General features: G+C 49.1%; 1 protein-coding gene across 2 annotated transcripts; it reads right to left on the bottom strand.

Moving 5' to 3' along the window:
* Positions 1–13,375: 13,375 nt before the first annotated feature.
* On the bottom strand, positions 13,376–77,627 carry USP7 (ubiquitin specific peptidase 7). 2 transcript variants are annotated; one of them, XM_041748363.1, is made up of 31 exons: positions 77,295–77,627; positions 45,379–45,483; positions 39,757–39,955; positions 37,840–37,978; positions 37,182–37,270; positions 34,997–35,105; positions 33,951–34,081; positions 33,433–33,487; positions 32,336–32,416; positions 32,146–32,236; positions 29,371–29,453; positions 26,427–26,536; positions 24,759–24,915; positions 23,581–23,725; positions 23,181–23,311; positions 22,411–22,545; positions 22,052–22,153; positions 21,774–21,879; positions 20,912–21,004; positions 20,756–20,823; positions 20,330–20,430; positions 19,390–19,543; positions 18,565–18,632; positions 17,980–18,088; positions 17,812–17,889; positions 17,050–17,150; positions 16,192–16,291; positions 15,400–15,519; positions 15,147–15,218; positions 14,914–15,004; positions 13,376–14,705 (listed from the first exon to the last, which is right to left on the bottom strand). In XM_041748363.1, the coding sequence occupies exons 1-31, from the start codon at positions 77,377–77,379 to the stop codon at positions 14,599–14,601; spliced, it is 3,315 nt and encodes a 1,104-aa protein (XP_041604297.1). In that variant the 5' UTR covers positions 77,380–77,627; the 3' UTR covers positions 13,376–14,598. The 2 variants fall into 2 exon arrangements, with proteins under 2 accessions (XP_041604297.1, XP_041604298.1); XM_041748364.1 differs by lacking the exon at positions 77,295–77,627 and adding an exon at positions 44,481–44,656.
* Between the last annotated feature and the right edge of the window lie 42,943 nt (positions 77,628–120,570).

Genomic DNA, 120,570 nt, shown 5'->3' with positions numbered 1-120,570 from the left:
GGCAAAAGGGCCCGGCCATGCGGGCAGTATCATGGAACTGGAAGTTTCAAGACTGTGGGTTGGGGGAGCCACAGGCATTGATTGCTAAGAGAGCGAGAGCAAGAGTGGGAGAGAGAGAGAGAGAGAGACTGGGATCAGAGGGACAGCTGGGGGGGGGGGGGCTGGAGCCGGGCCCCCACCTGAGAGCTGGTGTCCATGAAGACAACACCTTCGTGGGAATTAAACAAGGGCTTCCTCCAGACGCCCCTTTTTCCCCATCAGCTGAGAAGCAGTTGTAACAATGCACAGATCTGCCCCACCCGCGATGTGCGAGGCACCTGCTAGGCCAGCCCCCCAAACGCCCTGTGCGCAGACGCCCCCCCCCCCCGCCCTTGGCCGGGCGGCACCTCCACTTACCACACCTCGCAGCTGGCGTCCTGGGCCGAGCTGATGCCTCCGAGGAAGCTGGTCTCCCCAGGGAGGGAGCTGGGCGCCCAGGGCACGGGGAACCTCCCCCCATTCCCAGCTGGAGCTCCTCCACCAGGGGGATGACTGCGACCAGCAGGTGGCACTGCGGGAGCCTGGGGAAAGCCCTAGGACAGCCCGGGGACCTTATAGATGCGTATATATTAATAAAGCAGGTGCTACCCGGGCGTCTCTATCCCTCTCTAGGTTCCATAAGCTGGACTGTAGAGACGGTCCCAATTCTCCCTCCCTCCCCATGATGTCACGTAGCTTTTGGCATCCCCATCCTGGGAGGGTGACCTGGGCCCTGCTACCTTTCTAGAAATGGGGGTGATGCAAGCTCACCCACAGCCACTGGCTTTAAATGCCCACAGTTCCAGCAAGCAGCAGAAACCCAGTGGTCTGTATCTGCCCCAGTTCCAAAGTCCCGCACAAGGAGATCGGGTTGGCCTAAGCCAGGTCGGGCTTCCACCCGCTTCAACCAGCCGGGCCCTGGGGTGGCAGGAAGGGCTGTCGCTGCCCGTTCCTGGGGGCGGGCAGGGGGCTCAGAGATGTGAGCGCATGGCTCAAGCATAATCCTGCCCATAGGGATCCCTGGGTGGCGCAGCGGTTTGGCGCCTGCCTTTGGCCCAGGGCGCGATCCTGGAGACCCGCGCCTGGAGAATCGCACATCGGGCTCCGGGTGCATGGAGCCTGCTTCTCCCTCTGCCTGTGTCTCTGCCTCTCTCTCTCTCTCTCTCTCTCTGTGACTATCATAAATAAATAAAAATTTTTAAAAAAATAATTAAATAAAAATAAATCCTGCCCATAAATACCACAGCGTGGTGCTACGTCATGTAAATAAGTCTGCTCTGGGGGAGCCAGGGTGGCTCGGTAGGTGAGGTGTCTGCCTTCGGCTCAGGTCATAATCCAGGGTCCTGGGACCGAGTCCCTCATGCATCGGGCTCCCTGCTCAGCGGGGGCTCTGCTTCTCCCTCTCCCTCCACCTCTGACCCTGCTCATGCTCTCTCTCTCAAATAAATAATAAATAAAATCATAAAAAATAAATAAGTCTACTCTGTATTGTTTTGCCACCGAATTTGTTGGCATGCATTCACTTGTTTTTATTGGTTTTCCACCTTTAGAAATGTCTTTTTTTTCCTTTTAATCTAATTACTTTTTGCTCTCCCCCCTTCCCAATTTTTTGTAACAAAAAATGCACAAGCGTACAGAAAAGTTGAAATAATTGTGAAGACCCCCATGCCCACCCATCACCTTGATCCTGGTCGACATTTTGCAAGCTTTTCTATTTTTTTCACAGATGTATCCATCTAATAATCCGTCAACCCTTCTTACCTTTCAATGAATTTTTTTTTTTTTAAGATTTTAGTTATTTAGGGCAGCCCGGGTGGCTCAGCAGTTTAGTGCTGCCTTCAGGCCAGGGCACGATCCTGGAGACCTGGGATCGAGTCCCACATCAGGCTCCCTGCATGGAGCCTGCTTCTCCCTCTGCCTGTGTCTCTGCCTCTCTCTCTGTGTGTCTCTCATGAATAAATAAAATCTTTAAAAAAAAAGATTTTAGTTATTTATTCATGGGACACATACAGAGAGAGGCGCGAATATACACCACAGTGTGTGTATCTGTTCCCTTGTTTGTGGGCACCAGATCGGTCTCCAGTTTGGGGCTTGTGGGAGGGGCAAAGCAAGAGAATCTTTTTTTTTTTTTTAAGGATTTTATTTATTTATTCATGAGAGACACAGAGAGAGGCAGAGACACAGGCAGAGGGAGAAGCAGGCTCCATGTGGGGAGCCCAGTGGGGGACTGGGTCCCCGGAATGAGATCACAACCTGAGCTGAAGGCAGATGCTCAACCACTGAGCCACTCAGGTGTCCCAAGAGAGAGAATCTTAAGCCCCGACACTGGGCTCGATCTCACGACCCTGAGATCATGACCTGAGCCAAGGTGCAGGCTTAACTGACTAAGCCATCGAGTCGCCCAGTTTGGGGCTATTTTAAATAAAGCTGCTCTGAGCATTGGTGTATATCTTTTTTGTGTGTGGATTTGTCTCCCTTCTCCTGAGCTCACACCTACGCATGATATATCTGGGTCATCGGATAGGTTTAGGTTGTTTTTGCAAGAAACTTCCAGATTTCGTATGCTCCCACTGATGACAGACGATGAGAGTTTGGGGTGCTTGACATCCCTGTCACCACCTTCATGTCAGTCTTTGAACATTTTTAACAATCCAGGTGTGCAAGCTCCAAGAGTTTGGAAAAATGAATACACTTACGCAGTCATGATAGAATCCTTCCATCATTTTATTTTATTTAAGATTTTATTTATTTATTCATAAGAGACCCACAGAGAGAGGCAGAGACACAGGCAGGATCGAGTGGGACTCGATCCTGGGTCTACAGGGTCAGCCCTGGGCTGAAGGCGGCGCTAAACCACTGAGTCACATGGACTGCCCAGAGTTGGCTTGTGATCTCTCTCTCTCTCTTTCTCTCAAATAAATGAACATCTTTAGAAATAAAATAAAAAAAAATAAGAATGTAACCAGTAGGGCAGCCCTGGTGGCGCAGCGATTTGACGCCGTCTGCAGCCTGGGGTGTAATCCTGGCGAACTGGGATCGAGTCCCACGTCGGGCTCCCTGCATGGAGCCTACTTCTCCCTCTGCCTGTGTCTGTGCCTCTCAATCTTTCTCTGTGTCTCTCATGAATAAATAAAATCTTAAAAAAAAAAAAAGAATGTAACCAGTAGCACCTATGGTTTTTACATTTCCTAGGTGGCTAGTGATGCTGAACACCCTCATATGTGTGTGTGTGTGTGTGTGTGTGTGTGTGTGTGTGTGTGTGTATCAGCCACAGCCACGTTCTCTTTTGTGAAGTGTCTGTTTGGGTCTTTTGTCCACTTGTAATATTGCATTTTTTAAATTGTTCAGTTGGGAGTTCTTTTATATTCTGGACGCCTGCGCCGCAAGTATCGTCTTCCTGCGTGTGGCTAAGCTCTTTGTCTTCCCCCACCTCGTCTTTGGGAGAGCAGGTGCTTTGATGATGCCATCTTTCAAGTTTTTCTTTTTATGGCCTGTGCTTTGTGTCCCGTGGAAAAAAATCTTGATATTCAGCCACGTTTGTTTGTTTTCCGTTACTTTCCATTGTTCGGCGTTGCTTTTTTCTTCTGTGCGTCCTTCCTTTTAAATTAGTAAAAGCCGTGATATGGTTCCAAAGTCAAACCTATAAAGCAAGGCATAGAGAGAACCTGCTTTCTGCCTCATCTCCCCCAACGTCAGCCTTTAGCTCTTAAAAAAAATCATTCTTTGATTTCGTCTTGATTATATATATCCTTCCCCATCTCCTTACACGCACATGCGCACACTTACACACTAACTCTATACATATATATGTGTGTGTGGTTATACAGGTATAGTTATACACAACTTCTTGGGGTTTTAGCAATATATTCTAGAGAAACTGCACCATAGTAATTCATGAAATTTGTCCTCTTTTCAATCTTTTTCTCTCCTTTCCCTCCCTCCCTTCCTTTTTTTTTTCTTTTTTTCTTTCTTTCTTTTTTTTTTTTTTTTTTTTTAGATTTTATTTATTCACAAGAGACACAAAGAGGCAGAGACACAGACAGGGGGAGAAGCAGGCTCCCTGCGGAGAGGAGCCCGATGTGAGACTCGGATCCAAGACCCCAGGATCATGCCCTGAGCCAAAGGGAGACATTCAACCGCTGAGCCCCCCAGGGGCCCCCTTCCTTTATTTTGGATAGCTGCAGAGGAGCCATGCACGGACACTCGGGTTCCTTCGAGACTTTTCTGTTGCATCAAACAGCCTCGTGTCAACGTCCTTTGGTACTTTTGCTGGTCTGTCGTTGGGATGGGTCCCTGGAGCAGTATCGCTAGATCCAAGGTTCCCACATCTCTAAGTGAGCTGCACATTCCCGGATCCCCCTTCTGGGTCCTATGAGGAGGCCCATCTCCCCCCCAGACTCACCAGTAAGTTTCGGTCTGGGCCAATCTGAGAGTCGAGCAGGGTTGTTTGGGACGCTCCCCCCAATATATATATATCTTCCCTATAGAATTCCAAGTAATTTAAGTATATATATATATTTTTCCTATAGAATTCCAAGTAATTAAAGTATATATATTAAGATTTTATTTATGCATGACAGACAGAGAAAGAGAGAGGCAGAGACACAGGCAGAGGGAGAAGCAGGCTCCATGCAGGGAGCCCGACGTGGGATTCGATCCCGGGTCTCCAGAATCAGGCCCTGGGCCGAAGGCAGGCGCCAAACTGCTGAGCCACCCAGGGATCCCCTGCCCCCAATATTTTATGGCAACACGAGAAGTCGCAGAGTTTACTGTCCGAGCATACAGCCCTCACTTTGTGCCCTTGTTGGCACCAATCCTGGCCTTGTCCTTACTGGCCGTGACCCTCGCCAAAGCCCCGGGCACAGAGGCCGCCCCCTACCAGGGACAGTATCTCTCAGGGTTACTCCAGCCAATCACCGCCTCGCAGGCACCACGGTGGCATCGACCATTCGCTGTACCTGGCTCGCATCTCACAATCTCCCAACAATCCTAGCGCAGCAGCCGGGACCCCCACTTGACAGCTGAGGAGGCTGGGGGTGCAGGGCTGGAGAGTTAGCACCTTGCCCAAACTCACTCAGCTCAGCGGGCAAGAGGGGCCATCAGACATGCAGGGAGACGTGCGTGAACCGGTGCACCTGCGTGTGCCGCACGGGCACGTGCATACGGAGCGCGGGTCCCTTTCTCAGCCACAGGACGCGACCGGCCACACGGCTGGGTGTCCGCCTACGTCCCTGGAAGCAGAAGCCCCGGCTGTGGTCAGATTCCCCCATCCTGCAGGCCCCGGGTGGCACCCCGGCCCACCCCCGCCGTCGGGAACCGAGGGCTGGTTTCAGGGGGTCCGGGGAGGGCGGTGGGGCGGGGAGCAGAGCCACCTCCACAGGGTCTTCCAGCTCGGCCTGTAGGGAGAGGAGACACAGAGCCCACCCCTCGCCCAGTGACGCCCCACATCACAATGGCTGTTCTACCCCAGCCAGGCCTGGGAAGAGGCGCCAGGGGAGCCCCCACTCTGGTGCGAGGGCAACCAGACAGCGCCATGGGGACCCCTCGGGACAAGCGCTCGGCCGCTCTGGGCTCGGAACCCGACGCCGCCCGGATACCGCTGCTGGAACAAAGGTCGCCCGGAGCACCCCGGTGGAACTATCCCCAGGGTGAGATGTCTCCCCATCCTGGGCACAAGGTGACCTGGGGGCCCACGGGAAGCAGGAGAGGATGGGTCCCCTTGCCCGGTGGGGGCTGAATCCAGTCCTCCTGCTGTCACATCGCATGGTCCTCTGCCAGCCTGGGGACCCTGTGACTTGAAGGAGACAAAATAGGGTTTCCAGCAGCCCGTGCCCTCTCTTAGGGTGTTAACAAGGAGTCAAAGAAGAAGACTAATGACTCCCTTGTTTCAGGTACGGGCTGCCCCTCGGGTCGCCTGCCCACCCCGGGGCCAGACACAACCTAGACTGGCTGGGGTGGGGGGCGCGGGGGGCCTGGCCCTCCCGAGGAGATCTTGGCCAAGTTGCCCATTGGATCCAGCCATCTCTTTGGATCCAATTTCTTTTTTTAAAAGATTCTATTTATTTATTCATGAGAGACACAGAGAGAGGCAGACACAGAGGCAGAGGGACAAGCAGGCTCCCTGCGGGGACCCCGATGTGGGACTTGATCCCGGGACCCCAGGATCACACCCTGGGCTGAAGGCAGATGCTCAACCGCTGAGCCCCCCAGGCGCCCCTGGATCCATTTTCTGTCTGGAGAATGGTTTGAGAGGATTAGGAGCTGGTTGGTGCAGGGCTGGCCACTAACTCAGCCACGAGGTCAGGTGACAGGTTACTTCCTCCCTGGCTTTCACTTTGCTCACCTGTGAAATGGGTACAAAAGTCAGCCTCAGACGGGACTGCTGGGGACACAGGCCGGCCATGACATCTCCTGTCCCCAGGAGTCTAGGCCGTGTGGGAGAAAGTGGGGAGGGGCTTCCTGTCCCCCCGCTGCTCCCAGTGTGGGAAGAGGCACTGGGTGGTGGGGGTCTGCAGCAGCCCCTTCAAGCCATGAGGCCCCTCCCCTGGGAGAGGCAGGTCCCCATGCAGAGGGTCCGCGTGGTTCCCCGTAGAGACCCTGTGAGCCCCACCCATGGACCAGAGGGTCATGTCGACGACGGGGTTCCCACCCTGCCTGCCCCAGACCGCACCCTGGGTGTCCGGATCCTGGAATCCCCTGTCCAGACAGCTTCGCACCTGAGGGCTCAGCCCGGGAGCTGCAGCCGGCGGGCTGTTGACACGGTTGTGAGAGGCCCCTGGGGGGGCAGGAGGGACCCACGGCTGGGAGGGATGTGGGCAGGCCAGGGCCCGGACGGCCCCTCCTGGGAGGCACGTGGACCCCGCCGTCTTGGAGCCGTCCTGACCAGGGGCAGGGGCCTCACACGCAGGGCCACCCCGCACGTCCTCAACTTCCATACCTGCTGGCTGACCTCGGCTGACCTCGAGCGGGGGCTTAACCTCGCTGAGCCGGGTCTGCACCTGTGCACCACTGGAACCCTGCCGCCGCCTTCCTCACGGGGCTTTTGGCGAGAGTCCTTGCGGTGAGGTCGTGTCAAATGTGCAGCAGAGTTTGGAACGGAACAAGTGCTCCGTATTCTATTTTTTAAATTTTATTTATTCATGAGAGACACACACACACACACACACACACACACAGAGGCAGAGACACAGGCAGAGGGAGAAGCAGGCTCCCTGCAGGGAGCCCAACGTGGGACTCGATCCCAGGACCCGGGGATCACGCCCTGGGCCAAAGGCAGGGGCTAAACCACTGAGCTACCCGGGGATCCCCATATATTTTTTTTAATTTTTATTTACTTATGATAGTCACAGAGAGAGAGAGAGAGAGAGGCAGAGACACAGGCAGAGGGAGAAGCAGGCTCCATGCACCAGGAGCCCGACGTGGGATTCGATCCTCAGTCTCCAGGATCGCACCCTGGGCCAAAGGCAGGCGCTGAACTGCTGCGCCACCCAGGGATCCCCCGTATTTTTTTTTAAGAGAGATGATGGGCCCCATGCGCTGCTTACATCCTCAACTTCCTGGCAGCACCTCCAGGATCTTATATCCGAGTCCGTGAGGACACATCTGGAGCCAGAAACACGGGGTTCACACCTCAGCTCAGCGGCCTCCGGCCCTCATTCCTCCAGGCCTCGCCTTGCTGTAAAGTCGGGGTCACCGCGAGGCCGCCACCTTCTCAGCGCCCCGGGGTCTGAGCGAGTCTCCTTCCTCTCTCCCCAAGGGCCTCCTCCTCCTCCTGGTCCTCGGCCTCCAGGTGCTCCGAGTCCTCCCCCGTTGTACATCCAAAGCCCCCAGGCCTTTCACCCCGGTGAGTGTCTGCCCCCCGGCTGACTCTGCCCCGGCAGCGCCTCCCCTGAGAGCCCTTCTCTGCTGACCCCCCCCAAGCTGCGTGACCCCCACCGCCGGCCGTGCCTCCTCCTCCCCGACGTGAAATTGGCAGCACAGGGGCCTGCTCCTGGGTGGGCACTCAGGCAAGGCTTCTGGGGCGAAGTCCTGGTGAAACCCCCTTCCCTACCCTGTCAGGCACTCCTGCAGCCCCCGCCCAGGGTGGGCGAGCCAGGGAGCCCTGAGCGGGCACAGGTCCCCGGGCGGGGCCACCCATGCTAGGTGCACAGGTGCCCAGAGGCCCGTCGAGGTTCCAAACCCCGGCCCCCCTCACCGCTGACCCCTGGGAAGGCTGGCTAGCTTCCTTCCTTGCTTTTCTTTTTTTTTTTTTTTTTAAGATTTTATTTATTTATTCGTGAGAGACCTAGAGAGAGAGGCAGAGACCCAGGCAGAGGGAGAAGCAGGCTCCATGCAGGGAGCCCGATGCGGGACTCGATCCTGGGACTCGAGATCACACCCTGAGCCAAAGGCAGACACTCAACCTACTGAGCCACCTGCTTTTTTTTTTTAAGGTTTTATTTATGTACTTACTTACTTACCTACCTGAGCGGGACAGCTTTCTTAACCAGCTCAGCCCCCACCAGAGCCCCCCTTCTCTGCACACCCCACAACTGCAGAAACAGCCGCAATGTTTAAATAGCTAAACGTCCATTTTTTTGGCCTCTCTGTATGAATGGGAGAGGGAGACACAAGGATGCCGACAGGTAGGAGCTAGGTTTTGTCGCTTCCCCCACCACGCTTCACCGAGGTTGTCGGAGCTTTCCACCAGGGGCGGGGACTCGAGGACAAACTGGCTGACGTCATGGACACCCCGGCAAGGGGGTGGATTGAGCACACTACCCCGGGGGGGGGGCTCACTGAATTGTAGGAGCCCCCGGGGGAACCCAGAGAGGCCCCCACATCCCCCAGGTGACCCCTGGCCGGGGAGACGAGGTGGAGGGAGGTCCAAGGGCCGGTGGCTACGGGGCCGGGCGACAGGGCAGCGTGAAGGGAGGTGGAGCCAGAGTGGGCAGGAGGGCCCACCGAGCAGCGCGGGCAGGCGGCTGGGGTCTGAGCTGCCTCCCCCGCCCCCAGGGCTCAGCAGCTTGCCTAGGATGGGGTCTGCTACCCCCATACAGTCCGTATGTCCCTACTGTGGGAACTACATCATCACAGTGACCAACCCGGTCCCGGGGACCCTCACCTGGCTGCTGTGTACAGGCTTCTTTGTGTTTGGGTGAGTGCACCCCCCCCCGCCCACCTTTTCCCCCCCGCAGGGGCCCTGAGCATCCCCAGGGACAGGGACAGATGGCCTGCTGGGTTGGGGGAGGGCTGCCTGTGGGGCGGACAGGCCGGGCAGGCGCAAGGGCAGGCGGGGGCCCAGGTGAGGACGTCGAGGCTGCACCCCCACCCCGCTGCTCCTGAGGCTGCAGGTGCTTCCTGGGCTGCTGCCTCCTCCCCTTCTGTGTGGACAGCCTGATGGATGTGAAGCACACGTGCCCCGTGTGCCAGCACGAGCTCTTCCGCTACCGTCGCCTGTGAATGTCCGCGAAATAAATGTCCATTAAATGCCGCTTGTCTGCCCACGTCTATCCTGCTGGGTGCCTGCTGGTGCAGGGAGGGCCAGGCGAGGGCTGGCCAGGTGCCTGGCACACAGCGGGTGCTCAGGTAGCCACAGTGAACGAATCTCAGGGAGCCTGGTCCCTGGTGCCCCTTCTCGGGCTCCGCGGTGTCCCGACCCCGGGGAATCCACAGCGCGGTCAAGCCGTCCCTTCCCGGCCCTTCCCAGCAGCCATGGCCTCACGTGTCCAGGGGCTTTGGCAAGTGCTTGGGACAGTGAAGGCCCTGAGCTGGCAAACAGAATCCCCCGGGGTCACGTGGGGTCTGCAGGGGACCAGGTGGGGGCGGGCACAGCCCATACGGAAACCTGGTGCACAAGCAACGGAGGGCTGTGGGTCTTTTTTTTTTTTTTTTATAATTTTATTTTTAACTAATCTCTACACCCAACGCAGGGGCTCGAGCTCACAAACCTTGAGATCATGCTCTTCCCATGGAGCCAGCCAGGGTCCCCCCCACAAAGGAATTTTATTTTGCAAAATAAGATGGTTATCCACCCACGTTTTCAATGGAAATGCATTTCCTAGAGAAGGGGGAAAGGAAGTGGGTTTATCAGGGGGCAGGAAAGACAGGGAACAGAGGGAGTGCCCTTCTTGGGATTTAAATTTTTTTTAAATTAAAAAAAAAAAGGAACTTCACCTGCTGTGATGCTCATCACCCCCCGGGGAGGGCAGGGTGCCCCGGTCCTACAGACACGAAGACCCAGGCAGAAGGTCCCTCGGCTCCAGTGACCTGTGGCTGCAGGTCCAGGGCCTGTCCCCCTGCAGCAGAGATGGGAGGGTGTGTGTGTGTGTGTGTGTGTGTGTGTGTGTGTGAGTGTGGAAGAAGTTCCCGGAAGCCTCACGAGGTCACACAGCCTGTGGGGACAGCCCTGGCCTGGTGTCACACTACCGAGGGGGCTGCACGAGCTCTGGGGCCGGATCTCTGCCTCTGGATGTCAGCCGGGCCTCTGGCTGAACCCCAGGGGCCCTGGAGGACAGGGGGAGCACTGGTTCCCGAGCCAGCTCCTCCTTCCCAACAAGATGTCCAGGACGAGGTGAAGCATCTGACCCACGGGGGGTCACTCCGTAGGGAGGGACCAGCCCCCGTCTGTGATACAGCGGGCCGGCCGGGTGCACCTGGGGAGACGGAAGGGCCCCAGGCGGACAACACAGGTGGCCGTCCACCTAGGCTCGGCGCCTGCGCGTCCCACACATGGCAGGACACCGTTACTGGAGGAGGCGGGCGGCGGGGAGCAAGGCCAGGGCAGGCCCGCCGGCCCCCAGCACCCAGGGGAGTCTTCCTGGGACTGGGCCCGTCTCCGGTTTGGAGGAGCTGCATGCCTGTGCAGAGGCGGCCAGGCCACGTGGGGACAGTCACAGGCGTGCCTGGCTCCGCTGACGAGGCCAAGACCGTCTGGAGCTGGAGCCAGAGCTGGATGCATCTGCAGAACTCGCCTCGAGGCTCTTGGACGGACTCCGGGCTCACTAAGCAACTCGCTGGTTTTGACTGGGATTCCCGGAGAGGTCCACGGGCGGTGGCGGCCAGTCCTAGGACAGGTGCCTCTCGACGTACACACGGCACTGCTTGCGGGGCCTCAGGGTGCTGAGTTTGGGGGGCCTCCTTCACTGGCCTGGCTCGGCCATAGCCATGCTCCTCTTCGGGGGCGAGTGGGTCCCCGGGATGCCCTCGACGTCCGGGGGGTGGGGGCTGAGGTGGCCAGGTCTGCACGGAGCAAGCGGGGAGCCCGGCCAGGTGGCACATGCTGGTCACTCTGGGCTGCCCGGAGGCTGCACGGTGTGCTCCACGGTGACGACTGTTACAGGGTGGCTGACGGAGCTTTCTCAGCTACTCTCTCCCCCACACTTAGCCAAAGCCCAGGGACGGGACCGGGTCCCACCCTGCGCAGCCTGCAGGTGCAGGCGAGCCCCCAGCCTGGAGCGCTCAGGAAGCTGAGCAGCGGTGGCGCGCGGGGGGCACTCAGGCCAGGCTTGGAGGCAACCAGCCCCCCCGCAGCAGCCAGACGCGGCCCTGGACCGGCTCCCCACGGCGAGGACAGGGCCCCCGAGGTACCCTCCCTGCCGGCACCTACCACATCTCTGAGCCTAAGGCAACTCCGGTGTGTGCAGCCCCGATCCAGCCCAGGGCCCTTCGGGGCGCCCCTGGTAGGGGCCCTCCCCGCCAGCCTTGCTCTGATGGCTCTCCACGCCCCCGGGGCCTGGCCTCACAGCCTCCCTCAAGGACGGCGGGGAGGGTGAGTCCGCACAGCTCCTTCCCGGAGGGCGGCAAGGCAAAGGGCCGCCTAAAGGGCGCTGGGAAGCTGGTCTCGATTGCACTTTGCTCCCACCCATAAAGGAGCGCCGCAGGCTTCGTGGGGACGGCAGGTCAGGCTGAGCAACGCCGACGCGGGCAAGAGTGGTCAGCGCGGCTTTCCCGACGCGGCACACGCTCGCCGCTTGTGGCACCTGGAGTTACACGGAGGGCAGATGCTCAGCTGCTGGGGCGGGTGCACAGCAGGCCCCCGAGGCTGCAGGGACAGTGCCCCCACGCCACTCTGCGGGCCACAAGGTGCAGGAGATGTTCCCCATGTCATCCGTGAGGGGGCTGTCCCGGGCACTGGCTCCCCACCGGCCCAGCCGCCACACAGGCCTCCTTCCCCGCCACGTAGGGGCCGCATCTTGGACGGCCTCTGCCTGTCGTTACCAGGTGCCACGGGACCCCGGGCTCGGCCGTGTGCTGCCTGCGGTGCATGGCTGCTTCCAGGCGCCCGCGGCGTGGAGCCCCCCGCCCTGGGGCACCCACAGCCAGCGCCCCCCAGGTCTCCGTCCCCAGAGCCATGCAGCCCTCAACCACGTGCCTCAGAGTGGAGACGGCGGCAGGAAAGGCCTGAGGCCTGCTCGGGAAGACACGGTCCCGAGCCCACTGTCCGTAGGTCCCATCCCAGACATGGGCTCCGTCTGGCGCCAGAGCCGCACCTCCCAGGGGCAGCGCCCGCTGTTGGGCGCTGGAGCAACACGCGCCCCCTCTTGCTGGAAGGGGTGGTCCCTGGGACCGTGGCCTGGGTGCTCCTAGCGAAAGGCCAACGCCCCCGCCACCTCCGTCGCCTCGGGAAGGCGCTTCCTGCCTACAGGGACTGTTCTGGAAGGAGATGGCAAGGCTGGTATGGTTTGCGGCTCACGGGTGGACTGAGGCCGCCTTTATCCGCCCACTGCGCCCAGGTTGCAGGTCACAGGTCACATCACGCTTCCCAAGGGGCTCCTCCTCGTCAACTGATGGGAACGTCCTCGGGGTGTAGAGTGAGCGGAAGCTGCTCCCCCCTGTGCCCCCCACAAACACTGTGAGCTCAGACACCCAACCCGAGCTGGGAGGGAACGGAGCAGTAAACACACATGGCCACACCGTCAAGTCTTTTGTAAAAAGTCCCTTGATAACCCGAGCGCGTGCTGTGCCAGCTACCCGGCCAGGACCAGAACTGAAGTCCAGCTGAACGGAACGTCAACCTTCACGCTCAACGTCAAACACGCAGAGAAAGATCCTCGCCGGCCTGCGCACACCTACCCTCCCTACGGCCCGAGGCCTACACCTGGACCTGGAAACAGACCAGCCCAGAGTCCAGGAACCCGTGCCGGGTGGGCCACGCGGCCGGCTCCCCAGGGCTACGCCTCCCACGGTGCCGGCAGTATTTCCGAGTCGCCTCACTTGTGCCCAGGGTCCCCCTGGAAAACCTCCTCTTGCTTGAGCTCAGACCTAACTAGGAAGAGGCAGGATCAAACACCCGCAGGGGACCAGGGCTGTCGGGTGAGCAACATGACCGGCGGTGGGGGGACATGGGCCTCCCTCAACCTCCACGTCACTCACCGAATTGTCGTTTTTATAGAAAATTTTATTCAACATACAACATTTTCCAGCAAAAAGGCAATATACAGGAAGAGTTGGTGTACATTGCTGCTACAGAAACAAACAAAAATCCTGGAAAAGGATGAAAAATAAGTGTGATCTGCTGATTCTATTTTACTGCACTCAAAACTAGACACGCAGCCGGCATTAGCTCCAAAATAAAAGGAAACAAGGCTGGGACTGAAATAAAACTACACACAATGAATATCGACATCGGTGAGAGTCACTTAGATGCACCCAACAAAGTCACCTCCTCCCAGTGGCGAATTGTACATGTTCATTCATTAAATATACAATTTCATTTCTTTTTTTTTCCTTTTAACTTTTTTACAAAGTCAACAGCTTACTGACTAGTGAGCATGCCCTCTTTGCTAAAAGGCTCTCCTTCCTTTTCTCGTTCCGTCTGTTCCGTCTCGAGGAACCTCTACGGGCAACTGCTTCCCCCGTGCGAGTCAACTGAGGAGAAGGGGCAGCAGAGGACACCGTGATCGTACTTGGCGGGGCTCTCAATGTCAGAAAAGCCCCCGGACTGCCTGTCGGGACTGTACTGGTGTGTACTGGTGCTCGGGGCCTCCACGTGGCGAACGGGCTGCAGCACGGCGGCGGCTGGCGGAGTGAGGACACGGGGACGGAGACCAGGCAGCGGGCGGGAGACCGAGGAAGGGGGACAGTACACGCAGTGAAGGAAAGAGCACTATTTATTAGGTTGTGAGTTTCTCTGTTTTGCCTTTACAGATGCACAAAAGGTCATGGCAAGTAGAACTGAGGGAAATACGTCAGACGAGCCTACACGTACGAGCGGCCGCAGGGGCCGGTTATCACGGCCCCAGGAAGGCAGCCAGGCAGCCTCGCCGGCTGCGAACACACCAGAAGCCTCACGCCACAGCCGCGCGGCCCTCGCCTCTGCTCCCCTGCTACGCTGGCAGTCGCCTTGCACTGTGGTTACCAGAAAATAACTCTCATTGGCATCCAAGCTTTATAAAAACACCTTCATTTTGCTCAAAAAGGGCAGTCAATAGATACAGAGAAGCCAAACTGAACAGCCTCAACAAAATAAAATTAACATCAGCAGCAAATCCTCTTGCTGAAGACTTCGGATAGAGTGCACGTGTACCAAAGTTCTAGGCTGGTAAAAGGGGGCACACACCCACGCACGGCCCCTCGCCCTGCACACACTGAGTAAGGAAGTCAGTTATGGATTTTAATGGCCTTTTCCAGGTAAGTGTAGCGACTCCTCTTTGGGGCTTTGTTGAAGTGGTCGAGCCCTAGCCAAGGCCGAGGATGAGACATGTTACCTGGTGGAGAGAGAGACACGGCTGAGACCGGATGGACGGCCACCCCGGAGCCCAGGGCCAGCGGCCAAGCACACCCCACACTCCTGGGGCATCCTGTCGGAGCCACGGGCACCTCCACCCCGCCTGTGTCCTAGAGGAACCCTGGTCACACGCTGTTCCTCCCTGCCTCAGACGGAACTGGAACCCGGGGCCGTGGGAGGGCTCTTACCAGGTTGGGGCTCAAAGTCTTTCAAGTTCACTTCATACTCATCCTCGTTTATGTACTGGTGTCGGCCCATCATCACAATGGCAAATTTAAACTGAAAGACAGAAGGGGCCCTCCTCCGTGAACTCTGGGCACGAGCAAACACACACCTCTGGCCAGAGTCCAGGCTGCCTCATGAGCCAAGATTTCGGGGTGCTGCCCCTACTTCCCTCGCAAGTGCCCAGGACGTGCGTTACCTTCTCAAACTCCTTTTCCTGGATGTCTAGCAGACTCTGAATCCGTTTCATGACTTCTCTGAAATGTTCGCCCTATGAACAGTAAAGGACACGTGTGCGCACATTCGCCTGTGCCCCTTTGTGGATGCCACCAAAGCCCATCATCAGCCCACGGGGCAGGAGGCCACATTCAGCAGCATGAATCTCAAGGCACCACGAGACGTCACGTTTTGGCGAGCAGATAGATACTCGACCGATTACCAAACACCCTCACCTGGTGTATCCTGAGCAAAAATGGAATCCCAAACGTCCCGAACACCTCTTTGTGGAAGTGTGCCACTGTGACCAGCATCTCATTCTCCTTGTCTATATCCACCTGGTCCAAAGGGATTTCCTGGGGACATGGAAGGAGACACACGGAGCTGAACAACTCTGTCTATGCAGGATAAACGCCGCGGCTGCTTCTGACTCGCTGCTCCCACAAAGCAGTCAGGTCCTATCTCTGCCCCAAGAATGACGAGAACTCAAGAGCTGGACGCTCTCTGCATTTTTAAAGGAAGCTCTGGATTTTCAGGGACCAAATAATGGACTATTCCAGTAACTATGGAAATTTCAGCTGCTCTAAAATCAATAGGGAGGCCCAGCTTCTGACCACCTTTACTTGGGGCCCATATTTAAAATTTACACCCGAGCACAAATCCTCTGCGATCCTTCCTTATATGTGGACCCCGAGGAGTCAGACCCAGAGATGGGACAATGCTGGTGCCAGCGCAGGCGGGCAGCTGTGAGATGGACAGCAGGGGGCCGCTCAACACGGTCAGCGGGCTTCACGCCGCCAAACTGTACACCCTTAAAGTGCTTACAATGGAAAATTTTGCGTCTATTGTTATCACAATAAAACATTAATTTCTCAAAATCTGGAAGAATAAAATTAACTGCAGGGATCACCTCTACTGGTACCATAAACACTTGGGCCACATCTGCAAGTCGGTGATACGTGAGGAGGTGGGTGGGTGGCCGTCCCACCCGGCCAGGGCGCCGACGAGGGCGAGGACAGGCCGGTTACCTCTATTCGAAACGTTCTACTCGTCGCCGGAGATAAGCATTCCAGCAGCTCATCTTCCTGGTGCACACCAATGATCTTGTAGCTTACGATTTCTAGCAGCCTGCACACAAGAGGGGGGAACCATATCAATTCGTGCGAGAGGAAGGAAGGTTAAGTAGCTTCCTGAAACAATTCTTTAGTAAAAAGCTACTTGACATTTGCTTATTTTCTCCCTTTTAGAGCTGAAATGTCCAAAACACAGGCGTCCCTGGGGAGCACACAGAACCCTGCTTGGCGGCCCCATCTGGGCACAGGGATGGAGCTGAAAGCAAGTCTCCAGGAATCGTGCACATCGTTCCCACAACGGTTCCCAACAGGGCGGGACTGGGGGTGTTTTTCTCCTGCACCCGTTAGAGAATAAGGATCTCATCCTTTTATTAATATCATGGGGCAAACATTCCCGGAACCAAATAGCCTCACGGCCTGTTGTGTCCTGTGAGCAGACGGCAGGGCACCGGGAGGAGAATGCCTGCCTCTGAAACAAGCCCAGCCCACCAAGCCTGGGCCTCTGTCTTTAGCCGGAGCATTAGTGACATGGATCAGAAGCGCCCTGATTTCTCAAATGCAACCAAGAGCAGCACTGTCCACTTCCAGCTGATATTCCATCTGGATCCTCTTCATTGCGTGTAGCTTTTCTACCTGCATCTCATGTGTACGACAGCTTAATAATAATCAGGAGATGGGAAGGAGGATATGGCTCAACTGTGAAATATTCATAAACTGCCACGAAAGCCGGGCCAAGAGCTGGTCTGACGCTCTGCGCCATGGGCCAGGCCCCCCCCTCCACCCCCGGCCACATTCAGCTTCAGAAATACTTGCCTAAGCTTCCCTGACGCCTTCTCCCCGAGCTCAACAGCTTTTTTACATTCTTCCAACAGGTCCCGGACACACCCATGCTTATCGGGATATAGTGTTATTTCCTAGTAAACGACAAGATTTGAAAGAAAACCTGAGGGGTTTGCTTAAACCCATCCACTTTGCTGGAGAAGAAACTGTAGAGACGTTCAGTGGTCTCTGGCTACCCACCACTGTTGCCCTTGTCGCCCCCACCCCCAGGGCCTCACCCCAGGCCCGGAGGAGAGTTTAAGAAATGCCACTTGGATGCAAAAAGGTTGCCATTTATAGGACAGCTTCTCAGGACGCTGTCCACGGAGGGCCATCTCCTAGCCTGCTTGTCCCAGCAAAGTGACAACGGGACACAGTGTCAGCCTAGGTGGTGACCACAGGTGGACCTGAGGATTTCAGGCTGTCGGTTCAGCCCCAAAGAGCATGTTTATGGCACAGGGTTGGCAGAGCTACAACAACGAAACACTTGAGTGCAAACAGGGACAGACTTTCTAAAACCACCACCTCAAGTGGGCGGGCACGCCCTGGGTTAATAGTGGGTGCCAGCACCCACCCGCCCTCAGGCTGGCTGCTCACGGCCAGGGGGCCGGCAGAGGCAAAAATGGTTCGAGAAGCGGCGGTGGTGGCAGGAGGGGGACAGAGGGCCTCTAACACCTTCCTGTTTTAGTTTTCAAGGGCTAGACAGACAGAAACACACGCCAATGAAAAAAAATCCTATCATTGGAAAGCACATACCTCTTCCCTAAACTGGCTGTTTAACCAAATACACTTAAAACTTCGTCTGTTTTCAAAGTCTGTGATTTTCATCTTAAGCTAGTAAGAAAAGAGAGACTGTTAGATACATTTCCACAAAACCCAAGCCTTCTCCTTATGACCCATGGTTACATGAAATGGGACTCCTACCTGCTGATAGTAAAGCTTCTTAGGTTGTCTAGGCTTGAAGAACTGTAGGAGATCTCTTAAAGTCCCTTCGTAATTATGTCTAAGAGGGTTACCTGGGCCGTCCCTATAGCTGCACAAGAAAACAGCATATACAACAAACGACTTGTTTATTTGCCTACAACAAATATCCATGAGTGAGCATAAAAGCAAACTCTGGCCTTATGCCTACATTCAAAATTTGGGCCTGGCTTCCCTCAAGACTCCTATTTCCCAAGCCCCAAATCCCTCTGGCAGCCCACCTGCGCGCCCTCAGCAATGGTGACACAGTGTGGGGCCACCACGGCTGGGACGGGCCCCATCTCGATGCATGGGACACGTGTGGGTGCTGTCGCTACCAGAAGCCCGGCTTTAGAGGAGGCTGCCAATTACTAGGACATCTGCGAGTAGTGTGGTCAGGACGTGCGTGGTGACGAATATCGGAAACTAAGCAATGGTATGCCAGCTGCCGTGGCCAGCTACTTATTAGAAGTAGTTGCACCATGCGCGGGTCAACTGTGGACGGTTTGCAGTACAGACCAACAGCGAGTGACCGCGGGCGTGCCTTACCCTTGAGACTTGAAAAACTGGAGCAACATGGGGTCAGTGTTGAGTCTCTGTGCTACTGTCTTTGCAACCTGGGAGGGAAGGGACCCAAAGTCAGAAAAGAAGGCTCATCTTGGGGAATCAATGGAGATCTGCTTACAAACTTTATCATTAACCATTTACCCAATGTTCTTAAAAAAATGTGAAATGTACAGCCTGAATTTACATGGCCTCAACATCCACCACCTACCAGGGATAAACTCCCCAGTGTATCCCCATGGGGAGGGGAAATTAGCTGTTAAAGGATTTTTGTGCCACTCCCCCCTTTTAAGTAGCCCGAACCCAGAACTCTGAGATTAAGACCTGAGCTGAGATCAAGAGGCAGACCCCTAACCGACTGAGCCACCCAGGTGCCACCTTTTCTTTTGAAGGTTACTTAAGTAAACTCTATACACAACGTGGGGCTCCAGCTCATGACTCCGAGCTCCTCCAACTGAGCCAGCCGGGTGCCTCAAGGGTTTCTCACATTTAATGGTGAGGACTACAGGTTTAATTTCCAATGGCATGTTCTAATTGAGGCCAAGTGGCTGTAACAACAATCATCTCTGAAACCGAATTATGCCGAGGTGGATGGGGCGGGGGCCGGGAGGGTGACGAGCAGCTACTAGCCTCGTGGCAGCGCCAGCACTACCCCCCCCCCCCCGGCCCCCGAACCATCTCAGACTACGGGGCTGTTACCCTTCTTCCAGAACCAAACCCATCAGCCTCTTCAGCAACCCTTTCTTTTTAAAAATAACAAGCTCTCAGGTATGGAATCTGAAGGGGAAAGGGCTTTTATTTATCAAATACCTGAAAATAATTCATTCGGTTTGATAATGTAACCACAAATCCAGGATCATTAGGGATTGTTTTATCACAGAAAATGACATCAACACGGTGGTAGAGGTCTCGGAAATATTCTTTTGCAGTGGGTAATTCACTGTTATCATTCTCAGGGTCATCCCTGGGGGGAGAAAGAAACAGTTTCCGGACTGAACCAAAGTCCAGGCCAAGGGTATCGGTATAAAGCAAACTGGCATCACCTCTCAAACCACAGGACAGGTGTGCACAGAAGTTCCGACTAACATTCGAGGATGCTGGGAGTCTGTCCCAGGCGAGGGTGCTGTGTGTGTGCTCTGAGCCTCGCGCAGTGCCAGTGCAGACGGCCTGCTCCCCGACTCGATACGAACATGTTTCACGCACAGGGAAGGACTCCGGACCATGCGCTCCCTAACCAGGGGCTGGCAGGCGACCACTGTCACACTAGGGCAGCCAGGCTGAGTCGTCGCTAAGCCTAAAATATCCACTACCTGGCCAAGCCCCGCTCTCGGCCACTGCACTCGGGGGCCCCCCACAACCAGTGCTGCAGGATGCCGCAGCCAGATGGCTCCTTCAAGAGCACGGGAAAAGCTGCTTTCAGACAAGGCGTCTAAGACCGCAGGGCCGCTGCTTTGACACGCACATGGATTTAACGCGTGCACGTGCACACTGGGGAACCTCACGTGAAAGGCAAGGGAAACCATCCTCCTAAGAGCTGCCATGCTCATCGCTGATTCTTAGGACCTGAGACCATTCGTCAAATGAGGGAAAGGTTCACTGCCTGTGACCCCCACAAACCAAGAGAAGGCCGACTTCTGTCAACATTCTCAGCTACTTCAAACAAAATGTAACTCAGGGTTTCAACCCAGTTCTGTTTCTTGGTTCTGAGGCTCCTAGTACAAAGCGATAGAGTCCTTCAAACACTACTCACTTCTGGAAGACGATAATGTCACCGTCCATTAGTTCATCAAGGGCTTTATCGAGAGACACGTCGTAGTCCTGAATTCTCTCTGTTAAATTCGGTTTAACTTCCTACAGTAAACGAGATGAGTGGTTGCAGGTGAGTGTCTGTCTAATGTCCTACCCGAGCATCCTCTTTTCTCTGCCCTACGTTTCTAGTGAGTGAAGACGCTAATGGGAACGTTACAATCCACAAACACATAACGATCAGTGAGCCTTACTGAGGAAAAATCCGAGACTTTCAGATGTGACCCTCAGCTCGACCCCGCCCGAGGCCCCCACCACTTTGTGGCAGACTTCCCATGACAACCAAGTCAGGGCTAGCAGAACAAACAAGAGCCCTCCCCAAACCACCCAGGATAGATACACTGATTATGGAAAAATGAGCTATCCAAACCTCATAGAGGATAAGGCTAGTATCCTGGATAAATCCTGCTCTGTCACACATAACCGGAAGCAGGTCACCTGGGTTCAAGGAAAACAGAGTTCAAAGCTGTAATGGACCAAGACTTCAGCATGACCAGCTCCAGGGGTGAGCACAGTGAGGACTTACGTATTTTACAGGATATTGGTGTGTAGATGTGCCCACAGTAATTTAAGCTCCGTGTTTTGGGGTCATACATCTTCAAAAATAGCATGACATCATCTATAAGGTTAATAAACAGGTTTTGTTAGAATCTTAACACTTGGGATGACGTTTTAAAAATATTAATGGTAAGCTTAGTGGCAATCAAAATGACAGGCTATGGCACCCGAAACCTACAGTGTCAGGCGAGGTTAATCAAAAGGCTGAGCTGAGGACTATGGCACCACTCCGACCATTGAGGCCCTGGGAAACACTAATCCGAGGCAGTGAACTCATGAGGCGTCTTATTTTCCAGGCCAGGTACCAACTAGCTAGCTGAGCGTCGCCATGAGAAAATGGCAGCGTGTGTGTCTGTCAGCACAAACGACTGAGCACTTTACGGCGAGCGTCAGCAGACCCATCTGCCGTGGGTCAGACAGCGCTGTGCCAGAACAGAGCCAACCTGCTCGCCGACGCATTCTCTGCGGCCGCCTTTGGACAGTGGTCCACAGTGGCTCCCAGGCGTGAATATTCACTCCCTGGCCCTCGACAGGAAGAGGCTGCCAGCCCTGCTCTGTCGCAGCCCCCGTGAGGCACGCGGCAAGGGCGGACATGAGGACCCAGCCCTTGGATGGCACCTCCACCTTGGACGGCACCAGGTGAGGTGCCACCGCTTTCCCGCCACCAGTAGTCTGGGAGGCCCACCGGGCTTCGCCAGGAAGCCTGAACATGGGGAGGGGTTGGGGGACATTTCTGGAACCAGACTTCTTGGCAAAGGAGGAATGCCTAACCCCGTGTGTGTCTAGATGCTGGTATGGGAAGCCAGCTCTGCTGCGTGGAGAGCACTTACGATCTTTGTCAAATTTGGGTAACGTGGCTCCACTGGCAGCCAGCTCTGGATCAACAGTTTCCAGGAATATCGTCCACGGGTTTTCATTATCACTCAGCTCAATCATCTATTTCCAGAAGAGATGCCGGTTTTAGAATATTTCAGTAGTTAAGTGAGAGTGAAGACCACACCTGCCTGCACGTAGGTGGGCCAGAGGTGGACTGATAGGCCGCAGCAGCGCAGAGTCCCCAGCACCTCCCGGGACTCCAACCAAGACACACGGCACCCGTGACCCTCACCGTCTTGTTGCCGTCTGCCTCGTTATCCAACATCGCGGGCCGTTTGGTTCCGTTGCTCCTTGCCTGCATGGGCCATAATCGAATTTGATCTTGGGGAAATCCCTGAAAAAAAAAGTTAAAAATAAATTAATTAAAAACAAAATAAGCTCATATTTTAATTCTGTAGGAATGTAATGGTTCTAGGATTAGAAGGGAAAAGACCGTTAAAGCTCTCCCTGCTGACGTGGACAATGGAGACCCGGCCTTCAGGGTTCCCGGTGCCAGGGCTTTGATGCCCGGTGCCACGCCGTCCACTTAGGAAGGAGGGCAGGTGGCACCCGGAGGCCAAAACAACCTTCCCCAGCACGACCGGTACTCACCATGGTCTGCGAGAGGTTCTGCACAAATTCAGCCAGGGAGGAGTTTTTCAATACTTTGAACACAGTGTATTTCACTTTTTCTTCATCGTACATATCATTTCCCTGGTGGCCACAAAACTGATCCTCTGCGACTATCTGAAAATACACAAAAAAACACACAACAGAGTTCCCAACGGACGCACAAATGCCAGGAGACCACCCCAAGCAGAACAAAGTTTCCATAGTAAAATGCAAGGAAGAGCCAGTCTTTTGCTTCCATGAAACTTCCTCAGGAGGCCCGAGGAGAAAAGCATCAGGATGACGAAGGACAGAATCCGGTGTTCAGTTACAAAGTGCCAAGAGCTCCACGTCCACACAGCCACTCCTCCCTCCCCTGAGCACTAGCTGGAGGCCCGCTGCGTGCCAGCGTCTGGAGACCACGCGGTCAGAACGGGTGCGCGAGCACCTCTTCCCCGGCAACCAACCTGCTGAAAGCAACAGCTGCTTCCCAATACTGCAACCGAACCAGGAAGCCAAACCGTCTGGAAACTCACCTTCCCGTCTAGCTTTCCTTCCCTGCCCATCACCGGTCACGCCTCTCCTTGGCCCACAGGGAGCTCGTCCTCCCGTGCACCCCTCCTGGGGTGCTCCCCTCTCTGCCCCCCTGCGCTCCTCATCCACACCCTGACACAGCGCTGCTGGCCGGGGGCCCTGAGCGGTCCCTCAGGTGCAGATGCTCAGGCGGCAGCCCCGTCCCAATGAGGCAAGAGCGCCGCGGAAGCCTGGCTGACCTGAACCTGCATGTAGAGGTGGGCTTCCTGCCGCTCCTTCCGCTTCTGGGCCTCGATCCTCTTCTCTTCTTGGAGTCGCTCTACCAACTGCTGGGGGATGTCGTGGTCGGTGACAGCTTGTAAAACCTCACCTGCACGACAAATGTGGCCCTGCTCACCTGTGTACAGGCTCTCTTCTCTGTCTCCCACCTCCTCCTCCCACCACCCTTATGAGGCCCCAGTGTCCTGTCGTGGTCAATACACAATCTTATCCGAGGGAGGTTACTAGGGACCTTGAGGCCACATCAGAACCCGCACGCGCCATCCAGTTGGTCCAGAGACACCGTGACCGAGGCCACACGAGGACAAGCAGCAGAGCTCAGGGCCACGGGGACGCAGGGCACGCCCCAGCTCTACTCACTCAGCTTTGATTCCCTGATGTACACCAGCATGTATGCGTTCGTGCAGTGCCGCACAGACAGGTCGTCGTCGTGCCCCCCGTAGTTGTGCTCGATGGCCTCCTCCTTCGTACACCTGGACACCACGTCGTCGTCAAATTTACACCACTGGCGAGGGAAGCAACGAGACGCGGCAGAGATAAAGCGCTCTGAGAAGCACACGGAGCAAAAGGCAGTGTATTCCTCCAACCTGTGAGGTGACGGTGTGCAGGCCCGGGCATGGCTGCAGGCAACTGGCCCCCTCACGAAGCTCACCGGCACCTCGGCCGGAACCGTGAAGGTGCCTCTGATGGCGACACTGTCATACATACTCCAACGGCCCATTTCAATTTAGATTCAATCTACCGCGAGTACAACTCTTTACAGACTTGAGAAAATCATACAGGGCACACCCAACTCTGCTAGTAAAATGGAAATTTTACGGTATAGCTATAAAATTAAATGAGACATTTGATCCTATCTCATGACATACCACAGCCAAGTGAGGGCCTGACTTAAAAAAAAATCAGCAGAGTTCTATGTAATACTTATTTTCAATCTCTTCATTGTGGGTTGAGTCATTGTACATGCTGCTACATCCTGCAGTGAAAGGTTCATCGTGGTCTGGTGCTGTGTGGGTCCCTCTACCAAATCTCAGCCTGAGAGAGGCAGGCTCGGCCTCTGTTCTGTTCTTCACTGGCCCTATGGTCCTGGACACAGACCCCAACCCCAAGGAGAACCTCGTCCTCTCAGGAAGACTCTGAGAGCAGATCCATGCAAACCAGGGGAAGATGAAGCATCACAACTGCGGACAACCAGGCATGCAAATCATCACTGCCTCGCCTGCCCAGCCCCAGGCCGTGGATGATTATTCTGCTAGTATTCATAAGTGCAAAATTTGTGCCTCACTTTACATGAGGGGATAAAGGTCCAACATTGGATACTAATAAGGAGAGGCATACACAAAGCACACTCACTAATTCACTATCCACCTTTAAGTATCAGCAACTAATGCAGGAGAGCACATAGATAAATCAGAGCCCAGGGTGAAATCTTTTGCTACCCAGGCAATCGGGCAGGAAGAGGAAAAGGCGAAGCTGAGCGTCAGGGTGAATGCCCTACATGCCATCACATCCAACTCTGCCCCCTGCCCAGCACTTACTTTGCCATCCCCTTTGGGGTTTAGATAAACCACATAATGTCCACCATGATTATCTCCACTGTGAACCAGGACTGCATGAAGAATATAATTTGCAGGGTCCTTAGGATCTGTTTTTTGCAAAAATTCATCGAGTGGTAACTGTTCTGGGAATTCAAACCTATTGAAAAACATTTTAAAAGAAATCCAGGTTTATTAACATGTGAAATAGTTTACCCTTCAGGCTTTACTTATTGCTAGGCGTTCTAATTTACTGACTCATCTTTATTTGGACAAGGAAGTATCAATGTGACTCAGGAGGCCCCTGAAAGATTTCTAAGGTAGCTTCTATTCATTAGAACAAGTTAATTCTCCATAAAGCAGTACAAAATTTGAAGTTAGGTAGATGGAAATGCTTCTACATGCACTGAGATGCCTAACAGAATTTTAAGCTGAGGGTATTACACAACAACCAGCCTTGTGATGGATACACACCATGACTTTTCTAGGATGTGCGTAATTCCAAATGTTATTAACGAATAATTCCAGCTGTCCAGGAATCAGACCACAGAGGATATACTGTAGGTTTGGGAAACATGGGAAATTGAATCTGAACAGGGAAGATATGTAAGAAAGGATCCCCTATAACCTTCTGATTTCTAAACACATCCTGAACTCGATTCATTTTTAGATTACCGGGTCCATAAATATTTTAACACAGTCAAAATTAGTCACGAAGAGTGCCTTGAGAGGGGGCCGGCGAGGACTCAGAGGAGAGCGTGTGCACAGAGTCCGAAGGGGCAACTGCCCCGGCACTAGCCCAATGCTGCCCTCAGCAAGTCTGGCTGGGCTGCCAAATGTTCAAAATTCCTAAAGGATGCCAGAAATCTGGGCTTTTACGCGAAATCTCATGATTTTTTTTTAAATGCTGGCAACTAATGCCAATAAAAACAGAAACAAAAGCAAGGTAAGGACCCAATGAAACACCTGAGCAGGGTGGACTTACTCTACAAGACGCCAGTATGTGAGGTCTGGTGGAGACAGTTCCTTATAGATTCCACAGTGATGGGCAAGAATGAAAGAGCAAAGACCTGGCTGGTGGCAAATAATTTGGATCCCGTCCTCCTTCAAGTTTGATTGGTGAATAACCAACCTCTACCCTGTGCCCAAACTAACCAGGACAAAACTTCTATATTCTAAACCAGGGAAGGTAGTATGTACTATCACTTTTTTTAACCTGGCATTTTAGGAACCTAGAAAACACCTGGAATAAAGCACACACATACATCTACATCATCTTCCTGAAAATTCCAGCATATTCTAGAAGTCAATGCCAACTGAGAGGTTACAAAGTATTGGAGAATCCTATTTAAACAAATACAGCAACATCAAATTCCACTCCTGAGGTAACAGTGACATTCTGGTGAATGCACCCTCCCCTCAGGGACCTCCTCCTGCCACAGTGTGGAGGGGGCTGGTGTTCCCCAAGAGGGAGCTATGGGAGGAGCAGCTTCTGAAATCTCATAAGGGAAATTATCCTTTAAAACCATAGTTCTTGGGATACTGAGGCAGGAGAGAGACCGAAATACATCAGAGTTGAACTGAAAACAAACAGACGAAATAAAGCACTGGGACTGACCCCCAAGGGCAGGCGATGTTCAATCTTAACTTTCACATCCCACTATAGATTACCTATCATTGATCTTGATATTTTGGTCCGTCTGAGGGTCATACATAAATCTCATCAGCTGTAGATGTAACACTGGTGGCAAAGTTAGGAATTTCACACCTTTCTCTGCTTCCTGAACATTGAAAAAGAAATGCAAGTTTAGTTCAGCCCTACTTAGTCCTTGAAGCAAGGACAGCAATAGTGGTCGGTGAAATCTGGTGGGAGAGGAAGGGGTTTATTAGGTATCCAGCAGGGGTGCTTTTAAACTGTTTAAGAAAAGCCTGGATGGCTCAGTTGGTTAAGTGTCTAACTCTTGATTTGGGTTTCAAACAAGATCTTAGGGTCAGGAGATCCAACCCTGTGTTGGCCGCCATGCTCAGTGGGGAGTCTGCTTGAGATTCTATTTCCCCCTCCCTCTCCCCAGTTCACGCATGCGCACACTCTCTCCCCCAGATAAATAAGTAAGATGTTAAAGAAAACCAAAACCCCAAAGACAAAAAGAGAACCAGGCTTATCAACAGTGAACAAACTGGTGGTTGTCAGAGGGCAGGGGTGGGGGAGGGGTGAAACAAGTGAGGGAGGATCAAGAGATACAAAATTCCAGTTAAAAAATAGGTCACAGATACAAAGTACATTATAGGGACAGAGTCTGGCAACACTGTGCTGTGGTGAGCACTTCCTAATGTATGTAAAACATCAAATCACTATGTGGCACACCTGACACTAATATTAATACTGCACATTGATGAGACTGCAATTAAAAAATAAAGGGATGGCCTGGGTGGCTCAGTGGTTGAGTGTCTGCCTTTGGCTTAGGTCATGATCCTGGGTCCTGGGATCAGGTCTATAGTGGCCTCCCCGCAGGGAGCCTGCTTCTCCCTCTGCCTGTGTCTCTGCTCTCTCTCTCATGAATAAATAAATAAGATCTTTAAAATAAAAAATGTAAAATGTTCTGCTTAGATCATTCTCTCAGGTTTGCCACAGTAGCTTGCACGGGAGAGATTTACTTTGCATTATATTCTGATGCCCAACAACAGGGGAACGGCTAAGCAAACTGGGGCTTAATCACTTGGGGCTGTTTTACACAATCATTAAACACTATGGGAAAGAAATATGAAAAGAACACCAAAAATCATTAATGGGAAAAGCAGAAGCTCAGGACTACAACGACGTGAGATCAGCTGTGCTTACAGACACCTGGCTGGGGCAGCCCCGGTGGCCCAGCGGTTTAGCGCCACCTTTGGCCCCGGGGTGTGATCCTGGAGACCCAGGTTCGAGTCCCACATTGGGCTCCCTGCATGGAGCCTGCTTCTTTCTCTCTCCCTCCCTTTCTCTCTCTCTCTGTCATGGATAAATAAAATCTTTAAAACAAAATAAAAAACCAGACACCTGGCTGGAATAAGCACAGGTGCTCAGAGGTAGGGGTCAGGAGGACGCTACTAACCGGCTTCCTTCCCCTGGGCTCTCAGCACCTTCAATTCAGAGCACATGTTGCAGAGTGCACACTGGATGCTTACAGTCCAACCCACTTCCGAAGACTGTCCTCACTCAAGAGCAGCAAGACCCTCACACTAGCAATGTGGCCTCTGTGGAGTGGGATGTGCCCTGCTTCTGAACAAGGCCTCCCCTGGAGGGGACCAACCGACTCCATACCTCCCACAGCCCTGCCCTCACCTCAGCCGACTCTGGTTTACTCCTGTAAATAACCCTCTGATAACCCAACCACTACCAGACCACGGGGGCTCTCATCATAGCTCAGCTTCCAATTCAGGCCTTCCCTCTGGGGCTGGCTAGGTCCAGTTGAAAGAACCGTCACAGACAAGGTTCTTTGACATCGCATTAGTGTAATTAAGAGGACAAATTATCTTTGGAAAAATGAAAACCCAGGAGCTTCCTGCCACACAAAGGAGTGGCATGGTTTTGATAAACTTTAAAGGACAATAAAAGAATTGTTTCTCTACCATGGTCCCTTGAGGCTACGATTCCAAAATATGTATTGCTCACTCAGACCCCAAACTATCCAGTGTGGACCAAGGCAATTCTTGTGAGTTGACCAAAGTGTTCCCTAAGCTAATCTAGTTGCATGTTTGCAAAGTGACTTTCTGATCCACAACACAGCATCCTGAGCGGCCTAAGCAGAAGAGCAGATCTGTGGCCAACTGCAAAATAGGCACATCAGCGCCACAAACTGTAAATTAGCAAGCTTGGTATGGTAAACACAGGATGGTCTGGGAAATTATAAACTGGCTGAGCCCACGTGTCCAGGTTATGCACCTACAACACAGACTCTGGATGGCTGCATCCTGGAGGATGCTGCTGACCCACTCATTCGCCTGACTGGCAGGCAGGAACATATCATAGTCCATGTCTCTCCACCCAATTGTGGACTGACCAGTCACCTGTCCATAATGCTCACTGCACTGCCAGAAGCTTAGAGGCCCTGCAAGGCCTTGTGGAAGACAAGCAGGGACACCCTGTGTTCACAGAACAAGCAAGAGAAAACACGCTGCTCATTCTACAAATAAGGATCCTTTAGAAAACTCTCTCATGAATAAATAAATCTTTAAAAGTAAACAAGAAAACTAACTACATCACACATATACGTGCCAAAGTACACCATGAGGCAAAAGCCAGAGCCCGAGCAAATAAGAAAGTCTACAACAACAGGAAGCTGAGGGAAAGTTCCCAGGGACACCAGTGAGGTGAGGAGCAGGGTCTCGGATGCAACAGAGACAACACCACAGAGCACCAGGACAGGGCCTCTCGTGCACCAGGCCCGCCTGAGCAGCTGCACAATCGGAGGCCCCAAAATACAGTGTGTGCACTAAGAAATAAAATCCTTTGAGCTCTAAACTTGAGCAGCACATGAAAGGGTACAAGTAACTGTTTCATCCACAAGTGACACAGAGGATGTGGAAACACAGTGAGTGCCGTGGCGGGTAAGGTGGCACACAGTTCCCACATTACCTGCAAGCCGTGTTCCCCGGCGTCGTATTTATTGTCACCGTCTAGTTGCTCAACGGCCACGTAATCCACGAATGATTCAAATACTTGAAAGAGAGAAAGAGAAGAAAGTCAACTAATGATTTCACTAAAGTCTTGATGGTGACACCACCGTCCCGATTACTTGGGCCTGCTGGAGGAAAGCGGAGAACCGCAGCTCCTGGCCTCTGCCCGAGACCCACCAACACCCACTGTGACCCTGCCACTGCTCACAGGAGCCCCGAACCTCTAAGAACACAGACACGGTTTCTTCAGGGTGTTGCAAGTGATAATGTGGAGTCAAATGTTTTATTAACTTGAACATGACCAAGTAACATTAAAGTGCACAGTTTCACCCAAACACTTACCAAAGCTACAATCAAGACAGTACAGGTAGAGAAGGGGAAGGTGGGGACAAGAGGGACAGGCTGGGACAGTAAGTAATAAGATGAATTGGGGCTAAGGACCACATGGGGAGCATGGGGACTAGAGCCGCTAACCTCCTGTTGAGTAAATGAAATTCACTACGAGATCAGAACTCAAATGCTCTGACACACACACAAAGAGGATGATGTACAGGCATAGATGTGCTCACTAGGATGGAGTGCTCCTTTCATAGTATGTCCAGAAAAATCACAACACACGCTGTGAATATCTTACAATTTGGTCAACTAAACCACAGTAATGCCGGAGGGTGTGGGGGAGGGTGTAGAATTCGTGCAAGGATGACCCATGTCCCAGAACAAAGAGTCTAAAAACAAATCCACACAGATATGAACACCTGACTGCTGACAAAGTTGCAGAGCAAGGGGAGAAGGTGATGGGTTCACCAGAGACCCACATGCGGAGGATCAGTCTTGACATCCTACCACATGCATACAACCCATTCTGGGGGCAGCCTGGGTGGCTCAGCGGTTTAGTGCCACCTTCAGCCCAGGGCCTGATCCTGGAGAACCGGATCGAGTCCCACGTCGGGCTCCCTGCATGAAGCCTGCTTCTCCCTCTGCCTCTCTCTCTCATAAATAAATAAAATCTTAAAAAAAAAAAAAAACCATTCTGGGTGGATTATGTATAAATAGAAAAGATAAAACAACATCATCTAAGGGAATATCTTATGACTTCAGGGCAGGTGTTCTTAACATAAAAAGCAAAGAACGAAAGGCTTGATTTCACTAAAACTCTGAAATGCCCTTAAAGGAGCAGCACGCCTCAAAGAGTGAACAGAGGTGAGCCCCACATGGGGGAGCGGCTCTACCTGCAGTCAGGCCAGCATCCAGAGTGGGTGTGGAACCCCCCTCCTCCCTGCTCCTGCCCACCTGGCACCTGCTCAACTCTCTCTCCTGCGCTGAACAAGTTTACACCCTGGACCATGGGCGGTACAGGACTGTGAGCCTCAGAGAGCCCTTCAACTGTCCAGCTCACTGTGTGGAAAGAAACCCAAATGGGGCCCTATCTCCTGAGAGCCTGAGGGCCCGAGGCAGCTTGACTCTGTAGCGTACAGAGTGCACAGGAAGATGACAGCAGCAGTTTGTGGAAAGCTCTCCTAGTGCCTTGGGGGGTGGTCATCAGCAAGCAGAGGGATGACATGATCTGAGGCCAGGGGAGGAACCGCCCAGGACAGGATGTCAGTCCCCAGAGCTTACACCTGCCTGACAATGGGGGCTCTGCTCCCTCCAGCCACAGTGAAAAGTCTCCTTGTATGTGAAGCTCCAGGCAGAAGGCCCAGAACGGCGCTGCCCAGCCGTAGGCACCAGTAGCCCTAACTAAACACTGTGGAGCTCCCATCTGACGGCATGAAAACCAGCCTCCAAAGAACTACACCATGTCCAAGGCATCTCAACATGCTCCAGAACAAAGGTCAAGAACATCCAATACCCAATGAGAGAAGAATTACCATAGCAGGCATCCAAGAAGATGCCCAGACATGCAAGGAAGCCGGAAAACAGCCCCCGATGGAGAGAAAAGTAAATCCACAGAAACAGATCCATAAATCACAGGTGACAGAACTGGTCAACTAGGACATTAAGTTACTAGGAACTCTACTCCTGACATTCAAGAAGATATCCCAAAGACCAGCAACCACTTGGAGAGGTGACAAGGTGACTGCCCTTCAGGGGAAGGTATATTAAAGCGGAGACAGCCCCATACTCCCACTATGATGTTCAGCGTGATGAACATGTTCTGAATGGACACCCCCCCTTAGAGCCAACAATTACGCTAATGTGAACACACAAACACGTATGGGAGCCGGGCCCAAGAGCGGTGGGGGAGCCTCAAGCCCAACAGCCACACCCTGAAAACCCAAATGTCTATCAAGGAAGGTGTGGTCTGGAAACACCCGTGAATACTCCTCATGTGGAATACTGGAAAGCAGCAAAAACATCACACTATTGCTTCTCTCGTCCACAGGATGTGGAGCACAGGAAATGCAAAACAGAGGCTATATCCAACACGATCTGATCTTTATATTTTAAACATGCAAAAATAACCTGGGGGGGGGGGGTTGTTAAAAGCCCAAACAGTGGTTTCCTTTGAGAAGAGGTGGTCATGGCCAGGAAGGGCCAACATCTGTGCTGCAAATGCTGAGGTGCTTGACCTGTGTGCGGGCACGAGCCTGTGTGCACGTGGGTAGCTGCACGCCTATCACCTGGGCAATGTTCTCTAGCTGTGCCATATTTCAACAAAAACCACTTGGGGAAATGAAGTATTAAACCAAAACAGAAATTAGCAAAAGGTTGTGCTATGACGTTCAAAACTTACTATTTTTCTTTCCTTTTATACTTAGCTGGATATCGTAATAATCTTCTCTTCTATCAGATCGATAGTCTACTTCTTTGCACTGGATATAGGACTACAAATAAGGAAAATAAGATGGCTTAAGTACTGACTGTCAAAATAGTAGCATTCTTAAATCGTTTAAAATCATTGGTGAAAACTGGTAACCACATACCACCATTTTGCCTCTGAATAATTTAGGTATGGTGCCCTCCACACACGTGCCTTTCATCTTATTCTCCACATTATCAAGCAACTGGAAGAGAAAGTTTTGACTTTAAGAAAATGTTATGCTCAATTAACATACCATAATTTGAAACTTGACTAAGAAATTTCAATGGTCAAAGAAGATCTAGACTATAAATATTATGACCTTTAGCATGCAATTATGAAAACATACAAAGTCTTCTTTCTTGGTTGGATATTTACAAAAATATCTACATGCAACAGTTGAGATTAACCTCTATACAGCCTTTGGAATGAATTAGTAATCTGTAGTGCCTTTAGAAGCATTTTTTATATTCATTTTACCTCTGTGGAAAAGCATGTAAATTGAGCACTAAACTTAACTCGTATTGGTCCACACCAAGAGATTAATGAGGTTGAGCCTGTCAACAGGATTGACTGGTTTGTCCATGGATATTTAATGAACTGGATTCAATCCAGCTAGTGCTGCAAAAAAGAAAACACACCTTGCCCAGCCAATCACCTTGAATAACCATTTCATGTTGTGTCTGTGTGTCTGTGTGTGTGTCTGTGTGTGTGTCTCTGGTTACAACTGGAAGGACGGGATTTTGCTAGTGCCTAAAGATGGTTCTGGGGAGAATCACCTGTACAGATGGCTGCTCAGTTAGAACTTTTGTGCCCAGGAGTCTGGACGCTACAGAGTAACAATGGAAGTACTATTCTACAGCGAAGCAGAGAGCTTAAGAGCTTGGGACAGCTACCTAAGCTGATCTGTGGTTCCTCGGATTAGTAACTCAGGCAGATGTACCAACTCAACAAATTCAAACGATGCTACTACCTATTGCTACTGAAATCCAAGTTTCCCCTCATACTGCCCTCTCCAACAATTTTCTTTTCAAGCTTTCTGGCTTGAAAATGAGACAGATGCTGCCTCTCCTTCCTGGTCTGGTTGTGTCCCGAGAAAGGATGGGCGCATCTGAGTTGCACTGGCGTGAAGGAGGCCTGAGCTTTGACTCGGTTACCACTTCTGAGAGTGCTTCACAACAGCCAATGTTAAGGAGTGCAGGATTACAGCGCAGAACTTACCACTCGACACAGCTCTTGAACGTCGTGCTGCATGAAGCTATCTAAAGTTTCCCACCTTGGAAAGAGAAAAGGAATGTTTATATTTAAATTTCCAAATTTCAAGTAAGAACAAATTAGGCAACTCAGACTTAAAAAGGTAAACTGGGGGGGAAAAAAAGGTAAACTGCATACTCGGCCATTATTCTTCAATTCATTTTTTGAGATTATTTATTTTGGGGGGCCCAGATTAAAAGATATATTGGATTTTATCAGGCCACCAACATCTTCACAGCTTTGTCCTGTTCTGAACACCTTGCTATGTGTGAGAGGATGCTGTCAGGTGGAGAATCAGGTCTCAAGCAAAACTCTGAAAAGAGCCTTTATGTCCCAACAGGACAAAGCAAAAATATGGTGATAAAAACACTCAGATGGACTTAAAACTTAAATGCCTACACTACACTCTGGATTCTCCTACTATGCGCTCTTTATTCTTCCTTGCAGAAGGAAGCAGAACAGAAAGGCAGATATCCGATACATACCCGAAGGACTTCGTTAGCTTTTTTGTTCCTACAGGCTTATCGCTGTGCTGTAATTCGTAGAACACTCTTTGTAATGCTAAGGGGACGCTTTTGGATGAATCATCACCCTCTGTTGGCATCATGTACACAGCCTAAAATAATTGATTAAGAAATAAAAATGGAATTTTATGTGAAAGTAACATTTCTAGTATCACAATGGCTATGGTAGTTGGTTGGGCTTCTAACTATCCCCCAAAATAGGTCAGAAAGTTTTTTTTTTTTTTAAATCATGAAAGTCTTGAGAGGCAATATAAAAAAAATACAAGAAAGTAAAAAGGAATTTAAAAATTACCCACGGCTCACCATCCAAAGAGAACCACTTTGAGTTCATACCTCTTGGAGCAACACTTTTTAGCTTAACATTACTTGTGAACAGAAGATGTGATAAGACCTAAGTGCCACTGTAATGATCCACATCCAGCTGTCCCCACACCATCCTGTCGGGGCAGCTACGGTGCTGTGCCGATGGAACAGGAGAAGCCAGCAGACCAGCCAGCAGCCCCCCCATGACCAGGAGTACATGTTGTCTGTACTGCTCCATGCTGTTCACACGGCATTCCTAAAGGACAGACGACTAGCTAGGACAGACGACTAGCTACACTGGATGCAAGGGACATCTGTGGTTTCTATTAGAATTCTCATGAACGTTAAGTTTTACCTGTAAGTGAAAACTACACTTCATAGCCAGGGGCTTTTCAATTCAGATTGGATGTAAAACTTCCCAAATGTCCCTACTAATGGCTTTCATATTTAAAAAAAAAAAAAGAACAACTTTATCATGGGGCTACAGAGCCTGCCAAAGCTAGGTCTGTTAGCCGGCAAACGTCTGATCACCCAAGTTAGCTTTACGAGCTTCCACACGCTGGAAGTGGGGCCCCTCTCTGGAGACAGCACTGTGGTACTGGGAGAAACACGGCAAAGCTGGGGGCAGGACTCTCTGCCTGACCCTCAGTACTTGAGCAAAAGGGTGGGTGGAAGGTTGAGGGAGAGAAATACCATCCATTTACCTTTCGTAGTTGATTTGTGAAAAATAAAGTCTGCAGCAGGCTGTTCATGTAACAAGTCGCTCCCTGATTCTTTAAACCGACATAGCCCGTGTGCTTCTTTGAATCCCACCTACAAGATCAGTTCGAGGTTGAGGGAAAACCGCACAGGACACCTCCTCGCTTCTGCAGTGTGTGTGGAGTGTTCTGGTGAGACGCCGGCGTGTGGCCGACACCGCACTGCTGTGCACCATCACCTCTCTCCCACCATCCTGACACAGGAATGACGGCCACGCACCCCGCCATGGCAGAAACTCACCGCCAGGCCCCCAGGGCGCCAGGGGCACCAGGGCCAGGAGTTCTTAGCACGGTCATGGGCCCTGTCTGCCCAAGTGCACGAACCCGGTGCTGGAGGAAGCAGCTTAATGCTGCCTTTTCCCAAGATCACCGCTCACAGGCAGTCATTGAGTCCTATCAGACTGGCTCCCAGTGTGGTCCCACTGCATGTGTACTGGCTCCCAGTGTGGAGTCAGCATGAAATGCCAACAGACGAAACCTGTCTTTTCTGCAGTCATACACATAAAGCAGAGACAGGCACATACACTGGGCCAAGTTAGTTTGGGCTTCTCAACTCCTAGTGCCTTTTCCCTAGTCTACGGTGGGGGTTGCTGAGGAGAAGAGATACATAGTCTCAGAGTTAGCAGCCCTCACTGCTCGCTGCCCCCATCGTAACAATAAGCCAGAGAGAATGCCAGTTGAAACCACCCCCTTCCCCATCTCCCTCTATACATAATGCAAAGACACAAACACATTTGCCATCAAGTGTTAGCAACATTAGAGATGTTTATTGTTGGTTGCGGTCAGGGTCAATAGTACTTCCAGGGGTTACTCCATGACCTTGCTGACACGCTCACATGTGCCAAAGTGCCCTGGTTAAAGTGTGTGGGTGGGTGTGTGCACCTATCCATGGATAATTTTAAGAATTGGCAGGAAAATCTAAGAATCCTACGTTATAGAGGTTATTTTAAAAACCATAATCAAAGATTTAGATGATAATGGTTGAATAGGTTTTGGTAAGATTAAAGTAAAAATCTGTTTTGATTGGGAAGGCTGAAAAACCCAATCCACTTTTTTAGTCAAGAGAAGTATATCATAAACAGAGGAAAGGTTTTCAAAATGGGGGTGGGGAGCGCCCTCACAAAAAATTTAGTTTCTTGCTTTTGCCCCCACTCCTGACATCTGAATATAGTTTGAACTCTGAAAAGGCTAGTCAAGAAAAGCTCGATTCCTCCCGAACACACTCCGGGACCACACCAACCAGGACGCGGACCAAGTAACAGCTGCTTCTCAGCAGCCCCACGGCTCTCTGCCCCGGTCTGTCCAGGTCATCCCACACACGCACTCCTGCCAGAGCAGAGCCACATGAAGACAAAGTGACGTGGGCAAGAAACTGGCACCTGCTGCTCAACTTCTTCCCAGATTGCACTTGACGGCCTCACCCCCGGGTCTCGAAGTCAGTAGGGCCCCACAGTCTGATTCCAGCTTTCGGCTCAGCCTCCACACCTTCTGGATGTGCTGCCCAACCCCACACTTCCCTGCCGGTGTCTCTGCTCCTGTTGCTCTCTCTGGTCCCAATCCCTTACCCTCCCCGTGACAAGTAACCCAAGCCCATGCTTCCTGTAGGGCCGGACACTGCTCGGGCACACAGACCGGTCACCACAGAGGCATAATCGCTTCTCTTGCGGGTCCTCCGACCTCGGCTCCACCTCGCTCACCACCTCCAACCCATCATTCCTCCTCTGCTTCCTCATCATACCCACCACTCCCAGACCTTCATATCCCTGCCTTCTTCAAAATAAAACCAGGGTGTTTCCTCTGTAGTTATTTACGAACTGGCATGAACTTCCTCCGTCCCACCAGTCTGAACATTCTTTGAGGACAGAAACCTGTGGCTGTCTTGCAAACCACAATCACATTCCTAGTGCACAGCAATGTCTGGCAGACAGAACCCACTCCATAAACTATGCCAGGCGAAGGGGCGAAGGTGAAGTTGGCAGACACAGCTGGGTATCCCCCATATGTGTGCCAAGGGGCAAGCGCAGAGAGGGTGCGTATCTGTTAAGTATATGCATCTGTTAACATGCTAGTGCGTCTTTCACCACAGCAGAGAAGGCATTTCTTAATAGCACCCAATTAAAGAAAAACTTACGCAACTCCATGGGGAGCATCCGCCTGTACAAAGACTTCAAAAGTAACTTTGTCATCATCTATAAATCCTTTCTCAGGATCAGTCACTTCCTATAAAAAATAAGAATATCCAACTTGCATGAGAACACACGAATGCCCACTTCATTCCAGAGACAATAACCCTGGTGCCCTCTACTTAGAGGAAAACATTACTTTTTCTAACCCTCAAATTGTGCTAATTTTGCAGTGTTTTGATTTGCATTAACTAGCGTCCTCTGAACAAAATCAGTAAGAGCCTGGTTCCTGGTTCCTCCGTAGGAGGCATGCGGGAGGCAATGGGGGCTCGTCGCCAGGGCACGGCCTTGAGGCATGGGTCCCGAGGCATCAGTCCCGCTTTCCAGAGCACGGGCTTGCAGAGGTTCTGAAGAACCCACGCTGGAGAACCAAGAACTGAGGAGGTTCCCCGAAACTATGCCTCACTTGGGGGCCCCACCAATGCTGCCTTGTTGGCTGCTTAAAAATCTCAGCTAGCAAACTGGAGAAAACACGTTTTCGGACACCTGTCCCACTTAGGAAGCACACGTTTTGATTCTAGAATGAAGAGAAGGCTCTGAAGAGTGAAGGACTTGGGAAGACGGAGTAATGCTCAGATCATTCTGCGTAAATACTTGGTTACTTACGCTCCAGGCCATGAAATTGGAAAACCCCCAATCATTCTCCTTGTGGAAGAACAAGTGGCTAATGCGTCGGCTGAACGACTTCTCATCGTCTCTGTAATTTATTATCTTCAGCACAGCTTGCGCATGGCAAGACCACGACCTGTTCAAAGAAAATCTAAGCCTCAGTTGACCTATTTAACTAATGTTTGTACTTTTAAAATCACAGCACACAAAAATGCCCACATTTTTCTTTTTTCTCTTTTATTTTTTGGGAGGGGCACATTTACCTTTAATGGAGAAAGCATCTAAAAGGGTTTGGGGTGCCCCTATGCCATCTGTAGTGTCGTGACCTATGGTCTTATTTCCTTAAAAAGTTTTAAATCAGGTGTTTTTTTAAATTGGTCTCAATAAAAAAGAAATTTCTGCATTTTAGATACTGGTCTTTAGATTCTGTGAGTGACTAGTTTCCTGATCACATGGTAGTTTTAGGATCTGATCAGGGTGTTAGGTGAAAAGAAGAGAACGAAAAGATGAAGGCCATGCCGTCCAAGAGCCCCCTCTCACACAGGTTCTGGGGCAGGGCTGTGCTGGGCACCAAATCCCAGCCGCAGAAGTGTCCCACTACTGTCAAGTTGGGCACAGATCACAAAAGGGCCTCTAGAGCAGTATTTGAAAACCAAAAAGATCCGGCCCTCTAAAGGTCCGCTAAGGACCTGGTGCTAAAGGAGAACTGCCCAGAAGCAACATGGCAAGACAGCTCCGAATCCATGTCAGCGAAGACGCGCGCGGCTCAGCGGAAAGAGCCTATGTTGGCATTTCTGCTGCTGCGGGCGCAGGCCGCCTGTACTGCACACAGACAGCTCACTGTTCTCCCAAACTACTGTCAGGCTAAACTTATCTGTCAGACTACAGTGTAGCCCAAATACTCACCAGAAATCAGATCATAATGTGAACATGGGAAGAAAAATTTTAACCTACATACAGGCCCTGGCAGCAGCACATAATCACCTGTGCACTTCTTATATAGTCACGTAAAAAAAAAACAAGGAAATGCACTATGTTCCCTGGAGCCTGGACAGAGCAGCGAGGGCCAGAGCCCTTGGGCAATAGCCTTCATGAATGCTCCAAAGGGCCTCAGTCTGGGGGTGACTGGACAGACATGGGCCAAGAAAGCAGCCTTCTCATGGGCTCCTCGACATGGAATGAGAAGGACAATGGGGGACAAGTGATCCGGGACCCTCTCAAACCATATCAACTAAGCTTCTGATAGATGCTGAACAGTGACAGTTTTTAATTAAGGGAAGAATCAAACTTTTGAGAATGAATCAATAGGTAGAAAATGTGAAGCCTCTAATCTTTGGTTTCATCTGAATAAAGGGACCATGGAGACTTTTCTCAATTTGAAGACATTTTATTGCACACTTCTTTTTAAAAAATTATAGGAACAAAACAATTTTCTTAAAATAAGCTGGAGAGGCTCATGTTATAAAGCCCTCAAAGGTTTTGATTTCAACTTTCTGATTTAACACAGAGGAACTGGTTAACACACTGAAGGGGAAGCTGCAGGACCTGAGGGATCTTCCTTAACTACAGCTGTCCTCTCAGGCAGTTTCTGGGAGGACGGGAAAGCCCTCAATCCAGCGGTGAGCCAGGCCACATGGGCCCCAATTCCATGTTCCACGGGCTGGTAGATTCTAACACATGAACTTTGTGTTTTTAGTTGCAACACACACCTTTTCTAGTTTGGATAGAATACCTACCAGTGAATTTTAAAGAGGGAAATGTATTTCACCGAATGTAATATCAAAAGGGCTATGCAGAGGCAGCAAGGAAATTCAAAACTGTTAAGTTCAGAGAGGCCGATCAGATCGGGCCTCCAATCGATCGCGTAGCATAACTATTTGTGGGTTTGTAATCGCATCATTTAAACTGTCTTACGTGGAATCAGATTCAGCATTGCACTGGAGAAAGAATCCTACGCTTTTTTGGTGTGGTCTGTCTGGATAAAAGCGTGGCATCACCATAATCTTCCATGGCAGATTTCGCACAAAACACGGAGGGCTAAGGACCGACTCACTCAGTCTGCTGAAGCGCTCCACAGTGAACTGAAACGTGGCCTCGGAGCGCCAACTCGTGTCTGCAAGAAAAGGCCACATCAGTCACAGGGCTTGGACATTGGGAGACAGCACCGACAGCCGTGGGACACCGCGTGGGACCACCACCAACTGCGGGCGACCCAATTGCGAGAGCCTGACTCTGAGGGAAGTGCCGATGAGCTAGAACAGTGAGGTGACACACAGCTTCTGGGTGAGTGAAATCCCAAACCCAGAGGGCTAACACACACCTGCCGGCTCTCCTCAATCCCACAGCTGGGTAAGAACTCATCTACTCTACTCTGGCAATTCCCGAGTCCTCCTTGGTGAGCAGACTGGGCTTGGCAGAGGAGGCCTGGAGCAGCTCGGGTGACATCTGCTCCCCTGTGCCGGGCTGGGGTGGGCCGGAGTGGGCCTGGGTGTTAGGCCATCGGGTGGGCCCCGAGAGGAGCAGTGAAGGGGCCATGCACTTGCGGGTGCAGAGGGAGCAGTGCCCCGGCCACTCCTGCTGCAGGGGAGCACTGTTTGAGACACAAATCTGGCTAAGAAGTGAGCCCCCAAATAAATGTTAACTTCATCAGTCCACAATTTTTGTGAAATTACCAGCCTGGACTCCCTAAGGAGGATTAACTTAAAGAGAAAGAAATTGGTATTCTTATCCACATGAATCGTCAAAATTGTTAAATTTACTCAACAAGACGTGAAGGCCAATTTAAGGAATTAAGGTTTCCTCCAGTAGAAAGTGATGTATTGATATGATGCCTCTCTTAGCAGACTTTCAATTAAAAGTCACACTTTCGTATTTCACCTCTGACTGACGGTGACTATTCATTTACAAGTGACACTGGCTGCTGATTAGCCCTGACAACCCCAGCAGTGTCCAGATGGATGCTTCTCAAAGTCATGTGAAGGAGCAGCCCTCCCCAGGTCACCGCGCCAATCTTACCGGCTGGCACTTTTATAAAACATCAGGAAGCTGCTACAACGAGGTCAAACTTCTATACAAGTCTCTAAATGCTTGCTCTCCGTTTCAGTACCTATCTGACTGCAGAAGGGCTACAGTTCACAGGGTGGCAGGGGGCCAGGAGCCACATCTCAAAGAGACACAGTAGGTCTCCAGAATATATGGTACATGGAAGGCATTTTGTGGCTTGGCATCTCTCATCCCCAGGCTACTGAAGCACCTAGGGGGACTCTCAGGCTTGAGGTAAGAGCACGTTAAGCAGAACATACTGCCCTCCTTCATTCTTCGGTCTCCAAACTTCCCCAAGACTACCAGGTGCTCAGGATAAGGGCTTCTCGGGGGGTATGGAAATCCCTTATGTTTGTGACTATCTGAATTTGCTTTTAAGAAAAACATGTCCATCAATCCTCATGAGAGGGTAGTATTCTTTACCAAAGAAATAAGAACCAAAAGTAAGCTTGAGAGTTTGGCACTGACCCCTTCTTTCAACATTCTTTATCCCCAATTTTTCTGTTACATGTAGCCCTGCTCATGTAGAGCTACAGCCCCTCAGAAACAAGGGCTGCTCAGGAGGTGTGAGTCCTACCTAAGAGAAGCAGCATGTACTCAAGCTTCATTAAGTGGTAGGTATGACCTCAACCCCTTTGAGGGGCAAAAAGATAGAAAAGGCAAGAGATAGGTTCAAGGTCATGTCTTAGACTGGCTTAGCCACTATTTCACAGACTCAAATCACATGTGAGCAGCATTTCAATTCTGTAAGGTAGGCAAGTGCAGATGTACTCCCACTTTACAGATGAGGAAACTGAGGCTTGCTGAAGCTAAGTGGTTTATCTTATCTGAGGTGTTTCACAAAATGAGCACAGCAGGTTTCAGGACCTGAGATCTGTGGCACCTTAACAGTGACCTTGCCTCTGGTAGGTAAAATGTCATATCCCAGAGTTTAATATCCCCCAAAAGCAGATCTCAATAAAACTGGTCCTCTTTTTTGGGGACCAGAGAACTGCAATTAACCAAATAAAAATCACCTCAGGGCATGTACTCATGAGATCCTAAAGTGTTCAGTGTTCCCAAGTTCTGCCTCTCTTCTAACTCACCCATTTGTTTTCAGATACAATTCCACTCTCTGTACGATTACATTTTTACAGACAAAAGTCAAAGCCCATCAGAAATGCTTTTTTGTTCTACCCCACTTCAGTCAAATTCCAAAATTAATCTTAAATATCAAATAGGCTCAAACAAAACTCAGCATGGTACCGAATCCACAAGATGGCAGGCCCTTCCTTCAGAGGCAGAGAGATGTTCAGGGGCCCATGCCTGGCACCATCCTGCCTCACAGAGCTCAGCTCACACAAATGGATTTATATACTAGATGTGAGATTCCACCTCATATTCAAGGCACACCCTTAGGACAGACTTACTTCTGAAAAATGCCAACCAGGACATTTAACATGAGATTTCATGCGAATAAAAATGTCACCTTATGGCTCTCAACTCTTTTTAAACTAATTACATAAATGAAAAATAACATTATATACCAAAAGGTCAAGACAGGAGGGCCTACAAAAAAGCAGAGCAGACTTGAAACCTATCTTTGGCACAAAGACCTGGCCTGATCACACTCCCGTGAGGAATTACGGGAGCCATAAACATCTTTGCCCAAGAAAAGAGATAAAAGGTACTCCAAGATCCTATTTTTGCAACTTCCCTGTGTCTATATATAATTACTTCAAAATTAAAAAAAAAAATTAAAGCAGTACACTTGAGATTCTGAAGGATGCCCCACATCCTGCAGAATTAGTGTTTCATCCAAACAGAGACTCTATAACCTGCCTGAATGCTGAATTTAGTGCATTGCTCCATGCCTCTTTTTATTGTCAAGGACAGGATGAGGAGTTTCTGCTACCTGCGGTCACCATACATCCTCAACATGAAAACTTGGTTACCCTCCACCTCCACTCTTGCCCTTACAGAGCAGCGTCCACCATGCCCTTTGTACTCCAACCTTATCTTCCCAGGGCAAAGGCCAATGTACCAGACTAGGATCCAGTTGCATGAAAAAGGTAGAGGAAGATACAATCTTTTGTTTTAAATCAGAAGATTAGCCTAAAGAGTCCCCAAATGGCGCTCTTGCAGTTAATTTTATCAAACCTCAATTTTTTATTCTTTGCAAGTCCTAGTTGGCCCTCAGAAATTACTTTTGTTTCATGGGTACCGACAATCTACATTTGCAGAGGCTGCATTTACTCTAAAACTTCTCTCATCATTATCTAAGGAAAACCTGAGTAAGAAACCAAAATCAAAGTAGCATAGGTAAGTGCAACCAGAAAACGACTCTGACTCTTGCTCATAATTCCATTAATAGGACTTTTAAATACGGCTCTATCTCAACCAAATTCCTGCCTGTGCTGTCAGCTACTTAACTTTTGTAGAGAAAATGCCCTCCCAAAAAAGGCCCTTCTACCCAGTAGATATAAGCCTAATCCGATATTTCCCAGATTGCATGCCCTATTTTTACAATGTCAAAAGCAGATTCAGCAAAGGGGGTTCAGTGTTCGGGAATCACTAACAAAACGAGTCTTTTGGAAAAAGATTTTAAGGTATGGACAGTCCAGAGAAGCTCCATGATATGGACATTTGCTTGACCCAACACCGCTCCAACTTCCTAGACCACTGAATACTTCTCATCACATGCTAACATCCCACAGAAAAGAGTTTCAAAATACCTATTGGGATTGGGAAAATGCTGCCGTAAACTAAGGCTTCTACTCCTAGAAGCAGGACAATCTCCCTTCCATCCCCTTATCATCATAGAGAGACAATCATTTCACTCTCCTAGCCTGGGCCTTTCAAAAGACACCTAAAATCCCAAATCAGGAAGGAATACAGTGCCACTGAAGACCACTCTGCTTTGTCCTATAATGCCTTTTACCTGTCTGGTAACTCACTATGGGAGTATTTTCACTTTTAGGTTCTATGGTTTGGCAGTATTACTTATTATACTGATTTAGTAAAAATTGCCTCAAAAGGAAAGAGGTTTTATGTATATTATAATCTCCTAACAGTGGTTCTCAAGTGAGGCAATCTGGACCCCCAGAGACCCCTGGCTGTGTCCAGAGACATTTCTGGTTGTCGGGACTGCAGGGAGTGGGCATGACTGCAGGGATGACACTGGCATCTGATCACACTAGAACAGACCCCTAAAACCAAGAATGATGCGCCCAAAAAGGCAACAGTGCCAAGGTAGAGAAACCCTGCCCTTTATCTACATCTGTGCCTCATCCCAAGCCTTCCCCCCCAAAAAAAACACGTGCAGAAATATTCGTTTAGAATTGCTCTGTGGAACTAGACAGGGAGCTCTCTGCCTGGGGTAAGCCAGTTACTGCTCAAGTGACTGGAAGCCCTCTCTGATTCACACCGGGCCCACCGGGCCTGGCTGCACCTTCCCAACTGCACTCTCTGAATCACTTTTGGCATCTCCGGTGTCTGAAATGAAACCAAGAGCCCAGCAACCAAAGAGACCACACCCACACCTTTGCCCTTGATCTACGGTGGGAAGCGCACTCCACAGGTAACAAAGCAGCGGGGTTTAGACCACGCCTCTTTACCTTCCTCAGATATTGCCTCAGCCAGCTGCCAGGGGGTAAACCGCACTGTGAGAGAACTCTCAACTACGGCTGCAGTTTCTCATGGAGGCTGAACTTTTGGCAGGAGGTCTGAACAGCAGTCCTTCTGGTGGCGCAGCCCGGGACTGATGGTTCCTTTCAATTGCCCCGTTACTCCCCTGGGAAGGACACAACCCTCATGAGGATTGATGGACAGGCTTTTGACAGAACATGGTTTTATATTACACTGCAAGATTCCAGGGACTGCATAAAGCGATTACTGGCTGCTACCGACTCACGATTTTGACCTTGCAAATAAATGTACAGGTCACCTATCTGATAAATTATATAGAAGAAATGGCCTCAAAAGAAAGTGATTTCCTGGGCACAAAATGTCCATGCATATACCTCTGCATACACGTTTGGCACAGAAGATATAGACCAAAAGTTAGTGTGGGAGAATGAAACCCAAAGCTCGATTCTAATTTCACACCTAATGGGAGCGGGGAAGAATTACCAGCTACAAACAACTACAGTAAGAATGCAATGGAAACCCAAGTTCCAATGTCTAGAAGTATCTTGCTGCAAATAAAAAGGAAAGGAGAGTAAGATACACTTGTTCTGAACACTAACAGTGGCTGGGAAATTGCAAGCCTGAGTAAATCCCCATCTGCTACAAACTTCTGTATTTAAACCTTCTTGCCTAGGCTGGGGAGAACCACCTTACCCTGAAATAAGCAGGTAATCTTGAAATTCAAATCCAAAACGGGCTCCTAAATTTTCTTCAGATATAGACCTCCTGAAAACTAGCTATGCCTAAGAAACTCAGAAGTACTCAAGGAAGAAATGTGTTTCTGATTGTTTTCTGCCCAATGCAAGTAAACAAACCACATGTACTCACCATCCTCCATATCTTCCTCTGTGTTGTTGTGCCCATCACTCATGGCTACATTCCCGTTGATAACAGGGTTTTGAGTAATTCTTGGTGGGTCATCTGTGTCTCCAGCTTTAAAAAAAAAAAAAAAAAAAGAAAAAGAAATTCCATGGTTTTTACCTTTAGGTCTTGAATTAAATAAATAAAAACATATTTGTACTTCTGACGATTTCTAGTCACTAATATGATCCAAATGTGCCATAATAAACATGCCCTATCCCAAAAGGTATTTACTAATATGTTTACTACGAATTTTCATTGCTTTCAAAATGCTAAATGGGACACGAACAACCAGTATACCACATTTGCTCCATTTGCAATGATATTTTGAAATAGGCTTCCTACTCATTAAAACTCAACCCCAAGGGGCACCTGGGTTAGTCAGTGAAGTGTCTGCCTTCAGCTCAGGTCAAGCTCCCTGCTCAGCAGGGACCCCGCTTCTCCCCTTCCCACTGTTCCTCTCCCTACTCATGCGCGCGCGCTCTCTCTCTCTCAAATAAATAAAATACTTTTTTTTTTTAAATTTTTTATTTATTTATGATAGTCACAGAGAGAGAGAGAGAGGCAGAGACACAGGCGGAGGGAGAAGCAGGCTCCATGCACCGGGAGCCTGATGTGGGATTCGATCCCGGGTCTCCAGGATCGCGCCCTGGGCCAAAGGCAGGCGCCAAACCGCTGCGCCACCCAGGGATCCCTAAAATACTTTTAAAAATAAAAATAAAACTCAATCCTAGAAAAAACATGGTTAACTAAATACATACAGAGCAACGTGCAATGGAACTTTCTACCACATGTTAATGCTTTAAAACAGCAAAAAACTGTGAGTCCTAAAGTGCCATTGGACAATTATTGTAGTAACTGAAGTATAAATCCATGCAAAAACCAGAATGGGGGAGTTGGGGCAGAAGGTGTGTGAAAGGGGGTCCCTAGGAGGATTAAGAAGCACATAAAAAGATGTGTTACAGATTTCTAAATGCTTGCTGAAATATGGCTTGACAAACATTTATATATAATCAAAGGCATGGATTCAAAACTTTGAAGCAATGAATGGCAAATATCATTCTCATCTCTATTTAAAAGCAATCTTCTTACACTGACGTAGGTCGTTGGCTTAAAAGGAAAAAAAAACAAAATGCTAGGTCAAGTGTTGGGATTTAAATAGCCTTCGGTGGCAAACAGGGTCCATCTTTCATATGTAAACCCTCTCCTTCTTCCACATGTCAGAACAGCTCACTGCAACTAATGTGGCCCCCTTATGTTTCCTGTATGCATTCTGACTGAAATCAACAGTCTCAGCTACAAATAGGAGATGTGGTTTTTAAAACAGCTACCTAAGTGTGTCCTAGGCCTGCAACTTTTCAAAACATTTCCCCCATCAGATCGTCAGCGGGTCTGATTCAGCACCAGGGACAGCACCCTCCCCGTTCCCCTCTAGACACTCTCCCAAACCCCCAATTATCAGATTACATCTCTCAAGTAATTCCTGAATATAAACCATGTCTTTCCCCTTAAGCATCTCAAAACAGAACTCAGAAATCCTTGGAGGCCAAGAAACCGGTATTACCAAATTTGTGTCACTTCTAATCCTGATACTCTTGTTTTATTAACTATTATCAATATATACAATTAACACTTGTATTGAAGTTATTTTTAAAAATAGAGACGCCTGGGTGGCTCAGCGGTTGAACAGTCTACCTTTGGCTCAGGGTATGATCCCGGCATCTGGGATCAAGTCCCACATCAGGCTCCCTGCGAGAAGCCTGCTTCTCCCTTTGCCTACGTCTCTGCCCCTCTCTCTCTGCGTCTCTCATGAATAAATTAAAAAAAAAAAAAACCTTAAAAAATAAAAATAGAAACAAACATACACATTTTTGAAATGGTCCCTCCATCATCATACCCTCACGCAAACACACACAAAAAAACTGGGGTGGGGGTGAGGAAGAGAAATCCTTTTTGAAGTTGCTTAATTAGCTAAAACTCTAAACTCTTAAAACATATGTGTTTAAAAAGCAACATGAAAGATACGGTACTTTGAAATAGTCTTTTATACACATTTATCATCCTAAATTAACATCAAACCATCATTAAAAATATTTTAGGGCAGCCCCCGTAGCCCAGTGGTTTAGCACTGCCTTCAGCCCGAGGTGTGATCCTGGACACCCGGGATTGAGTCCCACGTCAGGCTCCCTGCACGGAGCCTGCTTCTCCCTCTGCCTGCGTCTCTGCCTCTCTCTGTGTGTGTCTGTCATGAATAAATAAAATATTTAAAAAAATATTTTATGAGGAAAAACCCCTATGAAGCCCTATGAAATAGATATGGCACATTCCACCAATAGAAATATTATGCAGCAGTGTTTTATAAAGGTTCTCAATGTACCCATATGCAAAGTTCTCTAAGCTATGCTAAGTTACAAAAAAGAAAAAGATACTAAGCAACCTTTGGTTATAAAAGACAGTTTGTTGGAATAAGAACAAATTCTCATTTCCCTTTTACATGATAAACATTGGAAGGGCACATATTAAAAGGCTCTCCAGAAGCACTGGTAGTAGGAGTCTGCACTATACACAGACTCACATCACATGAATATACCATAAATCTTAAAATAATTTGCTTGATGTATGCCTGGTATTTTAATTTAGTTCCTCAGTTCAAATCTGTCTTACAATTGACTTAAAATATAGTTTTTAGTGCATGACTGCAAAAACAAAAATCTCTATACAAAATAGAACATCACACCTGTAACAAGGATGCTATGTAAATGTAAGCAGTCTATAAACCACAGCAGGTCATAGAATTCTCCAAATGATCTGTAATCCTGAAGATTCTGAGATCCAAGTGAATTCAGATTGTAACTGAAACAAGGTATCTTCTTTAAAAGGTTTTTGTGACTTGAAATAAGAGTCCTCTTTTTTTTTTTTTTTAAACCAGGAGTCATGGTAATTAAAAAAAAGAAGAAAAATCAAGATCAGACTGGAGCATCTGGGTGGCTCAGTTGGTTAAGTGCCTGACTCTTGATTTTGGCCAGGTTGTGATCTCAGGGTGGTGAGATGAAGCCCTGCATGGGGCTCCATGCTCAATGTGGAGTATGCTTTGCCCTCTCCCTCTCCCTGCACTCTCATGTGCTCTTTCTCTCAAATAAATAAAAAAAAAAATTTTTTTTTTAGATTTCATTTATTTATTCATGAAAGACACACACAGAGAGACAGAGAGAGAGAGAGAGTGCGAGAGGCAGAGACACAGGCAAAGGGAGAAGCAGGCTCCATGCAGGGAGCCTGACTTGGGACTCGATCCCGGGTCTCCAGGATCACACCCTGGGCTGAAGACGGCACTAAACCGCTGAGCAACCTGGGCTGCCCTCAAATAAATAAATCTTAAAAAAAAAAAAAAAATCAAGACCAAGTCAAAAGATCTACGGATCACAGCCCTTGACTGTGTAGGGTAGGAAAAAAAGTGAGCCACAGTTTTTTGGAAGTAGGATTAACTACAGTGCACTGACAAAAATCTAATATTTTACGAATGAGGGATCCTATTCTAGTGTTAATTAAAACAGGATCAGTTGGCCCCTAAAGGCAAAGTAAGAGAGTTCTACATTTGAACTGAGGTTCTCCTGAGCAGTATCCCACCTTTTTACACATCTGTACTGGTCTGATCAATTTGCTCTTTTCTACCCTCCTTAAGCATGAAGATGCTGGTCCACGCCAGTAGCTGTGAAATGACAAAAAGTCCCTGGTAGGTCCACTACGTACATGAGAATCTGGCCAATAACAGGCCCCACTGATGCTCCCAACCAACTGCCACAAGGCCTTGGTAGAAAAAGTTGGCAACTCAAGTCTAGCTCCTAAGGGACTGAATATCCAGTTAAAAAAAGCTCCTCATAAATGAGTTAATTCAGCAGGAGGATTAAAATTTTAATTAAGACACAGTAAATCCCTGGACCTGAATTCAATGATGAAAGCACCCAAAGCCCACAAAAACTCTGTATTAGACTTGCAGAAATATCTCAAATGGCAAGACTTCCTTCATTATCATCAAAGAAGTACAAAATTGGCATGTATATGCATTTATACGGTGATCCTATTCCTGAATTTTATGTCTCATCTAGTTGGAATTTCCCCAAATGTGTTAACTCTCATTTGGTCAAATGTGAACCACAGCACTACTTTTTTGACACACAATGGTCTCAAATAAGATTGGGAAAATGCTTGGTGAGCACTTCCAAGAACAATATGGCATGCTTCAAATAAAAAGACAAAAGGTCCCAAATGTGCCAAATATCTGAGGGGGAGAAGCAGTGATTATTTCAAAATATATTTATGACACTCAAATACGATCAAAGATCATTTCCATTACTTGAGACTGGTAAAGCTTAAGTACCAGAGGCACAATTTTAATATATATACAATAGGACACAAAATGCCTTTTCTGAAGACTAGAAATACACAGGAGGCTAGGGTGGTTGGTTACAGACCCAATACACTTCCTCCTCTTTCTACTGAGGAGCCCATGCTTATATTCAGCTTCCCTTCCCACTAACTTCCATTTGTGAGGTCACAACACAGTACCTACTCAACAAAGAACACTTGCCAATTGCTATGGAAATGAGGTGGTGCTAATTCAGTGTCTGAATCTCACTCCTGGATGAAATAAGAAAGAGCAGAATTTCAATTTGCTGGCTTTAACATTTTCTGTCACTTTACAAAAATTACTGAAACCTCTCCCCAAACAGCCCGAGTTGAGGGGACAAACCAACACAGTAAGACCTCGCAGCAGCCTTCCAAGTAAGAAATTCATGTACCGCCACCAGGTGGTGCCTAGACCACAAAGATCCAGCCACACCTCAGATTCAGTCTCTGCTCAGGCCCCAGATTCCTCCTCAAACTTTCCAACTAGTGTGATACAAGCCAGTGAACAAAACACTAGCTCAGTTAAAAGGCTAGACTATATGGAGTGCCAACACAGAGTACACGGTCTAACTCCAGTTCATCTGGAATTCCAAGTCAAAAGCCCTCTGACTTCTATGAGTCCTCCTCACCTGGTCTCCTCTCCTGGCACCGAACTCATTTTAAGGAACCTTACAGGGGATCAATCCCTGGGTGGTTTAGCGCCTGCCTTTGGCCCAGGGCATGATCCTGGAGACCTGGGATCAAGTCCCCCGTCGGGCTCCCTGCATGGAGCCTGCTTCTCCCTCTACCTGTGTCTCTGCCTCTCTATGTCTATCATGAATAAATAAATAAAATCTTTAAAAAAAAAAAGAACCTTACATAAAGTAGAGGTTATCATGGTAAATGAGAACACTGGTATCTCCCTGCATATTGATCTCTTAATTAACAATCCCAAATATGTTTAGTAGGGGCAGTTCAGAAATAACAGTACTGGTTCTGGAAATCCATCAGCACCTAATAAGAAGCCCCATCTGAGCCTCCCCCCAGTCACCTTCTTGTCCAAGCTTGTGATTCCCCGCCATGTCTGCATGGCTTGATAGTAGTGTCTGCAGGGGCTGGGGAGGGGAGGGTTCTCTCGTCTCCACATCAGAGTGACTGCATAGAATCTCTAGGAGCTCCACCTCAGCATTCTTTTTGTTAAAGCCCCCTCCCCCCCACACACACACTCAATTCTTGGGTTCAGGACAAGGAATATATTCAAGCAACCTCATCAATTTAGATAATCACTTCCAAAAGGCAAAGTGGTCCAGAAACAGAAAGAGGATGTTAATGGGAAAAAAAGTCGACAGTGGGGTTACTATTACTAGGTTCCTCAGCTGCTGCTGTGGGTCCCTAACAGCGCGGGAACCTGGCTGAGGGGAACACAGACCTAGAGCTAACGTAGTACCTCTCTCCTGTAAACCCAGAATTCATCCAAAAGTGAAAGTTTACTTGAAAGAAGACAAAACAGAAAACCCTTAAGCATAAGAAGCAACAAATGTAACTGATATTAAATTTCTATGTGGAAAATCTGGACATGAAGCATCCACCTCAGCAGCCTGCAATTCTCACACAATTCAAGGGAGAAAAGAGCAGCCTGAGAGCGAGCGTGGTCTGTGCTGGAGCAGGGCAGGAGAGGAAACAGGATGTCAAGTCTGCTGGAGTGTTTCATGAATCTGTAAAACTCCATTTACTTACTGAGCCCCCACTGAGTGCCAGGCCCAGTGCAGACATTCTCAGGTAACAACCACAAGCTCCCTTTACCAGTGGACTCACTGGCTTCAGGCTACAGCTGGACATGAGGGGCACTGTCCCCAGGGGAGCCCCGTCCACATCCTTGGCTCTTCCTCCAGAAGACCAGCTCTGCCCACGTGGTCTGTCCTCCAGGAGGAGTGCTCACTTCTTAGATACAGTACATGTTAGATGGAGCCCCCAAATGAACCCAGAGGCACCAGTCAGGAAGAAATAAAGTAAAAAGTCCTGAGGAAAGAGGCACGGTGCTGTTTTCTTTTTGCTGTTGTTGTTTATTTAAAAGAGAGAGAGAGGGGATCCCTGGGTGGCTCAGCGGTTTAGTGCCTGCCTTCGGCCCAGGGCCTGATCCTGGAGACCTGGGATCGAGTCGCACGTTGGGCTCCCCACATGGAGCCTGCTTCTCCCTCAGCCTGTGTCTCTGCCTCTCTCTGTCTCTCATGAATAAATAAATTAAAAAATCTTTAAAAAAATAAATAAATAAAAGAGAGAGAGAGAGCTGGAGGGGGGGTGCAGCGGGAGAGAGAGAGAGAAGATCAAGCCAACTCCCTGCTGAGTGCAGAGCCCAGTGCAGGACTCCATCTCATGACCCTGAGATCATAACCTGAGCTGAAACCAAGAGGCAGATGCTGACCTGACTGAACCACCCAGGCGCCAGGGCCTGATGCTGTTTTGAAGTCTGAATTTCTTGATATGCTTTTTTAAGTGTCTACTCCCAACATAGCCTATACTCCTACAAATTTCTACTAGATCACCCTGATTTAATTCTGTATTAAACATACTGTTGAGGGATTCCTGGGTGGCTCTGCCTTCAGCTTACAGCGTGATCCTGGGGTCCTGGGATTGAGTCCTACATTAGGCTCCCCGCATGGAGCCTGCTTCTCCAGCTACCTAAGTCTCTGCCTGTCTCTCTCGTGAATAAATGTTTAAAAAAAAACAAAACAACAACAACAACAACAAAAAAAACATACTGTTGAGATAACTGTGGACACGCAACTATTTTTTTTAAGATCTTCTTTATTTGAGAGTGAGCGAGCAAGAGAACATGGGAGGGCAGAGGGAGAAGGAGACTCCCTGCTGAGCAGGGAGCCCCCATATGGGGCTCCATCCCAGAACCCTGGCATCATGACCCAAGCCAAAGGCAGCCATTTAACCAAAGGAGCCACCCAGTGTTCCATAGATTCACAATTATAGAAATAATAGAGATCCACTTCCCTTCACCCAGTTCCCCTGGCACCATTTTGGGAAATCATAGTTCAATTCACAATCAGGACACCGACACTGATGCAACACATTAACCTTGTTACTGTTCACTTGAACTTGTAAGACACGCATAGGTGTGTGTGTCTGTCCAGTCAAGACACGAACAGTTCCAACACAAGGACCCTTGGATTGCCTTTTTTTTTTTTTAAAGATTTTATTTATTTATTCATGATATTCACACAGAGAGAGGCAGAGACACAGGCAGAGGGAGAAGCAGGCTCCATGCAGGAAGCCCGACGTGGGACTCGATCCCGGGTCTCCAAGATCACACCCTGGGCTGCAGGCGGCGCTAAACCGCTGTGCCACCCAGGCTGCCCTGGGTTGCCCTTTTATAGCCACCCACACACCATCCCCGTTGTGCACACTCTTCTCCCATAACCCCTGGAAATGATGAACCTTCTCTGTCCCCATAATTTTGTCATTTCAAGAATGTTATATAAATGGATACAGTAGGGATCCCTGGGTGGCGCAGCGGTTTGGCGCCTTGCCTTTGGCCCGGGGCGCGATCCTGGAGACCCGGGATCGAATCCCACATCGGGCTCCCGGTGCATGGAGCCTGCTTCTCCCTCTGCCTGTGTCTCTGCCTCTCTCTCTCTCTGTGACTATCATAAATAAAAAAAAAAAAAAAAAAAAAAAAAAAATGGATACAGTAAATAACCTTTTGGAATGCCCTCCTCACTCAGCACAATTCCCTTGAGACTCAGGTCAACAACTGTTTTTTTTTTTTTTTTTTTTTAATTTTTATTTATTTATGATAGTCACACAGAGAGAGAGAGAGAGAGAGAGAGAGGCAGAGACACAGGCAGAGGAAGAAGGAGGCTCCATGCACCGGGAGCCCGATGTGGGATTCGATCCCGGGTCTCCAGGATCGCGCCCTGGGCCAAAGGCAGGCGCTAAACCGCTGCGCCACCCAAAGATCCCAACAACTGGTTTCTTTATATACTGCTGAGTAGGATTCCATGGCAGGGACACACCATCTGAACCTGAGAACATCAGGGCTGTTTACAATTTAAGGTTATTACAAACAAAGCTGCTATAAACATTTTTGTGCAGGTCCTGGTTCTATATTTATTTTTACTTTTGGATTTGAAAGAATGAAATGCTCACAGTAGCAAGGCAGGCAGAACAGAGATGAATTAAGGGAAATGATTTGTCCACTCCAATCCTGACGTGAAGGAAGAAGTCACTGTCTTACGCGTCTTCTTTCAGACATCCTTACTATTCCTATATATGTGTATGCAGCAACGTACATGCGTTTTCTCATGAACAAAAAATGGTATTAACATTACACGAATAAACTAGAGCTACCCCAAGTCGGTACACATAAATATGCATAGGAACTTAATTCTGAATAGCACCACAACATGCCATGATTTACTCAACCATCCTCGGACCATGACTACCTCCAGTTATCTATTTTAGATTTTTTGCCACTCGAATGATGCCACCATCTGTACTGATTTCAGTCCTGCTACATTTTATCACCAGGTTGTCGTTCCCAAACACGTCGGACTCCCCGCCACCGCCCACCACCAGTAGATAGCCAAACTCCTCCCGATGGCAACGAGTGGCAGAGCATCCAAGACTACAAGGCTGCCAAGTGACACAGAGCAATGTATCAGATGACCCAAGTCCTGCGCAACATTCATGCACTTTTCAGGAGAGCTCTTCCAACTCTTAGCCCCAGCTCCCTCATTCCTGCTTTGGAGAATTCAAATACAACTCATCTGTTGATGCTCTGGCCCACAGCATAAATCCTAATGTACAGGACCTAGAACTAAGCTCAATGAGAGGAGCAAAGTGACAGCTGATAACCCAACAACAGTGAGAGGCAGAGTGCGGGGCTGGCTACAGACAGAGGCAGACCAGGAGACAGAGCAGGTGACTGATGTGTGGGACCCCACAAGTGGCACAGGGAAGGCAGTCCTGAGCAGGCCCCTGTGCAGGGGAGGGAGAGGCGGGACACTCCCCAAGTAACCAGAGACCCCTGAGAGCTGGGAAATGCTCCTGGCAAACACAGTATCTGGGAAGCCTCAGGAGCTATGGAGTCAACTCCAGGCCCTCTGTGGGATTCTTCTAGGCCAACACTGGGCCTCAGGCAGAACATAGAGGTCACAAAGGGATGACAGTCACCCAAGGAGACAATAAGGTGAGGATGGTGGGCCCCATGGCCTCTGCAACTGGTCTCTCTCTTCCAGAAGAGTGGTCCCTAAGAGTGACCACTCCTCCCAGCCACCAGGTGCAAAGCAGCAGGTGCTGACCAGGAATGCTGCCTGTTTGCCACCCTCGCCTCCCCAGTCACAAAGACCACACGCCTGGGGACCGGGAGGAAACACAGATGCCTCCCTGCCAGCTCTCTGTGCCTGGCGAGGAAAGGGGAGCCTCTCAGACGCAGTTTCTGAATGAGGTCCTAGATGGCAAGCTTCAACTGTGCTTCAAAAAGTTCCTCCCTAGTCCATCATTACATTACCAGGGATTCAATACATCTCCCTAAAACACGAGCATGCCCTGGGTGCCTGCAATTACAGTAACTACTAACTAAAACAACACCTTCATTACTTCCTTGCTGCATGCCATCCTTTCCAGGTGGGGGAGGTTGAACAGCAGGCACCTGAGGCCGGGCCAGGCAGAGCCGGTACCCTTCTCAGTAGTCAGTCAACCTACTTATCGAGTGTCTCCTCTGTGCCCAGAGCTGGGCTGGGCCTTGGGGTTCAGGAGGGAACAGAGAGATAAGCCCCCTGGTCTCCTGCTGCTCGCTTTCTTGTGGGAGGAGACGAGAAGGGACAACTGCCAAGACGGGAGGAGAGAGCACAGTCACAGAGCTGCAGAACACTAGCTTCGTGGGGACAGGTGACATCTGCGTGGAGACCCCAGAGTGCAAAGGAGCCAGGCTGGCAGAGACCCCAGAGAAGCACACCCTGGACAGAGCCAACAGGGCCAAGGGCACTGGGCGAGGGTAAAAGAGGGAGAGGAGGTCCAGACAGAAGGCGGGCAGGGCCAAGGCCATGGAGGGCCCTGATGGCTACAATAAGGGCTCACTAGCAGGGCAAGCCTCCCGTGCCCTTAAGGGCATTGCGACCTGAGATGGTCCCAGTTCCCAGACCAGGGCCGCCACCCCCAAGCATCCACCTGGTCGAGCCTGTCCCAACCATCACAGGCAGGTGGGTTCCATCAGAAGCTCCTCTGAGTCCACAGAGGATGTGGATGAGGTGGTTTGGTTTTGTTACTGTTTTTTTTTTACTATCTTGCCCCCGGGGCTAGCCTGCCAGTACTGTTAACAATGAAACCATGGCTAAATCAATACCACAACTCTAAAGTGTCTGGTTTTACTCCTTTTATGATTTTATATACAATTTGGCTATATGCATCCCCCATGAGGCTGGCTGGGAGCCCACTTTCAGGTGCAGTCCTGTCCTACTAACCAGGGAGGTCTCTGGTCCTCTGCCATTGGTGGGCCACCGCAGGGCCCAGGGGCAGTGCACACACAGCTTCATGGAGCCTGAAGGTTGAAAGCAGACCCACTGTGTTGAGACCTGACAACTCTATACCCTGAAACAATCCTGATTTAAATTAGGTATATGAAAATAAAACCCCCAAAGACAGCCATATATACATTTGTGTACCTTAAATAAAAATATTTGTTTGGGGCCTCCAGTCTGGCTTGATTATGTAAAAAATCATCTATTCCCAAGAGGATCGCCCTAACTGCCAGTCATATCACACACTCTGGCGACTGGCGTGAATGCTGGTAGGCACGGAGAGGGCTACACTGCGTGGCTAAAGAGCTTGTAATTATGTCTGTGTTGCTTGCTCACACACACCGTCCTGTTCCACAGAAAAAGAGAAATGCCACTTATCTGCTAACTTGTACAGCACAGACCACTTGTGGGAAAGAAAAGGAAGTCCCAGCATGCCCAGCAGAGACTGAGTTTCAGGGAAGCCACAGGACAAAGGTGGGAAGTATTTGTATCACACAATGGCCAAAGGATTAATATCCAGAATACACACAGTTCCTAAAACTCCAGAAGAAACAACCCAACAATGAATGAATGAATGAATGAAACAACCCAACTACCACAAGGGAGAAATTCATAAAAAATACAAATGACTCGGGTGCCTGGGTGGCTCAGTTGGTTAAGCATCTGCCTTTGGCTCAGGTCATGATCTCAGGGTCCTGGGATCGAGCCCTGCACTGGGATCCCTACTCACCGGGGAGTCTAGTCTGCTTCTCTCTCTTCCTCTGTCCCTCTCCCGCACCTGTGCATGTGCTCTCTCTCTCTTCTCAAATAATAAAATCCTAAAGAAAAAAATATACATACGACTAATACATATGCTCAACTTCTCTAAGGCGAAACCAATGTTTATGTACCAGATTAACAGTGAAAAATACTGGAAACGCAGTGATGGAGAGTGTCACAAAATGAGTGGTGTCAAATGGCTGTCAACTATTCAACCCAAAAGCTGTATTTATTAAAACCAAAAAGCTGAATATCCTTTTATTCAAATGTCATTCCTAGGAATCTATTCCAAAGAAAACTAACATCCATACCCAAAGATCTAGACAAGCATTTCTTACAATGAAACACCATTTTTTTACAGAGAACAGTTAATGCCCAATATGAAGGGTTACATATAGTATGAAGTGTCCAGAACAGGCAAATGTATAGGATGCTGATCAGAGGTTGCATGGAGCTGGAGGATGGGAAGGCAGGAGGGGTCATGGCGAGGGAGTGCAGGGGTTTCTTTTTGGCAAAAAAAATCTTCCAAGATTGACTACGGTGACAGCTGCACAACTCTGTAGGTATGCTAACAGCCACTGCACTGTCCACTTGGAATGAGAGAACTGCAAATTATATCTCAATAAAACTGTATCTAAAACGAGAAGAGCACTTAATAGAAATAAGCTACTTTGCATGGGGACAGAGTTCTGAGGGCTCCTGCAACAGCAAATGATGTACTGAACAACTGAGTCACGTCAGCTGAAACACACTTGTTCTACTTTCTGCAGTATTGGTCTAAAAAGAGTAAACATTTTGGTATTTTAAAATTTTAATTATCTACAAAATTTACTTATGTGTAGAAGTTCACTTTACACTCATGTAGTTTTAAAGAAAGTAAAACTGTAGTTAAGGGGGTATCCCACCAAGACAGGCATCCCTGAGTTACCAGGACGTCCCTACAGAATGAGTGAGGCAAGTGTATGTATCCACGACATAACGACGTAGACCCACTAGACCCACCAGACATTAAGCGCACAATGCTTACTTCTGGGGAATGGCATCTTTCTTCCTTGCCTTCTTGCTTCCATGTTGTTAGTTTAGAAGGTTCAGAGCATACTTACTATCTTTTAACAATGTAAAAACACACACACACACAGAGCAAACCAGAGAGCAAAGGGTACAAACCAAATACGTCCTAACACCAGCCCAAGAGTCCTTAGAAGGTACACCAGAGAAGGAAAAAGAGGGTGTACTGGCGGCACATGCAGATTCAGGAGCCAGTGGGAGTTCTGGGACAGTCACAGAGCAGAGATTGCCTCAACTATTTATGGTCTGGAAGCTGTCTACACCTTGGCAGACGGCAGCATCTTTTTAATGTCTGGATTTCCCTTAAGAACTTAAAAAAAAAAAAAAGAAAGGATTCTAGGGGCTGGGGGTGAGGTCAGACACAGAGGAGAGATTTTAAGCAAACTCCTGATTGTGCTAATTAAAACTTTTAAAAAGTAGGGACACCTAGGTGGCTCAGTGGTTGAGCATCTGCCTTTGGTTCGGGTCGTGATCCCGGGATCCTGGGATCAAGTCCTGCATCAGGCTCCCTGCATGGAGCCTGCTTCTCCCTCTGCCTGTGTCTCTGCCTCTCACTCTCTCTCTCATGAATAAATAAAATCTTTTAAAAAAATTTTTTTTAGGTAGTCAAATAGAGCCATTTCAAATGGGTTCTCTATTTGAATAACACCACAAAGAGCAACCTAGAGGGGCCCCTGGCTGGCTCAGTTGACAGAGCATGTAGCTCTTGCTCTCTGTCAGGTCATGAGTTCAAGCCCCATCTAGGGGGTAGAAAGAACTTCTCAAAATAAACATAAATAAGCAAAAAGCAACCTAAGATAGAACCCTAGGTTGTTTCTGGATTCCTTAACACACTGGTGCAGGCTGATCACCACTCACCACACCTCCTTCTTGCCCTCCTGTTGAGCGGACCCACCAGAGCTATCAAGAAACAGCCACATTCAAGACTTTGTAAAACACCAGTGGCCACAGAAATTGTTTAAACGTTCCTAGGAGGAAGACTAGTTTCCCAGAGAACAGCAAAAGAAATGTGGTTTAAAAAAAAAAAAAAAAAAAAAACAGGGGGACAAGACACTTCAGTCCACAAACCAGTGGAGACCTTGACCTGCTGTGCACAAGCAACGTCCCTTTGAGAACTGGACATTCAAAAGGCAGGGTCATTAGAACAGGAGACACCATGCTCGTGGACTGAAGACTCCTAGTCAACATATCAGCTCTCTACAAACTCGTCCTTCTGTTTGAACACAATTCCGGTCAAAATCCCAAGATTTTTTTTATACTTACAGATAAGCTGATTCTAAGTTTTTGTGGAAAAATGAAGGAGATACATACAGTAAATTAAACAATTTTGGAAAGAACACAGTTTGAGGAATTATACCACCCGATTAAACTCACTCAAAAGCTTCAGTAATCAACATGGCAACCAAAGTAATCACAGAGAGTATTGTCTTAGCCAAGGGATGAGCAGAGATGAACAGGACAGTAGAGTCCAGTAACAGACCCACAAAAATGTTACTATTTTTGACAAAGGGGTAAGCAATTCAATGGAAAAGGAAAAGTCTTTATAACAAATAGTAAAGAAACAGCTGGACATCCATAAGCCACAAAAAGGAATCTCCACCACACACGTTACACAGAAACTAACTCATAATGGATCTTAGATATAAATATAAAACCTAACACCGTAAGACTTTAAGAAGAAAACATGTGGGATGGGGCAAAGAATCCATACAAGAACATTTTGACAAGCTAGACTTTGCTAAAACTAAAAGGTTTTGCTCCAACCAAAAGGATACCATATGAGAAAGGACAAGCTACAGATTAAGGCCAAAATGGGTGTGTATCACTTCCCTGACCGAGGGCTTGCATCTCAAATACTTAAAGGGCTCTCAACACTTGACAGCAATCAAACCACCCAATACTTGAACGGACACTTCAAACAGGATATGGCAAATAAGCACGTGGGTTGTCTGACTAGCAGCTGTTAGGTGTGTGCAAATGAGAACCACAGTAAGGTATTACTACCCACGCTTGGGTGCCTAAAACTTAAAATACTGACAATATCAAGTGCTGACAAGGATGTGGACCAACCGGCTCTCTCGTACAATAATGTGGGACGCAGATGGCACAGTAGTCAGAGTTTAGCAGTTTGGTGTAAGGTTAACATACTGTGCCAGACGACCCAACCATTCTGCATCTTACTCTAAAGAAAGGAAAACTCCATCCACACAAAACCTGCCACAGATATTTAGAGTGGCTTCATTCATAACTGACCAAATACTGGAGGCAAGCCAGATGTCCTTCCATGGGAACAGGGATAAACCCTGGTGCACGTGTACATGGAATACTACTGAGCCACAGAAGGGAATGAAGGATTGACACACCCAGCGTGGATGCTACCCTGAAGAAAGCAGCCAACCTAAAAGTTTACATGGTATGACTCCATTTACATGACACTTGCAAAATGACAAAACAGTAAGGGACAGAGGACATATCAGCGGTTGCCAGGGGTTTGCACTAGATGGAAGATGTGACTACACAAGAAAAGCCTGAGGAGCATTTTGCAGGGAGGGAACCGCTATGTATCCTGATTGAGGTGATGGTTACACAAATCTGTACAGGTGTTAAAGTCACAGAAACCCGCCTGCAAGTCAATTTCACTTTATAGTAATTTAAAAAACAAAAGGGAATAAAACTCATCTGTAGGGCAGAGATAAGAAATAACCTACTGACTCTTTATTTTTTATTTTTTTTAATTTTTATTTATTTACGATAGTCACAGAGAGATAGAGAGAGAGGCAGAGACACAGGCAGAGGGAGAAGCAGGCTCCATGCACCGGGAGCCCGACGTGGGATTCGATCCCGGGTCTCCAGGATCGCGCCCTGGGCCAAAGGCAGGCGCCAAACCGCTGCGCCACCCAGGGATCCCAACCTACTGACTCTTTAAAACAACACTCCCTTGATATATGGTTTCAGATCCTTTAACTATCTGGGAAAAAGAGAACTAAAAGATTTTATACAAAAGATGGACGGTCTGAATCTTCTTTGCCCCAAGACCTTTAGATGGTCTTGTACAAAGCAGTGCACAAATGTCTGCATCAAAATTTGTTGTTGTTTTTATTTTTTTTTGGGGGGGGGAGAAGGAGCTGCAAATGTGAAGGAGCCAGGGAAGTGAGAGATCAGAACTAAAAGCCAGTATGTTTAATAACAGGCGCATACTATGTGCCAATAAACTGAGGAACATTAAGAAGTGTGCTGTTTTACAAATCATGTTTAAATCCAGAATGAGGGACGCCTGGGTGGCTCAGCGGTTGAGCGCCTGCCTTTGGCTCAGGGTGTGATCTCGGAGTCCCGGGTTCGAGTCTCACATCTGGCTCCCTGCATGGAGCCTGCTTCTCCCTCTGCCTCTCTCTCATGAATATATAAATAAAATCTTTTAAAAAATAAAGTGAATCCAGAATGATTTCCCAATGAGTTCCAACTGTTCCATACAAGCTTCTGGAAAATAGAGAAAATGGCGAGGGGGAGGGAGCACGGAGGAGAGAAACAAAACAGGTATTAACAAGTGGAATGGTAGCCCTTATAAAGGGTTAGAAAGGAAAATAATCAAAATTACAAGTTATTTTTGGTTTAAGTGCTCCCTCCTTGAATTCTCATGCAACCTGTTACTCATCTTAACAGGATCATCTTATAAACACCTGCAAGTGATGGGGAGAAGATGAACAAATCTGGTGCCCACGCCCCTGTCCATGGCACTTCCCCATCACAGGGGGCCAAAGAACAACACCTGCTCCCACCCGATGGCAGCGGCCCATGCACATCAAGTGGCCACCCTGCTGGTGGGGACAGTCAGGCTACCCTAAATACCACCCAACCATCTTCACCCATGCTTCTGGGATGTATTAAGACTTTTCATACCTAACAGAAGTCACAGCTCTCTTTGTCCCAAAGAGCTTTCTAGAATTGTAACTACAACCCTGTTCCCAATTAAGTAACAGCACAAGGTTGCTAGGACACATAAATGTGACTTAGGGGACTTACACTCATTTTTTTTTAAATGTTAACTGTACGATGCAATGTGTCAATATTTACAAGATCTGGGTAACTCAGTGAATCAAACTTTTCCAAACGACCAATGAATCATATAGAAAAGGTCCATTCCAAGTACAAGACAGGGGTACCTGGGTGGCTGAGCTGGTTAAGCCACTCTTCATTTCAGCTTAGGCCATGATCTGAGGGTCCTGGGCTCTGCATTCAGCACAAATCTGCTTGTCCCTCTCTCCACCCCCCCCAACCCCCACTCATGCTCTTATTCTCTCTCAAATAAATACATACTTACATACATACATACATACATACCAGTGAATCTTAGTATAATAATTAATTTGGGAACACCTGGGTGGCTCAGCAGTTGAGCATCTGCCTTTGGCTCAGGGTGTAATCACAGGGTTCTGGGGTCAAGTCCGGCATTGGGCTCCCCACAGGGGAGCCTCCCTCTGCCTATGTCTCTACCTCTCTCTATATATTTCTTATGAATAAATAAAATCTAAAAAAAAAAAAAAGTTAATTTGTAGGGTTTCAAACTGGCACACTGCAATTAACCTTAAGAAGCTACCAAATTTGGTGTAGTATCAAAGAACTGTCACAATTATCTTAAAAGGCTATTAAACTACTGCTCCCTTTATGAACCAGACACCTCTGTAAGACTGGGTTTTCTACTTCCACTAAAATACAGTGCAAGTGATAGAAAGCAGAGGCAGAGAAAAAGCAGAATCCAGCTGTCTTCTATTAAGCCAGACAATAAAGAAATTTGTAAAAATATAAAAATAATGCCATTCCTCATTAAAATTTTTTTGTTTGGGAAAATATTTATTTCCTATAAAATGCACATTATTTGTGTTGCCATGTATTGGTTTATTATTCCTAAATGAGTAAGACTGGTCATAGTTATAGCTTTTTAAGACAGCAAATAGTGACAGATATAACCCACTACCTGAAAGCTCTTTGGGGTTCTCATCAATTTTTAAACTGCAACAGGATCCCAGTAACAAAAAGTTTGACAGTCCAAAGGCCAGACCAAATGGTGGATTTGTGTGGTGTGCTGAGTTAGCTACACTCCAGTGTACACACCCATGTGCCCTATCTCAGGAGCCACCATGCTGGCCATCTGGAAGGTGGAAGCCAAGGAGCCCACAGCCCTGTAGGCGTGGGGGTTTCCCTGCCTGCCAGGCCGCTAGGGGACCTGGAAGTCAGGAGACGCTCACAGGGATGTGGCTCCAGCTCAGCCTCACTTACCCTGCTTCCCACTAACCGTCCCTCACAGACTACATGCCCAATGGACTCCAGCACCATTAGCAAAAGGCTGTGAGCAGGTCCCACGGTTGTGCATGGTAAAATCTAACAAATCCCTCAACTCTACTGCTACTCGCTTGAACCCTCAAATGACACTGCTATCCCCACCCTGCGCCACCCAGTTAACTCAATGTAGTACTGAAGCGCATGCAGAACCACAGAAAAAAGTTCCAAATCCCTTTAAAACATGTTGACGAAAACCTAGTGCAGATGACAGAACCAGGAGAGCCCACACATCTGCCTGAGCCAACGCACACGAGTGAGGCGCCACACGACGGCGCATGGATACAACTCTGCAGTGGAGAAAGCAGACAACGGGACTCTTGGCACAAGAAGCTGGCCACAAAACAACACATAATGTAGGATTCCACTTATAGGAAACATTGGGAAGCGATCTTTAGGGAGAAGAGACTGCTGACCACAGAGGCTGTAGGGAGAAGGGAGTGTCCCTAATGAATATAGGATCTCATCTGGGGAGAATGAAAATGTTCAAAATCTGATTGTTGAGGGTTGAACAACTGTGACTACACTGGAGCCCACTGGATGGTATGCGGTCAATGGGTGGATGGTGATGTGTGTGGATTATGTCTCGACATAAGCTGCTATTTTAAAAATCATGGTGACTAACACATTTTATCGGAAGACTTCTAGAAGGGTGGTGCAAATCTAACCATTTATAACTGTTACCAAAGCAGGTAAAATCAAGAGTTAGCGTTAAACATTGTGGCATGTTCCCATCTGATTGAAACTAAAATACAAAAATGCAGTGCACTACTGTTCACAGCATAGAAAACGACCCAGGCTCTCCCCTGGTCCTCTGACCTCAAAGTCTGATGGGGAACAAAGCAAGCAGCCAGCACACAGTATGTTAATTACACTACAATGACCACGTCCCGGAAGTACAGAGGTGCCATTCCTAGCATCTACCAGAAGCCTTGCCTCTGGCTTTCACCTTAAATTCCCTGGAACACACGCTAGGCATCCAGGCACCAGTCCCTCTCAGCCCACTCCCCAGCACCATGGTGCCAGGTCTCCCTGTTTCCCCACAGCCGATGTAAACTTGCTCTTCACTTCCAGAACCCTACCTCCTCCTCATCTCTGGTGGCACTCGCTTTCTACCCTGCGGTAATTATGTGTGCACAGGACCTATCTATGTCCCGATGACTTTCCTTAAGCAAAGACATCTTATTACTTTTGTGTCTTTGCGAACCACCCCCACCGCCCAAGGCCCTGATTGCAAGATTACCAGCAAGTCTGCACTCTGCTGAGCCAGTTTGGGGGAACCTTCTTCCTCAGTAATTACAGAAGAAAATGCTTGGTTTTCCATTGTGCCAGCTGATCCTGTTCAAGGCAGCATGTACAAGAGAGGCAGAGCTAAAATTCAGCTCACAGGCTGGGGCCGCAGCATCCCTGCCCCATGGAATGTTCTATGCTAATGGTCACATTCCAGAGCTGTGCCACCCAATACCAAAGTCAGCATCCCCATGAGGCAGCTCTGGAGCTCCTGAAAGATAACTAGCGAGACTGAGGAACTGAATATTTTTTGTATATTTTTTTTACTGGAGTTCGATTTGCCAACATGTAACACCCAGTGCTCATTCCGTCTAGTGCTCCCCTCAGCGGAACTGAAGATTTAATTTTAATTCACTTCAATCTACTCGGCTGTGAGTGGCTACTGGCTACAGTACTGGACAGCATAAGGCTAGAAATCACTGCATCCCTCTAAGCCTTGGTCTCTTCAGCTGCAGAGCAGGGGGCTGGACAGATACTTTTCTGTGTGAAAGCAAAATTCTATGACCAAGTGCCTTCTGATAACATACCCAAAATGGACGCAGCATTTCAAGGAAAATAAAAGGCCTTAAAAAAAAACACACAAACAAGCAAACAAAAAAAAAACAACGAAAGGACTTAATTCATCAAAAGAGAAAACAGACTGTAAATAACAGCCTCCGATTCCCCAGGAAACACTGGCCCTAAAACATTGAGATGTGTTAGTAGCAGTCCTCCTTCTTGACATATACCCTCCAAGGTCATTCAGAACCAACTCTAAAGTCATCCTAACGACTCAGTAGCATGGCAGGGACCATGCCTTCCACATCACCCTTCAGTACTGGGACTGAGTACTGAAGATGGCCACCAGTACCCACCCATGCTGGGTAGCACACACACTGCTGTGTCGGATACACAGACGCTGACGCTGTGGGACTGGCACCAGGCACCGTGACGCTCACCTCAAAGATGAGACGCACCCCCAACTAGGACACCTGAGAGCCACAGCACTTATCTGCATCTTCTCCCCTCCCCCCCCCCAAGTCAACTTGCCTGAAGGCCTCAATTTTGCCTACATGCTGCTCAATGTGGTAGCAGCTACCTGGGCATCAATGCACGTCACCCTTTGTTCTAGACATCTTCACTCCTGGCCGCGTCCCCTTGAGGCCAGAATTTGTGTCTCCCATCTTCCTCTTTCTTTCCTGCAGAAACTCAAGGACAAATGATGACCAATAAATATCCTAAATCTATTATCTGAGCCATGAGTTGAAATCACCCATCTGGTGTTATGTCCAAAAATATATACTTTTGGAGGAAATTATAGAAATGAAAGATCCTGTGCTCACACAATAAAAGATCTTGTATTGCACTGTGTGAGCAGAGGGGACATTCAGGAAAGCTAAGACCAAAAGGCCACATTCACTTGAGTTGCCTTCAATCAGGTACGTAATAAGCAAAGACTAGCATCCAGCCATGTAAGGGTTTATTTAAAACTGTTCTGCTATAGTTTTTGACTGCTACAATCACTTTCCAAATTAAATGTGCTTCCCAAAGTAGCCTATGAATAAATTTTTTCCCCTGAACCCCCTGTCAGGGAAAGACGCCCAGAAGGAAATATTCAAAATATGCCATAAAAACAATGCCACACAGCTAGCTGGTAGCTAATGAGGCAAGGAGGGTGGTCACCCAGGTCACCCCGCTTCTTTGAGCCCCTGCCTCATTAAGGAATCCAGGGCTCTGGTACCCAGGTCCGCAGAATCAGGGACTCTGAAATGCAGTATGACTGTGCCCTCGGCCCCCACTAAGCCTTCTCAATTTCAATTTTTCATCTCTCCATATACTCAGAATTCTGAATGGTTTGCTTTGGGGATGATTTATTTGAGCTCAGGCTCTTATTATAACGTGTTACTGAATACCTGATTCAGTCACCTTCATTCTCAAAGGAGGAGGAATCTACCTCTAAAAACCTACTATTTTGTTCTGTGTCTTCTCCTGCCACCATACTCAACTCGCTGAAACGTACACACGACCCCGGCCAGGTCTGGCAGTGAGCTACTTTCTATATTCAAAGCATGTGGTGAACCACACAGAAACGTTCAGCTACGACACCCAATCGCAGCGTACCACTTTGGGGCGGTGGAGTAAGACGGGGGAGAAGGCAGCACAGGTGTTTCAACTAAGAAGCAGTAACCACAACTCTCCCGACCAAGGGGAATGACGAATCGGCAAATGGCCGTGAAGCCAGACTGCAAGGGTTCAAATCCTATCACTGACCCCGAGTAATGACTCAGTGCCTGGTTTTGCACTACTGTAACCCAGGGATGATGACGCACCTATCCCCGAGTCGTAGTAAGAAGCACAGGAGTTAATAATACGTGGACAGCCGGGCACCGAGAGAGAAGTCCTCAGGGAGGGTGAGCCGCCACTCACTCCTCCAGCCTCTCCAAAGCCTCCTACAGGTTTGAGGCCAGCTACCTATGTGGGGCACACAGCTGCTGCTTCTCACCCACATCCCTGCATCCTGTATTTCTGATCGCTGCTGGAACGGATTAGCATAAACAGTGGCTTAAACAACACACACGTTTCCCTTTTCAGTTCTGGAGATAGAAGTCTGAAAACGGAGCTCACTGGGCTAAAATCAAGATGTCAAGAGCAGGGCTGTGTCCCTTCTGGAGGCTCCAGGGGAGAATCTCTTTTCTTGCCTTTTCCAGCTTCTAGAGACCTCCCCCATTCCTTGGTTCCCCTTTGCGTCCTCTGAGCCAGCAATGGCCTTCCCACACCACACCCACACCCACACCCAACACACCCCAACCCCGACCTCCTCCTTTCACACGTAAGGACCCTTGAGATTACACGGGGCCCGCCCAGGTAGCGCTGGATAAACTTCCCTTTACGGGTCCTCAATCCCCTTTGCCATGTAAGAGTCACAGGCCCCAGGGATCAGGACCTGGACATCTCTGGAGGCTATTATTCCACCTACCACAGATCCTACACCTGTCAGTCACAGGTCCTGATCCAGCCAACCTCATCGTGCTATTCTACATCAGCCTCCTCCTCAAATTCAGCTGTGTCCCCTCCTCAGCTAAGCCTCAGCTGACCGACCCTTCCCCAGGGAAGCCAGTCCCATCCCTACTTTGTGGCCCAGCCCCCTCCTGTCCACTGCTCCCCCAGAGCCCTCCCCTAAGGGCTTCCCCTGCACACATGCATCTGGGCACCTGCACTCAGGCAGTCACACCCAGGGGTGGCCAGCACCCTACCTGTCAGTTCAGAGGGGACTCCTATGTGTCTGTCCTGCAAACTGGGCTCTGTGAGCGCCACAGCAAAGACAGCTCTGCTGCCACTAGGGTGCAATGGAGTCAGGAGCAAGGCTCAGTCCCTCGACTGTGTGGAAACCAGACAGGAAAGCCAAGAGAATAGGGCTAAAGATGACATGCCCTGTGCGGAGCCCACAAAAAAAGGTGCCCTCTGTGGACCTACGCACAACAAAGAGCAAGCAGAGAAACTTTCCAGCCACCTGACTTTCCCACAACACGGAAGCACAGGGCAGTCTGGGAGTTGTCAAACCGGGCAGGACGTCACACAGGACCCCATTACACCTTGTGAGACTTTAGTGTTCATTTGTTAATTGTAAACCAAAAGTATATATAACCCGCAATCCATTTATTTGAATGAAAGATAACTTGGCTATACATTTAACAGGATAGTTGAAGCTGTCCACAGATAAATTCTGCAAAATTGTTTTAGAAACCTGCTCCCCCATTCTCAGTGTACCTCTGTAGCACCGGACTCATAGGTGTATTAGCAAAACAGAAGTGGTCTGGATAAATATCATCCCTGTGAGCAGCAGACGTGCCATCCACCTGAGCAGGAAGCAAGACTGTTACTTTAAAAACTACTCATGTATGCCGCATTCCTTCAAAGTGTGCGTGTAGGCTTTCAATACGGGGGAATTGCTATTTCACACAAAATTGTGCTTGGTTACCATGGTGGAACGACAGAGTTACAAGTGTAATCGAGTTTCTCTGTATTAATGGCCTATACCCACACTTTCAACGAACATAAACAGTTTCTGTAATTTTCTTTCTCTGTATGTATGTTTGTTCTAATAACTGATTTCAACAGTTAATGTTACATTTGTTGAATTTAATAATAAACCGGGGCTTGTATTTTGTGGATCTATTTTATTTCACTTAAGTAATTTGCGCTGTATTTCTACAAAATATGATTTAGAAATTGTCCACAATGGGGCAGCCCTGGTGGCTCAGCGGTTTGGTGCCACCTTCAGTCCAGGGTGGGATCCTGGAGACCTGGGATCGAGTCCCACATCGGACTCCCTGCGTGAAGCCTGCTTCTCCCTCTGCCTGTGTCTCTGCCTCTCTCTCTCTCTCTGTCTCTCATGAATAAACAAATAAATAAATCTTTTTAAAAAAAAAAAGAAAGAAAGAAATTGTCCACAATGGGCTAGAAATTAAGGGGGGGAAAACCTGGTTCTTCACCACAAATAAATGGAGAAGCCCTGCTCTATAGGGTTTGCCCAATAACTATTTTATTCATTTTACCTGAGCTTTCCCAGGACACACTGTAACTTCAACACGATACCAATACTACCAGGAACACCTTCAGCCAAGGATCCAACCAGATCATGTAGGTCAGCACCAGCCACTAACACTTTCTCCAGTAGGCAGATGTGCCGTGCACCTTGCTGTCCCATGTGATGGCCATCAGCCACATGTGCCTACGGAACACTTGAAATGTGGCTAGTTGGTTAAGGAATGGGATTTTTTTTCTTTTTTAATGTAAGCTCTATAACCAACGTGGGGCTCAAACTCACAACCCTGAGATCAAGAGTCGTGTACTCCACCAAATGAGCCACCAGGCACCCCAATTTTATTTTAAACCTGAAACTGCGGCCCTGCAACTGGTGGCTGCTGTCATGCACCACACAGGCCCTTCCCCCCACAGGGCATCTGCTCCTGCCCTCACGTGAAAACCAGTGGATTTCTGGAGAAAGATGGGTCTAACGTAGGAACATGATCTCAATCTGTTCTCAGCAGAACCAGGAAGAGACCCGGAATGCTTCAGAGAAATGAGGAATCCTTCTGGCTAGGGCAGCACACCACTCCAATCCAATCCAAGCAGTTCCTCAGCCACCACAGTTCCCAGCCTCGAGGGGAAGGGGCAGCCCCAAGGCTGGGGCTCACAAGGAGGAGGCCACAACCACCTGCCCCTCCTCCCAGATGCTTCTGAGGGCATTCTGCTAGTCAGGCTTTTCCCACCCTATTTGTGCACCCTCTTAATCCTTAACACACTCCTCAAAATATAAGAGAGAATGGCGGAGAATCTTTGGGGGTATTTCTTACAAGTGTCTACAATGGTTACAAAACAGAGATATGGATTGAGGAATGTTTTTAACCACTTCACATACAGTTTCTTTGACTGAATACCGTCTCCTGTCTCCTCCACGTCACCTGTCTCCTCCACAGTAAGAATGTAAGAAGGACCTAACATAAGCAGCAAGCATTAGGACGACGAGCAGGACTATGCAGCCGCGGGAACAGTCAAGACGTGTTACACGTACTTGTTTTAAGACAGCCAGTGCCCAGGGTCAATTAAGCGCCTTGAGAGAGAAGGAATTCCCCCAAGTGCATTGATGAAATATACCTGCAACCCCAGCGACACGGCCCGCGAGCCTTTTAATAAGGGAGGGCCTTCCACTAACGGGGTTTGCTCAGCAGACACGGCAGAGCAACAGCACCCCATTTCCCCTGGAAAAGCCCCCCATCGACTCCTGAAAGTACGATGAATCGGGTGGCAGGAGGGGGAGCTGAGGGAAGTCGGATTACCACCCAGACACCTGTGGCTCCACCCTGGGGTGTATCACGATCTGCAGTATGGGTCACCTTAATAAACTCATACAACTGATTTCCAAACCAGAAGCCAGTTTAGCAACCTGTTCGGAGAGCCAGACTTGCCCCGGTGGATGTTCTGAGGCCTGGCACTGCCCTACCAGTATCAGTACCAGTCAGGAAAAGGGATTTAGCCACCCACATGCAATTCAAACCAGGGGAGGACCTGGGTTTTGAATATTCTATGCCAGGCAGGACAACCACACAGAACTGTTGTGGTGGCACAGTGGAATCTAATTCTCTACAGCTTTTATTTATTTTTTAAAGATTTTATTTATTTATTCTTGAGAGACACAGAGAGAGAGAGAGAGAGAGAGAGAGAGAGAGGCAGAGACACAGAGGAGAAGCAGGCTCCCTGCAGGGAGCCTGATGTGGGACTCGATCCCAGGACTCCCAGATCACACCCGGGCCAAAGGCAGGCACCAAACCGCTGAGCCACCCAGGCATCCCCTCTCTACAGCTTTTAGATTCTCCATGCCCTCCTCCCCCAAAAGAACCGGCCATTCTTGAGACTCCAAGTTGACACTCAGGCTTCAAACACTGGGTAGGTGAAGCCCCTCAGGCAGGTGACCTGGGCTCTTCTAAAGGACACTTGGGCATCTCGGTCACTATTAGCAGCCGCCACCTCAGAAGCGTGGGCTGCACACCTCAAGGTCGCCCTGAGAACTGAACTGGCTACCACGCAGCGTTCGCACAGCCCAGGGAGGGCCCAGCCCACGCCAGGCACCAAGCTCTGCACTCACCGCAACCCCCGGAGCACGCTCTCCTCAGCCAGCCTCCACCCCGAGGAGGACCGGACTCCACTTCTCAGGGTGTGTCCTCCCAGACAAGACACTGACTGCTCTGCCTCCCCAGGCTCCCACTGGTGCCTCACTGGGCCCTGCCCTCACCTCACTATGTTCTGGAAGCATTCAGCTCTTGCCCAGGTCAATGTATTTCCTGACATAAGAAACTTTCTCGTTACCCCCACTGCCAACTCCCAAGTTTAATTCACCGACCCTCAGAAGTAGGCCTGCTTCTCTTCAAGAGAATTTCAACACGTCTGACTTCTCATTAGCCAAGGCATGTGTTAACTTACTAGAAAAATGGCATAACTGACTCTTGCCTACGCATGACACTTAAAATCCTGCTTCCTCTAACTTTCTTAAGTCCAAAATAGTTCAGAACAAGTTCATGAAGCAGGTGACATTGAACACTTAACTCTGTCACAGGGCACGTCAAGAAATACCTCGTTCCAACACCTGGGTCTCCAGAGTGAGATCCCTCTGCCTTGGAAATCAAACAGAAATAAATACCCAGGTTGCATACAACTCCTCCAAAAAACCAGAGAGAGTGACGAAAAGAAATTTAAAATACTCAGAAGAGACCTTCCGTAATTTATGAAGGTCCAGCAATGCCCTTGTCTGGAAAACCACCTTTTCCTTCCAAAAGGATCAAAAATGCCATTTGAAGCAACTTACGTTCAAAGCAATAAAACCGAATTAGCAGCTATCAAAGCAACATTGGGTTTATGGCTTCAGCTTTCTCTTTCACACACCACCTTGTTTGCCAGCCAGCCAGCCACCATCCCACGTTTCAGGCTCAGAATTGCTGTTTCCTGAATGAGTATCTCCCACAAGTACACTGACCAGAAAAGGAACAGAAGATGTCACCTTCCACACAAACAATCCAACATCAAGGAAGAGGGGGGTACAGAAGTGATGACCACAAGGTCCACAGGACTCTAACTGCAGGCCAAGCAGCCAAGACAAGCAGAAAGGAGAAGATGATGGCACTGGAAGTGGTTCCAAACCACTGTCCTGGGGTACCTGTCCTGTTTGCATTCCAGAAGGAGAAGCCATCGGCCCCAAAGCCGGGGCCGCACCCCACGAAGCACAAGTCTGCGTGTGCTCGGCACTCAAAGCACAAAGGAGACCAAGGCCAATCCTGAGGGTCCTCATGGCCTAGCCTGGACTCTGCGACTTCCCACATCCAGGGAAGGCAGCACACCTGCACCCCCTTAAGCAGGGCAGTGATAGGGCAAAGCAGTCCTGTAGGCAGTCCATCTTCATTCATAGCTGTGTGAGCTGCAGGAAGGATGGAGGCAGAGACCAGTAAGAAGGCTATTGCAAAGTCCCAGCATGAGGCAACAGGGGCCTCACTTAGGGTGGTAGCTGGAAAACCAAAAGGGCTTGGCAACAGAATGTGGGGATCCAGAGAGAGGGCCGACTCCCAAAGTCTGGAGATTCGGTGACTAGATTTCCCAACTCCAGAGTCATCACTAGATGCTCTAAAAGTTTCCCAAGAACGAGAATACACTTATCAGAGGGCCACTCAGCTGAGTACACGGCAGTACCCATGTACTGCAATGCCCCAGGTCCCATCTCCTCTATTACCCATGTCACGTTTCTTAAAATATTAAGACCATGAACCTTAAGTAGCTACTGAGGCATCTCAAGCCCAGAGGTCCAGAGTGGTGCCGAAATTGAGGCTGGTTAGGTTTTCTTCCCAATGCCCATTAGGATATAATGACCGCAGGGCATTTTTGCACACCCCCAAAAATCACATGCTTTGTTCCCTTCCTGGGGGGGCGAGGCTTTACCATCACACAAAAACACCATGAACTGAACATCCACGTTCATGGTTGTGGTGTACGGCACCTGACAAGCACTCTGTGCCTCCACCCTCACAATTACCTGGCAAGATAAGACTGACCTCCTTTTCAAGGAAGCAGAAAAACTGAGGCATCAAGAGCTTAAGCAACGTGCGTGAGGTCACACAACAATTAAAAGGCAAAGTCCACACTCAAACTCAGGCTGGGCCGAGGCTGTGCTAAGGCACCACAACTGCCCCGCCACGAAGAGCTCTTTACTCAATGGTCCCTCCTCCTCCCTTTCTGCAAGACTAATTCCAAAAAGAAAAAGAAAAAGAAAAAGAAAATCAAGAGGAGGTGTTTGCTTCCTTCCCATATTTGTCTGTTCTCAATCTTGTATTTGTTCAGAGATGATCAAAATCAGCAGCCTGAGAAAATCAGGAGGGCCGATACCCATGGAGAGTTAACTCCCAATCCTATCAAAACCTGACAGGCTCCGAGTCAGACATTTCTAGGTTTGGCCTAATTTTGTCTGTATTTCTTCTAGGTTTTCAGAGTTGATTTTCGACTCTGGAGCTCCGCAGAGTTCTTTTACCAACCAAAGCTAAGGTGAGAGAAGAATCAATACTCTCATATTCTGTGATTTTTGTCTCGTTACGGTGCTCCCTGGAGAGGAAACTTGCATTTTAAATAGAATAAAATGTGCACGTTTGGTTTACCTGCGTGCACGTGTGCAAGGCAACTCACTTTCCGCTCCCAAACCTGCCTCAGCAAAAGAGTAACTTGAAACTCCACCTACCCACACGTGTTTGAAAGAAACAGAAACCCACTAGCACTGCTGCCACCCCCCCCCCCCCGACAAAAACACAGACGTCAATGATCAATTCTTTGCAAAAACTGCAGATTGACTCATTGATTTGCTCCCAGCTTGGTGTCCTGATGGCAGGGGTCTGGGTGTCGTACAAAAAAAAAAAAAAAAAGTCTAACGAAACCGTCTGTCCCCATTAGTCTGAGAGATGACACTCTGAAACAGAGACTGCTCACACAGGCAGGAGAACCAGGGAACAAACACCAGGGTATTTACATTTGTGCCTGCTGGTCTATGCAGCAGAAACAAGGCCTTGGGAAAACTTCCTGTTGACTGGACAGGGCATTAACACAGACCAGATTATCACCTCCCAAGTACTCAGAGGGCAGAGGCCTGCGCGGCCTCCTCGGAGTTAAGACAATGAATAAACTGCTAGGCAAATTCCTTCCTGGCCAGACCTAATAACGCCACCCCTCCACAGTTCATCTGCCTCCCGACCCGAAACGTGCGATCAACTGCTCCGGGCCTTACAGGAAGTATGTGGCCTGACCCCAGTGAACTGCCAGCACATACCCCCCATCTTCTCCCTCTCTGTCCTTCACCCTTCATAACTTTCCCAACGGCTCAGAGTGAGACATTTTTAAAATAACTAATCCTGAGCGTTGTTATTCTCCAGCGGATATGCAAGGGCTGTGCAGAGTTGGGTTGAAAGCAAATGCTATCCCAATAAAGTGGAGCAGGAGAGCAAACTAACACTGACTTATAGATGGGGGGGGGGGGGGGGGCAACCAACCAAACCAGTCTCCCAAGCTCCTTCGAAACCCGCCCTGCCCAGGAGGGGCGGGTAGGATGCTCCTCACTGACAAAGCCTTCCCTTCCTCAGGCTGACCAGAACCCTGACAGGTTCCAGCTGCTGATTCAACTGGACTCAGGGCAAAGACGCCGGGCAGGTTCAAGGCACTACCACAGCCTGGCATACGAAGCCAACTAGAGTTGACGTTCGCTAAATCCCACCCCTCTGGCTTTTAATAGCCAGGATTCCTTCACGCTTCCAGATCCTAGACTACGCTATCTAAACCCACCACTGCGTTTCAGCAGTGGGAAGGCTAAGAAGGGCTGGCACAGACTGCCAAAGATACAGGCAGCTTTTTAAACCACACACCTGCAGGTGCTCACAGGGCACTGACAATCGCAGGTCCCACAGAGACAAGGTACCTTCTGGATAATGAATCTGCGACAGAGGTCCGCTCAAAAGAAACGAGATCCTTAAGTTTAAGGAATCGGCAATAACCGCAACCTTCGCCACCCAACTTTGAGACACTAGCGAACGTGCACCTTACTGATTTTAGGGGTGGCCTTTCCAACGCAAACCTGGATGTAAAAATAAAACCCTAGGAGGAGAGAGAGTAGTCTTGGAAGCATGCACGGACTTCTGAAAAATCTTCCACCACCCTTCAACAGCTCTCCCACCTTACAGAAAGAAAAGCCTTTAGCACTCGTGGGCATGACTATTTCCCCAAACACACAGCTCTGTACCAGAAATAGGCTCTTCAGCGAGGTCCATGTCTATTACTTCTCGCTCATGTTCAAAGACACTTGCAAAGTGGTTAAGACAACGTACAGGGGCAATCCGTGTGCCAGCACTAACTGGACTTTTGTCTCGACTGAGTGATATCCAAGAAGAAACCAGAGAAGCAAGGCTTTTTTGTTACGCGGCCTAGAAAGAATACACAAAACTGTCTCGGCAACATATGCCTGCGACTAGCTGGTGAAGTCACACGTGCCAAAGGCTCTGTGGAGCTACTGCCTTGCTGAGGCCAAGTGGAACACAGAGGCCGGTCCTTGGCGTGGACTCTGCTCTCCTGTCCCCCATTACTGCCATTGTTAAGTACCACCGGGAAGCGCTTTCTGCAGGCATTTCCACCGCTTTGCCTTCTGCAATCTGGCAAGCCTTTCTTTTTTTTTTTCGGTGAACATCCAATTACCGGTGGTAAGTTATTTGCAGGGAAATACCAGTCATGCTAAAGCGTTCCCACCAACGAGGGTGTGGCGTCCCACACGTGTGGCCACCCCACGGGAGGAGGGGTGCTTGGCCTCACTCAGCTTCCCCAGCAAGGTTCCATTCATTTTACAACCCAAGACCTCTGCTCAAAGCAAAGTAAGAACACTTGCTGCCCCTCTGCTCATTCAGGTACCCCCCTTCCTTTTGGACCCCTGAAGGCAGGTGAGAGAGAGCTAGGACCTTTTGAGACCTCTTTGGCTTCTCTCCCCCTAAAAGCAGTTGCGGGGGTGGGGCATGAACCCTAAGAGATGCCTTCCGAACGGCCCCCTCTGCCTCCCTCTGCCTCAGCCGTGCAAACCAAAGACGCCTGACGCCAAACCTTTGCAACCAGGACCTTGCACATCTCAAGGCACCTGGGAGAACCGCTGCCACATGGGCAGAAAATCCAGTTACCTCGGCGAGTCAGCTCTGATTCGGCCGCAGGTAGCCATGTGCAGCGGCTCGCAGTTTTTCACACACATACACACGCACACCTGGCCGGATGCGGAGAGGCGCTGCACAGAGTCAGGTACCAAACTGCCCATCCTCCCCCCCCCCAAAAAAAAAAAAACAGAAGCAAACAACTGATCGGCCAACAGTGCTCGCTGGGCTCAGGGCTCGGCCCGGTGCAAGCGCGGAGAGCATGTGCCCTTCCTTTTGCAGGTGTTTTTAAAAATGAAGCCCGAAGCAAGCTAGGAAGTGCTCGGTTTTGTTCTGTTTTGTTTTGCGTTTTAAAGAAAAGAGCGACCCGGGTCTGGTGGGGTCTGGTGGGGTCTGGTGGGGTCGGGTGGGGTGGGTGGGTGGGGTGGGTGGGTGGGTGGGGGTGGGGGCACGCGCCGCGCGCTGCCCCGGGCGGGCTCTCCCGGGCGGGCTCTCCCGGCGGCGCGCGGGCAGGTGCGGGCGGGCCCCGCGTCCGCGGAGGGGCCGGGCCGCCGCGACCCCGCGACCCCGCGACCCCCGGCGACCCCGGGCCGCCCGCCCGCCCGCCCGCCCGCGCGGGGCGGCGGACAATGGGCCGGGCCGGGGTCTCCGGGCGGCCCCCGCGCGGGCCGGCGTGACGGAGCGGCCCGGAGCGGCCCGGTGCAGCCGCCCGCCGAGGCCCGCCCGCCGAGGCCCGCCGAGGCCCGGCCCGGCCCGGCCCGGCCCGGCCCGGCCGCCGCGTAAAGATGGCGAGCCCCCCGCGTGGCGCCGCGGCTCCCGGCCACAATGGCCTCACCTTCCATCTCCATGTCCTCGGGCTCGCTCAGCTGCTGCTCGCCCGCTTTCTGCTGCTGCTGCTGCTGCTGCTGCTGGTGGTTCATGTCGGCCGCGGCCCGGGCCTCGCCTGCGGGCGGCGGCGGCGGCGGCGGCGGCGGCGGGGCGGCCTCCTCGTCCTCCTCCCGCGCGTCGTCGGCGGCGGCGGCCCCGGGGCGGCGGGCGGCGGGCGGCGGCGGCGGCGGCGGCGGCAGGGAGACGCGCACGTACTTGCTCGCGATTCGCCCAATCTCGGCGCCGAGGCGGGCGGGCGGCCGGCGGGCCGGGCCGGGCGGCCTCGTCGCTCCCTGCGGCCGCCGCCGCCGCCGCCGCCGCCTCCGCCGCCGCCGCGGGGCCCGCCTCCTCCCGCCTCCTCCGCCGCCGGGGCCGGGGCCGGGGCCGGGGCCGGGGCTGCGGGGCCGCGGGCCGGCGGGGCGCGGGGGGCGGCCGGGCGCGGGCCGCGGGGTCAGCCCCGCCTCGGGCCGGCGGCGGGCGGAGGAGGAGGAGGAGGAGGAGGCCTGGGCGGCCGCGGCGGGCCTGCGGGGCCGGGGCCGGGGCCGGGGCGGCGGCGGCGGCGGCGGCGGCGGGCGGAGGCGGCGGCGGCGGGCGGGCCGCGCTCGGGGCGCTGCGGCCTCCGCCTCCTCGGCGGCGTCGGGGCTCCGGCAGCGGACGCGGCGCCCGGCGGCTCGGCTCGGCTCGGCTCGCTCTCAAAATGGCGGCGGCGTGAAATGTCACATCCGCATGGGGGGCCCGAGAGCGAGCGGCGAGCCGGGAGCGGGCGGGCGGCGCAGGCGGCGGGGCGGAGGGCGGAGCAGGGAGGCGGGGCGCCCGGCGGACCGCCCGCCGCCGCCGCCGCCGCCTCGGACCGCCCGCCCGCCCGCCCGCCCGCCGCGGCTGCGCTCGGGCCGGGGCTCGGGGCCCGGGGCAGGGGCAGGGGCTGGGGCAGGGGGACTGAGGCTCGGGCAGGGGCTGGGGGCGGGGGCTGCGGCTGCGGCTCGGGCTGGGGCAGGGGCTCGGACTCGGGGCTCGGGTCGGGACCAGGGGAGCTGGGGCTGGGGCAGGGGCTCGAAGGCTAGGGCCGGAGCTGGGGCCGGAGCTGGAGCTGGGGCTGGGGCTGGGGCTGGGGCTGGGGCTGGAGCTCGAGCTGGGGCCGGAGCTGGGGCCGGAGCTGGGCCTCGGGCTGGGGGCTCGGGCTCGGGCTGGAGCTCGTGCTGGGGGCTCGGGGCTCGGGTCGGGACCGGAGTTCGGGCCGCAGCTGGGGCTGGGGGCTCGGGCTGGAGCTCGGGGCTGCGGCTGGGGCTGGGGCTGGGGCTCGGGCTGCATGCTCGAGCTGGGGCAGGGGCTCGTGCTGGGGGCTCCGGTCGGAGCTGGGGCTGGGGCTCGGGCTGGGGCTCTGGGCTGGGGCAGGGGCTCGAGCTGGGGGCTCCGGTCGGAGCTGGGGCTGGGGGCTCGGGCTGGGGCTCTGGGCTGGGGCTCGGGCTGCAGCTCGAGCTGGGGGCTCGGGTCGGAGCTGGGGCTGGGGGCTCGGGCTGCAGCTCGAGCTGGGGCAGGGGCTCGAGCTGGGGGCTCGGGTCGGAGCTGGGGCTGGGGGCTCGGGCTGCAGCTCGAGCTGGGGCAGGGGCTCGGACTGGGGGCTCGGGTCGGGACCGGGGTTCGGGCTGGGGGCTCGGGCTCCGGCTCCCGGGCGCCGCGCCCCCCGCTCCCCGCCCCCGCCGAGCTGCTGAGCCCCGGGGCGCGGCGCTGCGGGTCCCCGGACCCCCCGGCCTCCCGGCGGTAGGGGGCGAGCGCCGCAGCCCGGCCCGGGCCCGACCCCCCGACCCCGGGGCCCTCCGCGTGACCTGGGGCGGCGAGCAGGGCGGGGGACCCAGGCGGGAGGCGAGAGGCCGGCACCCGCCCCCGCCCCCGCCCCCGCCGCCGCCGCCGCGCTCTGGACCCCGCTCCCCGCTCCCCGCTCCCCGCTCCCCGCTCCCCGCTCCCCGCTCCCCGCTCCCCGCGGGCCCCAGGAGCCAGCGGGGACAAGCGGGCTCTCGCTGCGGCCCCAGCCAAGTAGTGGAGCCCCTCACCGCCGCCGCAGGAGCCCCGACTGCTGTAACCGCGGCGCCTCAGCTTCGCTTCCTGGGGTGACCGAGGCAGCGCAGGTGGATGAGAACGTGGGCGAAAGGATAGACCCGTCCACGCACCTGTCCACCCAGGTGACCGTCTCAAGGGAGAATACGATTCTGCCCTAAAATGGCCCAGAAGTTGTGGTTCCCGTCCCACTTCTCATCTCCCTCCTATCTCCCGATCTCCTTTCCCTGCACTTTTATCCAGTTTTCCCGCCGGGCTGCAACTGTCCCATCTCCCCACCCCAAAAAGAACGTTTTGTTCTCCGCTGCGGGGTCCCAGATGCGTACTTGTCAGATGAATGTATGATTCACCTGTGACTGGGCACCCCCACCGCCCCCCACCACGCGCACACGGGCATTTCATACACCCGAAGGTTTCCCACCAGGGGAATGTCTTGCTAGAACCGAGGAAGGCAGCAAACAAGAGGGAAGGAGTGACTTCACCAGGAATCCATCCCACTCCCCGGGTCACCCCCAGATCCCCAAGAGGTGTTGTTATTCACACAAATTCTCACAAATGCTAATGAGCGGCTCTCAGATGCAAAGGAATCCTCCCTTCCAGCTCCCAAGAGGCTTGGGGGAGGGCAGAAAGGAACCTCGGGGTGGAGGGAGGGGTGGCAGGGAGTGACAAGTGATGCCTACCCAGTTCCGCGCCACCCAACCTGTCTTTGGGGCCTGGTTCAAAACGAACCCTGGAAGTCAATGAGTTAAAAGGGAGGCCCGGCATGGTGGGCGAATCCAATGTGGTATTACTCCCATCCCATGAAATACTATTTGGCAATTAAAAAGGAGGAACTGGGAGATGCTACCAACATAGATAAGCCTTGAAAACATGGTACCCAGGGAAAGAAGCCAGACACAAAAGACCCCCGGAGTGAATGACTCCCCGTTACAGGAAACACCCAGAGCAGGCAAATCAGTCTATAGAGGCAGAAAGCAGATTAAAGGCTGAGGGGTTAGGCATCTGAACAGTGTCAGCTCCCAGGCACCGGATTTTCTCTTGGGGTGTTCTGAAAATATCCTAAAATTTGACTCTGGTAATGGTTGCACAACTCCGCGAATATGCTAAAAACTACTCAATTATCCACCCTAAGTGGGTGAATTGTATGATGCATGAATCATATCACAGCAACACTGATTTTTTTTTTTTTTTATTTTCAAAAAGAGTATCCTGCGAAGGCCAAGAATGAGGGAGGAAGACCAGAATGGAGGCTGATCACAATCTAGGGGAGGGGCGGAGATGAACTGAACAGGTGCAATGGATATGGAGAAAAAGAGGACAGGTATAGGTGGGTTGACAGGTCCATCTGGCTGGACTTGCTGATAGGCTGGAGTTGGGTAGGAAGGTAAGAGAGGTTGTTTTCAGCCTCTGAGTTGGTGGTGATTTATTACACAACAATAAAAAAATGAAAACACATAAATACTGGCTGCTATCCTAGCAGCATCTCAAGGGGAATAACTTCACTGCTATAACCTCAGCACCTAGCACAGGTCCTGGTGCATAATAGATGCTCAATAAAGACTTGAGTGAATGATCTCACCCCAGGTAATGTTTACTTGCTGCTAGGAGCCAAGGGTTTGTTTGGGATACAGAGGATGCCCCACTCTCTTTAAAGGCCTTTCTGGGCAGCCCGGGTGGCTCAGTGGTTGAGCCCCTGCCTTTGGCCCAGGGTGTGATCCTGGAGTCCTGGGATCGAGTCCCATGTCGGGCTCCCTGCATGGAGCCTGCTTCTCCCTCTGCCTCTCTCTGTTTCTCCCTCTGCCTGTGTCTCTGCCTCTCTCTCTCTCTCTCCCTGTATCTCTCATGAATAAATAAATAAAATCTTTTTAAAAAAATAAAATAAAATTTTTAAAAAGGCCTTTCCTGGGACCCCTGGGTGGCTCAGTGGTTGAGCATCTGCAGTGGTTGAGCATCTGCCTTCGCCTTGGGGCGTGATCCCCCGGGTCCTGGGATCGAGTCCCACATCAGGCTCCCCGCAGAGAGCCTGCTTCTCCTTCTGCCTGTGTCACTGCCTCTCTCTGTGTCTCTCTCATGAATAAATAAATAAAATCCTAAAATAATAATAATAATAAAGGCCTTTTGTAAGGATTCAACGGAAGGATTCCTCTGCTCTTTCCTTCTGCTCTTTCCTGCCTCCTTGCCCTTATCTTTCGCGGAGGAGTAGCTGGTAGGTGGGGAGTTTACTTCTAGGCCACATAGGCTACTCGAGAAAAGCAATACCAGTGTCCTTTAGGGCCTCAGAAAAGGACCCAGACTCAGTTACTCATTCCAGAGGCCTCTGCGAGCTTATCTGCAGCTTCCCCTTGTGGAATCTTGTCTGCATGAGCTGTAAAGCCCATTTGCTCACAGAAGGGGTGTGTGTAGGGAAAAATGCTACAGAAGACGAAAATCAGCTGAGTAATGCTTGCTTCCTGGGAGGTTGAATGCCAAGATGCTTCCAAAGGACCCAGAGCTGTAAAGGCCAAGGCTACTCAGGGCACCGTTTTTAATCACTGCCAATTTTTTCTTCTTTAATTTCACAACCTGGGCGCCTGGGTGGCTCAGTAGGTTAAGCGTCAAATTTTGGTTCAGGGGGATCCCTGGGTGGCGCAGCGGTTTGGCGCCTGCCTTTAACACAGGGCGCGATCCTGGAGACCCGGGATCGAATCCCACGTCGGGCTCCCGGTGCATGGAGCCTGCCTCTCCCTCTGCCTATGTCTCTGCTTCTCTCTCTCTCTCTCTATGACTATAATAAATAAATAAAAATTTTAAAAAAAATTTTTGGTTCAGGTCGTGATCTCGGGGTCCTGGGATCAAGTCCTGCACATTGGGCTCCTTGCTCAGTGGGGAGTGTGCGTCTACCCCCCTGCTCGTGCACGCTCTCTCTTTCTCAAATTAATAAATAAAATTAAATTTCACAACCCTTACCCTAGTTCAGAGACCAGGGACCTAAGGAAGACATGGGAAACCGGGGAGACAGGAACTGCTGGAGCAGCTGACTTGTCATTAGGTAGAGTCAGTAGGTGCAGGGAGGGGCCACCCTATCATTACTCTCTGAGCAAAACATATTTTTGCTGCTCCCAGGGCCCGTGCCATGACTTGGCATAAACAGCTGGTTGGTTTTTCTTATTGAGAACCAAAATATTTATCTATCTGGCAGCTATGTTGGCCAGGGTCTAAAATAAGTTAATGGAAGTGTCAGAGGGAAAAATGGAATTCACAGGAGCTTTTTATTTTTCAGGATAACCAAATTCTTAGATAATCCAGGCCTGGAAAAATGGCCTAACCCCACCACCACCGGGGTTAGTTAGGAGGATATAAACTTAAAAGAGATGAGGCATTCGGCCAAGGTCAAGGTCATGAGGCTAGAAGCAGTTTGGGAGGGTAAGGGGCTTTCGGATTCAGAACCAAAAGACCTAGGTTTCACAGGAGGTTCTGCAAAGTTGAACTTGAGAAGCTAACCATCTCTCTGAACCCAAGATTCTTACCAGGGAAATTGAGGAAGACAGTTTCTATCTAAAGGGGCTGTTGGAAGTCAAGTGAAATAATAAGACTTTAAATGCTTCATGTACCAGACATTATGAGACCCCAGCCCCCAGTTCCTGGCCCACCATCCTTTCACACAAAACCAGTCATGGGTCAAAAACCTACTGTGTGCCAGGGGCTGGGCTGCCCTCAGGGATAATCAAGAACAGAAATGACCACAGGGTGTCTGTCTCATTGAAACAAAGTCACGTGACTGACATTTTCCTGGGCCCTGTTTTGGGAAAGGAGAGGCAAAATGTTAATGCAAGCTCTTTGCTACAATGACTGCTCAGGGTTGGCCACGTGTGCGTGCAGACGTTAGCGTCTTGTTTTTATTTTTTGAAAAACAGCTCACAAAGATGCTTTGGTAGTGTGACTGGGCTGAATCAAAACAAAGATCCAGTGATAAGAGGCCATGAAAATGTGGGCAGACTTTGGTGCTTTCTTTTCCTCTTTTCTTTTGTAGAGTTGTCGGTTTTTGGAAAAACTAGTCAACTAGTTTCCGAAAACTAGTCAACTAGCCATTATCCAGCCCTCTTGGTCAGACCCTCTTAAAAGGGTTAAGAATATGGAACAATGGGATATTTTCAATTATGTGATTGGGGGGGGGGGGCAAGTTAACTCGGTTAAAGAGCACTTTGTGCGGGCCAGGGACTGTTTAGAGCATTCCATATGTTAACTCTTTTATTCTCAAATTAACCCTACAAAGCAGGTGCTATTTTACAGCTGAGTCAGTGCAATCTCCAGATTAAGTAACTAGTTCAAGGTCACACAGCTAGTGAAAGACAAGCCCAGATCTGAACCCCGGCATCTGGTTCCCCATAACCCAATAGAAATATATTAGTAAGAGAATTACTTTTGGGGCACCTGGGTGGCTGGGTCCGTTAAGCGTCTGCCTTCTGCTCAGGTCATGATCCCTGGGGGGGGGGGGGGGGGGTCCTTGCTCAGCGGGGAGCCTGCTTCTCCCTCTCCCTCTGCCTGCTGCTCCCCCTGCTTGTGCGTGCTCTCTCTCTGTGTCAAATAAAATCATTAAAAAAAGAGATTTCCTTTATACCCTCAATGTAAATCCCCAAATGTGATATCACTTCCCAACTGCATTTGCCACTGCTTTCTCATCCGTATTAGCTGGAAAACAGACACGGGGCCACCTTTCCACAGAACTGCTCTCGAATCCTGCAAAATCTTCAGCAAGCATCCTTTACTTCCAAGGCAACCGCTCTGTTTTTATGTGGCCAACATTCACCTAAAAGTTTGTCACCTTAAGTACATCCTTGACAGAACTGTCTCAGCTCCAACTAGAAACGGAATAAGTAACTGGTCCCTTCGCCAGTTAACATGGGTTAAATGACTACTCTACTTAATCCTCACAACCAGGTAAGTGCAATACTCATCGCTAAGTAAGTGAGGGTGGAAAATATCTATGCGTTAAAAGTAAAGTTCATTTATTGAGTGCTCTCCTCCTGCCAGGACCCTTCCAAGGACTTTACATGAACTCCTTCATGTAATCTGTCAACAACCCTGTGAAATAAAACTGTCATGCACCCCTCTTTAGAGATGACAAAACCAAGACAGTAGAAGGAAGGCGATCAGTGTCTCAGGCAACAAGTAGCAGCAGAAGGTTTTCTTCACAGAGGTCGAATGCAAAACCAGCACAAGAGTGATGCAGCCATTCCACTCTTGGGTCTGTAGCCAACAGAACTGCAAACAGGGTCTCTGACAAAACCTCATAACAGTAAATGTTCATCATAGCACTATTCGCAATAGCTAAAAGGGAGAAAGAGCCCAAATGTCCACAGAGAGGTGAATGGATAACAAAATGGGGTCTACCACACGATGGAAAAATCATTCAGCTGCCAAAAAAATGAACTATTGGTACACACTACAAGACCAATGAATCTTGAAAACATGCTAATAAATGAGGGGGCGCCTGGCTGGCTCCGTCGGTGGAGCGTGCGACTCTTGATCTCACCGTGGTAACATTGGGCCCCACGTTGGGTACAGATTACTTAAAAATAAAATCCTAAAAAAAAAAACTGAGACGCCTGGGTGGCTCAGTGGTTGAGCATCTGCCTTTGGCTCAGGTCGTGATCCCAGGGTCCTGGGATCCAATCCCACATCAGGCTACCCTGATGAGCCTGCCTCTCTCTCTGTGTCTCTCAGGAATAAATAAATAAAATCTTTAAAAAAAAATTGCTAGTAAATGAAAGAAGCCAGATATAAAAGGCCACGTATTCTATGATTCCACTTGTATGAAATATCCAGAGTGAACAAATCCATAGGGACATAAAACAGGTTAGTGGGTGCCAGAGGCTGGGTATGCGGGTGGGGGGCGTGGCTGCTAAATGGCTTCTTGGGTTCCTTTTGGGGGTCACGAAAATGTTCTGGAAATTGAGTAGTAATGATCACATAGAATGAACGTACATAATGTCCTAATGTTAAATTTTGCTGTGTTTTACTAGCTTAAAAAAAAATAAGGTAAAGATTTGAAGTATGGTATTCTCTCATTCCATAAAATACATCTCTAACCACTGTGGCATGCTTTGCATTCCGGTAGAAAGCATTGTTATTTTCGTTGTACAGAAGAGGAAACTGAGGCATAGGTAGGCAGTGGTGGAGATGGATTTCAAACATTTCTGCCAGCTGCAAAGTTTGAGATGCCATGTGCTGCCTTCCATTGTCCCCAAGCTCCTTGCTTCAGATGGGTTCGGCACCACTGCCCCTTGGGCCGGCTCATCCTCTGTGGGAGGCTATTCCGTGCCCTGTAGGATGTTTAGCAGCATCCCTGGTCCACCCACTGGAGGCCAGGAGCACCCCCAACCCCAGCTGTGACAACCAAAAATGCCTTCAGAATTGCCACTGGGTTATTCAGTGACTCAATTTACTTTTCTATTAATAAACTCCAAAAATAAAAACTGCTGACCTGGATAATTACATTATTTTACAAAGATCTCTGGCAAGGAGGGTGGAAAATATCTATGCGTTAAAAGTAAAATTCATTTAACACTTCTGAACCCCACACGCATTCGTTCATTCAACAAACATGGGCAGAGTGCTCCCAGGACCTGGTTTTGGAGGTCTGGATTGCAGGCTGCTCCATCAGGAGAAAAGGGGATTTTGAAGCAGAAAAAAATCTTGCTTCAAGAGAGTAAGTTGGGTCCCTCATCGCGTGAGAAGCTGGCTCATCCTTGCAGCTGGAAACACCCTTTCCTGGAACCCCTCTTCCCACATCTCTGAACACTCAACATACGGAGCACAGCAACCCGGCTGGGCTCTGGGTGCCTATCAAGGAGCAGGTCTCGCTCTTGCTCAGGAAATAGTTTATGTCGAATCAGTGGATACACATGCTGGCACCACTTCCAGGCAGGTTTCTTGCACCACAGGAAGAGTTCAGCGGCTGTTGCAAACAGCAACTGGATTTTATCTGCCAGATGGGAACTCGGGGAATTTAAATGAATTAAAATAATGGCATTTGATATCAGAGTTGATAGGGAAAGGGTTTCAGTCTCAGGTTCTAAGGGCAACAAACAAGCTGGAGAACATCAAGATCCCTTTTGTATTAAAGAAAATTAGACGCAATCAATGGAGAACGTTTATTAAGCACTTACTGTGTGCCAGGCATCCTGGTGAGTGTTTTCCCCAGTTTTTTTAATAACCCAGAAACCCCAAAGACTTAATACGGAAAGATAATGTCCCATGTTCATAATGTTTACATTTCTTTAGAAGGTAATTTTTGTTCACAGATAATCTCCGCTGATCCTCACCCATGTCTGACAAAGAGAAGCATAAAGGAAATTCTTGTCTATAATTCAATTATCTGCATTTTGTGAGAGCTCTTTGAGTTGCTTTTAAAAACAATAACATTTGGGGATCCCTGAGTGGCTCAGCGGTTTAGCGCCTGTCTTTGGCTCAGGGCGTGATCCTGGGTCCCAGGATCAAATCCCACATCAGGCTCCCTGCGTGGAGCTTGCTTCTCTCTCCCTCTCTTTCTCTCTCATGAATAAATAAATAAAATCTTTAAGAAAAATAATAAATAAGTAAATAAAAATAAATAAAAACAATAACATTTTCGAAATAGCAAAGGACAATGCGTCTCAGGGTTGGCTGTTGTTTTTTTAAGGATTTTATTTATTATCGTTATTTTTTTTAATTTTTATTTATTTATGATAGTCACACACAGAGAGAGAGAGAGGCAGAGACACAGGCAGAGGGAGAAGCAGGCTCCATGCACCGGGAGCCCGACGTGGGATTCGATCCCGGGTCTCCAGGATCACGCCCTGGGCCAAAGGCAGGCGCCAAACCGCTGCGCCACCCAGGGATCCCTATCGTTATTTTTTAAGTAGTCTCCAGACCCAAAGTGGGGCTTGAACTCAGGACCCTGGGATTAAGAGTCACTGCATGCTCTATGGACTGAGCCAGCTAGGCACCGCCGCAGGATTAGGTGTTATTTAGATATTTTTTCTCAGAATAAGAAAAACCGAGGCCCTAAAAAGAGTGACCTTTTAGCAACCTCCCAGTGCAACCACTTTGTTTTGTTTACTTATTTATTCAGCAGTGAATCCTGCTATTGGCTTGAAGTAACAAAAGGAAAACAGTAGTAAAATACAACTAAGAATATGGAATTTGGGGCGCCTGGGTGGCTCAGCGGTTGAGCATTTGCCTTTGGCTCAGGGCATAATCCTGGAGTCCTGGGATCCAGTCCCACGTCAGGCTCCCCGTGGGGAGCTTACTTTTCCTTCTGCCTCTCTCTCTGTGTATATCTCATGAATAAATCTTTATTTTATTTTATTATTATTATTATTTTTTATGAATAAATCTTTAAACAAAAATTCTGGGGCACCTGGGTGGCTCAATAGTTGCATCTGTCTGCCTTGGGCTCAGGGTATGATCCCTGCAGGGAGCCTGCTTCTCCCTCTGCCTGTGTCTCTGCCTCTCTCTCACTCTGTGCCTCTCGTGAATAAATAAATAAAATCGTAAAATTAAATTAAATTGAATTTAAAAAATAAAAATAAAATTTAAAATATTCTTAGCTATATCTCAAAGTAAAAATTCAAGAGAAGAGGAAAAAGAATACAAACATCCAATTAATGAATCTACATTGTTGCTATTGCTGTTTCAGATTTTGCAGTTAATTTCCTGAGCCAAAGTTATTTGTTTGTTTATTTTTAAGACTTTATTTTTAAGTAATCTCTAAGCCCAACATGGGGCTCAAATTTACAACCTTGAGATCAAGAGGCCTGTGCTCTATCAACTTAGCCAGCCAGGCGCCCCTTATTTACTGGGCCAAATTTAAATTAAACTGCCCTGATTTCTGAGAATGATTGTTAATCCTGGAGCATTTTATTTTATCTTATTTTTATTTTTGGAGTATATATTTTTTAATTTTATTTTTGAATGCAGTTTTTATTCAAGGGGCTCCTGAGTGGCTCAGCGGTTGAGGATTTGCCTTCGGCTCAGGTGATCCTGGGGTCCTGGGATCGAGTCCCACATCGGGCTCCCTACATGGAGCCTGCTTCTCCCTCTGCCTGTGTCTCTGCCTCTCTCTCTCTGTGTCTCTCATGAATAAATAAATAAAATCTTAAAAAAAAAAAAAAAACTGCGTTCATTCATTTATGTATTGCCTATGGCTGCTTTCCCCCTGCAAAGGCAGAGTCGAGCAGCTGAAACAGAGACCTTGTAGCCTGCAAAGCCAAACTATTTACTTTCTGGAAAGTTCACCCTTATTTGCTGTACTTACTCGAATTTTTTCCTTTATTACCTACATGTCGTACTTTAATAATAATAACATTTGGAGGAAACATGCACCAAAACTGTCACATTAGAGCAGAGCTGCAGGAAACCTCCAAGATGGTTAAGGCTGAGAGCCCAGAGATGCAAGCAGTTAACCAGGGCTTTGGAGAGGGTTAGCGGTGGAGAGACAGTGCAGGTGACTGTTACGAGACCTCCATTCTGTCACCATTTGTCTTGTTGCCTCTCTGGGTACAGTGGGCTCCCCAGGTTCGCCAGAGCAGGTGACAGACACTTCCTGGGTGCCCTTTCGCCCTAGGGATACCAGGACTTCTCCAGCACTCTCTGATCTACATCACACAAGCCACCCCAAAGTAGTGTCTCAGAGTGTGTGTAGTCCCCACCATCTCTTGAGTCACCACCCCAGGAAAGGCTCCATCAAATATCCCCCGCAGGGCGACTCTCTCCAGGTTGAGGGTAGGGCCAGGGATGGGCACTTAAGTGCCCCCAGGTGATGCTGACTCATGCTCTGCAGCCTGCCACGTTTGCTGGTCTCTAGCTCCCCACCCCCGCCCCACAGTGAGCAGAGCCCACCAGCCTGTGGCTTCTGACGTGTCTTTGAGAGTTAACACAGCTCATAGGTGATGGGTGATGGGTACTTAATACATGCCAGGCCCTGTCCTGAGTGCTTTCCATGGATTAATTCATTTAAATGTCACAACAACCTCATGAGCAGAGAGCCATGCTTGTAGTCATAAAGTGTGGCCACAAATCAGTGTTTGCCAGGGTTTGGGATAAAGTCCACTGCAGAAGAACACACAGGGGACTTTTTTTAAGATCTTCATTTTGATTGTGGGGATGTTACACGGTCCTATGCATTTGCAAAACCCATAGAATCTTATATCACAAAGAGTGAACTTTAATGTTTTTAAGAAAATAAAGGGGGGCGGGTGGCTGGCTGGCTCAGTCAGTAGAGCACGCTACTCTTTTTGTTTTTCTTTAAGATTTTATTTATTTATTCATGAGAGACACAGAGAGACGCAGGGACATAGGCTGAGGGAGAAGCAGGCTCCCTGCCAGGACGAATGTGGGACTCAATCCCAGGATCCTGGGGGATCAGGACCTGAGCCCAAGGCAGACGTTCAACCACTGAGACACCCAGGCATCCCAATAAATAAATCTTAAAAAAAAAGTCAAAAGGGATATTAAGGGGATCCTAAAATGGAATGCAGAACGTGGTAAGTAAGTGTACAACATTCACTTTAAGGAGCGCTCACCTCTTTAAAGGAGGTGAGGAAAAGAAGGAGCTGACTCAGGTGACTTTGGAAATGACAATTTTAATGGAAACTATACAGCTAACATCAAAGAACTGTACATTTAAAGAAGGAAGGAGGGCTGAAATCCAGCCCTGGAAACCCAAGCCAACCCTACTTCTGACAACAAAGGCTCCATCCATCTGTTCGCCCCGCCATGGGCTGAGACAGCTGTCTGCCAAGAGGGGCATCTCTCTCGAATCTGTATGGAGGGCCCATAGAGGGTAGTAATGGCCCAGTCTATGATCAAGAGCTTTATTGCCCCCATTTTACAGGTGCGGAAGCCAAGGCAGCAAGAGATTAACTGGCCCACGAACTGGTCCAATAAAGCACCAACAGTTTATATCTGGAAACAGCTCAAAATGTCCATTGACAGAGGGTTAGTAAAACAAAGTTCTATCCATACAATGGAAATATTATTCAGCCATAAAAAGGAACATCACTACAACATGAATAAGTCTGGAAAACAACACACCAAAGTGAAAGCAGCTAGATATACAAGACCACATACTGTATGATTCCATTCATATGGCACATCCAGAATAAGCAAATCCATATAGACAGACGGTAGAGTAGAGGATCCCAGGGGCTGGCAGGGAGCAGGGAATGGGGAATGACTGCTAGTAGATCCTGGATTAGGGGGATGAAACAAGGATATTTTAAATTGACTCTGCTGATGGCTTCCCGCTTCCCTGCATACACTACAGACCACTGTATTAATTATGCACTTAGAACTATATAGCATGTAAATTACATCTCAATAAAGCTGTTATTTCAAAAAAATATTTCGGCTCTGGCAGCCTGAACACCACAGGATGGGAGCTCTTAAACAGACGTGCCAGGTTGCCCTCACCCAGGCAGGCCTGGTAATATTTCGAAACCCACATCCAAGGAATTCCTAAATTAAAGCCCTGCCATTGAATGCACACAAGTAGCCATTGTTTTGCCTGGTTCCACCCTGGGCCAGTCACTTTTCTTATATTAACTCCACTTTTCACAGCAGCTGGGCAGGTTGGGTTCCAGGCTCCCGTATTTCCTGGGAGGGTGGTGTTCCTGGAAACCTGGCAACATTTGAAGCCAATCAACACAAGACTACCCTTAACCATGGGTGGGGGGTGGTGGGGGCAGGTATTTCCGTTTTTCGGCTCAGAGGGGTTGCCCTGGTGGTAAGAGTATAGGCAGAGGGTGTTGCAGGCCTCTGGGTCCCCACCTACCCTGGGGTTCCTGGATTCTTAAATTCATGTGGGTTGTAGGGGTTTTGCATGATTTCACTTCAACACAGAAAGTGAGACTTACCCCTATTTTTATTGCATGGATTCACATAGGCACTGAAAATGACAATCCAGTATAGTTATCTTCTTTTATGGAGAGGTTAGCAACTTGTCCAAAGTCACACAGCAAATAAGTGAAAAAACTCAGATTCTGAGTAACTCTAACTCTGCAGCTGGGGCTCCAGTGTCCCAACTTCCTAGGACTTCACCTCCCTCCTGGTTTCGTTTTGGAAGGCTTATCTTCTCTGAGTTTGATAGTTTGAAGAGGGGCAGCATTGATGGGATCCAGTTGGGCAAGGAAAGTGTTGAAGTAAATACTCTCAGACATGAGAGTATTCCTTTTTAGAAATATCTGATCTGGGGCGCCTGAGTAGTTCAGTCGGTTAAGCGTCTGATTCTTGATCTTGGCTCGGGTCTTGATCTCGGGGTAGTGAGTTCAAGGCCTACATTGGGCTCCACACTGGGCATGGAGCCTAATTTAAAAAAAAAAAAAAAGTATTTGGCCTATGAACACATATACAGTTTGGGGTCTAGGGTGGAATCATTAAAACTTTGGATTTCTCAAAGACTTAAAGAGTTTTAGTAAGCTTCAAGTTTCTAAAACCTGTAACATTTTGAACAGAAGCTTTTGGCTTCCACTGACCCAATCTGCTCTCATTTTTTTTTTCTTTTGAGCATGTATAGGACGGAGCAGGACACAGCCAGACCACGTGAGCTCCATGCCCTCATCTGTCTGAACTTGCTTCTGCATGTACTGGAAATAGAGACTCATGCCTCCCTGTCCACCTCACCAAGAGGGAGTCAAGTTTAAATGGAATAAAGCAGAGGCTGGCAAACTCTAGCTCATTGGTCACATTTGTCTGGTTTCATTTCTGTTTTTTGTAGACCCCAGAAGATAAAAGCGGTTTTTACATTTTCCAATGGCCGGAAAAAAAAAGGTCAAAGAACAACATGTCATGACACATGAATATTATGTTAATTCCGCATTTCCATGTCTATTAACAAGGTTTTGTTAGAATACAGCACACCCGTTCGTGTACTTATTGTCTGTGGCTGTTAGGCTAGCAGGGCAAAGTGCTTGGCACGGACTGTGTGGCCACTAAATCCTAGTGGAATTTTATTTAAAAAAAAAAAAAAAAAAGACTGCCCGGCACCTGAGTGGCTCAGTCATTTGAGCATCTGACTCTTGATTTCAGTTCTAGTGATGATCTCGGGGTGGTGGGATCCGCACTGGGCAGGAGTCTGCTTATCTCTCCCTTTGCCCCTTCCCCTGCTCCTGCTCATGTTCACTCTTGCTCTTTCGTTCTCTCTGTCAAATGAATAAATATATATTTTTAAGATTTTTATTTATTGATTTTTTTAAGATTTTATTTATTTATTCATGAGAGATACACACACACAGAGGCAGAGATACAGTTAGAGGGAGAAGCAGGATCCCTGCAAGGAGCCCGATGTGAGACTCGATCCTGGATCCCGGGATTACGCCCTGAGCCGAAGGCAGACGCTCAATCACTGAGCCACCCAGGTGTCTCAAAGATTTTTATTTATTTATTAGAGAGAGAGAGATAGCAAGAGAAAGAGAGACAGAGCAAGAGGTAGGGAGAGGGGAAAGCAGGCTCCCCGCTGAGCAGGGAACCCGACACAAGGAGGGACTCGATCCCAGGACTCTGGGATCATGACCTGAGCCAAAGGCAGACGCTTAACTGACTGAGCCACCCCGGTGCCCCAATAAATAAATCTTAAAAAAACAAAACAAAACAAAAAAAACAAACTGCTGCCCTCCAGGATAAAGGATGCTCTTGGTAAAAAAGCACACAAAAGAGAAATATCAGCTACTGTTTATCCTTCCTTCTTAATGATGTTCCCAATAAACGCCTGAGTGGCTCAGCATTTGAGCATCTGCCTTCAGTCCAGGGTGTGATCCTGGAGACACAGGATCAAGTCCCACGTCGGGCTCCCTGCATGGAGCCTGCTTCTCTCTCTGCTTGTGTCTCTGCCTCTCTCTCTCTCTGTGTCTCTCATGAATAAGTAGATAAAATCTTTTAAAAATAATAATAATAATGTTCCCAATATACACACCCAAGTTTTTTCAATCTTCTATATTTATGAACTATGAGATTCATTGTGAGCAGACGACAAACAGGGGAAAAAATACTCATTAAACAGACAAAGGGCAGAAATCCTTGACATGGATTTGAGATACAAACTAAACTTCTAATCATTTATTTGGTCATAAAACCAAATAACAAATAGTGAAAGATGTTCAATCTAGTTAGTACCCAAGAAACCCAAGCTAAACACTTTCATCCTGCAGGTCGGCCATGGTTAACACTTAAAAGACGGATATCCAGACATAGAGAAGATGCAGGAAAGTGGGACTACATGGCATATGAGATGGTTTCCTGGATACTAAATAATTTTAAATGTGTTAGCCTTTTTACATTTAAAATTCTTTTAAAGGGATGCCCGGGTGGCTCAGCAGTTGACCATGTGCCTTCAGCTCAGGTTGTGATTTCCCGGGTCCTGGGATAGAGTCCCACATCGGGCTCCCCGCAAGGAACCTGCTTCTCCCTCTGCCTACATCTCTGCCTCTCTCTCTCTCTCTCTGTCTCTCATGAATAAATAAAATCGGGGATCCCTGGGTGGCTCAGCAGTTTAGCCCCTGCCTTCGGCCCAGGGTGTGATCCTGGAGTCCCAGGATTGAGTCCCACATTGGGATCCCTGCATGGAGCTTGCTTCTCCCTCTGCCTGTGTCTCTGCTTCTCTCTCTCTGTGTCTCTCATATAAAATCTTAAAAAAAAAAAAAAAAAAAAGAATAAATAAAATATTTAAAAATAGATACATATATAAAATACCTTTCAAAAAATATAGTTTAGGAGCAAAAAGACATTAAAATGTTTTCCATTATTTATTCAACAAATATTTTAGGAGCACCAAATGACTGCCAGACCATGGGAAAGAATTTACATTTAATAAAACTGCAACGGAAAGCCACTGAAGGGTTTCACACGGGGGATGGCATGATCAGATTTACACTTTTAAAAATATCTCTTTGGCTGTTGGGTGGAGATTTGGCCCTGGGGCAGAGAGACCAGTTAGCACGATTTGTCATTACCATTGAGAGCAATGAGGAAGGTACATCAAGTAAAATTTAAGTTACTAAAGGGTAACAACCCCCACTCCCTGCCCAGCACTGCCTTCCCCTGCCCCATGATGGTCTTTAGTATATTCTTTTCAACCTTTCAGGACAATGCTTGGGGGCAAAGTAGACATTACAGGCCAGCTGTACTGATACAAGTATCATACGAGCCACGTTTGTAATTCTTAACCTTCTAGGAGTCACATTTTATTTACATATTTATTTTTAAGTTAAGGTCTCTGCCCAACATGGGGCTTGATCTCACGACCCCAACATCAAGAGTCCAATGCTCTACCGCCAGAGCCAGCCAGGCACCTCTCTAGGAGTCACATATTAAAAGTAAAACACAGTTCCTCAGAAAGTTAGAGTTAGCATATATATATGACCCAACAAGTCTGCTAGATATAAATCCAAGAGAACTGAACATTTCTGTCCACACAAAAGCATGTACACAAATGTTCACAGCAACCTTAGTCTTAACTTGGACGTCCATCCACTCTTGAATGGATAAACAGCACGTAGAACATATCCACACAGTAGACTAATTTTTAGCTGTAAGAAGGAATGAGATACTGATAGTTGCTGGGCATGGATGAACTTTGGAAACAATATATTAAGTGAAAGAAGTTGATCACAAAAGGCCACATAGCATATGCTTCCTTTTATAGGAAATGTCCAGAATAGGCTAATTCTAGACAGCTAATGTAGATTAGTGGTAGCCGGGGATGGGGGAGGAGTGAGGAGTGGCAGCTAATGGGTATGGGCAGGGGTATCATTGAGGAGCAATGCAAATATTCTGAGATCAGAATTGTAGCATGCACAATTTTGTGACTATACTGAAATCCAAACTGCACAAGTTAAAAGGGTGAATATTGGGTTTGAGTTATATCAATTATATATATATATATATATATATATAATGTAGATTAAAAAACAACAACAACAACAACAAAAAGTCTATCTCCTCCATTGAAATGTAGCCTCCGAAAGGTAGGACCTGCCTATATATATATATATATATATATATATATATATATATATATATATGCTTTAAAAAAAGAAAATTTCTTTTTCTTAAAGTTTTTTTTCTTTTTTTTTTTTTAGGATTTTACTTATTTATTCATAAGAGACACAGAGAGAGAGGCAGAGACACAGGCAAAGGGAGAAGCAGGCTCCCCACAGGGAGCCCCATGTGGGACTCGATCCCAGGACCCTGGGATCATGACCTGGGCCAAAGGCAGAGGTTTAACTGCTAAGCCATCCAGGCGTCCCTAAAATTAAGTTCGATTAGAAGTTCAATTCCTTGAGGAATTGAATAAATAAATTAAATCTTTAAAAAAATAAAAAAATAATAAAATAAAATAAATAAAAGACTATTTCCATCATCACAAAAAGTGCATCATCCCTCCCTTAGAGGGTTAACTCCAGGATTAGCTGAATTTTTATTTATTTTTTCTTAAGATTTTATTTATTCATGAGAGACACAGAGGAAGGCAGAGACATAGGCAGAGGGAGAAGCAGGCTCCCAGTGGGAAACGCAATGCGGGACTTGATCCCAGGACCCTGGGATCACAGCCTGAGCCACCCAGGGACCCCAGGATTAACTGAATTGGTGGACAGGACTGACCAGCACTAGGTCCCTGGAGTCCTCAATACTCCATACCATGTAACTATTCCATGGCTGCCTCCTCCAGGAAGCCCATTCTTCCAGGCTGGGCAAAGACCCAAGCCTGTCTGAGGTCTCTGGGCTCCCACAAGCTTTGCCGCAGCTGACTCCAGTCACTCTCTTAGGGTACCCCTCCTGCCCCCCAACCACTGCACCTCAAGCTGCTCCTCCCCAGCAGTTGCGGCTGGTAGCCATCTGTGTGTTACTGTTCGGATGAAAAGCTGTGATGAGTTAACATGTGTTATTATGTGCTTAATGCCTTTCTTCTGCTAGATGTTGAAGTTCTTGAATGTGCAGGGCCCCATCTGCTTCATCTGTCCCTGACCCCCAGGGCCTGGCACACGTAGGTGCTCAATAAATGTATGTGCGTTGACATTTTTTTTTCTTAATGTAGATTAAAAAACAACAACAACAAAAAACAAAAAGTCTATCTCCTCCATTGAAATGTAGCCTCCGAAAGGTAGGACCTGCCCTTATCTGTTCAAGGTAGAATGGGCAGGAAAGACTCAAATATCACTTGAAGGAAGAAACGGATTAATTTCGTTTGCAGGTTTGTCGGAGCCAGAGTGTCTGTGACAGCTGTGGTCAGCAGCTTACCTGCAGCGGGCAAGCCCCGCCCCGGCTCCAGAGCCCGCCCCCATCACTTGCAAACCCGCAAGGGACACGCACAACCTTCTCCCCATCCGTGCGCTGCCCCAGGATGCAATCTCCTCGAAGGCCAGGCTGCACGGAATCACAAGAACGTGTGCAGCAGAGAGCTGTCAACCACGAAGGAATGAGAATAAGAGCCCCTGGGCTTGGATCAACTCTTGGGAGGGAAAGCATCTTGCAAGTTTCTGGAGCCAGAACCAAGGGCCGGGATTGCAATGCTAACTTACAAGATTTCAAACTCGGGACTGCTGTGATCCTCGGATTTGAAGGTTTTTTTGTTTGTTTTGTTCTGTTTAGGGAGGGAGGATGTAAGGACGTTTCTAAATACAATAGTCAATTCAGCAGTGCTTGGTTAGGTGATCTGTACCTACTGTGGAAGAGAATTGGATTTAAAAAGATGATTAAAGGTCACTTAAGGGATTTTCTTTTTTTCAAGGGGAATTAGGACCACTCGTGCATCTGTGCGGATCTCCATCTCCGAGCCTGGGTTCGTGTAGGAGCCCTTTCACCGGTATTCCGGTGAGACCTTGTTAACAGCTCTCCACCCGGCCTCTAGCCTCTGCCCTAAATCCATCCCTCCGCTCCCTACCCAGGCCGCAACTCCATTTTGGTGAATCCAACCGCCTTCCAAAGGAACTGCCGCCAAAGGCAAGAGAAAGGAACACAGACAGGCTCACACTGCAAAGGAAGAGGTCAGACTCGCATTTGCAAATCACGAGCTTGCTTACCTAAAACCCTCCAGAGAAGAAGGGAACCCGCGAAGGAAGGCAAAGCCATATTTCCACCAGGTGGCCACCTGCAACCCCCACCCCGCGCCCCCGAAATCCACAGCTTTCCCGAGAACCAGCAACAGAGTTGGAAAACATGATTCTTTAAAAACAAACAAACAAACAACAAAAAAAACATACCTTTTTTTTTGCTGTTGTCCCTCCAGCTAAAACTACTCAGGAGCAACCTGGATTGGAAACTGGTGCTGGGGGCGTGACGGGGAAGCTCCCTCAGGCACCTGGGGAGGGACCATCGAGGGAGAGACCGACCTCTGCGCCTGCGGCGGGGCTTACAGCCCTGCCTGGGCATCTGCTTCGCAGGTGGCCTTGACTGCTTGGTGAATCCCATGAGATCGAGGTCCTGGGGCCTCGCAGGCTGTTCTGCACCCACCGGGAAAAGGACCCAGCCGAGAAGGGAAAAGCCGTCTGGTCCTCTCCTTCCCCACCTCCAGCCTTTTATAGGCCCCCACCCAGGGCCCCACCCTCCGCACCCAGCCCACCCTCCCCCACCCCCCACAGGTCCAAAGGCAGGGGCTGGAGTCCTTGCTTCAAAGTCCTTGCAAAATCTAAAGGTTTACTTAGGGCGTGATTCCAGAACCCAAGAGCAAGCTACTCAAAAGTAACTTTGAAGGTTCCGCCTCTCCATCATCATCATCTCCTCCTCCTCCTCCTCCTCCTCCTCCTCCTCCTTCTTCTTCTTCTTCAAGATATATATATATATATATATTCAAGTAATCTCTACACCCAACATGGAGCTTGAACTCAGCCCCAATATCTGAGTCTTCTGACTGAGCCCGACCAGGTTGTCGTGCCACCTCTTCTTGAAGTGTCGTGCAAAAACCTCCTCAGGCGAGGACTTTCATTCCAATTACAGTAGCATCTCCTCTGCCTTATCCAGAGGGATACTGTGCAAGATCCCCCAGTGGACGCCTGAAACCATGGATCATACCGAATCCTACATAGACTGGTTTTTCCTATACACATACCTATGATATGCTTAACTTTTTTGGGGGGTGGAACATTTTATTATATTTTTAAAAGATTTTATTTATTTATTCATGAGAGACACGGAGAGAGAGGCCGAGACATATACAGAGGGAGAAGCAGGCTCCCTGCGGGGAAAACCCGATGTGGGACTCGATCCCAGGACCCCGGCATCACAACCTGAGCTGAAGGTAGACGTTCAACTGCTGAGCCACCCAGGTGCGCAACATTTTATTTTTAAGTAATTTCTATGTAACTGTGGGACTCGAACTCACGACCCCAAGATCAAAAGTTGCACTCTTTACCCTGGAGTGAGCTAGGAGCCACCACACATACCTATGATAAAATTTAATTTATGAATCAGGCACAGTCAGAGATGAACAAGAATAACTAATAATAAAATAGAACAATTATAACTATACTGTAGTAAAAGTTATATGAATATGGTCTTTCTCGATGTATCTTATTGTTGCTACCCTCCCTTCTTCTTGTGATGAAGTGAGATGATAAAATGCCTATGAGATATGCTGAGGGGAAAGAGGTGGGTGCTGTGATGTCATGTTAGCTACCGTTGACCTTCTGACCGTACATTAGAAGGAAGATCATCTGTGTCTGGGCTAAGGCTGACCATGGGCAATTGAATCCTGAAAAGTGAAACCACAGGTAAGGGGAGGCTACTGTATTCACTAGAACATTTTGTTAGATAGATAGGTAGATAGATAGATAGAATGGATTTAGTTGTACCTGTTATTACAATATTCATGTTTTATCTTATCCATTCTTTCCCTAAAGACTTAGTCTTTTAAAAAAAAAAAAAGTCAAAAAAAATAAAAAATAAAAATAAAAAAAAATGTTTATTTATTCATGAGAGACACAGAGAGAGGCAGAGACACAGGCAGAGGGAGAAGCAGGCTCCATGCAGGGAGCCCAACGTGGGACTCCATCCTGGGGCCCCAGGATCACACCCTGGGCCAAAGACGGCGCTAAACTGCTGAACCACCCAGGCTGCCCCAGACTTAGTCTTTAATGGGTCCCAATATTGGCTTCTGTCCTGTACCTTGGAGCTAATGAATCAGGCTTTCTTTAGATAGTATCTTCATGATCTTTAACATATTTTTTCATTGTTTAATTGCATTACAGTACAGGTTCTTTGCATGGTTAAAGGAAACATAATGTAATATAACACGATTACATGTCATACATGCTGCATAATATTGGTGCCTACGTCAAATTGCTCCACTAATGAGTTCATTGATGTGAAATAATCAGGCAACTTTTTATTTTTAATTTTAATTTTATTTTTATTTTTTTATGTAGGTTCCATGCCCAGCATTAAACTCGAACTTGCAACCCTCCATTTAAGAGTCACATGTTCTGGGGAGCCTGGATGGCTCAGTGGTAGAGCATTTGCCTTTGGCTCAGGGCGTGATCCTGGGGTCTTGGGATGGAGTCCCTCATCGGGCTCCCAATGGGGGGAGCCCATTTCTCCCACTGCCTGTGCCTCTGCGTCTCTCTCTGTGTCTCTCATGGATAAATAAATTAAAAAAAAAAAAAAAAAGAGTCACATATCTTACCACCTGAGCCAGTCAGGTGTTCCATTTTTGTTTTTGTTTTTGTTTTAATTTAAAGTAATAATCTGGTAATTTTTTTTAAGATTTTATTTATTCATGAAAGACAGAGAGAGAGAGAGAGAGAGAGAGAGAGAGCATGCGGCAGAGACACAGGCAGAGGGAGAAGCAGGCTCCGTGCAGGGAGCCCGATGTGGGACTCGATCCTGGGACTCCAGGATCATGCCCTGAGCCAAAGGCAGGAGCTCAACCGCTGAGCCACCCAGGCATCCCAATAATCTGGTAATTTTAAATGCTCTATATTTTGCAGAAATCCTTAGTAGGTTGTTACACGGGTGTTTAGTAATGTTTTACAATACGTTTTGGGAACATATTATTAGCGGGGAATGTGTTATTCTCTTTTTCATAAAATATTTTATTTATTTATTTGTCAGAGAGAGAGCACAAGCAGGGAGAGTGACAGGCAGAGGGAGAAGCAGGCCCCCCACTTAGCAGGGAGCCCCATGTGGGACTCCATCCAGGACCCTGGAATCATGACCTGAACTGAAGGCATATGCTGAACTGCCTGAGACACCCAGGTGTCCCTGCATTATTCTTTTTTTTTTTTTTTTTTTAATAATGGGATAGCCTAGTAACAACAATAACGACAAAACGAGAAACAACCCAAGTGGCCATCAACAGGGGCATGGCTAAGTTGTCTGTAGCATAATCATACAACAGACCACTTTACAGCAATACAAAAGAATAAATCACAGAGACATACGACAACATGAATGACTCTCCTGTCACAAACATATGGGGTTCCATTTATATGAAATACAAGAAGAGGCAAAATTAATCCGGGGTGCTAAAACTTAGCATCATGGTTACCATTGGAGGGGGAAGGAGCGGTGCCTGGCTAGGCCAGGAGGGAAGCTTTGGGGTGCCGGAGACATTCTGGTAGTTGGTGTTGGTCGGCACGGCGGTTATGGGATGTGTCCATATGTAAAGGTCATCAAGCAGTACGTGTAAGGTTAGTGCAACATACGATACGTAAATTGATTCTTCTTGCTCCCAGTTGCCGTGTTCTATAAGGTCACCACACACGCTGAATTAGTGACCACTGAACGATGATTGCTCCTAGGGAAAATACAGGAGTCAGGTTCCTGCAAGCCTTGGGTCACATTTCCCAATCAATACATAACCCTGTTTTGAGACGCCTGGGTGGCTCAGCGGTTGAGCATCTGCCTGTGGCTCAGGGTGTGATCCTGGGGCCCTAGGATCGAGTCCCACATTGGGCTCCCTGCAGGGAGCCTGCTTCTCCCTCGGCCTGTGTCTTGGCCTCTCTCTCTGTGTCTCTCATGAATAAATAAATAAAATCTCTAAAAAAAAAATACATAATCCTGTTTTATGTGTGTTTTTGATTACAGACACCTTACTTAATATACCCTGCTGATCCCAAACATGTAGTTCATGGAAGCAGCCCTGCGGCTCATGCCTGACTGAGGCTTACCTAATGCATGTATCTTCCCTGAGCGGCACTCCTCAGCCTTCTTGCACTTAGGGACACCAGCCGGCCCCTTGGGGGGTTGTGTTAGACAGCAAAATCAACAAAACACACAAAAATGCAGAACACGTGGCTCTAGATGGAGCACACGGAGGACACTGCTCAACGTATGAGGCCTGAGCCAGGAGATAGAGCGTCATTGCCTGGTTGGACATCAGCTGGGAACTTGTGTTAGGGAACGTGGTCACTTTGCCACTCTGTGCACACCAGGGAAATGAAGGCTTCCCCCACAGTCCCAAGGTTGTACACAATACAAACTGCGGTGGTGGAAGTGAGCTGATTGATTCCCTGATAAGCCTCAGTTTCCTCATGAGTAAGACACGGACTAATTATCATAGTTAACCCCAAGGCTTACCCCACCTGCCTGGATGTGGCAAGTCTGTCTTCCTTCCCTCACTGAACAGTTACGGAGCACCTTTTATAGACCAGCTGCTGTTGTAGGCACTGGGGCTGGGGCTATAGCAGAGATTAAAAAAAAAAACAAAAGACATGTACACATACAAATCCCTGCCCTCATGAAGCTTACATCAAGTAGGGGGCAACAAAACAAGCCAATTATTAAGTCTATTAGAAGGTAATAGGTCTATGGAGAAAAGAAAAGGAAATTAGGGGACTGGGGACTTGAGGGAGTAGATAAAGCTTTAAAAGGAACAGCAGGGATACCTGGGTGGCTCAGCGATTGAGCATCTGCCTTCAGCCCAGGCCTGATCCCGGAGTCCTGGGATCGAGTCCCACGTCAGGCTCCCTGCATGGAGCCTGCTTCTCCCTCTGTCTCTCTCTGTGTCTCTCATGAATAAATAAATAAAATCTTAAAAAGAAAAATAAAAGGAACAGCAGCTTTAACCAGGCCAGGTAAGCAATGCTTTTGTGAAGGTGACCTTTGCACAAAGAGGGTTAGCCAGGAGGTTATGGGGAGAAGAATGGCAGGTGCAAAGGCCCTGAGGCAGGACTATGGAAGGTTTACCAGAGAAAAAGCCTAAGGAGCCATAGCAGATAAGTGGAGAGAGCAGGGAGAATGGTCGGTGAGAGCCAAGAACGAGGGAGTGGGTGGGGTGGGCTTGCAGACTATGGTCAGGACATCGGCTTTTATACTCTGAAAGACGTAGGGGTGTCAACCAAGAATTTCTGTGCATAGAAGTAATATTATCTGCCCCCCTTCACACAGTTTTAACAATATTTGGTGTATCCTTTCAGAAAGTTTGCATGGACATAGAGACCTACGCTCAGGGCTGCCTTCTGGGCTTGCAATCTTGGCAGGTGCATGTGGGTCCACTCTCCCAGGGGCTTCATTTTGGCTTAATGCTCTGCTGTTGCAGTCTCGAAATTCTTAATAATCATTGAACAGAAGGCCCTGCCTGCTCCCCCTGGCCTGTGGGCCCCATGGGAGCCAGGAGGGGGCCTGTGTGTGTGTGTGTTTTCAGCTGGCACAACGCCTGATACACAGGGTGGCCTTGGCAAATGTTGAAGATCATGCCTACGAAAGGCTAAACCCACGCTATCTGCATTCACCCCGTCATTCTGTGGGGCTCTTGCTGAGCACCTGCCACACGCGCTCCGGACGTGCATTAAGTACTATGGACACACATGCACACACCTGTGTAGGTGACACCAGAGACTATTTGTTATCGATCGTTCTGTTAGCAGACAGGGAGAGGTGGTGGGCAGAGAGAGAATTTATCATGAATCTGCTGTTTCAGTCCAAACCACCAATCCAGAGAATGAAAAAAAAAAAAAAAATCCCTACTGACAAAATTATATATTCCACACAAAACAATAAAAAATGCTAAAAAATGTTGGGGTCACCGGGGTTGCTCAGCTGGTTAAGCATCTGCCTTTGGCTCAGGTTGTGATCTCTGGGTTCTGGGATCGAGGCCCCGGGTTGGGCTCCGTGCTCAGTGAAGAATCCGCTTCTCCCTTTGCCCCTTCTCCACTGCTGGTGTGGGCTCTCTCCCTACCTCCCCTCAAATAAATAAATAAAATCATTTTTAGGGATCCCTGGGTGGCACAGCGGTTTAGCGCCTGCCTTTGGCCCAGGGCGCCATCCTGGAGACGCAGGATCGAATCCCACGTCGGGCTCCCGGTGCATGGAGCCTGCTTCTCCCTCTGCCTGCTTCTCCCTCTGCCTGTGTCTCTGCCTCTCTCTCTCTCTCTCTGTGTGTGTGTGTGACTATCATAAATAAATAAAAAATTTAAAAAAAAATCATTTTTAAAAAATGCTCGAAAATATGAAATAGCAAATGTATAGGCTGATCAAAGTGTGTTCGCAGTGGGCTTTCTTCCAACTCCAGATACCCTAATACAAGAAGGAGATAATGCTACAAAGAAGGTTTTTGCAAACTTTGATCCTTTTCCTTAATAGCTCCTGAGGCTACTCTTTTTAAGAGAGAGATTCTTGGGATCCCTGTGTGGCTCAGCGGTTTGGTGCTTGCCTTCGGCCCAAGGAGTGGTCCTGGAGTCCCAGGATCGAGTCCCACATCGGGATCCCTGCATGGAGCCTGCTTCTCCCTCTGCCTCTGTCTCTGCTTCTCTGTGTGTGTGTGTCTCTCATGAATAAATAAAAAAATCTAAAAAGAGAGAAAGAGAGACTCTTCCTTATGGGAACAGGTTTCATTGCCTGGGATTTTTCCAGAAGGATGCAAATGAGGGTAGATTTCAAGTTTCCAAATGTGCAAAGGGCTGAGTGAATGTGGTTAAGGACATGACCCCTACAGGCTGACAATTTCTTTTGGAGTCTCAATTCCACCACCATCTACCCGTGAGGCCTTGAGGCCCAGACAAGGCACCCTCTACAAGTTCTTTAAATAGCATTTCTCGGGATCCCTGGGTGGCGCAGCGGTTTGGCGCCTGCCTTTGGCCCGGGGCGCGATCCTGGAGACCCGGGATCGAATCCCACGTCGGGCTCCCGGTGCATGGAGCCTGCTTCTCCCTCTGCCTATGTCTCTGCTTCTCTCTCTCTCACTGTGTGCCTATCATAAATAAATAAAATTTAAAAAAAAAAATAATAAATAAATAGCATTTCTCAGGGGCCGCCTGGGTGGCTCAGTGGTTGAGCATCTGCTTTTGGCTCAGGGCGTGATCCTGGGGTCCCGGGATCAAGTCCCACATCGGGCTCCCCGCAGGGAGCCTGCTTCTCCCTCTGCCTGTGTGTCTGCCTCTCTCTCTGTGTGTCCCTCATGAATAAACAAATAAAATCGTTTTGTTTTGTTTTCTTTTTTTAAATAAAAGGAACTTCTCAGAGCACCTGCCTGACTGTCAGTAGAGCATGAGACTCTTGATCTTAGGGTCATGAGGTCAAGCCCCATGTTGGGCATAGAGCTTACTTTAAAAAAAAAAAAAAAAGCTCCTCAAACAGTATGGGTGGTTTCTTAACGAGCATTAATTTACCATACAACCATCTCATACCTAAGTATCTATTCAAAAGAAATGACAAAAAAAAAAAAAAAAGAAATGACCTCATACCATCACAAAGACTTGCAGGCGAATATTTCTCATGGCATTTTTCACAATAGCCAAAAACTGGAAGCAGTGAAATGTTCATCGGCTGGCAAATGGATAAATTAAACATAGTTCATCCACACAATGGAATATTATATGGCCCTAAAAAGGAATGGAGTACCAATACACGGTATCACATGGATAAACCTTGAAAATATGATGCTAAGTGAAAGAAGCCAGATGCCATGTGTTGTAAGATGTCACATATATAAAATGTCCAGAATCAGCAAATGCATAGAGACAGAAAGTGGATTCAAGGTGGCCAGGGCTGGTTGGAGGATTCATCCTGGAACAGGATTAACTGTAAAAGGAAGTAAGGGATCATTTCAGAGGGATGGAAAGGTTCTGATGTTAGATTATAGTAATGGCTGCACAACTCTGTAAGCATACTAAAAATCATTGAACTGTACACTCTAAATGGGTTAGTTTTATGATATGCAAATTATACCTCATAAAGTTAAAAAATAAAAAACCCGTCTAATACTGACATGTAAAATCTGCTGCAGACATAACTGTTCGTTCAATATGCAGCCGTCTGACTAATAACTACTTGCAAAAGGACTCGTTGGCATGACAAACTGCTATTGCCTGTGAAACCCTCCCACCCTGCTGCCCTGGGCCCCTGCACGTCCTCTGATGTCTGCTACACACCTCCGCCTCTGTTCTGGCAGTTTCCACCAGCATTGGCATGAGGTGAAATCCTGATCGGTTTTCAGGATCTTGCTCAAAGCACTGCTCTTCCGAAGCTTTCCCCAGCGATGATATCCCTCCTGCACCCCCACCAAAGAATAGACTATTCCTACACCTTTAACTTGGGTCTAACTACAAGATGAGCAAGTTCTAGAGATCCATTGTAGTTAACAGCACAGTGTTGTGCACTTAGAAACTCAAGAGGAGGGTCAGTCTCAGGGTCTAAGTTTTCTTGCACCCAAAAAAGAATAAAAGCAAAGGGACACAAGAAATCTTTGGGGTGTGATGAATAGGTTTCCTACCTTGATTGTGGTGATGGGATCATAGGTCTGTGCATATTTGGTGTCAAGCCACCAAGATACATTACATATATGCCATTTGTGTAGATTAAGGATACAAAAGCTGATTTAAAAAAAAAAAAGCAAGTGACAAGAAAATAATATAGTGCTTTGCACCTTATATTAGTGGGAATTTTTTTAAAGATTTATTTTTTTAAAGATTTTTAAATGTTTTTAAAAATATTTTATTCATTTATTCATGAGAGATAGAGAGAAGGGCAGAGACATAGGCAGAGGAGAGACATCGGGCAGGGAACCCGATGTGGGACTTGATCATGAGCTGGATCATGACTCCAGGATCATGCCCTGGGCCAAAGGGAGACGCTCAACCACTGAGCCACCCAGGCGACCTGGGAATTTTTAAAATATGTCTGTGGAACCCACTATTGTGAGTTTCGTGTTGCTTTTCATTTGTGATCCAAGGCTCTGAAAAGGTGCACAACATCTAGTAGGGACTTGAAAGTTGTGGAAGGAAAGAAGGCAGGAAGGGACGAAGTATGGAAGGAGGGAGGAAGAGAATGAGGACAGCATGGATCTGATTTCGCAGTGAAAGGAGAAACGGAAAGAGCTTCACTCATTAATACCTTCAACAAGTATTTACTGAGCACCTACTACATTGCCTGGCGCTGTCATAGGGCCCTGGGAACACGTGCACACGTCTAGCAACCACTTCCCTTAATAGGAGAGCTCTCAGGACTGATATGATTTTTTTTTTAAGATTTTATTTATTTGTTCATGAAAGACACACACACACACACACACACAGAGGCAGAGACACAGGCAGAGGGAGAAGCAGGGAGCCCGACATGGGACTCGATCCCGGGACTCCAGGATCATGCCCCAGGCTGAATGAAGGAGGTGCTAAACCGCTAAGCCACCAGGGCTGCCCTGATATGATCTTATAGGACCGATCAAAGTCAGTTGAACTCATTTCTGTCTAAATCCAATTCTTTCCAGCCGCGTGCATCACACAACCAGCAGGGGATGATTCACCAACAAGCGTTCCTTTGGTCTTACACGCTGGTGGAGGAGACAGATGACCAATGAATGCATCTGTAAGTGCCAGGAGGAAAAAGCAGGGCAGGCTGAGGGTCCGAGTGTGGTGAAGGGGTGGTGAAGGGGTCCTCTTGGAGACGGTGGTCCAGAGTGCCTTCTAAGGAGGGCCCGGGGGAAAGCAACACTCAGACAGCTCTGGTTTCACAGGCCACCAGCCCACTACTTGTTGGGGGAGCCCCCCCCCACCGCCCCCTGCCCCAGGGCCTCAATGTGGATTCCAAAATGCTAGCCCCTGGGGTTACAGTGCGGATGAAATAAGCAGACAGCCGGAGAGCTGGCTGCAACTGGCCTGAGAACGCAGGCAGGGAGCCCCGTGTTCCCAGGACGCTGCCGGCAGCTTCCGACATCGTGCCCTGGACTAAGGAGTGAGGTCAACTCACCTCCGTAGAGAGTGTGCAAAATTTTCTATTTGTCCGGCTATTTAGTTAGTGGCCGCCTGCCCCTTGGCTGTCAGCATCTAAGACAAGATGTGAGGAAGGCACCCATGGGTTGCGTTTTTTCCCTTGGACACGAGTGGGGAAGGGGACAAGGCCAGGTGTCTCTCATGAATAAATAAATAAAAACCTTTGGGGAAAAAAAAAAAAGAAGAAGGCACTCTGGACCACCGTCTCCGAGAGGACCCCTTCTCCAGTGGGGAAGGCACCTGTGCGCTCCACCCTCCTCCATCTCAGCACCCCAGCATACAGCAGGAGCTCAATAAATGTGCTCTGGGCAAGGGAGCGGATGTCCTGCGTGGTCCTCTAGGTTGCCGGAACCTACCCCGTTTGGCGTTAAGGTAAGAGCACACTCGCGTGCCCCATGTACGAGCGTTGACGCACAGCTTCAGATCCAGGCACCGGTTCTCCAGATTGTTTCTAAGCCCCAGCGACGCGCAAGCCCCCAGGAGCCGGTGGGGAGGCAGAGGCAGCTCTTCCCGCCTCCTGGAGCAGACAGTCAAGGGGGAGATGGGAAATAGCGATCCGAACAAAGGATCACGGTTATGACCATGGACACGTGTATGGAGGCTGTTGGCCGTGCTCCTCACTTCAACGTACAGCATTGGAATGTAAGCAAGGCCTCTTCTTAGCTTCCTTTTTTTTTTTTTAAGATTCATGAGAGATTAAGATTCATGAGAGGCACACAGAGGGAGAAGCAGGGCGGGGAGCTGGATGTGGGACTCGATCCCAGGACCCCGGGATCATGCCCTGAGCTGAAGGCAGGTGCTCAACTGCTGAGGCACCCAGGTGCCCCCAAGGCCTCTTGCTTTCTTGCTTCTCTTCCCTCCCCTTCCTTCCCCTTCTCTTCTGTTCCCACCCCACGCTTCCTTGAGGGCTTGACTCTTTTTTTTTTTTTTTTTTTGAGGGCTTGACTCTTAAGCTGTGTGCCTTGAAGCTAGACCAAGAAGGATTGGGAGAAGAATCCAAGAGAAGAGCTCCAAGAAGCTCTGGAAGATACAAGACCCAGACGGGGGTTTGTGGCTGCCCACTAAGCAGTGGGAAGAATAGGATGGGCTCTCAGCCCTTTGGGGTTGGTGCGATCAGACTTGGTGGCAGGGTGGAGATGGGATTAGGTTTGCAATCTCGGCTCTGCTCCCACATCTTGGGCTTGACCTTGGGCCATCTTTCCCCTGGGGAAGAATCGTGGCCTTCTCTTCCCTACCAAGGTAATGCTCAGAAGACCTCCGAGGGCTTCTCCTCATCCTATCTGGAATGTTCCCTTGTCTCTGCAGCCCAGTGTCCAAGCACCACCGCCCCATCCAGACTCCCTCAGTAGATGCCTACCTGGCTCCCCACCCCCGGACACTCTTGTTCCCAGCTGTCTGCGGGGTGACATGAGGACTCCATTGGCAGCTGAATGCCTGATTACAGAACACCTATCAGATGCCAGGCCCTGTTTCGTGTGCGGGGGACACCGTGGAGAGAAATGTCCTTGGCTCTGAGGCAGGTGGAGAGAGAGAAGCCAGAGAGGTGAAATGCATGGGGTTCCAGGGGGTCCCTGGAGAGGAATAGTTAGGGCGGGGAGGCAGAGGTAGAGGGCTGCATGCGGTCAGGTGAGTTGTGTGTGTGGTGGGGGGATGAGGGTGTGGGGGATCCCATCAGGAGCCAGCAGACGGCTGGGACTCCTCATTGCTGCCCGTGGGATATCCAAGGCTGGGGGGAGGTGGTCTTTCCTGGGGCGAATTAGTCAGGTGTTTGCTGGCTTCACATCCTCAGAGGCCTGTTACTCTCAGGACAAAGACAAAACTTTCCAAAGGGGAGGGTGCAGCCTGTGTGTGTGTGTGACCTGGCCTCTGGGTCTCCAACCTGTCCTGGCCACCGAGGCCACAGGGCCTTTACACCAGACGCTGCTTCCTCCGCCTAGAATGTTCCTCCCTTCCCACCTCTGCTCAGGGACTCCAACTCACGGCTCAGTTCCTGTCACTTCCTCCAAGATGCTGTCCCCAAACTCCCCTGATGGGGTGGAGTCAGTTTTCATGCCCTCTTCCAGGTACTTTCCTTCTCAGCACGTGTCCTGGGCGAGTGGGTCAACTGTCTTTCTCACTGTCTCTCCCTCTGTCTGCTGAACCCGGCATCTGGTACAGGACCTGGCACCTAGCAGGGGTGCAGCTCACGTTTCTTGGATGAAAGAACGAAAGGATGAATGGATGAGGGGGCAGCTGCCATATAGCTCAGTGGGTCCTGGCGTTGCCCGCAGTGTCAGGCACGCTGGGACCCCCCCCCCCCACTGCAGGCTGAGCGGCTCCCGGCGCCCAGAGCCTGGGTGGGCGCAGGGGTCTCCGAGCCTCACTTTTTCTCATTTGTAAGATGGGCGTGATCACAACAACGTCTAGAAAAACGAGCGGTCGTGTGCAGTTTCCCGGGCCTGCCTTATGCCCAGGTGTGTGCATGTAGGTGGTAAAGTAGACACACCAGTGCATTTACCTTTTTAACCATTTGAAGCACACAATGCACCATTCGGAGGCCGTGAGTACGTTCACAAGTGCATTCACAGCGCACGTTGTGCAGCCATCATCACCCTCTGGTATTTCCAGAGTTTGCTGTTTTAAGTCATCTCTACACCCCGTGTGGGGCTTGCACTACAACCCTGAGATCGAAGGTCACCTGCTCTCCAGATTCATCCAGCCAGGTGCCCCTGGAACCTCCGGGGTTTCTTTCTTTCTTTTAACATTTTATGTATTTATTCATGAGAGACACAGAGAGAGAGAGAGAGGCAGAGACACAGGAGAGGCTCCATGCAGGGAGCCCGACGTGGGACTCGATCCCAGGTCTCCAGGATCAGGCCCTGCGCTGAAGGAGGCGCTAAACCACTGAGCCACCCCGGCTGCCCACTCCTGGGTTTCTATGAAGATTCTGTTACACACCTAAAGCTTTCGGCACAGACTGAGGTGTTCGAGAAGGGCTCGTTAAATGTGTTATGACCAGCAGTACTGACAGTGGCAGCAAGAACACTGACTCCTCACTTGCTGAATCACAGACGGCAGGCACCCTGGGCCCCTGACATACATCCACGCTCATTGGCTCATTCCATCCTCACCCCCACCCAACGGGGCACAGGCTCCGTGATCCCCATTTTGCAGATGAAGAAACCGAGGAACCAGAACATTTCATTAACCTGCCTACCATCACCGAGCAGAACCCGGGGTTAACCTGGCTTCACAATCCACACTCTTGACCTCCGAGCGATGCCAAGCTCTCGGGAAGCCAGAGCCAGACATGTTTTCCCAGAAGCAGGGAAGAAAAAAGAATTCCAGTTTGCCAAGTGAAAACGGGGGGGGGGGGGGGGGGGGGGGGGGGGGCAGTGATTTCTGCTCACTCTGAGGTGCCACCTGCAGGTCACACAACCCATGGCTTGTAGGAAAGCAGGGCGGGTGCCCCGAAAGCACCTTCCTCCCTCCTTCTGCCTGCCTTCTCTTTGATGCCTGGTGTCTTCGAAGGTCACTGTCCCCTTATTAGGCTGGAAACAGGTCACAGGGCCCCGAACTGCCTTCTCACCCAGGCCCCCAGGGCCAGCTGTGACTCCGACGGGCTGAGCTACAGGAGTGGAAAGGCGAAATGAGAGGCTGTCCAGGTTCCCGGGGAAATGTGAAAATACAGTATGGATTTTCATTTTGTTATTATTATTATTATTATTATTAATGGTATTTTTATTTTAAGTAGGGATAACCAAACCAGCTATAAATTTTCCTCTCTCTTTATTCATGTTTATACCAGCCCATGGGATCACCTGGGTATAAAACACACTCTTAGTTTCCTCCCCCTCCCCTTAGTTTCCTATTGCTCCTACTGAGATAATAGTAAAAGCAAGAGCAAACATTTATTTAGGACCTACTAGGCAAATTTGCATGACATTTGCATTTTTACCCTCACAACACTCCCTGGAGACGGGTCCTATAATTATCACGTCCAACTCTTGAGAGGAGGTAATAAAATAACCTAACCAAAGTCACCCAGCCAGTAAGGGGCAGAGAAAGGATTTGAACTCCAGGCTGTCTGAGGGCTCAACTGCTGTGCCATGCTGTGTTCCTACCCTGAGCACCCTGAACAGGTGGCAGGCTGCGACGTGCACCACAGATAGGAAGTGTGGGATCCCCAGGGAGATGTTTCGCAGGGCATAGGGCATAGGGCATAGGGTTGGCATCTGGACCTGTTTGTCTTTTCCTCCAGTGGCAATAGAGACATCTCTCAGAGGTCTTGTCAATCCAAGGACATTGTTCACACTAGGAAGGGAAATTGGCTGGAATTATTTTTTTTAAAGATTTTATTTATTTATTTGAGACAGAGAAAGAGACAGAGAGCATGCATGGGGGTTAGGCAGAGGGAGAAGCAGACTCCCTGGGAGTCCGATATGGGGCTCGATCCCAGGACCCTGGGATCATGGCCTGACCTGAGGCAGATGTGTAACTGACTGAGCCACCCGGGTGCCCCTTGACTGGGAATTCTATGTGTGGGACTGGGGTACCCAGGGCCACAGTTTGGATCCAAAAAGCACTAGGCTTGTTTTCAGCATGGTGTCACCCAGAACAGGGTAGATTTTAAAAAAAAAATTTATTTATTCATGAAAGACACACAGAGCAAGGCAGAGATATAGGCCGAGGGAGAAGCAGGCTCCATGCAGGGCGCCTGACATGGGACTTGATCCCAGGTCTCCAGGATCACACCCTGAGCTGAAGGCAGATGCTCAACCGCTGAGCCACCCAGGTGTCCCCAGGGTAGATTTTTTTTAAAGATGTTGTATATTTGGGGCGCCTGGGTGGTTCAGTCGATTAAGCATCTGCCTTGGGCTCAGGTCATGATCCCGGGGTCCTGGTATTGAGCAACCTATCAGGCTCCCTGCTCAGCGGGGAGCCTGCTTCTCCCTCTCCTTCTGCCCCTCCTTACTGCTCGTGCTCTCTCTCTTACTTGAGAGAAAGAGAACATGAGAGAGAGAAAGAGAAGCTGGGAGCCCATGACTCGGGGCTGGAGCCCAGGACCCCAGGATCATGATCTGAGCCCAAGGCAGACGCTTGACTGACTGAACCATCCAGGCACCCCAACAGGGTAGTTTTTTTTTTTTTTTTAAGATTTTATTTATTTATTCATGAGACACAGAGAGAGGCAGAGACACAGGCAGAGGGAGAAGCAGGCTCCTTATGGGGAGTCCAATGCAGGACTCGATCCTGGGACCCCAGGATCACACCCTGAGCCAAAGGCAGATGCTCCATCACTGAGCCACCCAGGTGTGCCTCAACAGGGTAGATTTTATTGCTGTAAAAGTTCAGACACATCTAGTTGGCCTGAGTGGGAAGAGAGTACAGGCGGCAGGCTGGCTAGCTGGTGGCCCCTGTCCCCTCTGCACAGGTCAGAGATGTCCCAGAGAGATCATATTTAATGTCACGTCTTCCAGTTTGGGAAGGCCACATGCTCTGTGTGTGGCTGGGCAGTTCATGGCCATCAGCAGTCTGGTCTCTCCGACAGTGATAAAAACAAGGACGTCTGATGTACAGAGGGCCCAGTTAGTAACTTCCTCATAAGGGCGCTGTGGTGAGCAGGATCGTGCCCCCTCAAAGGAGTCCACATTCTAATCCTGGGAACGTGTGAATGTGCCACTTTACATGGGATAGGGAGAACTGAGGCTGCTAATTTGCTGACTTTAAAATAGGGACTGGGGGTGGGGGTGGGCGCCAGGCTGGCTCAGTCCACAGAGCACATGACTCTTGATCTCAGGGTCATGAGTTCCAAGTCCACATTGGCTGTGGAGACTACTTAAAAAAAAAAATGAAATAAAATAAAATACGGATTAAAGTCCTGAATGACCGAGCGAGACCAATGCAGTCACAGTTCAGCAGAAGGCAGAAGCAGAGACCTCGTACAGTCTCTTAGAGAAGCGGAACAAGGCAAGAAAATAGATTCTCCTCTAGAGCCTCCAGAAAGGCACACAGCCCGGCCGACAGCTTCATTTTAGCTTAAGAGACTCAGCAGACTTGTGACCTGCAAAGGGGTAAGATAATGATTTTGTGTTGTTTAAGCCACAATGTTTTTGGTTGTTTGTTACGGTAGCCGTAGAAAAAAGAAAATGTATTGATACTGGGCGTGATGCCTAATGTGGGTAGGCGTCTTTTTAAGGTGACTCTTTTAAGTGTATCAGTCAGGATAGGTTGGATTCTACTGCGTAACAACTGACCCCAAGAGCCCACTGACTCCAGCAGCCCAAAACCACAAAGGTTTACTTCTTGCCCACGCTACCCTTCCATTGCCAGGTGTCGGGGACTCTGCTCCTTGTGGTGACTCAGGACCCAGGCTAATATGGCTGGATATGGTGCTAAAGAGAATGGAAGCCACTAAATGTCTTACAGGGTCCCTTTCACGCACGACTCACTGGCTGGACATATCACAGAGCCTGACACATACAGCAGGGGGCAAGAGGTGCCATCCCACTGCATACACAGAAAGGAGGAAATGGTAACATCAGTGGAGACCTAAAATGCAGCCCTCCTCACCCTTAGCAAAGAATCGATGGCAGTCATGTTTGGATGGCACGCTCCCTGTACCACTTATGGGACTAGGGTTGTACACCTGACTCATTTTGGACAAAGAAGCATTCTTCCTCTGCTCCAAACTCTGCTCCTTAATACCTGGGTCGTCCTGAGCAAATTACTTTGCCTGCTTGGCCTCGGCTTTCACATCTATGAAATGGGACAATTATAACAGTACCTACCTCATGAGATTGTTCTTTTTTTTTTTTTTTTAAAGATTTTATTTATCCATTCACGAGAGAGAGAGAGGCAGAGACACAGGCAGAGGGAGAAGCAGGCTCCACACAGGGAGCCTGATGCGGGACTCGATCCCGGGTCTCCAGGATCACGCCCTGGGCCGAAGGCAGGCATTAAATCACTGAGCCACCCAGGGATCCCCTCATGAGATTGTTCTAAGGAGCAAACCAATCTACACAAAAAGTGCTTTGAACAGGGCCTGGCACATAGAAAGTGCTCGAACATATCTGTTGTTGCTGCTGCTGTTGTAAATTAGGGTTTTTTGGTTATAAGTAGCACACAATTTTACTTTGACTATCTTCGAATAGGCATTTGTTGAAAGGAGAGAGGATAGATGAGACAATCAAAGGGAAAGGCAAACAAGTCAGACCTCGGCCAGGGATAAGAGCAGCCTTGGGGATCCAGCACACAGAGTCAGACAGTCTCTCCAGGCACAGCTGCTGGGCAAGTAGGCTCCAAGATTCAGATTCCAAGATCTAGCTTCAGCACACCCTTCCCCTGTGATACTTTGATGGACAACCACGCTGCAAATACCTGGGAGAGAACAGTTCTTTGAAGGGATTCAAGGGCTATGATTGGAAGATGAGTCCAGAGTTCACTCTGGGAGCCTCTAACCCATCCAACAGCTTTGTTGAATTGGAGACCAAGACCTTCCCTGTGGGTGGAAGTGCCCCTGAGCCTGTGCACATGGTTTGACAAACATAGGTGGGGGGTCTCCTAGCTCAGGTCCTCCTACAGTGTGGAACCTGCTTAACCATCCGTGGCTACCCTACACCCTCTGCCAGGCCATAGAGAAAGAGAGTGAGAGAAGGATACCATGTGGCCAGAACTGAGCCCTGGAGCTGCCACAGTCCTTGGAGCGGCCTGGGCTCCACTGATTCTCCGGAGGAAGTCAGGCTGGAGAGAAAAATAAGAATAAATTCAACTTGCAGAGAAAAACAGAGCCAAGAGCCTCCAGAAATGCAAATCTGGTCTGCATTTCTGATGGCTTTCCATTTCTGGACCCTCCCGAGGCCTTTAGGTTCTGCAAGATGCTCCATATCCTTATAGTAAGCCCTCCCTTTCTGCTTAAGCTAGCTGCATTCCAGCCCCAGCAGACTCCTAACAAAGGAGGAAGCATTTGGTTACAGCGATCATTCTCCAGGGTGTCAGGGAGACTCTTGCCCAACACCCCTGGGAGATGAGATTCAGACTACCCCCCAGGGTACAAAGGGGAGTGGGGTGTGGTGGAGCTAGTGTCCCTGGAGGTCATGATGAAAAACGACATTTGGTTCTCTGCAGATGATGGATGAGAATTTAGCTACCTCCACCCCCTACACCGTAGCTATTCTAGGCAAACAGCTCTGGCAGCAGGGAGAGTAGCTTCCACAAGGAGAAGCCTCTGGGGGTATATTAAACAAAATGCCTTTGGTCACCCCCCCCCCTCACCCAAAGAGTCCTGCTAGACAGTCTGACACCACCAGGCCTTTCCCATTTTTTTCTGGGTCACAGAGCCCAGGATGATGAGTCTACACCAAGTATCAGGGCAAACATGGCACTGTCTCCCTCCCCCTATAAAACATCCGGGCATGTGGGGATAGGATTATTTTATATCAGGTCTGCAATTTTACAATACTGATTGATCTCCTCTGCAAATATAGGGTAACCTTGTGTAAATCTAAATATCCCGTCTGGGTCACAGTAACCTCAGCAATAACATGACGGGGATGACGTCAGTGGTTGCTACCCCTGTGTCACACACTGTGTAGATAACCGTTGGCTGTTTCCACTCCCCTTCCTCTAGCTCCTTTTGGAGGAGTTCATGTGGTCCTTGGCTATCCCCCTCTCTCCTCCCCCTTGTGACTCAGGCTGGGCACGGTAGCCCAGTTCCCGGGCCGCTGGATTGACTCACTGCATAGGCATGTAAACCATGCTGGACCAATCAGAATCTTCCCTAGGATTTTTTTTTAAAGATTGTATTTATTTTATTTTATTTTATTTTATTTTATTTTATTTTATTTTATTTTACTTTTTAAAGATTTTATCTATTTATTCATGAGAGACACAGGGGCCGGAGGCAGAGACATAGGCAGAGGGAGAAGCAGGCTCCATGCAGGGAGCCAGATGTGGGACTTGATCCCAGGACTCCAGGATCACGCCCTGGGCTGAAGGCAGGTGCTAAACTGCTGAGCCACCCAGGGATCCCTGTATTTATTTTAAACGTAAATTCTACACCCAATGTGGGGCTCTAACTTATGACCCTGAGATCAAGAGTCTCATGCTCTTTCGACTGAGCCAGCCAGGCACCCCTTCTCTACAATTGATCTGATCCATAGATGTTGGAAGGCAAAAGTTCTCCTTCTTCTTCTTCTTCTTCTTTTTTTTTTTTTTTTTTAAGATTTTATTTATTCATTCATGAGAGACACAGAGAGAGGCAGAGACACAGGCAGAAGGAGAAGCAGGCTCCCTGTGGGGAGTCTGATGCAGAACTCAATCCCAGGACCCCAGGATCACGCCCTGAGCCAAAGACAGATGCTCGACTGCTGAGCCCCCCGGGTGGTCCCAAAAGTTCTCCTTCTGATGGGCTGCTGCTCTGGGAATCTAAAGCTACCACAGGTCATTTTTTCTGCTACATGGAGAGAATATCCTTGCAAAATGAAGCCAGGCAGCAATTTACAGAAGAGAGAGAGAGAGAGAGAGAGAAAGTTCTTACCCACCTCTAAAATTCCCTGTGACTTTCACCCATCAGTTTACCTTCTAGCTAAGCATTTTGAGTCTGGGTTCACACTCATAAGGAGAAAGTCACATGTTGTGGGGACTCTGGTTTATGTGATTTTGGAGGGGTTCTCCTTAAGAAAAAAATTTTAGGGCTACCTGGCTGGCTCAGTCAGTAGAGCATGCAACTCTTGATCTCACGGTCGTGAGTTCAAGCCCCACGTTGGATGTAGAAGTTACTTAAAAAAGGAGAAAAAGAAAGAAAGAAAAAGGAAAAAGAAAAAAACCAGTTTGATTATGACTATAAAACTGCTAGGAAACAAACAGCAGGCCAGACTTGCTTGCTGACCTTTGATCTAATATATGAATTATGAGTACAATGCCTAAAAGAAACAAAAAAAATTACTAGGGCACCTTCCAGGGCTTAGGAAGAGATAAACAAGTGCCTCAAAAGTCCTGCTTCATGACCCTCACATTAAGGCACCTCGGTGTGCAACCCCTTAGAATCAGTCCCTTCTTTTGTTTGTATCTATCACTTTTTCTCCTTGATGATGACCCAGCTTAAGTGTGAGCATTGCCTCATCACTACATTAGTCTCTGTCTACAAGGCACCCCAGAGCTGGTAAATGGTTGAGAATATTTATACTCTTTCTCTTTTAACTGTATATATGTATATATTTTTTTAAGATTTTATTTATATATTCATGAGAGACACACACAGAGAGGCAGAGACACAGGCAGAGGGAGAAGCAGGCTCCAGGCAAGGAGCCCAACGTGGGATTCGATCCCGGGTCTCCAGGATCACGTCCTGGGCTGAAGGGGGCGCTAAACCTCTGAGCCACCCGGGATGCCCAAACTGTATATATAATTTTAAAAAAATTATATATTTATATATTTTAAACTATATATATATAATCATATATATAAAATCAATCTTGCCTGTACTCTCTGTTCTCTCCTTTGGAAACCAATTTAGTAGTTCCATGCACTCAATTCCGCTCCCAGTACCAACACAGATAAACTTAATAGTAAGTGTGAGGCACTGTGTTTAAAGCCTCAAAGACATTTTTTTTTTAAGATTTTATTTATTTCTTCAAGGGAGAGGCAGAGACACAGGCAGAGGGAGAAGCAGGTTCCCTGTGAAGAGCCTGATGCAGGACTCGATCCCAGGACCCCGGGATCACACCCCAAGCCAAAGGCAGATGCTCAACCAGTGAGCCCCCCGGGGGTCCTGAGTTTCTGAGTTCTTGAGGACCAGATTCAGTTTCTGGATTAGCCATGCCTGAAGGACACCCCACCTTTTGGGCTCTTTGCTATGCGAAATGATACATTTTTCTTATGGTTAATATAAATTTGTTCCTCCCAGCCAAAAACATCTGACTGAGTTGCAAGTAGATATTTATCTTCATTTTACATTTGAGAAAGCTGAACTCAAAGATGTTATGTAACGCAAATGAGTCACTCGGGTAGTAAGTGGCAGATCTGGGTCTGTCTGACTTCCATGCTAATGCCTTCCATCATGCCAGGGCGAGGATTAGCTTGAGCATCCACGTCCAAATACCCCCATATCTGCAATACAACTAATGACAACATCAATAACAACAATAATGGAAGCTAATACTTGTTGGACTTCTATGTGGCGTTCTCAGTGATTCATCTTTGTAAATTGTTACCTTTTAAAAAGATTTTATTTATTTATTTGAGAGAGAGAGAGAGTACGAGAGAGCACAAGCAGGGGGAGCAGCAGAGGGAGAAGGAGAAGCAGACTCCCCGCTGAACAGGGAGCCCGATTCAGAACTCGATCCCAGGACCTCGGGATCACAACCTGAGCCGAAGGCAGAGGCTTAACCGACTGAGCCACCCAGGTGCTCCGGGCATTATTTTTCTATATCCATTTATTTCTTGGTTTATTTTGCTTGTTGGCTAGCTTTTTCCAGTTTGCTTTTGTATCTGCAATGCCACCCACTTCCTTATGCTAGGACTTTAAATGAATTACATTCTTGGAACATTCACCTCCCTTCTTCCCTCTCTTGTCTGAAGCTCAAGTAAACCCAGCTGGCAATAGGTTCATCTCCTACTTGTTTCTTCCTGCCCATCATGAACTTCGGAGCTGAAAGCAGTTCCCAGTGCACAGCCAGTGTCCAAAGGATGCTTACCACGGGCCCGGCACCATTCTGAGTGCTTGACATAAGCTTCTAGAAACAACCTCTGAAATAAGGTCTATTATTATCATCCACCCTTTAGGGATGAAAAAAACTGAGAGATTCAGTAATTTACCAAGGTCACACAGCAATACAAAACAAAGATTTGAATGTAGAAAGTCTGATTCACCACTCATTATGGTGGACCTGGCGCTGCACCACCAGGGGAGAAAGGGCAATCTCTGTGGCATCAGGGAGCTTTTGAAATATTAAAGCACGCCACCACCCCTACCTCTGGGCCAATCCTGTGTTTATTAAAGATCCCATCAAGCGAAGAATTGTATCCACTCAGACCTGACCTTTCTCAAGCGGGCCCGGGCCCTTTCTGCCGAGCCTGACTTCCTCAGCTTAAAATGCTCTTTGCAGGAGTGCCCGGGTGGTTTGGTCAGTTGAGTGTCTGACTCTTAATTTCAGCTCAGGTCTTGATCTCAAGGTCATGAGTTCAAGCCCCGTGTTGGGCTCCATGCTGGCTGTGGAGCCTGCTTAAGATTCTCTCTCTCTCTCTCCCTCTCTCTCTCTCTCTCTCTGCCCCTCCCTCTGCTCACATGCATGCTGTCTCTCTAAAAAAAAAAATTAAAAAATAAAAATAGATTGGGGCACCCGGGTGGCTCAGTGGTTGAGCATCTGGCTTTGGCTCAGGTCATGATCTCGGGGTCCTGGGATCGAGTCCCACGTTGGGCTCCCCGCAGGGAACCTGCTTCTCCCTCTGTCTGTGTCTCTGCCTCTCTCTGTGTGTCTCTCATGAATAAATAAATAAAATCTTTAAAAATAAATTTTAAGGGAGGTGGGTGGGGCATGGGGGTGACTGGGTGACGGGCACTGAGGGGGGCACTTGATGGGATGAGCACTGGGTGTTATTCTATATGTTGGCAAATTGAACACCAATAAAAAATAAATTTACAAAAAAAATAAATTTTAAAAAATAGATCAATGTTTGTAAAAGCCCAATCATTTCTAGGAGAGCCACCATGCAGGTAATGAGTGGGTTTTATAGCATTTTACCTATCACCGTCGGGGTACCTTTAAAAGAGACAGTTTTCCAGATGATTGCTGGGCAGGTGTTTGGGTTGGCAGTGCCTCTAACTCGCATTTACTAATAAACCAGAGCAGTGCCCCAGTGGACTATTTCCAGAGAGAATGAATCCTTCCTTTGTGTGGCTAAGGCCCTTCACCAATCTTGGACACCTCTTAGAATGTTCCTGGGAATTAGTATGGCAATCCACCAAGACTCCAGTCACCGCTGTCAAACTCATGTGCCTCAATCCCACTAAGCTCCTAACCACAGCTCCCAGCGATGTGATGTGTATGATCAAATCAA

Source organism: Vulpes lagopus, chromosome 3 (assembly GCF_018345385.1).
Source record: "Vulpes lagopus strain Blue_001 chromosome 3, ASM1834538v1, whole genome shotgun sequence".
Classification (NCBI taxonomy): Eukaryota; Metazoa; Chordata; class Mammalia; order Carnivora; family Canidae; genus Vulpes; species Vulpes lagopus.
Note: the sequence above shows the minus strand (reverse complement) of the source record. Positions and strands in the feature narration are given on the sequence as shown.

What these genes read in the sequence shown, in the direction of transcription:
- USP7 (XM_041748363.1), bottom strand. Translation starts at nt 77,379, where the DNA reads ATGAACCACCAGCAGCAGCAGCAGCAGCAGCAGCAGAAAGCGGGCGAG. An exon ending in CCAATTTCATGGCCTGGAGC is followed by an intron (nt 37,271 to 37,839) that starts GTAAGTAACCAA and finishes TATTTTTTATAG; the next exon opens with GAAGTGACTGATCCTGAGAA. An exon ending in GTAGAACGTTTCGAATAGAG is followed by an intron (nt 15,520 to 16,191) that starts GTAACCGGCCTG and finishes CCATGTCCCCAG; the next exon opens with GAAATCCCTTTGGACCAGGT.